The 114,770-nt window shown below is 37.1% G+C and overlaps 8 protein-coding genes across 10 annotated transcripts; 2 read left to right on the top strand and 6 right to left on the bottom strand.

Annotated features, from left to right (window-relative positions):
• Window positions 1-15,831: 15,831 nt before the first annotated feature.
• Window positions 15,832-19,795, bottom strand: LOC149923606 (ABC transporter G family member 20-like). 2 transcript variants are annotated; one of them, XM_090161057.1, is made up of 5 exons: window positions 19,702-19,795; window positions 19,523-19,638; window positions 19,370-19,460; window positions 16,146-16,232; window positions 15,832-16,088 (listed from the first exon to the last, which is right to left on the bottom strand). In XM_090161057.1, the coding sequence occupies exons 1-5, from the start codon at window positions 19,712-19,714 to the stop codon at window positions 15,877-15,879; spliced, it is 519 nt and encodes a 172-aa protein (XP_090017183.1). In that variant the 5' UTR covers window positions 19,715-19,795; the 3' UTR covers window positions 15,832-15,876. The 2 variants fall into 2 exon arrangements, with proteins under 2 accessions (XP_090017183.1, XP_090017184.1); XM_090161058.1 differs by lacking the exons at window positions 19,370-19,460; window positions 19,523-19,638; window positions 19,702-19,795 and adding an exon at window positions 19,121-19,263.
• On the bottom strand, window positions 19,738-66,202 carry LOC149923604 (uncharacterized). Its single transcript, XM_090161636.1, has 8 exons — window positions 66,090-66,202; window positions 65,867-66,020; window positions 61,892-62,046; window positions 61,621-61,819; window positions 20,297-20,440; window positions 19,935-20,237; window positions 19,834-19,879; window positions 19,738-19,775 (listed from the first exon to the last, which is right to left on the bottom strand). Exons 1-8 carry the CDS (start codon window positions 66,200-66,202, stop codon window positions 19,738-19,740), a joined length of 1,152 nt encoding a protein of 383 aa, XP_090017762.1.
• Window positions 20,714-71,672, bottom strand: LOC149923603 (uncharacterized). The gene is made up of 5 exons (XM_090160789.1): window positions 71,578-71,672; window positions 29,374-29,499; window positions 29,151-29,304; window positions 20,768-20,922; window positions 20,714-20,720 (listed from the first exon to the last, which is right to left on the bottom strand). Exons 2-5 carry the CDS (start codon window positions 29,484-29,486, stop codon window positions 20,714-20,716), a joined length of 429 nt encoding a protein of 142 aa, XP_090016915.1. The 5' UTR covers window positions 29,487-29,499; window positions 71,578-71,672.
• Window positions 58,883-60,543, bottom strand: LOC149923605 (uncharacterized). Its single transcript, XM_090161234.1, has 3 exons — window positions 60,253-60,543; window positions 59,307-59,393; window positions 58,883-59,249 (listed from the first exon to the last, which is right to left on the bottom strand). Exons 1-3 carry the CDS (start codon window positions 60,506-60,508, stop codon window positions 59,038-59,040), a joined length of 555 nt encoding a protein of 184 aa, XP_090017360.1. The 5' UTR covers window positions 60,509-60,543; the 3' UTR covers window positions 58,883-59,037.
• A 15,587-nt stretch (window positions 71,673-87,259) lies between the features above and the next one.
• On the top strand, window positions 87,260-89,428 carry LOC149923602 (uncharacterized). The gene is made up of 6 exons (XM_090161303.1): window positions 87,260-87,297; window positions 87,361-87,466; window positions 87,833-87,896; window positions 88,608-88,704; window positions 89,060-89,171; window positions 89,232-89,428. Exons 2-6 carry the CDS (start codon window positions 87,408-87,410, stop codon window positions 89,377-89,379), a joined length of 480 nt encoding a protein of 159 aa, XP_090017429.1. The 5' UTR covers window positions 87,260-87,297; window positions 87,361-87,407; the 3' UTR covers window positions 89,380-89,428.
• A 14,770-nt stretch (window positions 89,429-104,198) lies between these two features.
• Window positions 104,199-106,947, top strand: Pex14 (peroxisomal biogenesis factor 14). Its single transcript, XM_090160201.1, has 9 exons — window positions 104,199-104,393; window positions 104,475-104,567; window positions 104,637-104,721; window positions 104,799-104,918; window positions 104,981-105,093; window positions 105,162-105,341; window positions 105,410-105,510; window positions 105,572-105,692; window positions 106,519-106,947. Exons 1-9 carry the CDS (start codon window positions 104,334-104,336, stop codon window positions 106,576-106,578), a joined length of 933 nt encoding a protein of 310 aa, XP_090016327.1. The 5' UTR covers window positions 104,199-104,333; the 3' UTR covers window positions 106,579-106,947.
• Window positions 106,948-108,145: 1,198 nt separating this feature from the next.
• Rad23 (UV excision repair protein Rad23) lies at window positions 108,146-111,703 on the bottom strand. 2 transcript variants are annotated; one of them, XM_090160199.1, is made up of 8 exons: window positions 111,503-111,703; window positions 110,805-110,883; window positions 110,654-110,733; window positions 110,388-110,599; window positions 109,983-110,166; window positions 109,180-109,297; window positions 108,796-109,118; window positions 108,146-108,730 (listed from the first exon to the last, which is right to left on the bottom strand). In XM_090160199.1, the coding sequence occupies exons 1-8, from the start codon at window positions 111,566-111,568 to the stop codon at window positions 108,620-108,622; spliced, it is 1,173 nt and encodes a 390-aa protein (XP_090016325.1). In that variant the 5' UTR covers window positions 111,569-111,703; the 3' UTR covers window positions 108,146-108,619. The 2 variants fall into 2 exon arrangements, with proteins under 2 accessions (XP_090016325.1, XP_090016326.1); XM_090160200.1 differs by having other exon boundaries at window positions 108,796-109,115; window positions 111,503-111,702.
• A 113-nt stretch (window positions 111,704-111,816) lies between these two features.
• LOC149923599 (isochorismatase domain-containing protein 2-like) lies at window positions 111,817-113,323 on the bottom strand. Its single transcript, XM_090160519.1, has 3 exons — window positions 113,051-113,323; window positions 112,119-112,374; window positions 111,817-112,053 (listed from the first exon to the last, which is right to left on the bottom strand). The coding sequence occupies exons 1-3, from the start codon at window positions 113,232-113,234 to the stop codon at window positions 111,876-111,878; spliced, it is 618 nt and encodes a 205-aa protein (XP_090016645.1). The 5' UTR covers window positions 113,235-113,323; the 3' UTR covers window positions 111,817-111,875.
• Between the last annotated feature and the right edge of the window lie 1,447 nt (window positions 113,324-114,770).

The raw sequence follows: 114,770 nt of genomic DNA, 5'->3' as shown, positions 1-114,770 counted from the left end.
GTAAAGATACCGGGTACTGCTTGTTTAAATTAGTTTTGGTCGTTATACTATGATGAAATGGTTTAAAAAAGAATTTCTTTGATATGCCATACTTGTACCTTTAATAAAATTTCAAAATTTCCCAGTTTTAACATTCAATTGTTTGCGTTGCAGGTCTGTTCATTTCATCCTTCACGGACACATTTTACGCGGTCATCAACGCGTTGAACGGCTTTCTTTATCCAGGATCTTTTCTCTCAGGTTCGTTACTAAAGGCCGAATCTTAATGGTGCAATGTCTGACTTGAATCATTGGTAGGTCTTTTGTGGCCGTTGGAAGGGATGCCCACCGTCTTGAGATATTTCGCCTACTGCATTCCAATGACCATGCAGATGCAGTCTCTCAGGTACAACATCGGTAGAGGATGGGGCCTCGAACATATCGGTGTCCTTCTTGGCTTTGTGTCGTCCATCGTGTGGACAGCCATCTTTCTGACGGGGTCCATCCTTATCTTCAAATACAGGAAGTGACATTTCTGAATCTCTTAATTATTTTGCTTTAACGTATACAATTGATTTTACGTTATTATTCATCAAATAAAGTTAATTATTGTTGAAAATTTCCTTCTATGAAATAGCACTATCGTTATACCAGAAGTTATATCTTGTAAGAGCTGTATCCATTTAAGTCGTAAATATAAATTATCTAGGCAGTTTTTAATTGTCCTGATTTTCCGGCTAATCTGCGAAAAATATACCACTTTGTTTATTACTCCACCCAATTATGAAAAAGGTAGAAATCCACCACCAAAGGACATTTATTTTGGTTTCTAAATGACTATACTACTAAAAGATTAGCTGTTAAGTAAAAAAAGAAAATCGATAAATTGGCATATTTTAAGATGATTTGGTAGGAAATTTATAAAATCTAGCAAATATTTCATTTATATTTTGCGCAGATTGTTATCCCTAACTTATTTATTCAAACAAACGAAACAAAAGTGACACAAACATCATAATTTAATTTATTCATTATCGAAATTTTACAATAATAAGAATCCACATACTTATTTGGTACCATAAACAATTATAGCTGCAAAGCTAACTTTTCAAAGCGATCGGGCAGCAAGTATTATGTTCCCTGTTGCGGAAAATGTAGCAAATGAACCGTGCGGGCGAAGCGAGGCTGGTGAATGCAAAAGAAGCTTCTTGTCGCTGTTTCCGTGTCACGGGCATTGTCCAAACTGAATATATTAGCATCGGTCCGGTTAAAGGGAATTAGGCTCTCAATTTTAACCACTAGCATGAGCATATAGATTTGAGAGCTGCCTGGGAATGGATTTTTTTCATTGCCCGCGGTCACGGTAATAGACGGTAAACGATAAATTTATGTCAAATGGAATGGGAACGTATGGAAAAGGGAATATTCGGGATGAAACTTGGATTTTTCAGTTCGGCCGTAAGTCAGCGCCTCTGCAAATACATGTATCTCTCGCAAGCTCGCAGCGAAACGGGAGCGTCTTTAGTAAATGTTTGCCTATATAGTGTAGAGAACTAGATTACCCTAGATTACTAGAAACTGTGAAATTGGCTCCGATGTGCAGCGCCCCCAGTGGGAACCAGATTTAACGTTCTTCACGGCTGCTTAGTTGGACCGTCTGAGGAAGTAAATAAATCCAATGCGTTTTCTTAGCCTACACTCGTTTCCTACATCACCACAAATATTAAAACCTTAATAATATTAAAACATAAATGTTTTTACCAAAGCAGATTTAAAGGAGGGGCCTAAGTTGCGCCCTATAAAGGATCAGATTTTAATGATATTTTAGATTTATGGATACTTAATAATAATAATAAATAATAATAATCAGCTTGGCTAATACCCAAGGCACCACCTTAGGCCTAAGTCATCATGCGACTTTTTGAAGCCCTTAATTCAGATACTTTTGGGAATAGTTTAAAAAATAAGGTATATTTTAGATTATTTCATCATCAATTTTATTTAATTGTTAGACATATTTATCAGATGGAAATGTATATATTTTAAAACCCGTTGCTTAAATTTGAGCCTTAAAACCATAATAGTAAATTGATAAAATATTAAATTGTAATAAATTAAATAACAGCATGGCTGTTATTTTTGTTGTGACTAATAACTAAATATAATTTATTTAAATCGTCTCTGGCCAATTGAAAGTGCATTTCTTTGGCACGTGTTCTATTTCCTTGTCCATAGCTGGCCACCAAACAGTTGGCCTTGCTAATCTCTTTGTCTTCGTGATTCCAAAATGCCCTTCATAAAGTTCTTTGAAAACCGTACTTCTGTAGATCTGTGGAATAAATACTCGATTGATCCATAGGATTATACCATTTAACTTAGATAGTTCTGAGCGTCTAGTGGTAAACGGTTGGATTGCTTCTGGAACCTTTTGAGACCAAGTGTCCTTGATATATTGAAGAATAAGTAATGCATTCGGATCGGCTTCTATCGCGTTCCGTACGTCAGCGCATGTAACTGGATCGGTCTTCAATGCCTGCAACGTCAATACGTACTCTTGTGACTGTACAACATGATCGGTTTCATTCGGAATTCTAGTAGTCGTCGGAAACTGTGTATGTCGAGATAGAAGAAGGGTTAACGGATTGCGATCAGTTAAGAAAGTGAAATGCCGGCCCAGAATATATTCCCAGAACCGCGATACGCCAAAAACCAATGCCAACGCTTCCTTCTCAATTTGCCTGTAATTCTTTTCAGATTAACTAAGTGGTCTATCGTTTCCATCAGGCTCGATATGAGACAATACGGCGCCAAGTAAGTCCAATCGATGTTGTCACTGTCTTTGCCCATTCAAAGGCTTTCACTGCGTCTTTGTTCCACTTAAATTCTTTGTCCGTATGTGTTAGCTGGTAGAGTGGGGTTCCAGATTGAGCGAACACTCTTTTACAACAAACTAAAACAAAGAAAAACGCGTGTACAGGTAAATTTGGTTACGTCAGTGTCCGCTAGATGGCATAAGTGTCTCTATATTTAATTTGAATTCGAATCTACCACTGACACCCCTTCTGGATCAACGATCCCTAGCTTCTTCAAGTGTAGATTCATTTTTGCACCTGGTATGATCTTCGTGAATTTATCAGCGAGATTCGAGTCTGTTTTAACATACGATAGCTTGACTTTCTTCTCCTCAATTAAATCTCGCACGTGAAACAATCTCAAGCTAATGTGTTTAGATCTGTCGGACGTTGCGGGGTTCTCCGCTAACTTTATAGCTCCTTGGTTGTCAATGTTTATGGTTCTTGGTGTGCAGATAAATGTACTTTGTCCAATTTCCTCGAGCAAATTTTGTATCCAACAACATTCTTTGGTTGCTTCACTAAGTGCCACGAATTCGGCTTCGACCGTGCTTAAAGCCGTGCACCTCTGCTTTCAACTTGTCCAGCTAACAACAGCCCCTCCTAGTTTCACCGCGTAACCACTGAACGATTTTCTATCAAACGCGTCTGAACCCCAATCTGCGTCAGTAAATATTTCGACTTTCGTCCCTGTTCTTCTAAAATGTAAAGCTCGATTCTTAGTTCCATTCAAATAACGTAGCAGATGCTTCATTGCAGTCCAGTGTTCGTTATAGGGTTTTTGATTAAATTGACTCTTATGAGTTGCGACGAAAGCCAAATCCAGTCCCGTGTGAGTTGCTAAAGCAAACTTCCAATAACGTGTCTATAGAGCGATGCTCTTTCTTCGTCTAGTTCCTGACCGTCTTCGCCTTTAGTGTACTTTGTACCTAGACAAAGTGGTGTCGCTGCACTCTTCGAGTACATTCCCATTTTTTTAAGAAGCTCGGTCGTGTAACGAATTTGGTCCAACAAATATCCATCTTCAGTTTTCTTAACTCTCATTGATAAGATATTCCGAATCTCACCAAGGTCCTTCACTTCTAGGTGTTTTCTTAGCGCGATCTTCATTCGTTCGATTTCTTCGTCCGTTCCGTAGAGAACTTCATCGTCAACGTAGGTTGTAATAATCAATTCTCTACCTGGTTGATAATAGACATAGGGATCTGCGCGAGAGCGCTTGAGCCCTTCGGCTTGTAGTACTCTATCCAAATGCCTGTTCCACTGACGACTGGATTGATGTAAGCCGTAAATGCTCTTGCGTAATCTGAGAACGAACTCCTTCTCTTCGAGTTCTTTACTAGTTGGTATATTTGGGAACGTTTTACGTAGTTCTCCTGTTAATTCCTCCAAATTGTTGGGAACTTCCATATACACCTCTTCTTCTAAGTTAGCCTTTAAATACGCCGCGGTTATATCCAAGTGATGTATCTTCCAATTTCTTTCGGCTACGATACCAAATAGTAGACGAGTTGTTTACATCTGTACTACCGGAGCGTAGGTTTGGTCATAATCAAGACCCGGTCTTTGAGTGTTACCCAACGCCACCAGTCTCGCTCTGTATCTGGCGATCTTTCCAGCTTCGTCGTACTTGGTTTTATAAACCCATTTTGCTCTTATAGTTTTACGATGTTTTGGCCTTTCGACGAATTCAAACGTCTCATTTTTTAAAAGATTTCCGGCTTCCTCGGTCATAGCTTCTTTCCATTGTTTCGAATTCTTCGAAGTTAGTGCCTCTCTCGTTGTTTGTAGGTCTAACTTCGTGTAGTCTTCGACTGTCGCCAAATTACACTGGGGTTCGTTATCATCCATTACATAATCAACCATCCAGCCTGGTCTTCGCAGTTGTCTTCCAGCTCGTGTTTTTCTTACGTCTTGGTGTTCTTGGTTAACTTCTTCTTGTACGTCAATCGGGTTTGGAGCTTCTGGATTAACTTCTTGTGCTGCAATTACAACATTTTCTCCTCCGTAGTTTTATACCTGCTTCTTTCAGCTTGCTGAGGACTAGATTCGACGTTCTGAAATGTAAATTTTAGTATTGTAAGGCTTACGGGTAGCGTTGAATATCTGCTGCCGACGGAAGTATAGCTAAAAATGTAGGCGGGATCAATAAATACTATTTCACTAGTTTCTATGTCACTGCCTAGGATCAAGGGGTGATTATTCCTCGTTTCGGTTTGTCTCTCCGTCAGAAAATCGAGAGCTCCTCTAGTGTGACGTAGTTGGATCCCTTCTTCGAAGCGCCTACGATCTAGACACAATAATGAGGCGTCTTACAATCTCAAAACTATGTATAAACAATGTCTGTCATTTTAAAAACTTCAATCGTTTTTATAATAATTTAGGACTATAAAGGAACTTATGGGCTTTATGGCACACCGTTCAGGACAAAATTCAACCAAAAATATTTATATATTTTTTGTAAATATTAAGGTGTTTTTAAAATATAAAGGCGTTTTTGAAATATAAATTACTTTTCAAAATATAAGGCGAATTCGTCTAAGACATTCGAGGCCAGTTTAAGAAATGTACTACCTACCTGGAAGGTACAAACGCACTATAGTAACACATACCTCACAGGCAGTGGCGTAGACAAGGGGGATTTCCGTGTCACCGCCCCCATTAGGCCTACGTTTGACTGTACTAAATTGTCACCCCTCCTCGACCCCTTTGACGAATTTCTGACTACGCCACTGCTTACAGCCTACAAGGATAGTTTTTTATGTTTATTTCCTGCAACTATGTATTAGGAGACAGCAAATAAACCAAAACTTTCTCCTACAATGCAGGAAAAATGGAGTACACCCTAAATCATTTCTCCTAAGCATACCAATGGAAAAAGGACAAAACCAGAGACCCTATATTTTAAAAACACCTTTATATTTTAAAAGCGTCTTTATATTTTAAAAACAGCTTTATATTTAAAAAAATACCCCCATATTTACAAAAAATCTCTTTTTTTTTATTGAGTTTTGTCCTGAACAGCGTGCCATAGGAACTCTTATTTATTTACATCTAAATAATCCAAAGTTATATTTTCATAAAAACACTTTAATATAGACTAAATCCAAAAATAGTTATCAAGTACAGAAATATTTATAACACAGGCATGTAAAATGATAAAACACCTTTCAATTAAATTATTAATACTAGTTAAGTGACACCTTTCAATATTAACGCTTTTAATATTTTATACATTCAGTAACTATATAACATAATGTGATGCTTTTTGATACAGTTGTTAACAATAGCAGTAATTATTCAAATTATAGTTTTTTACTTTTAAATATTTTAAAGTATATTAATTATACATATTCAAAATTTACATTAACAATCAACTAGAACTTTAATTGCCAATTTTATAATATAACACCTTAAATTTAAAATTTTAACATTAGCAGAAATATATACATTCCTGTTACTTTAGTAAATTTTAAATTTGTACATATTTAAACTTTAAATAACACGCTACTAATACTTTATCACTTTCTTTATACTATATTTCCTTTCTTGTTCTTTTCAATTCTACTCTCAGATCTCTCGGATAATCTTCTTCATAGAAATGTTCTGAGCAAATCCTTGCATATTTCACATTTATTTTGTCTTGGGAACGTCCGCAAGCGGTTATCCATTTTTGCCTTATAGTTATTTGAGATGGGAATCGATGGTATGACAAATTCTTCTTTCGGGTGCCAATTAAGGAATTATTGCACCCGAGAACCGAGCATTTTAATCCGTGCATTACTGTATTATGTTGAGTTCACGACAACTTGACAAGCCTTTATTAACAAAATTCAAAATAACCGCCTTTAAAAAATTAAAATTTAAGCCTCGGCTATAAAATTAATGGTTTAAAATAGTCAAAAATACTATTATTATATAACTATACCATTTAACACTAGTAAAAATGTAATACTATAATGGATCTAATTTATGGGTAAACGATTAATGCTTACCTGAATTTTAATCCACAAAGGAATTTTATAAAAAGGCAGACGCGGCCTGCTAGCCGAAGAGGAATATTTACAGTCAGCTCTCCCGCTCGGCTGTCTTCCCACCGCGGAGTTTCTGAGGTACGCGACGCCTGTTTATTTTCGTTGTAGATCGTTCGCTGGGATCCAGCTACGTCACACACCGGGAAAACACCGTGTTTTCCCCCCGTTTTCTTCTCAGCAGATATCTCTATTCCAGACCCCGCGGTATACGCTAACCTTATAATACACAGTATTTTTACCAACCTTGGGCTAGCCGGGAGTAGTGTCTCACTCCTGTAATCCCAGGCGTCCGGGAGGCAGAGTTTGAGGAATACTTCCGCCACGGGTGTCCCCACCCCAGTCCCCACGTATCCCCCCGTTGGCGTGGCCGTTACACATATCTCGCCCTGATTAATCAGATGGTGTTTCGCCGGGCTCGCGGTCTTCTCAGACTAAATCAGCCCTTTCTTCCTTGAATAAAAAAAAAAAAACCTTGGGCTAGGATGCCCTTTATGTAGTGCTAAGCCTTAATTAGTTTTTATTTTTTTTAAATTTAAATATGCATTTCCGTCAAACGAAATTGCATCACGTTCAGCACTTTATTGCGCAAATGTTAAAAACAAAAGACCATGAGCAGTTATTTCATTTTCCGTTGTCCCAGATAAAAAAGAATCCTCCCCGGAGGTTATATTTTTAAATTTCTAACTGACCAACTCTGAACCAGATGCGGAAAAAACGCGAAAATAGAAAATTTACGATGCAGCCGGACATAAGTTTATGTATTTGTACCCCGCTGCTCCGCCTTAAGCACTACAGCGCCTACGCAACTAACCAGGCCGGGACAAAAGTGCGCTTTGCGAAACAACGTTTGGCCAGTGAGACAGCCATCGTGACTGCCTCACATATAGCAAACAAACGCTCAACAAAAGGCGACACCATGGGCTGCCCGAGACCCACCCTCGCACAGCTGAGGACTAGAGTGCAGCCGGACACGCGACTAAAACAAAACCGTTACCTTACCGTTAACAAGTTAGCCCAGGCCGTAATATTAGTTCCACACCCGTGTATTAGAGTGGGCAAACCGAGGGGCTGATCACTCCGCGTAATCGGTGTACAGAGCCGTACCTTTGACTGTACTAATGGGACTACGCGTAATCTTTGAAGTCCCTGCCTTTGGCAGTGGTAATCTAAGCGTAGTCCGGTGTACAGACTTTCTAATAGTGGTTAGCCCCTCGGGGCAAACACCCTTAGTAGACACAGGTAGGCAAACTAATACAAAAGCTGTTGAGGCTACGTGATTTCTTATCGTTTGATATATAAATTATACCACCCTAAGTTAAAGAGTGGATGCCGCCCTCCATCAGCAGACCCGGGTGGGCAAGCTAATAAAAAAGGTGTTGAGGCCATTTGATTTCCCATCGTTTGATAGATGGAAAGTATCAAAGGTGAAATAGGTAAGCAAAACACGACAAACATAATTATTTTAAATTATTGAAATTAGTGGAAATATGATTTAAAGAAATTCTTAAACTGGGATTCAAATGTGTTTATTTTAGGAAATTTATATCAAACATTTGGGTAGTTTAGGCACCAAAAGTCATGTAAATTCGGAAATTATTAAAAAAAATACCCATTAATGTAATTTTGCAGAACAGAAATTAATAGAATATGTCATTCTCGAATTTTATATTATCTCGGTGACTAAATTGGTATTTTTTTAGAGCTGATATTTAACATGGATTATTAACAACTGCATGAATCATATTATTGCAAGAATGTATTTATGTACTAAGAATATGGCAAGACGGAGATTCTGTCCCCATGGTCGCATACTTTGCAGCTTAAGGGCCTGTTGCAAAAGCCCTAGCCAAAGTGCTAGCCCATTGATTTTAACATGTGCGATTCTAGCAAAGCAGACTTTTGCAACAGGCCCTAAGTTTGACTGCTTTGGATTTTTTGGTCTCACGTAGACGATTCCAATCTTTTACTTTTATTGTTCTATCGAATGAGATCAACTTTTTTCCCGGTAACTCTCCCTTTAAGGGGGTTGGTCGGAGGGGGTGGAACCAACTGTTTTTTTTTGGTCACTCTCCCTTTAATAAGAAAGCGCCACACTTATTTATTATTTCTGGCGATACACGGTTTCGATAAGAAAGTACCACACTTATTTATTACTTCTGACCATACACGGTTTCGATTAGAAAGTGCCACACTTATTTATTACTTCTGATCTTACACGGTTTCGATAAGAAAGTGCCACACTTATTTATTACGTCTGACCATACACGGTTTCGATAAGAAAGTGCCACACTTATTTGTGACTTCTGGCCATACACGGTTTCGATAAGAAAGTGCCTCACTTATTTATTACTTCTGATCATACATGGTTTCGATAAGAAAGTGCCACACTTATTTGTTACTTCTGGCTATACACGGTTTCGATAAGAAAGTGCCAAAATTATTTGTTACTTCTGGCTATACACGGTTTCGATAAGAAAGTGCCAAAATTATTTGTTACTTCTGGCTATACACGGTTTCGATAAGAAAGTGCCACACTTATTTATTACTTCTGACCACACACGGTTTCGTGCATATAATATTATATGTTCTCTGCTGCAATGTCGAACGGATCTATCTCTCCCGCCTTTACGGGCACTACTAGCTAACAATCTACTTGTACCGCTACCGAGTAAACGCAAAATTTCGTCCCACCCCTCATGGAACTAATGCGCCCTCATATAGGGCGGGCACGAAACAAAAAGTGTTCAATGGTAAAAGTTCAAGGCTGAAATTCGTCGAGGACGGCGTAGTTCAGTTGGTAAAGGCGTCGGTTTTTGGAGATTTCAGCAGCTATCTGCGTTCGAGCCTCGGCGTCGCCGGTAATATATTTTATAAAAAAATTATTTTTCGAAGCTCCATCTACCGTGTCGTCGCTTTTCCACGCCAAACAAACAACAAACACTTAACAACATTCCGTCCATAGCAATAGCCCCACTTCGATATATATATATATCTCGATGTGGAACTAACAAGTCGGCCCAGGCCGAAATATTAGTTCCACATCAGTGTATTCGAGTAGGCAAACCCATACACCCTTAGTAGACCCAGATAGGCAACTAGTACAAAAGCAGTTGAGGCTACGTGATTTCTTGTCGTTTGATATATAAATTGCCATCCTGAGTTAAAGAGTGGATGCCGCCCACCATCATGAGACCCGGGTGGGAAAACTGATATAAAAGCTGTTGAGCCCATGTGATTTCCTATTGTTTGATATATAATTTACCATCATATGTTAAATAGGGAGCACCGCCTACCCTCAGGATACGCGGGTGGGCAAACTAATACAAAAGCTGTTGAGGACATGTGATTTCCTATCGTTAGATATATAATTTACCATCCTATGGTCGCATACTTTGCAGCTTAAGGGCCTGTTGAAAAAGCCCTAGCCAAAGTGCTAGCCCATTGAATTTAACATGTGCGATTCTAGCAAAGCAGACTTTTGCAACAGGCCCTAAGTTCGACTGTTTTGGATTTTTTGGTCTCACTCTTTCACGTAGACGCGAGCGTAGACAATTCCAATATTTTACTTTTATTGTTCTATCGAATGAGAACAGCTTGTTTTTTTCGGTCACTTTCTCGTGAAGAACTGAAGACTGAGTCATAAACAAAACGTTTCCCCCCCCCCTAGTCTCCATTCTCCAAGTGACGATGACGCAGCCGCGAAATTGACCGAGGCTGAAAAATATTGGTTGTATAGGTGTATGTAGGTTGCAGGATTCACGGCACCTTTCCAGGGGCAAAAGTATTTAATATTATGATTATCAGTTTAAATATTGGGTTTAAATGTCAACTTATTTTACTTTTACAACATCAGTTTGCCCTGAAATATGTAGTTAAGAAGTGTGCCCCACATTGACCGCACTTACAATTTAAGGTTCGTGACGGTGCTGTTCAAATCTATGCACGCCGCGCGGCCATGATTCAAATAAATTAAAATAAAAATTTCCAAAAATACAAAAAACGATAAAATCAGAATTTTTTTAAGTCTATTGGGATTAGCGAGATATTTACTGATAATTGGCTCATAAACGTTTAGGGATGTGTTTCGGCTTAACTACTAAGTTAAAGAACTATTTTCTCATTGAGAATTGCCTTGGATAAATTTAATATTGATGTTCAGAAATAAACTGTAATCTTATACAAAACAAGAAATGACAAAACCAGTAAATTCAAAAAAGAGACCGGAGGTCTGTATCAAATCTAGACCAGAGGTTTAATACCAGAGGAATATCGAAAAGGTAATTAATCATTTTGTTTAAAATTTGACCAGAAGGGTCAATTACTAGATTAACATTAACAATGTTCTACGCCCGAAGGCCATTGAAAGTTTATGGTACCTTAGTACCAGTTGAATAAAATATTCACGCACAGTTCACCATAGTTTGTGGTTAGTAAGGAATTAGCGACGAATCGCCTTTAAATGTTAAGACATTAAAATGATTCTTAAGTGATTACGCATAGTCCAACGAAGTTGACCGCCTGAGGTGATGTTCGTAGGAGAGGAACTGGTAACGAAAGAACCGGAGAATTCTTCTTAGCTTTGACCACCCGAGCTGTAAGCTCAGTCTCAATAGGGCTGAGACTTCTGAGAGAAGATAGCCCAAAAACCACTGTCTTCTGGTTTTAATCACAGGGGCACGTGACCTAATTCATCCGGGTCGGATGTAGTGTCACTTGGAACCAATAAGCTTTTGGCGTCCATATTTAAATTGCCCAATAGACCGAGGTGTGTTGTACCAAGTTTTAATAACCAAGGGGACACTTATTCTTGATGACCCCCAGGGTCAGGTCAGAGGTCAGGGCACTTTCACTGGAAGTTGTTAAATCCCGCAAACCACGCGCAAGATCCAAGGTCAGAAGCCATAAATAACACTTTAACTTTGACACATTATATACAGTGGCGTAGCCAGGGGGGCACATGCCCCCCCCCGAAACGTATGGTCATAAGTAATTCTATTTTTTTACTTTTTTTTTCAATAGCGTCCCCCCCCCCCCCGAAACAAAATCCTGGCTACGCCACTAATGCTATATTTAAAAGTAATATAACAAAAATACGTTCTAACAAGGTGGGGTGGCGGAGTGGTTAGCACTTTCGCCTCGCAGCAAGAAGAGCCGGGTTCAATCCCAGCTTGTGGCACTGGGTGAGAACTCGAGGCAACTCCTTCTGCAAGATCTCTCACCATTGGTTTAAGGGGTTTTCCCTAGAGCTATTCGTGGTTAACGGTAGTAGTTAGTGTAGGGAGCTGTTGGCTCGCGGGGCATGAAGGGCTTGATACCACCCTCCTACGCATTGTAACCCGGCCACCTGAATTAATGGCTTTAAAAGTCGCTTGATGACTTAGGCCTTAGGTAGTGCCTTGGGTGTTAGCCTAGCTGATTATTATTGTTATTAAGGAATCGATACCGATGTTTTATTTTACACATTACTGGTTTTATGGCAATTCTCAATACTTAGAATAAGAGTTCAAAATGAATAAAGAAGATGAGGAACTGTATGGGACTAACATTGGGAACGGGCGGCTTATGAAAAAGCGCCAAAAGAAAAAGGGGGAGAGCGAGGGGTCAGCCTATCGGACAAAGTCGGGGTCGGGGAATAGAGACTATGCGCACTAGTCTTCTAAACCAATTTCTGGATGGCTCTGCTACAGTGCCTGGGGGCACCTTCGCTGAACGACAATTGGAAGAAACTTAAAGTATAGGAACATGAGAGGGATAATTATGACGTTTCAGACCGAAATCCGAAGTACCTACGTCCCCTCGCCAGCTTGTAAGAAGTTCGCCGTAGTCTTCCGGACATCCTTACCGTAATCTGGGCCGTTCCATATCACAATCCGGAAATCCGCGAAGTTCACGAACTGTCACCGCGAAAGAAGAAGCCACCGTCGAACCTATTCGAGTAAAAGGCGTGTGTGTGTTTGTGTCTTGCGCAATCCGAGCATCCGTTTCCGTACCGTAAGCGAAGAACCACCACGCAGAAAATTATCCAATGATGAGTAGAAATTTTCCACATCGCCCCTACCCCCTCGCCTACATTTTAAAGTACTCAGGGTAAAAACTGAAATAGCCAGTAAAACGTAAAGAAATATTCTCAGAAAAAAGGTTTAGGCCCTCGCTATTGGCAGAAGAGAGCTTAAAGATTGAGATTGCGAGTTAATTCCATTTCGTATGTTTATGCAGTTAGGATTACCTTTTCGTTCGTTTTTGCCCTCGCTTTTATCATTTGGAGTTAAATATTTGACATTAAGCTTAATTGCAGTATTTTTAATTGCAGTATTTAGTGTTTAGTGTATAAATTGTTTTGCCCTTGCTTTTTCGAAATTATGAATGCAGGGACTGATCCTATGGAAGATAGTAAGAAATAATATAATATTTTGAGTAGAGAAAATAACAGTAGTCGTGGTGGCCTAGTCAAGTAGAACTATTCCCCTCGATATCAAGAGAAGATAATTTCAATTCCTCCATTTTGTTTATTTTGTGTTAAATAAAGATTATGTGATTCATTAGAGACAAAGGGTTTGCATTCTGAATTCGAATCTCTCCTCCTTCCCATCTTATGTAACCCTCTCTCTCTGATTTGATTTACCCCACGAAAGGCCATGACTCCCACTGTGTCGCCATCTTCCCCCGCCTTGGTAAGTTAATATCGTTGAGCAAGGGCTATAGGAATATATTCTAGACCTTACTCGTTATCCCAACAGATGCGATACGCGTTAAGGAATTATCTAGTTTTCGACGACCACAAAAAGAGATAGTTTTTGCTATACAATCGTGCTAACTAACAAGTTGGCAAGCCAAAATATACCTCTCCTCGGAAGAGTTTTTAATTTTAAGTGAAGCGTAACTGTATCCGTGGTTCTGCGGTAGAACGCTCAATTGTCGTGCAAGAGGGCTCGGGTTCGAATCCCGGCCGATTAAAAAATTGTACTACACCCAATGACAAAAAGAGGGCGCTTTTGGAAAAACCTTTTCCCCGATTCAAAGAAACTGGGTACGCAGTGATTACCCTTTGCCCCGAAAATGCGAACGCGTTCGCAGGACCGACAGACAGACACGGTGGTTGTATAACCCCTCCTAGGGTACAAAGTCACCTTGGAGAGGTAAAAACTGAGTTTGAAACATTTCCCCAAAATATAAACCCTTTTATAATATAATATTTTATCAATTTACTATCACGGTTTCAAAGCTCAATTGAATCAAAGGGTTTTGAAATATAAACATTTCCATCTGATAAATATGTACAACAATTAACAAAAAGGTAACGAAAGTTTACTACAATTATTTTTAAATATTTATGAAATAATCTAAAATATGCCTTATTTTTTTTAAATTCCCAAAAATATCTCTAAATCTAAAATATCATTAAAATCTGATCCTTATAGGTCCCAACTTAGCCCCCTCCTTAAAGCTGATGTGGTAAAAGCCTTTTTGTTTTAATATTATTAAGGTGTCAATATTTGTTGTGATGTGGAAAACGAGTGTAGGCGAAGAAAACGCATCGGATTTATTTACTTCCTTAGACAGTCCAGCTGAGCAACAATGGAGAACGTTAAATATGGTTCGCACTGAGGGGCCCGGTACATTTTCTAGTTATCTAGTGAAATCTATTTCTCTACACTACATAGGCAAAAATATACTAAATCCGCAACCGTCTCGCTGCGAGCTTGCGATAAATATTTGCGGAGGCACTGACTTACAGCCTTGATAAAAATCGCATTTCCATCCCGAATATTCCCTTTTCCATACGTTCCCATTCCATTTGACATAAATTTATCGTTTACCGTCTATTACCGTGACCGCGGGCAATGAAAAAAATCCATTCCCACGCAGCTCTCAAATCTATATGCTCATGCTAGTGGTTAAAATTGAGAGCCTGATTCCCTTTAACCGGACCGATGCTAATATATTCAGTTTGGACAATGCCCGTGACACGGAAACAGCGATAAGAAGCTTCTTTTGCATTCACCAGCCTCGTTTCGCCCGCACGGTTTAGTTGCTACAAAGTTTATTTTCCGCAACAGGGAACATAATGCTTGCTGCCCGATCGCTTTGAAAAGTTAGCTTTGCAGCATGAAAATGGAGCTATAATTGCTTATGGTACCAAATAAGTCTGTTGATTCTTAATAGGTGTTTTTGTTTCACCTGTTCTGGGTTTTTTGAGCAGGTTAAAAAGTGTAGCCATATGACGTCATTTTACTTCCATTCTGTCTTGACGAAAAACAGGAATTGGATTAAGAAGGGAGTAGTTAAAGGTTAAAGGTTATTTATAAAAAGTTTCCCGTCATGTTTTCGTGAAACGAAATTTAAGCACACGAGGAGGAGTAAAAAGTGTAACCTTAGTGCTCTGGAACAAGCGAACAAAATTCGGGACTGGGTAAATCTTACCCCGAGAACAGGCGAATAAAACGTCTTAGGGTAAAAAGTTTACACTTTTTGTCCCCGGACAAGCGAACAAAAACCACCTGATATTGTAAATTGCAATAATTAATAAATTATGATGTTTGTGTCATTTTTGTTTCGTTTGTTTGAATAAATAAGTTAGGGATAACAAGCTGCGCAAAATATAAATGAAATATTTGCTAGATTTTATAAATTTCCTACCAAAGCATCTTAGAATATAACAATTTATCGATTTTCTTTTTTTACTTAACATCTAATCATTTAGTAGTCTAGTCATTTAGAAACCGAAATAAATGGTGGTGGATTTCTACCTTTTTCATAATTGGGTGGAGTAATAAACAAAGTGGTATATTTTCGCAGATTAGCAGAAAAATTTGGACAATTAAAAACTGCCTCGATAATTTATATTTACGACTTAAATTGATACAGCTCTTACAAGATATAACTTCTGGTACAACGATAGTGCTATTTCATAGAAGGAAGTTTTCAACAATAATTAACTTTACTTTGACGAATAATTACACGTAAAATCAATTGTATACGTTAAAGCAAAATAATTTAGAGATGCAGAAATGTCACTTCCTGTATTTGAAGATGAGGATGGACCCCGTCAGAAAGATGGCTGTCCACACGATGGACGACACAAAGCCAAGAAGGACACCGATATGTTCGAGGCCCCATCCTCTACTGATGTTGTACCTGAGAGACTGCATCTGCATGGTCATTGGAATGCAGTAGGCGAAATATCTCAAGACAGTGGGCATCCCCTCCAACGGCCACAAAAGACCTACCAATGATTCAAGTCAGACATGGGACCATTAAGATTCGGCCTTTAGTAACGCACCTGAGAGTAAAGATCCTGGATAAAGAAAGCCGTTCAACGTGTTGATGACGGCGTAAAATGTGTCCGTGAAGGATGAAATGAACAGACCTGCAACGCAAAACAATTTAATTTTAAGAATTGGAAATTTGGCAGTTACATTATAGGTACAAGTACGACATACGGGGAAATTATTTTTTAAATCATTTCATCATAGTAACGACCAAAACTAATTTAAACAAGCAGTACCCGGTATCTTTACCAGTTGTCTTCGAATTTAGCTAACCAACTGAAAAGAGGAACAGAACAGAGAAAAGTGATCTTTCTACTTCTAGGTCAGTGGAGTTGTATGGGGGGCAGCAGGAACTTAAATTAGGGCCTTCGGCTTTGAAAGGGAACTATCCAATGGCCAACTGATCACGTTATTTAGGTCGCTGACATATGCAGCAGGGGTTTGGTGGTCGAGGGTAGTCCTTAAGTCAGTTCAGGCTGAATTACGCACTGTGCAAAGGCTGGCTTGTGTCAGCATTACAGGAGCTATGAGAACAGCCCTAGCGCTTCTCTGGAAGTGCTCCTGAATATTTTACCGCTCCATCTTTATATAGAGGAGGTTGCCTATCGGTTACTACATAATGGCTGGTGGAGGTCTGCTAATTGGGAAAGTTGCCACGCCAAATTGTTTCGGCAATATTCTGGTCATTTACCGTTCTTATTGATGGGTTCTGACAACAAGGCTGCAAACTTACACTTTGTAAAGCCGTTTAATGTTTACTTTCCAAGTCACCTAGACTGGACTGGCGACACAGTTTTTGGAAATTGTGAAATTGTTCGGTTCACGGATGGCTCCAAGATTCACTCAGGGGTAGGAGCCGGAGTTTACTGTCAGAGTAAGAAATTTTTCTCTTTTGAGAGCCTCGGCGTTTTTCCTACCACGTTACCAAAATACCTGCTAAACTTCCGCGCAACCACCTACCCAACTACTGGGAAATCACCTGCGTTTTTATTTTTCAGCCGTGACATCAACACGCGCCTTCCAGCAATATTATGTGAATCACCATATGACGCGGAGATAAGAGAACAAGGCAATTCAAAGAAAATGTCAATGAAGTAACACGCTGATAGACGATATTATGCCCACGCCCACCGAATTAAAATTGGTGATAAAGTATTACCGAAATTGATTCGGAGAAATAAATTTGATCTATTATTTGAATCTAACCCTTGGGAAGTCATTGACGTCAAGGGCCCGGAAATTTCAATTCGGAACAAAGAGGGGAAGATACTGCATAGGAACTGATCAATGGTTAGATAACTTAAGACGTGCGACCAATTCTTTTCACAGCGGGTGATATATGACAACGATTACGATGAATCGGGACGACATCAAGTAGAAGCTGGAACCAACATATTGACCCCGACAGGTTTTCAGATACGTCCAGTTCAACGAAACAACGCAAGTTCCATAAACCAATCACCGATTTCACCTAATACTCAAGTTAGACATACTCCAACACCAACGGGACCAACCCAAGGGAACATGCGCGAATTTAACAAGAACGTAATGTCACGACCTAAAAGCTCACAAACACGAAGCAAGTATCAGAACTTACGGGACAATATAAAACCCCCTAAACGGTACACTATAATGGTTAACAAGGGTAGTTAACACTTTAATAATGTTAAAATCAATTTAAAAAATTTCAGTTGTATAATGAAGTTTAAAAAAATATATTTTTTTGGTTAAGGGAGGAATGTAATATCACCATATATATATATATATATATATTATTTTTTTTTCTTTGTAATTGGAGGGTTTTCAAAATTGTAGGCTGGCGAATGGACACGCGCGGACAGGGGACAAAACCAGCATGAGTAGCAGAACCCCACTACTGATGTTCGCACCCTTGACGCAAGCCGCTCAACCCAGCAGAAGGTGCAACAATGGGACGACCACCCCGCCACTTCGCACGTACAGCAGTGGGAATGAGAGTGGATGCTGTAGCAACTCCAGCCGACACCCTACGTAGGTAAAGAGTCAAACCCTTTGGAGAGAGCTCCTAAAGGGGAACGACGAGCACACATCAGCCCAAGTAACCCGGCACAGCTGGCACCGGAGATCCCGGTGTGACTCCAAAAGGCCGGGAAACAGGATCGCCTAACAATAGAAAACACTCTGGCTAGGTTCTTAGGTGCTGAACGTGCTACTCCAATACCTGGTTCGCAGCCATGTGCATGGCGCTATGGCTGAGAGAGAGGTCAAGCTTTGGCTTGAGATGGATGGTCAGAGGCAGGCCAAGGAGTTAATCCCTGGGCCTTCTAAGAAAAGAGTAACAGAGTAGTATCAGGGTGGTTACGGGCCTACTTTAAGGTATCAGTGAGAGACCTATGTGCAGGGCATTTCTTGCAGAGGAGGAAACTTCCTCTCGTGTCCTTTGTTTTTATGCGGCCCAAAGGTTGGAGCATCTTGGTATGCATAGGCTGGAAACGAGCGATCTTTTCAATATTTCGGCGAAGCAAATCTTGCACTTCGTTTCCGAGACTGGGCTTTTTCACGTCTAGGAGGCTGGGGCTGCACAATGAACCTCTCGTCAAAGTGCTAGTTTGGGCTTGGCCCAACCACCCAACCCACTAATAATAATAATAATACAGCTATCAGATTAGGATCATCGTTTATATTCCCCTCACCAATCAATATGATCTCTAACTGTATCTAATTCATCCTCCCAAATAACCGATCTGAACTGATTTATTATAATTTATATCATCAGATTCAATTAGGTAGACGGATATCTAACACAGTATGTTAAGTAATAGGATCAGATAATTGTTTTCCTGAGAATCAGTGGGAAGCACCCATTGGACGATAATTTTTCTAGCGAATACCATATGCAGCAAGGGGGTAGAGGGTATAGTAAGAAAAGAGTGCTGAAATACATTCTTATCAGAGTCATACTTATATATTCTACTATGTTACTTTTAAAAATAAGTAAAATAATTACCAAATGCGTTACCACAAATGTTCATCAAAATCAAATTGAAAATAGAGATAATGATTGATCCCTGCATGGGGATGGCGAAGATACCGTACGGGACGAAGAATATCACAATCACTTGTATAACTGATATGATCATTTGGCACAAGAGCTGGGACAATAGCAACTGTGTCTTGGTAGTACCCGTCACCAGGATTCGATGCAAAGCTCCGCTCTGCTTCTCAGCTACTAAGCACATAGCCGTGGCCATCGTACCCGTCATAAAAACTAAAGAGACTAGAATGTTGGGAAGAATGTACTCCGTCATGGTGACGTCAAAACTGCCGTAGACCGGAGGTTTTTGCAACTGTGGATGAGGCAGACAATTTAATAGGATAACATCCCCATTATTAAAAGCGGTTATCTTACTTGCAGAGGCGATTCGGAGAGAACTGGGTTGCCCCCGACTAAGACGACCATTTCCTTCGAGAAAGAATGGAAGGCCGAATAGAGCTTATATGTCACGGTGGTATGTACTTGGCTGTCTGCGTGAAGAAACACGTTAGGTTTTTGATACAGGGAGTAATACTCATGAAAATAGAAAATACTTGTGTTGTCCATGAAGACTTTGACGCTACTGCACTCTATGGTCGAGTTAGTGACTCGGAGACCTTCGCGGAGCCTTCGATAAAGACACTTGGTGAAATTTGCTCCGATGTGGAGCGACCCCCAGTGGGAACCGTCTTTAACGCTCTCAATCGCTGCCTTCCCATCCGAATAGTCATCCTGATTGTGCAAATTAAATTAATACGGTGTGGAAGTTCTCCTACATAAATCTTACTATCCAAAGCGTATCCTTGTCTAGTTCTTTTAGGAATTGTCTGCTGAGAAACTTTGGACTTTCTTCGTTGGCGACGGCGATCGGTAAAGCCGTGAGAGGTGAACCGACGATGGTGGTAAACATAAGCGGTTCAATGACGACAATTATGAGAAGAAATCCAACTGCTGCTAAGTTTCGTCTGTAGAAATGTAGATTTCGAACTGTCAATGCTCGAAGTCTCCTCGTGTCCGTCGTGAAAGGCGTCGACGATTTCCCCATGGACGTCGATTCTCCGCGGCTTTCCCGAGCAATTGTCCCCCTTCGCTTAAGACATAGACGCAACATTAAACTATGACATGTAACAACCCATTACGGAATTTTACCTCTAAAATTGAAGATGCATTCCCCGTTTCGTCGTCTTGAAACAGTTTGGCGTAACAGCTCTCAAAGTGCGTCACTCCATAGTGTTCCTGAAGCGATCTTGGCGTGGTTTCGGCGATGATGCGACCATTTCTCATGAAAGAAATCTACGAAATATTTTATGAATCATTTGAGGTTGCAGAAACCTATTTTGAGATCCTACCCAATCGGCGTCTTTGGCTTCGTCGACGTAATGAGTGGTGATTATAACAGTTGTTCCCTTTGCGGCTAGTCCCGCCAAGTGTTTCCAAATGGCTTGCCTCAGCAGAGGATCGACCCCAACCGTTGGTTCGTCAAGTACCACCACTGGAGGCTCATGCAATAACCCCACCACCAAAGACAGACGCCTTTTTTCACCCCCGCTGTGCAAAGACAAGCATTTAATATCTACAATGAATGACCATGAGCCAATTTCAACAAGTAACTCCATTTACCTCATGTTTCCAACCACCTTTCCACCCATATCGAGCAGGTCCAACATGGTCATCAAATGTTGTTTTCGTATTTGAAAATTTTCAGCCACGCCATTCAGAGATGCGAAAAGTCGCAAATTTTCTTCAACGGATAATTCTTTCACTAAACCCGTATCCTATAATACACTCAATATTTACAACCACAGTAATTCTTCAATATTTTTTTGTGAAAACCTTTCATAAGAGTGACGTGTAATTAAATTCGTGAAACCGCCCTATTGTTTCGAGCGTGGTGTCAAACGTTTCCTGTTGATGATAAGTCTTAAAACAAATGGTGCCTTACAGCGAATGTTATGTATTTAAAATAATCGAAGGACCCAAGATGTAGATCACTACGGTACATGTGCCGTGACGATGCTCTGAACCAAAGCCATTCCTATTTGGTTTCAGCATTAAATTATGTCTATGGCCCTCTGCGAGGTTAGTTGAATTCTATTTGCCACGATAAGTAATGTCTAGGGCCTGTAGCCAGGAGAGGTAATGTCTAGAGCCGTGTCAGACTAGATGTTGCCGATGGATTGTAGCCGGGATTGACGATGAGTAGACTAAATGTTGTGAAGTCGTTACGGACCGAAATGACAAGGGCCCGAGGCGAAGCTTTTTGATGACTACAACCCGTAATATGGTGTCTATATACAGTTGCAGGTATACCTAAAAAAATCTATTTGGTGAGTCCAGGGTAGGTATAGAACAGGTAATGCCAAGATTACCACGTTGGCGTACATAAACGTGCGATTTGATGATTGTTAAGAGCATATTACTAAAAATACTCTATAATGAAGCTTAAAAATAATAATCGACATTTAATATTTATTGAACACTTTGAAATTTACACAATAGACATTTGCTAAAATGGACTTATATAACACGCGTAGGAAACTTAAGGAATTCAACAAAAAATAGGCGAAATTCGAAATTCCCGTTGACGATTTACCGGAAATTCTTGCCAATAACTTTCAGCCAAATATACTAGCTGCAACTGAGTCTACAGTCCGTTGCGCCACTTCGATGTCTTAGCCCATAGCGAAGCTCAATAATGAATTTAGCCCGTTACAAAGATAGATAATTTTTGAAGCCTTTGACTAGACTAACTGTTATTTAGGACCCAAAAAGAGCATAGATGATACGTAAGGCCCGAAACGAAGCTAGGTTGTGATTAGGACCCGTTGCTAGGCTTTAATTGTAATGCCTAGGGCCAGTAACAGTGGCGCAACCATAAATTATTAAAAGGGGGAGGCAGGGCCGGACTTAGAGATCCTCTGCCCATAGGCTGATAAGGAGTCTGGGCCCCCTTTTCACGCACTGCATTTACTCTTATCCGTCGAACTAGGCTGTGCCTGAATTTTCCTGATTCAGCGTAGAAGTCTGGTTATATTATTAAATAAAAGCTCTCAACAATCGTCGACTAAATATGCGATAATTATGCAACATTGCGATTTAAGGCTGCTTCCGTAAACTGCCAGGCAGAAATTTTGGTAATTTTAAAACAAAATCTTCTACCTAGGAATTTCTCCAATCTAAATTACGATTGATGTTATTGATTTATGCCTGCGAATACAGTAATTATGGTCACCGGAAGACCCCTTCCAAGGATGGGCCCCTAGGCCACGGCCTAGGTTTGCCTAGGCGGAAATACGGCACTGGGGGAGGGGGTAGCGGTGGCTTGTAGAACATTCGTATAAAAAGTAATAAGTTAAAAATTTCAATATATTTTCTGGTGCACCAGTAACGATTTCTGTGTACTTATGATCCGTAAGAAAAAAAGTTGTCTCAAATAATTTCAATTGTCGAATTCGAATTCGTATTCTACTCATATCGTTGAGAAAAATTGTCCTTAGGAGCGAAAATAGATAAAGTAAAGGTAAAACTTCTCCTTTAATTTGCGTGGGCACAAGTCGCATGTTGACTTAGCCCTCAACCTGCTACCAATTCTCCTTTGTAAAGAAATTCCTATTAATAATAAAGAAAAGCGTAAGGACCAATAATTATCCTTATTTGGCTTATATTCTAATATGGCCGCCTTGATAAATACTGAAATTTCAAATTTATCTGCTATAGCGAATATCAAAATACCACTTGAGAGCAATTTCCAATGAAAAAGAGTGATGATAAATTAAAATTATAATTAATTAATTAATGATTAAACTTTTGAAATAAGGATATAATATATTTAATGGTAATTAAATTTTTGTAATATCTCCTCTAAGATTATCGAACTTTAAAAAATTCCCAATGCTCAGTGACAGCGATCCCGTGGGGGCTCTGGGGCTCGAGCCCTCGGGCCCCCCCGGGGAAAAACAAACGAGGGCAGAGCCCCCACCTAAATAAAATTTAAGAAGAATAGCAATCAGGAAAAAATGTATAATCTCACTGCCTTTATTTAGGTCCGAATTCAGTCTTTTTACACTAACATAACATTGTAAGTTATTTTGAGATTGCAAATGCGAGTAGCATTAAGATGATATAACGTTAGCTTTTATTATTAATCCAAGATATATCCATAAAGTTGATTTCGATAGATTCGTCCAAACAGACAATCGCCTCGTCATGTACCCTATTTTACCTTAAATACTAAAAAATAGATTGGATTTTTCATTTAGTCTATAGCGATTTTATTGCGCATAAGGACAAGGAAGATCAGAGAAGGAATGGAAATGTCAGCGCGCGTAGAGTTTTGAGCGAAATTCCAAACTCCTACAAACGGGAGAGAAGGGGGGGGGGGACGACAATATCTTGGTAAAGTTTTGTCACGTGAGACTAGAGTTATCGTATTAGTCAGGTAGCGCCCTCTCGTGAATATAAAATTACTGTTAAAGCGCGAAACTCGAGTCCGAGGCTTGGTTTGGTCTTTGTGAGAACTATTCTTTTTTGTTTAAATTTATAAAATAATGTAAGATTAAAATGGGAAAATATCGCATATACAGATCATGTAAAAGTTATCAAATGTCGAAGCAGTCTTGCTCTCAGGGTGTGTTATTTTTCCCCGTTCCAAAACCAAAATATAATTATGAAAAATGTCTACGTTGGGTAAATGCAATTAATCGAGATGATGTAAGGACAACTAATCTAAAATCCCATCATTATGTATGTTCCATACATTTTATTACCCGAGAACATCCAGATCCAGTTCAAGATACTAAGCAGGTAAATAATATCATTTACTCATATAGTAAACAAAAACTAACACATTGTTTTGTTAACCTATAGCCTTCAATAACACTGGATCACAGCTATCACTATTGCTACTCTGATGATGCTAATAACAAATGTATAGAAAGATCAGAAGCAAATTTATCCGCGACACTAGAGAATCAAATTATAATAACTTCAAACTCAAGAGTTATTTGTGAAATCAAAACCAGATTTAGCGGTAATTCAAGAGCCCAAGGGAGTAAAGGTGGACCATGCTTGCAACTTACCATCACAGCATTATTTCCTGAAATTTAATTGGTGGAAAACATTGAAATATCTACTGAAGTTATGGGAAGCATTGAAGCTCCAAGTGTATTGCAAACCCACATACATCCTCTTAGAAGAGTTTCCAGTGATTTTTTGTTTCATTGTGCGAATAATTATGATACATGCGAATGGTCAGTTGATGTAGTTCAAGAATCTCAAATTGTTTCATCTATTCCAAAACTTTTAAAGTTTAGAAAAATTTCTAGTAATAACCTAGTAACCCTTGAAGTTTTACCATCTTTAAAATCCACCGTTACATTTTGTGACGATCCAATCGCACTCGACCACATTCTATATTCTACTAGCTCTATTGATTTCAACAAAGAAATTTTGTCTCTTGAAGATTTAATGGTGGTTCTATATGAAATTGAAAATTGGAGAACCTGTTACGGAATTCAAGGAGAGTTATGCGGTAGTTTTCGAGACAAGTATTTAAAATCTGCAAATTTCTGCCTAGTTAGTCAGTCTCTTAGATCAGAAAAATGTCAAAAGATGTTCATGGGTGTTTCGGCAAGGATTTGTAAGGCTTGTCAACTAACCAAAAAAAATTTGCTTAGTCGTAAAAAAAAGGAAAATCAAAGAAATATGTTGCCTGCCAAAAGAAATACCAATATCCGCTACTTGTCGCACGATCAAATTAAGGGAAAAGTAGCTATTCTAAACAAGAAAAATTTGGCACTGAGAAAGAGGATCAAATTAATGGAACCTAAAGTTAAGAAGAGCTTTAAGAATGATGCTTTTTTTATGACTGAAGAAGAGAGCGATGATTTTGAAAAGATAATTGCTAAAAACCCCTTTGAAAGTAGGACAGTTTTTCAAAAACTTTTAATGCGTGAACAACTGAAAATCTTGACCTCAAAAAAAGTAGACCAAAGAAATGGCACCCGGCAATAATTCAGTGGTGTCTATCTATAAAAGCAAAATCTTCTAGCACATATGAAGCTATGAGACAAGCAGTTGCCCTACCGTCCCAGCGAACTCTGTTTAATTATTATTTAAACACCAAAAGTGGTTTTAATGATGCGACTTTAATTGAAATGAGACAGAAGATAGACATTGAAAAGTTGGAAGAACACCAGAAGTATTTTACTTTAGTCATAGATGAAATGCAAGTCAAGCAGAACTTAGTATTTAATAGCAGTACGGGGGAATTAATTGGAGCAACGAACCTAAACACATTCAGAAATAAGATCAGTGAATTGGAAAACCAAATTAAAGGTTCTAATAAAGACAATCAAATCAACCTAGCAACTCATATTCTTCAACTAATGGTTTGTGGAATAACCACTAATTTCAAATATGCCTATGCATATTTTCCATCCGGAAATAACCACGCTCAAGATTTATTTTCTATAATGTGGGAAGGAATAGAAAATTTACAAGCGGCTGGATTTTTTATACTCGCTGTCGTGTGTGATAAAGCTAGTTGCAATCAGAAACTAATAAAAGTATGTACAGAAATGGAACAAAGATTAAACAATGATAGAGTAGGTTTCCGAAGCAAGAACCCATATGGTAATGGAGAACCACTCTATTTTGTATCTGACGTATGCCACAACATAAAAACAGCAAAAACAGGTCTAAGCAACAGCGGCAAGATAAAAAAGTTGAAAGACGGGACAATTACAAAAATTAGAGAATTAAAGAAAAGTGGAAAATTCCTACTGTGGAAGCACGTTGAGAAAATCTACGAAATAGATTCTTGTTCAATGCTGCGGCTAGCTCCAAAATTGTCTTACAATCATGTCAACCCTAACGCCTTCAGCTGCATGAGAGTAAAACTTGCCACTCAAGTATTGAGCAGCAGTGTTGCTAATGCAATGGAAGTGTTAATTGGAGAGGAGGCTTCTGAGACCGTGAAATTTTTGCGATACTTTGATAAATTTTTTGACATTTTAAATGTTTCAAATGTCTCATCTTGCATTTTTAAGAGGAAACCCGCCCTGGCACCTTTCAAGAGCAAAGACGATTGGAGGTATTTAAGCATATTCACATATATTTTCACCAGTCCAGGGTGACCAGACTTCCTATATTTTCAATACCTCCCTATTATTGCCTATATTTTTTTCTATAATTTAACCGTTTTTCATTCATTGTATTGGTTTTTTTAAAATTTGATCTTGATTTCTAGCCAAACAATGAAACAGGGGTTTTTAATTTAGACCCCCATTGGGCCTACCTTTGATTCTACTAATTTACACACCATTCTCACCCCTCCCCCCCCCCCTAGACAAATTTCTAGCAAAACATTCTAATTTTTTACTTTTCAGTGGTTAGTTGAAGACTTCCTTGGCTATTTGGATGAATGGGAGGAGGAAGTTAATCAAATAGAAGTAGAAGATAATTTTGATAAATCCAAAATGCTTCTGAGCAGAGAAACATTGGAAGGTCTTAGAATCACTGGTACGTATACAATAATTTGATGTTGACAGTTGAAAGAAACCAAGTAAAATTTATATTTATTTTACTTTTAGTTTTTTCGACCATTGAAATTATCAATTTTCAATTAGAAAAGGGAGCACCCTTTGTTCTGACTTCTCGACTAAACCAAGACCCCTTAGAAAACTATTTTGGTAAACAGAGAGGATCCTGTGGTTCGAGTGAAAATCCAACCGTAAATCAGTATGGCCAAGGAACCAAAAGAATAAAACTGATCTTTATTGAAACGTGTAACAAATGGTAATTGCACTGCCACAAAAACAAAAAGATTGCAAAGAAGAAAAGCAGCTCGCGATGCTTTTCAGGTTTAACCCTGCAATTTTTAAAAAAATTTTAAAATAAACATCGCTTTAAACCATCGGTATTATTGGTTTTCTGGTTCATCTCTTTCGGGGCAAGGAAGACCACTTTGGGGTCTGGGTTATCACTTTGGGGGTTTGGCTTATCACTTTGGGCTTCTGGGTTATTACTTTGGGCTTCTGGGTTATCACTTTGGGCTTCTGGGTTATCACTTTAAGTTCTTTACGAATTCCACTGCTGTTTAGGCAATCCCTTTTTAAAGATTGGAATGTATTTTTAACACACCGTGTTAAACTTTTCAAATGACAATTTATTAGTATTTTGAAAATCTTTTGCTTAGCAGCATTTGAATTTTCCTTTTGTTCTCCCCATAAATTATCCCAAGATTGATTTACAAATAAATCGTCTTGTAATGCATTTAAAATACAGTCATTTCTTCTTTCATTTTCTTTGAAGGGATCATTTGGATTTATAAAAGTCCTAATTACTTGACAAATTTTTTCGAATAATTTGAATGCGTCAATTGATAGATATAATAATGCTCCTCTGTCTTGTTTAATACTCCATTCATGGAACTCTTCCTTAGCTTCCAACTTTTTAATAAGACAATTACCCCAAAAAGTTGGACATTCATACAATATCCAACTAATTGGTGAATTGTCTTCAAGTCTTTTCTTTTCTCGTCCTCTGGGCTTAATTTTATAGATTTAGATTTGTCTTTAGGTGTTTTTCAAGGTAATTGGAAAGTATTTCATTGAAAAGACGATTGAAGAATATAGCAGTTACAAGGTTCTGATCTTTGGGTTGAAGAGCTTTAAAAGGCGCTATATTCGTGAAAGACTTCTTTAATTATAAAATGAAATTTATGTTGGTCACAAGCTCGTGCCTATTTTTGACGAATGTTTCTTTATCTAAAAGCCCAGTCTTGCTTGAAAAAACAGACAGATAATCGATTGTGTCATCAGTTATTGTCATAATTTTGGTTTCCTTTATAGTTTGCAACGTATCCTAAAAATTAAAATATAACGATGAAATTTAAACTTTAGATAATTAATATCATTTTGTTTATAAAATTAATTACAATGATGTTTTTTGGTCTCCCCACATAAGTAACTTTATGCAATTCTGAAGAATTAGCAAGAATGGTAGTTAAATTTTTAACTAAAAATTCCTTGTTGAAAGCAATACCTAAAAAACATAAACAATTGCTTGAAAAAAATATTCTACTAAATATTTCAATAATATTCCCATACCTTTATCATATTTTTGTCGTTGAGCCTTAGTAACCTTTTTAACATTTGAAGCTTTAAAATAGTTATGATCCTCTAAATTTAACGTGTTAGGTTAAAGCCGCTAAACAATGAAAACATTCGTGGAGTGTTCTAAGGAATTTCGAAAATATCCGCCATATCGTTCCTATTTGGTTCTAGAGAGGGCGCCAAGTAGTGAGTCTGGTTTTTCACGTGACAAGAGTTTACCAAGAAACCCCCTTTTCTGTATCTACCCCTTTTCTCCCGTAGTGGGAGTTGTAGCTCACGGTACAGGAAACGATTTCGCTCAACATTTCCATTCCTTCTCTGATCTTCCTTGATAAGGATTAATGACAGTATGGGACCAATCCCGTTATAAAGAAACGATACCCAAATATTTACAAGAAATTAGCATAAAAACGCAGTTTGCGTTATTTTTATTTCAGGGCAATTAGTTTAAATTGTCGGCCAAATCAGTAGCGACATTAAATTTGCGTAGACAAACCAAATAAAATTTCGAAATAGCAAACTGTAAGAAAATCAACATTAACGGTTAATATTCTTTTCTTGAAGTCCAAACACATTTATAAAATAATTCCTGGCGCCGCTAATGAGCTCAATTCAGTTTCTAAAACAATCGAGCGGGTCACAATGTTAAATTCTAAAAAACCATAATTTTGAGCTAGAGTAGAACTCGCGACTAACAAAATATAATTAAGGCAATCTTAAATTCGACGAGTGTCCCATTGATAATGTTAAAGTTTTAGGACAACGTTAGCCGTATAAAATGACCCATTACTGTCTAACAGCCTAGTGACGGCACAGACGGTAATGGTAGAATGTACTTATTCCAAACTGGACAGTATTGCAATCGGAGCAAGTTGAAAGCACATTACCTGAGGCATGTAGCCGATTCCATTTCCAGGGATGGGACGCGTTTCCAAATCTTTGTACGAATATTGTACCTTTCCTTTCGAGGGGGTGATCAGGCGACACAAAACCTTCAACAGAGTGGTCTTGCCGCACCCACTGGGACCCAGAATGGCGTATCTAGTTCCCGAAAAGACGCGAAAAAGGAATCAGTCGTTCAGAATAGGCGCTTTCAAATGTTGAACTCACATGCATCCGTGTGGAATCCTGACGCTAACGTCGTTTAAAATCAAATGTCCAGATTTAACTCCGTACTGAACGGCAGTCACCTTCACGGCCACCCGCGAGTCGCAGCTCGCCATGTTCAAATACAAACTAATTTTGATGAATTTGATGCCGCGTATTTTTAACTAAATTAAGCAATTATAATTAAATAACAAAATTTCAATTGCACATTGGAATTTTTTAACGGTATTAAAACAAGTTTTTCGATTCAAACGAACCGTGACATTCGTGAGGAAACCCACTTAAAATGCAAGCCCACGAGTATTTCTTTCAAGGCAGCGTAATTATCCGGTATACCTTTCTGGGCCGCTTAAGTTGTTCAGCCCTCAGATCAGAATGCTACACTAAAAGTATTTTAAAGCCATGACTATTTTTTTTGATATTTTTCATTACCATTTTTATAAATCAATTTAAAAATTTTGTCCTTTCCTTTACATTTTACTCCTATTTTCAAATTCAGTAACTTTTCCATGACCTGTGTACACCTTTAAGTGCAAGTTAAATATAATTATTCGTAATAATTTATTAAATATTTAATATTTGAATTAAATATTAATTTGAAATGCACCCCCAAAGCTTATAGAAACTGACAACAGATGTGGCGTATCTCTCAGAAACTGACAACAGATGTGGCGTATCTCTCAGAAACATGACGCGTTTCTAACTTTCTGCATTCTACATGGAAATGTTACTAAGACTACATATTACGAGTTACATTGGATGTGAGTGGTTCGAGATCAATCAAACGATTAAGCTCAAATGTATTAAGCTGGAAATTAAGGGTCCCAAGTTAAATGGCCTTTAGTTGTATTTTGTGTATGTAATTTATGTTTAAATTCGTTTTTATATGCTTTAGTTGAGAATGTATTTATTTATTAAGTATCGTCCGGCACGAGAAGGAGAAACGTCACCCACGTGAGCTTAAATCGCGTCGGTAGACGTCTGTTTTAGGAAACCAAAGACATACTGAGCTGATTTTATTTTTAGAGGGAAGGAGTTCACGGAGGGGGATTAGGAAAAACGCTAACAATAGGTTCAACATCCATAATTACCGTAGAAATTTCATATTTTAGTATAATGCGATAGATACAAATAACATTTAACTTAGAAAACACATGGGCGTTTACATAAATTGAAATATTTATTTTTGTAACCATACAATATAAATCTTCGTCATTTGTTTCAAATTCATCTCACTTTATTTAAACGTTCGTGTGTTTCCTCTGTTAAAATTGTATTCCAATCGTTTGTTCCATGGATTCTATGATGCGATACTCTTGGAATAGGTATTATCAGAAGTACATTGTGCTTTTCTTAGAGAGAAGTATGACTTTTGACAATGGGTCGTTCTTGGCTAATTTCGCCGAGGAAATTCGATTTTGCGCGGGCCCTGGAAATGGAAATTGAAGCTCCCATTCAACAATTTTAACAGCACTTGGAAAGTAACTAAATCAGGTAACCACCGATAAAAGAACACAGTAGTGGCGCTAAGGGTAGGCTGGGTAGGCTGAGGTAGGTCTACGTGGAATTTAAATAAAGGACACAGATTTGACGAAAGTTTCTAAAATTTGCATATACACACCGAAGCAAAGGACACCGCAACTTAAAATTAATAGCTTTCGGTGATTTTTTTTCCAATTTGATATGAGATAGATGGTGTTATGTTTAAGAAATTTCAAGAAAATGTAGCCGCGATGTTCCTCTGATTCGAAACTTCCTACACTGAACTAATAATTATTTTAAAGGCCTTTTGTATAACAGGAATTCTGTTAATTTAAGCCACGATTTTTAAATTTATTATTGTTGTTACTTTATTATTAAAATTTAATAGCTTTAAAAGAAGTTTACGATTTATGTTATTGGTTAAAAAAAAGTTGCGTGTGCCCTTTTAAAATCTCTTTCAAAAGTAAGATAAAAATTCGTGCGAAAAACGATTATCAATTCGCTAATATCCCATTGTCCTTGTTACAATTGTTAGTGTCATTTTCTTTTAAATCGTTTCGGATACACTCCAGACATTTTGAAATGTAAATCTATAATGCTTCTGTATAATGAAACATTTTTAGTCATAGATTAGTCTGTATAAACTCAAATAAATTAATCCCATCCAATAATGTAACTCTACTAAATGTATCTCATGAAAACTGAGAAACAGATTCTCCACAACGGTTGATTTTTCAACCTTTCAGGTCATTGAAACTTTGTTACGAGCGGAAAGGAGAATGGAAACATTTCTTGGTGAAATTGCCTCATGATCGTTCATTGAAGATATTGCACGCTTGTCTTGGCACAGTGGGGTTGAAAAAGCGTCTGTCTTTGGTGGTGGCGTTATTTCATGAGCCTCCAGTGGTGGTACTTGACGAACCGACGGTGGGGTCGATCTTCTGCTGAGGCAAGCCATTTGGAAGCACTTGGCGGGACTAGTCGCAAAGGGAACAACTGTTATCATCACCACTCATTACGTCGACGAAGCCAAAGATTTGGTAAGAACTAAATCGAAGGATTTTAGAAATGTTCGTCAGATTGATTTTGGATTTGCTTTATGAAAAATGGTCGCGCCATTGCCGAAACCACCCCAAGGTCGCTTCTGGAACATTACGGAGAGTTTCACTTTGAGAGCTGTTACGTCCAACTATTCCAAGCCGACGATACCGTTAATGTACCGCCATCTTTCGGGGTGAGCTTGGAAGAGGGGTTATCATAATCAATGATTTAAGGATATGTTTTTGGCTTAGGCAAGAAAAACAACTGCTCTAGGACCCCTAGAAAATCATCGTCTATGGCTAAATCGTCGACACATTTCAAGACGGACACTATGCGGGAGACTAGGAACTTTGACTGTACGAAATCTTCACTTCAACCACTGTATCTCTAACCGGACGGGAAAAGCTGTAGCTTCCACCATACAAAATCACCTGCCGCTACCACCGTCTCTCTGTAAGGGGGGGAGGTTCAAGAAATTTTAAAGTTTCGGGCTGTCAAGGCCATATAATTCGTCACGTGGTCGACAAATCGTTCCGTTTTAAATGAGGGTTTACATTCTTTCGAATAACCTTGACGGCCCTGCGAATCGAGTACGGCCGACTATTTCAGCTAATACGAAGTAGGACGCAAACGGACAGTAAGGGGGTACCTCTTTTAGACTGCTTTTCCCGTCCGGTTAGAGATACAGTGTCCATGCTTCAACGGTCCACAGTTTCTCAGAATCTCAGCAGTCAATCCCTAAAAGAACTGGACGGTTATTCTCTTCGGATAGTAAGTATAATCAGCCTACTCTCTACACCATACGAATTTAAGAAAATTTGCGCATTCAGGATAACTACCCCTGTAGCAAATTAAAGTCGGGCCGACGTCGGCCAATGGTACTAAACACTAAAGTCGACTCACGGTCGGCCGACCTTTGGATTTAGGTCGAAATGTCCTAGGGGTAACAAGGTCGGCCGACTACTAAACGTCGACTCTTTACCGCCTTTTAATAGACCTAAGAACCGACTCCGAAACGACGTCGGGCCGACTTTATATTAATGCTTATTTCTGACGCAAGATTTATCTAATTATTAGATGCCACGTTTTTCAAACACAAATACGTTTGAAGAAAAAATAAAAGTGAATAAAAAATAATCTCAGAAAATCATCAAATAGTCAGAAAATAATTAAAATATCCCCTTTTCCTAAATACATATGGTCGGTTTCATAAAGTTAACGTCGAATCCAATAATTAAATGTAAGGTCTATTTTAAGTCGGATAATGGTCGGCATACCGACCATAATTAGTCCCAAAAAAGGATTTACGGTTTTAGTGTCGAAAAACGTTCGGACGATTTTAGGTCGGCATTTGGTCGTCGACTATAAAGCGACTTTTCGACCGTACCCCGACCCTAAAACGACTCCATGTGCTACAGGGGAAGGCAGCGATTGTGAGCGTTACCAGTAGACCAGTTTCACCCATTTCTCTAACTGAAATTTTGACTTTCGATATAATTCGTAACGTTGGAGTTTCAAACAGAAGACCGAGCTTAAACGTTGTCTGCTCAGTCTGCTGTAAAGTGACCGGCATGCAATAAAGGTGAATAACTTAACTATAAATTGCAATGAAGCGCTCACATATAGGGTACCCTGGTTGTATAATAGAGTGAATATTTATCATATTTCTGGACAACTACTACATAGTTTATCGAATCAAGGAATATAGTGCATTTTGAAACCATATTTGGTGTTTTTCTTGAAGTAACAGTGGGATCATAGAATAACCAACTCACATAGAGTGGAAGGCGATCAGCGAACCTGTTAACACTTTTCGTACGCCACGTCTTGTTTTCGAGGCGTGAAATAAACAAGTTGGCCTAAAGGTCATGTACAATATCTGTATAAAAAAGTAAGTTTATACTCTAATAAATGTAAAAACAACGGAGATGCTGAATAACGTGGAATGGAATAACGTGGAACCTGAATACCGTGAAATCTGAATAACGTGGAATCTGAATAACGTGGAAACTGAATAACGTGGAAACTGAATAACGTGGAAACTGAATAACGTGGAACCTGAATACCGTGAAATCTGAATAACGTGGAAACTGAATAACGTGGAAACTGAATAACGTGGAAACTGAATAACGTGGAAACTGAATAACGTGGAAACTGAATAACGTGGAAACTGAATAACGTGGAAAATGTTAAAACCGGAATAACGTTTTGTGGCGCTCTTTTAACTCATCGTAGGAAAATGGGAAAAAAACTGGCATACTTCTCAACTCAACCCCTAAAACTCCTTAAACTTTTGGCATAACCTTTTGAATTTGTAACTCGAAGCAACAGCTACATTTTAAACTCCATTATTTCGAGAGAGAAAAACGTTTTAACGGTTCGTACTCGAACCAAGAAAAATATGATAACCTTCGATATCTAAACGGGTTGAAGATATCACGACCAGTCAATTACTAGATAATTGATGTGCTATTGAACAGAGTAACATTTAATAATTTTAATTACCATAGAGAAGGCCGTTAGATACTTGTTGACGGAAATAAACCTTCGTTCGTTAATGTCAAGGTCGACAACATTAAAAGTCATTAAAATTAAGAATAACGAACACCTATCTTAAATTTTCTTTCGAGAATACAATCTACCGGTTTTTAATACTGAGGATTTCAAGCTATCATTTCCAAAACATCAAGCGAGGATTCAGCTGACTGTGGCGATTTATGTCATTTTTGGGACATTTCTTCCGCCAGCTGGTTTTTTGCTAGAACGGTTTTTCTTTTTGAGATTATACTACGGTATGTTTTCTCGAATTTGTCCTAGAGCTCGCCATTTGGATAAAAATTAAAAACTTATTTTATTTTAATCCATAACCTACAATTATCCGAAAATATAAATTATTTTTTGCATGTTAAATCGTTGTTTATCCATGGATAATATCCATAAATAAACAGTTAACCAAAATATTTACGATTAATCGAAATTTTGTCAGTTAATTTATCTGTTACGCAGAGCATTTTTTTAATTATCCGCTAGTAATTTAAAAAACTCTTCAACTTCAAGAAGCAAATTAAAACAATTTGCCAAATTCTAAATATTTTTGCTGAGAATCGCGAAAGATAGATGGATGGGGTTCGCTTCATTACGTGAAATAGGCAATAACTTTAATTCCGTTCAGAGCATAATTTCAATTTAGAGCCTTTATTATTGTATAAAAATTATTTAAAATAGGGTTGTTAAGGCCTTTTTTAGCCCTAGATAGATTCTGATTTCATATTTTGTTTTTAAAGTTTCAATACTTATAATTATTGTAATAATAATCACAATAAGTACTTACATTTTCAATATCCACACTGCGACAATTGCACAGTAAAGTACTCCAATTCTCCAACGTTGTGTGCAAATAGACTTAGTACCGGTAATGATAAAAGGAAATATTTATCAGGCTTTTTTTATGAACAGCGTTTACAGGTTACAATCATGGACTAATTAACAACATGGACGGCCCAGATCTATAACATTTCTCTATAAAGACCCCAAAAAAAAGTGTTAACGCGTTCAGCAGCGTTGCCAGGCAAATATTATTTATCCTGGTGATTCAAACGTCATAAACAGGAAACAGATTTTTAACGGTTTTAGCGGTTGTGATTCTAAGATAGATTCGAAATTATCTCGGAAATTATTCATCATCAAAAAAAGGTAAACAACTATTAAGCCTTGGTACAATCATTTATATTTATGAATAATATTATATTATGATAATAATAATTACCGTAACAAATTTGGGAATTGCTTCCAGACGGTAAGCAGAATGTTTTACTATATGTACGATCGGAAAAGCTCGACATTCTAAATTTTGACGACGATTCATTTAAAAGACTAAAATATTAGCACCGCATGGTAATCTCGTGGTTAAAATTTTAAATTCCAAGCATTCCAAGGAAGCTTCTTGCCCTATTTTACTCCCCCCGCCTATTTTGAATCACCAGCCTATACAAGCATTTCCTGTTATACATTTTGTATTTTAGAGAGCCCAGCGCGTGTCAGCTTTTATTGGGACATATATTTTAATTTTTGAAATCGCGCATTAATATTTTAGAGTTAGTTTAAAATGTTACACCTCTTCCTTTGGTTATATTAATATTCATTTCTAAAAATTGATCTAATGAAAAAATCCAGTTCAAGACAATACTTTAAGTAAAGTAATAATAATAATAATATTTATCTAAGCTAGTGTTTTATGTACCTCCGTTGGCTTAAAGTCAATTAGCGAATTATAAAGCCAAGTGCCTGGGCTTAGTGGAATTCCGCCCGGATGAAGCGTGTGCAGTTATTGACGTGCACCTATGTTACCACCCGAACACAGCCAACATAAGACGGGCTCTCGGAGGTTTAATCCAACTAATCGGGGTATGTTTATTTTCGTTTATTAAGAAGACTCCATAGTTTAAAATGGGTTCTCTGTGAGGCATTTTCACAAGCTGTGGACCGTGGACATTACAGTTTTTTACGCGCTCTCTATGATTACTTTCGGCGCTTACACCAGAGTAACGGTGTAAGCAAAAACGTAAATTTTTCCGTTATGATTTGTGAAATGACTCAACAAGCGAATAAGGTCACTAATAACGCAAAAGTGCTGGTTTTTTCCTGACACGAGATGTAGAAGGTCTATTTGTCGATCTTTCGGCACTTCGTTTTCAGTGACGTGAAGCGGGAAAACTTCGTTATCATAACCAAAAACGTTGATTGGTACTAGATTGTTTTTAAATTCAAATTTTTTAAGTTTTAAAACGTTTAATTGAAAAGGGAATGAAATGTCTCTATAATCTTTTTCACTTTCAAATTTTTGGTATTGTTCCTTTCGGCGTCGATGTGAATTTGTAGGATGTAGTTTTGCCAGAATGCACCATCTGGTCCTTAGTTTTTATATTTAGGAGACCTTTACCTTTACATAGCTCCGAGGGTAGCTCTATATAGGTACCACCTACGAGTGAAAGATACGTTATTATATCTACTTGGAATAACAAAATCCGATCAATGGTCCATCCACTACTCATGTCTTGGAATTCCCCCATTGCTTCCGCTACTTGCTTTTTGCAAGAGTCTATTTGAACTGGTATTACATCCGGCACGAGGGAAGTTTGAGTCTTGCTACGGAAATAGGGTAACGCTTCGACTTCTCCTTCGTCGCAGAGTTTATGCCTCGTTTCTTAGATAAGCGATTTTTCAGGTATTTAAATAAGGCTGAACTTATAGAAGTGATTCTGGGTCTGTTTGAGTGCTTTTCGGGGTACATCGCGAGCTAATGATGGCGTCCTCGATAACGGAAAGTTCTTTGACGTTTTCTAGGAAATAATACTCGACGTCGTCTATATCCATCGGTTTTTGAAGTGGTAGAGGATTATTTTGACATGATTGTGCGGGTGTCGGTGAAACTGGCTGTTGAAATGGGGGGATGGCTTCTTTACGCGATGGATCGGGTGTCGATGAATCTAGACCACTCGCGTGAATTCGCGAATGACGTGGCAATCCGTATTTGCGCGTGAAACTGTTACCACAAAGCGAACAAACGTATTTCCTATTACCGTGTTGTTCTCGCATATGTCGATTCAAAGTAAACTTGGCGCAAATTCTCTAACACATACGGATACGGTGCACGAAAACATTTGGACTCACTAGCCGCTACTCGCAAATGACAATGTCATCGGCTCCGATTCGAGCTTTTATACACTTTGCGCCCTTAAACATTCGCTTCGCGTTGCTTAGGTTATAATAGTAGGGTCCTTCGCCAGTTGAGGAAGAGTGGGGTTTTTATTTCGTTCTTACACACAGAGGAAAAACGCTGTTTTTTTAACAGCAAGGTAGTGGCGTTCGTAGATGCCAGTAAAGTGCTGTTTTTATAACAGTGAATCGACATTGTTAAAATAACAGAGGAAATTACAGTTTATTTTTAAACAACCTCGCTGTTTTTGCAACAGCATTTTGGTAGATTTTTAACATCAAATGCAGTATAATAAACGGTTACATATACTGTTTCAATAGTGTTTGCTGCGGTTTGGTTGACTGTCGATTACTGTTTTTTTTAAATAACTCGCTGTTGTTACAATAGCTTTTTGGTACATTTTTAACATCAAATTCAGAATAATAAACGGTTGCATATATTGTTCGAATGGTGTTTGCTACTGTTTGGTTAACTGTCGATTACTGTTTTTTTTTGTAAACACCACGCTGTTTTTGCAACAACATTTGGGTAGATTTTTAACATCAACAACAGTATAATAAACGGTTGCATATATTGTTCGAATGGTGTTTGCTACTGTTTGGTTAACTGTCGATTACTGTTTTTTTTTGTAAACACCACGCTGTTTTTGCAACGACATTTTGGTAGATTTTTAACATCAACAACAGTATAATAAACGGTTGCATATATTGTTCGAATGGTGTTTGCTACTGTTTGGTTAACTGTCGATTACCGTTTTTTTTAAATTCATCGCTGTTGTTACAACTGCTTTTTGGTACATTTGTAACATCAAATGCCGTATAATAAACGGTTGAATATACTGTTCCTATGGTGTTTGCTGCTGTATGGTTAACTGTCGGTTACTGTTTTGTTTTCTAAATACCTTGCTGTTTTTATAACAGCTTTATGCTGTATTTTAACATCCCCTGCAGTTCAATAAACCGTTGCATATACTGTTTCAATGGTGTATACTATTCTAATGGTGTTAGCTGGTGTTTAGTTAACTATCAATTACTGTTTTTTTAAATACCTATAGCTTCATTATTTACAATGCTCACTTTTTATTGGAGCTGTTTGCTGTTTTAAGAACAGTAGATTGTTACTATTGTAACTAATTAGGCAATGTTTATTGCACGTTGTCTGCTGTTTTCAAAACAGTTTATTGCTCAATTAACGATAACCACCGTTCTTAAAACTGTTGAATGCAAATTTGTTACTACTGACCATTACAGTAAGCTGCTTTTAAATAGTTATATTATAAATAAGAAAAAATCTAGCGTTTTTAAAAATTAAAAAATAAAAACAGAACAGCCGTTTTGAAATTTTATTAGATTTTCTTACAAAAATTTAGTCATCTTCTAAATTTCTGGAAATTAGAATAAAGTATATTAGTGATTTTATCAGATAATTATGACATGTTTATGCTTAACACACTTTTCATTGGTTGAGTCGTAGTTCCCTATTATTGTTATTAGAGAAAGACCTTTGGGTTTGTTGGAGGTGGCTTTAATTTAATTTATTTATTTGAAATAAAAGAATATGGCTACGAAGCTAATTATAGCTTGTGTGTAGCCTTACAGGAAACATTCTGTGACCATAGGGTACCAGAAAGATATAAACAAAAGGATATTTACATACAAATAGTGAACCCAAAAGTTGTGACACTAAGACGGAGATAACAATGAGCGCGTGACACAGTCAAGGGCACTTGGGGGCAGTGAGTTCCACCTTTCGACAGCACGAAACGCAAGGTACCAACGGCGGACATTTGTCTTGACACGTGGCTTAAAAATCTAAGCGCGATGGCCCAGTGTCTTTACTCTTGTGGAGAGTAGAGAACTGGAAGAGAGTTGAGGCGGTTAGCGCAGATTCACCAGACCACATGCTCCAGATTTGCACAACGTCGTTAATTGCGTGGCGAAGTAGCGGGGCATCAAGGCCAAGGCGCGTATCCCGTTCGTCTGGTGGTAGAGTGGCAAGACCTTTAGTTAATTTGGTGAAGCGATTACGCGCCTTCGTTAGTCGAGTTTGGTCGCCTAGCAGCGGCGGGAGGCATAGTTAATTTGCTCAAGCACCAAGGAGTTGTATAGCGTGCGGATAAGTTTCGGGGAGCGAAAGAAAAACGTTCTACGTGTCAGGCCTTTGATTGAATTAAGTTTTTTGACAACACGTGTTGTGTGGTTACTAAATGTTAAGGAGGGATCTATCCATAATCCCAAATCGCGAATGGGAGCGTCAGGGTTAAGAAGGGGGGAGCCATCTACGCGATAACGTTCGCGGGGGTTGTTGGTGCCCAGATAGTTGACACCACTTTCTTGACGTTAAATGACATTCCGTGATTATCCGCCCATGCTGAAACAGCGGCCAGGTCTTTCTTTAGCTGGGCTCATTCCAAATCAGTCACTACCGCATATTTTAAAATCATAATTTAAATATATTAACAACATGCAATTGTGAGAAGTTTATAACACTTCCCAAAAATACTGTTTACAATTAAAGCATAACTTTACCTCTGGAGGAATTCCAATGTGCATTTGCACTCTTCCGGGTACTCTATGTTCATCGTGTAATACCAAGTCTATCGAAGCAAAACCTTATTTACGTCCGAAAGTAGGTAACGAGAGCCCATATGAACCACGGCGATCGGTTTTAAACGTCTCTTCCAGTTTCCAAACTAGAATTTCTCATATCTCCGACCTAAGCCGAGAGCCCGACACAGCAGTCTGACAGTGTCCCGTGAACAAAGTTCAATGCTAGACTAGCGCGGTTTTTCCCCGCCTGCACTCGATGTCAACTTCCCGAAAGCTTTATCTCGAAAACGAAACTACAAATAACGCCGTATAGGCCTATGACGCACCCTGTAAAATATTTCCAAGGTTTAAAAGATAGCTATCCAACGGCAAAAGTAAAAAAAATAATTTAAGTTGTCACTTGCATCACTGATGTTCCGGGTGGTACATTTGTACTTTTTTAAAACATTTTAGATTTTGAATACGTATTTAGTACATTTTGTAAATTTATGATCGAAAAGTAAAATTTTTGATACGTATTAAGTACATTTTTAGGAAACTTTGTACAGTTTTTTCATTCAAACCACACCAACACTGTAATACTTGGTTATAAAGCACGAACTCGTCGGTCTCTTGAAGCCTAGTCTAAGCTATCTGTTTAATTAGTACTGATTTTTCTATAATTCCGCGCAGTAAGGTTCGCTGTTAGGTAAATCTGCATCGCCATTTATTCCTATTAACGTTTCGCGCCACCTAGTAGTGATTTTTGGAACCTGCGGAAATCTATAGGGGCACCTAAAAATTTAAATACATAAATATCGTGCGGTTATTTAATAAATCTTGTGCCGAATATTGAAATATCACGCCAAGATTTAATAAATATCGCACTGACATTTTAAATGCTAGGTGTTTTTATGAGAAATGTTATAGTTACAGTAAATTTTTACTAACCAATAAAGCTCGTGACTTATCTGAAATAGTTTTTAAATCGCGCTCTTTTATTTTATCGTATGTCTATTTTATTGAGGCAACGTTATATTTAGTTTGAAGTAACGTGCTGTTGCTTTGGCTGCAAGGTACTGTTTCGCTTGAAGCTCAATTTGAGGCAAAGTACTGTTTCGCTTGAAGCTCAATTTGAGGCAAAGTACTGTTTCGCTTGAAGCTCAATTTGAGGCAAAGTACTGTTTCGCTTGAAGCTCAATTTGAGGCAAAGTACTGTTTCGCTTGAAGCTCAATTTGAGGCAAAGTACTGTTTCGTTTGAGGCTCAATTTGAGGCAACGTACTGTCAGGGATCCTGGCAGTTATAGAGATGCGAAACTCCGCCACAAACCTGACAAAAAAATGCAAGCATCAGCGCCGCCCTTCGGCCGGAAGGAAGCGCCCGTTTCAAGCCGAGAGACGCAAAAATTGTAAACAACGGTAACAATCCTAGGATCTCTGCGATTACTCCCCACGTACAGGCGTCGCTGCGATCGGCAAAAATTTTAAAAAAACTGGTTTGCTTAGGGTATAGGGAGTTTCGCCTCTCTATAACTGCCAGGATCTCTGGTACTGTTTTGTTTAAGGCAACGTTTGGTGTATCTTGTAGCAATTTACTGTTCCAAAGGGAGTAGTGTAATGTTTGTTTATATACCATTATATTGTTATTTTCCTAAAAGGTTACTGTTATTATTACAGCAACTATTTTTTCTCTCAAAAAACACTAACACATTGTGAATTTAACTGCAAGTTGCAATAAAGTATCGCAAACCACAAACTATTGTGTTTTGAGAACCCATAACTTTTAAATTAACAATATGAAGAAGTACTTTTGAGTGCTACATACTGTGATTGCATAAAACAGCATAATGTTGTATAAAATACTGTTAATGTTGTATATTTTCCAAAACAGCAGCATGCTTTTATTTAAACCGTAGTATTTACTATTGTTTTGACAGTAAGGGATGAGTGTGTAGCGCTTGGGACGTGGGAGAATTCTTTCAATGAAAGTCCATCACTACTTTGTTATTATAACGGGAGCCGCCTGTACCTCGCTAGAATGTTTTCAATGTGATAAAGAATCTTTGGAAAATTATATCTGATGCGCTCTTGAGAATTTACAAGGATTAAAAAAATATTATCTTATTAATTCCCAACCAAAATTAAATATAATTCCTAATTATAAGTACGTAAAAATTAAACTTTGCTATTTTCTCTTAATATTTATTTATTATTACATTACAAATTCCTCACCGAGGGTTTGTTCAACAATTTGTTCTAAAGCCAATCGGGGGTAGAAGAAGTTGACGCTATTGGTGGTAGAGACGATAGAGATGATGATGAGTTTCCGGTTATAGGAAATGCCGATGATGATGTGGCAGGGATCAATGATAAAGTGGCCGGGATTTCCGGCGAAGAAGGTTTCGGCTCTTTGTTCATACCGAAAAAGAGTAGCGAAGCGATGGAGTCTTCTTCCGGCGATATCGTTAAATCCAGTTTTTCGATCTTAAAATAGTTGGAATAAATACACGTTTTATACGTAATAAACGAAAATAAACATACCCCGATTAGTTGGTTTAAATCTCCGAGAGCCCGTCTTATGTTGGCTATGTTCGGGTGGTAACATAGGTGCACGTCAATAACTGTACACGCTTCATCCGGGCGGAATTCCACCCAAAATCCCCGATGTTGCTTACGGATGATAACTTCGAAAGTTCGAAAATTGAAGACTGGTTATAGGCGATATAATAAAGTAACGTGGCCTTCTTGTTTTGATGGGAAAGGCCACCTTCCACTATGCTTCCATTAGCTTTCCCACCAAAGAGCCTATGAATTCATCCGTAGGCTTTAACTGTACTATTTCGTTATCCCATTTTAACAAGTCGAGCAAGCATATCTGTCTTTATAATATCGCCTATTCGGGGCGGCCGGGAATGTGTCCCAGCGCAGCCTTATATCTTAAAACCGCGACGGTCACTTTTTTGTCTAAGACGATATTGTTAGTTGCCATTCCGAAATGAATATGATTTTGATTTTCGGGAGATGGGCTTATATATCCCAGCCAGTACTGGAATTTCTTCTGGAAGTCGTCTCCACCACAAGTATTAAACTAATAAATAGAGCTTATAGTTTACAACCTTTCGCAATAAAAGAATGTATTTACGCCATCAGATATAAATTACGGTTTATTTATGTCACAAAGTATAAATAACGTATATATACTATAAGGTATAAATAAGAAAAGTATTTATACTATAAGTTATAAATAAGCAAAGTATTTATACTATAAGGTATACATAAGAAAAGTATTTATACTATAAGGTATACATAAGAAAAGTATTTATACTATAAGGTATAAACAAGAATGTATTTATTTATACTATAAGGTATAAACAAGAATGTATTTATTTATACTCAGGGAGAATTAATATGTCGAGATTATTTTTAGCGTTTCTCCAATTCCACCCGTTGGGGCCCCCGGTATGCTCCTCCGCTTAAATAAAATCAAATAATACTGCAATCTCATTGGTTCTTAAAAATTACGTTTTCCGACGCGATTAACGCTGCTGCGAGGACGCAAAAAATAAGACCCCCTCCTTTTTTCCTCCTCCCCCCCCCCCTTAGCGTGATGGGGTTAGGGCCTCAACGTGTCCGTCGATAGTCTCGACATATTCATTCTCCCTGAGTATAAATAAATACATTCTTGGTATAAATAAAAAATTTATTTATACAGTCGGGCATAAATAAAGATTGTATTTATCTATATTATAATTGAATAATTAGGCATGTGCGAGCCTTGATTTTTGGGTTTCGAGTCGAGCTTCGAGTATTAAAAATTTCACTTTTCGAGTATCGAGCCGAGCTTTAAAATCTTACCGAGCTTTCGAGCTTTTAGGCATAGCTTAAAATGTGGTTTCGAGTACTCGAAGAATTAGGCTTAGTTTAAAAAGAGTTTCGAGTACTTGAATAATTACTAAGACCTAGCTTTATAAAGGGGGTTTCGAGTACTCAGTGATAGATTTGGTTTATTAAGTAAAACATTTTTCAAAAATAAACTATATTTATTAATTACTGCCAGAGCTTTAACGTTTATTTGAAGCCATATTTGAGAAGTCTAAATTAATAACTGGCCATACAAGGGATTACAACAATAAAATAGTGGACTGATGAACCACCAAAAAACTAACAATAAACAGCTAGGGCACTATACGTAATGTAACTTACGGTTTTAGTTTCATTTTCTACATTTAAAATTGGTGACCAATCAGAAACAACTAGGACTTGTACCTCACCCAATAAGAAATCTTTAGGCGGGACTATATATATTTTTTTTTGTAACTTTTCCCGCCATTTTTACAAGCTCGCGAGTAGTGCCTTGGTAAGAATAATAGTTTTGAGTACTCGAAATTTAAGCCTAGGCCTCGATTTGAGGCTCGAACCTTTTTCGAGCTTTTCAAAAAATGATTTTCGAGCTTCGAGCCGAGTACTCGGCTCGAAGCTCGATCGAGTACTCGCACATGCCTAATAATAATTATATAATAATATAATAATAATACCTCGAAACGATTCGAGAGGAACGATGTTTTTTCCAGACTTTTCGCGAAGAAAGTCGACGCTTTAGACGTGATGTAGGTGATGATTCCACGCAAATCGTTTATTTCGTTTTCACCCTCGTCCCACTGCATCCCGCAAATATTCGTCGAGATCCACGAACAAAGTCTTTTGTCTTTCACGTTTAGCTCGTGATGCGGAAAAGGCGGCTTAAAGGCGTACACCCCACTCTCTCCAGTTTCAACCACCAAGAATGCGATATTCGTTGTTGGCTCTCAAAAAGTTGACTTCCAGAATGCAAGAGTGATTCTCCGACCTAGAATTGACAATACAAATTAGAATAATGTAATAAAGTAATACGTGATAAAACTCACATTTTGGGTTACTCCTCGTATGACTGGTGAGCGCCGCTTCTAAAACGCGAAAGATAAGAGTCCAAATTCGGGATGTATTTTTAAGGAAAATCAGTCCCTTTATATAGAGTACTCCTCCGTGCGCTTTTTACTTGGTTTCATATACTTTACAAAATACTATTATTTTCAAACCTCGGCGTATCAACCTCTACGTTACTCTCCGTTCGTTTTCAATTGACGTTTCGCATCTGTAAGTATTCTATTTACAGACTAAACACGCTGGAAAACAATCGGCTTCTTTCCACCTGGTTAACCTTAGACGTTGCTCTCCGTTAAAATCCCCGCAAATATGCAATCGTCGCAATATAGCTACCCTCACCGTAGATTCACGTCCCGTATAAACAAAACCGCTTCTTTCTGGCGCGGATGAAAAGCGTGACCTCGTTTTATCGCGGACCTCTATTCCGCTTCCTAATTGCACCCCGTCAATAAATCTCCCGCTGGCTCCGATTGTCCCTTCGCGTTTTCGACGGACGCTCTCGTATTCTCGATGCTGACCCGTACTTTGTTCAGGGACCGACATGAATTATACCCCACGCCATACCCTATTGGGTATTTCGTGAATCTCCGCGTAAACACCCACCCCGTAGCGATGAAACGCGAGTATAAACAAGCCGCTTCTTTCTGGCGCGGTTGAAATCCGAGACCTCGTTCTCTCCCGGATCTCTATCCCCTACCTCGTCACGAAACTCAGCTTCCTCCTCGAACGATATTACACCCCGTCAATAAGACTCTGACCATAGATAATATTATCTATGCTCTGACCGGCTTCGATTCCCCCTTCGCGTTTTCGACGGTCGCTCTCGTATTCTCGATGCCGGCAAATGTGGCCACATCGAGCCGTCGCTGTTTCGAGGGTGATTCCGGAACCCCGTACTAACCCTATGGGAAAAAAATTGGCACCCCGTTAAAACCCTGTGGGAAATTTGCACCCCGTGGTCCTTACCTCTCGTTTTACACTACTGTAGTGGAGTACTCCTGTAATCCCAAGCGTCTGGGAGGCAGAGTTTGTGGATGGCCGTGTGAGGACGACCACTAATCCCCCAACGGGTGGTTGTCACACTTCCGCCACGGGTGTCTCGTCCCTATCCCCAAGTATCCCCCTGTTGGCGTGGCCGTAACGCGTATCTCCACACCTGATTAATCAGATGGACGAGCGGACTGAATTATCCCACCCGTCACAATCGCTCATAATGAGTTTTAAAAAACAATCCGATAGGATTTCGCTGGGTTTTTTCGATTTTAGATCTTAACAGTTTGCGGATAATAACTTCAATATAATCGTAAAAGTATTAAATTTAAAATTGGTTTTCTTAAATATATTTGTAATAAGGAATCTGGGAACTTATTTGGAAGAAGATAGCTCCGTTACATTTGCAGGTGCGCTTCATAACCGTTAAGCCTAGGTCTAAGTTCAATGGGCAGATTGAACTGGGAACTTTGCATTAGACACGCTCTTCATGAGTTATTTGGGAAAATGACTCTCACTATAATTTTTCGTGCGTAGCTGAGCGTTTTCCTATAATATCTGTCCCTTCTTCTGAACTGAGAAATAATTTAAAAAAAATGTAAACAATAATGAACAGTGTTTCCATTTTAAGATAAAAAATATCTCCTTATAAAACGTTATATTTTGTTATGAGTTATTTATTTTGTCTCCAAGTAACATCAAATAGCTGATGTTGTGATAACACTAGGTGGTTTACTGAATCCTGTACTGAAAATCTAAAGGTAATGGTTTAGTAGTACGTGGCTACGCGTTAAAAGAATAATGACGCTCAACTGAAATAATAACAACTTCAATTTTAATTAGAAAAATGGTAAAATGATTAAAGATACAAAATGGCGCGACTGTTTAGAAGTGGGCAGTTTAAGACGAGTCGGAGAGAGCCGTGTTGTCCGTCGAAAGGTTAAAATTGGAACTGCCGAAATTACAAAGTAAGGGGGCAAAAAGAACTAAGAAGTCATCAGGGCTTCGCAGCCTTCGCTTCACGCAGAGAGGAAAAATAAAAACCCAAAACTTTCCAGAACATTTTCTTAGAAAAAACGCCAGTTACACACTATGAAGAAATAAAGCAAAAGTAGGCATGATTTTATAAATGTACGGGGTCACCTATAAAAATACAGTGCTACGGGGGTTAGTTTTGGCTAGTTTAAAGGAAACGGGGCATACTTTATGCGAATGACTCAAACCAAAGAATTTATATGTAAAAGATACGACTGTTACTAAGAACAGAAGTAAATGAATGAAAGTATATCAAAAATGTTTTTAATTGTTGATTCTCCAACAGATGTACTGTTGTATAAACTATAATAAATTTAATTATATGAAAAATCTCAGCTGCACTGAGAAAAAGGGGATATATAGCTAACCTTTTATCGTTTACCTACGGCCAAGAATGGACAGGTATTCGATTAGATCCCCTGTAGCACATGAAGTCGTTATAGGATCGGGGTACGGTCGAAAAGTCGCTTTATAGTCGACGACCAAATGCCGACCTAAAAACGTCCTAACGTTTTTCGACACTAAAACCGTAAATCCTTTTTTGGGACTATTTATGGTCGGTATGCCGACTTAAAATAGACCTTACATTTAATTATTACCCCAGTAGCACAAAGAGTCGATTTAAGGTCGCGCTTGGCCAATTTATCACTCAAAACTGTGAAACTTTGGCGATTTAATAAAACCAATTGAAATATTTTTAAAATAACTTCCTTTCTGTATTATACTTTTTCGAAAAAGATTATATATTCAATCTGAGAATGTTTCCTTATTAAAAATATCTCAGCTCAAGTAGGTTACATTCGTATAGCTAAGCCCCAAGAAACTCTAGAACTCTGTCCTCTATATTCAAGAGCTTTCCGATTGACGGAAATAAACTCATTGTTTCACTCCCGTTCATGGGACTTAACCAACTACATACATGTATATAGCTATACATATGTATATATATGTATATGTATATATATGTATATAGCTATATTTACGGTTTTATTTGGTCATTTTAAGTCACTTAAAATATCAAAAAGTAACTAGCAGTGGTGTAGTCCTAAAATAAAAAGAACCGGGGCGCTACCTGGGTACGGCCAACTTTGATTTCGCGCGTAACCGAAGTTGGCTGTACCGGCTGCTATAAATGTACCTCCAACTTCGATTTTTAGCGTGATCGAAGCTGGCCGTACCTAGGTAACGATTTGAAATTGTTATGGTAATTTCCTGCGGGCAAAATTTATCATAAATTCTCACACCCTTTATTCGAGAAAAATGATTTACGAAATAGAAGCAGGGCGCGCCCTGGAAAAATGGAAAAACCAAGGCGGGGCGGGGCCCTGCCTTTGAAAAAAGCACCGGGGTGACGCCCTGACCCGCCCTGGCCCGACTACACCACTGAAAGTAAGTCGTTTCGACGTAATTATACAGTACATTCTAAGTCGGGATGACGTCGTTTCGGAGTCGGTTCTTAGTCCTATTAAAAGGCGGTAAAGAGTCGACGTTTTGTAGGCGGCCGACCCTTTTACCCCTAGGACATTTCGACCCTAAATCCCAAGGTCGGCCGACTTTAGTGTAGAGTACCTTTTGCCGACGTCGGCCCGACTCTAATTTGCTACAGGGGATGGTTAGTAAGGTTTTAGGAGAGAACCAATGGCGTAGCGTGCATTTCTGCTACAAGGGGCCCATCCCTGTTAAACCGTAAATTTGCCGCCCCCCACTATTTTCCAGGCCGCCCCTTACTTCTAAGCCGCCCGGGACGCCGCCAGGGGTCATGACTCCCTTTCCCTCCCCTCCACGCTACGCTACTGGAGAAAACAAAACTTTCCCATGTTACGTTAAATTAGTTACACATTAATTTGTTTCCAAAGATTATTAAAACTCAATGAACGTCCCAACACCAACGTACGAAAAATGTCTAATTAGCATTACAGTTTTCGTTTTCGGGCTATATATCAGAAAATCGAGAAATAAATCTAGAAAATCGGTTGACGAACCTACCTACCAACCTACCACCCAACCAACAGCTTTTTATTATATAGACTAGCCGAGAAGCCCGCCTTACAGGCGGGCCCTCAGCTAGTTGTGTGTTTCGAGGCACACCACCCCAGTACGCCCACCCAACCCCTTTTTCCCATGGGATATTTTCCGTGGCACCCTTTTCCCCATAGTCGAACCACCGCAGTAAGGCACCCTCCCCCTTTTACCCATGCGAGAATTTCCGTGCCACCCTTTACCCCATAGTCGAACCACCGCAGTAAGGCCCTTCCTCCCCTTTTTTCCCATGTGATAATTACCGTGGTACCCCTTCTCCGCTTTTCACATGTGATAATTTCCGTAGTATTCCCCTCCCCCTGTCCAACGCGATAATTTCCGTGGTACCCTTTTTCCCGCAAAAATAACTCAAACTCGCAGTCGTTCCAAACCTCCCTGTACCCTTTTAAACCCCCTGTATCCAATGGCTGATGCATAAAGACCACGGGACTTTCAAAGTCCCCTAGGAGGGGTTATACAACCACCGTGTCTGTCTGTCTGTGGGTCTGTCTGTCAGGCCTGCGAACGCGTTCGCATTTTCGGGGCAAAGGGTAATCACTGCGTACGCAGTTTCTTAGCTCACTGCGTACGCAATCGAATAACCGTTTTAGCAGTTTAAAGGTTGGCAAAACCACCATGTGACGGTGAGCGTTAACGGATAAATTTGCGATTGCGTTGAGTTTGATTCTTGCTTTTCGTTAACGCTCACCGTCGCGGCAGTTTTATTCAGTTTGATTGGATATTTTTTGGTAATGTTGAGTTTGTGTTATGACGGTTGTGTTTGTTGTGTTTTGTATGTATTTGCGTTTTTTCTCCAACTTCTTCTTAAACTTGACTTTTGGGACGGATCGAGTGCTGAGTGTTATGGCTACCTCTCAACATCCACCAATTGTTCACGATATTTGCCTTAGTGTCAATTTGCGATCGTATCGAGCGGGATTTGAACCCAAAACCTCCTGTATGACAGGCGGACGTTCTACCACAGAACCACCGATACTTATTACGCTTCTTCGGAAATTAGACTTTCAGATTTATCGGAAGTGTATATTACTAATTAATAGAGAATTAAATTTCGGTGTTTATTTATATAGAACGAAATTTCGTGTTCGATTTAAATTTTTGCATCGAAGATATTTTAATGTAGCGTCTTCTCTGTTGATTAAAAACGAATGCGCCGCCCAGGTTTCGAACCCGGGCCGTTCTGCTTGGCAAGAAAATGCTTTACCACAGAACCACTGACAAGTATACTACTAGATAATATTTTTTAAAACCGCTTTGGCGAAAGTCCGTTCTTTCTTACGCTATTGTGAGTTTATTGATGTCAAATATTTCCATAATGTTGTTAACATTTATTCAATAACAGCTTTATCGAAAGTCTTTTAAGCAGTTTTAAAGTTGTTATCGTCAATTTATCCAGTACAATTTTTTTTTAGATATGTATGAAATTTTCAAATGTGAAAATAAATTAATTTGAAATTGAATTATTTTCAAATGTGAAAATAAATTAATTTGGAGTTAAATTCGACCGCCGTCAGGAATCGAACCCGGGCCCCAATGTTAAGAAGCGTACGTTCTACCGATGAGCCATTGACATCTACTACCCTATATTTTAAATACCACTAAAACCCAGTTAAAAATAAATGTAATATTTGTTTGGGTGGGAAGATTATAAACACCCTACGAAGATGTTTATTTTGTTTTTTCGGAAGCGTATTTAATAAAGTACGAAATTTTGGTTCAATTGAAATAGAATTAAAATTATTGCATCGAAGAAATTCTAATTTAGCGTTTTCTCTATTGATTATAAACAAATGTGCCACCCAGGTTTCGAACCCAGGACATTCGGCTTGGCAGCCGAGCACTCTATCACAGAACCACCGATAGCTGCTTAGCTTCATTGAAAATAAGACACTCATCGTAAGCATAATAGGTAATAAAGTCTTGAATTTTTTTATGAATGAATTTATGAAGGCCTAATCTGGTTTTTTACGAATGAAATTATGTTGATTTTATTTGTTAAAGTCAACATTTTTTACGTATGAAATTTTAAAGGTCAAATCTTGTTTTAAAATATAAAAAGTATCTGGGTTTCAGGCAAAGTAAGGGTTTTATGTTTATTTTTACTGATCGAGATAACGTTGTTTTTTTTGTCTATTCTTGGGTATTGTTGGTTTTTTAAGCTTATTTTTTGAAATCGTTCAGTTTTAGTGGAACATTTAAAGTGGTTACATCGTGGCTTAAAGCTTATCCGGTTTCATTATAATAACGTCGAAAATTCGTATTTGTGAATGGTAAGGTGTTGCGCTTCTTGATTTTCTATTTTCTATTGCTTGGTTTTGAATTAATTTATTACTCGACTGCGTAATAATATTTTTCTATGAGCTATTTTGATCCTGAAGTCTGATTGATTGGGATTTTATTATAAATTTTTTCTATTCGTTATTTTTGCTCTGAAGCCTGATAATTTGGGATATTATTAAATATATTTCTATTCGTTATTTTTGCTCTTAGCCTGATCGATTGGGTTGTTATTATATATTTTCTATTAATTATTTTTGCTCTGCTCTGGTCTGATTGATTGGGTTGTTATTATATATTTTTCTATTGGTCGTTTTGGCTCCAAAGTTTGGTCGATTGGGTTTTTGTATTTTATTTTTTTGATTGTGTTGAGCTAGTTCGTCTAACTCACTGTTGTAACTACTTAATTTATAATATTCTGAATAAATTAAACTCGGTTGTTTCGTCTCAATTATTTTAATTATAATTAAATTGTATACCGTGCGGGATTGAACCGGGATTACGTTTTTAGTAAATAACTCTGAATTGCGGAGATATATCTTTAAGGGTTATCTCGAGAGATTAATACCACTAGGGACAATTCTTCCGAGGAGAGGTATATTTTGGCTTTCCAACTTGTTAGAAACTGACATTTGCGTCACTTTAGAAAATTTGTAATAAAAAAACTAAAAACCAAATCGGAAATCGAAGCCGACTCGATGCGAAAACGCAAATCGTAGCGTACGTTAAAAAATGCCACGCGACGCTCGCGCCCGTAACGCGCGCGCGAAAAGCGTCCGAAAATCGAGAAAAAAATTGCCAAAATCGGTTGACGAACGTACCACCCAACCAACAGCTTTTTATTATACATGTAAAGATACATTCTTGGTTTAACTAAAACGTTCTCAAACTGTTCATAAAATCAAAAATAAACGTAGGAAAATTATCCGTAAATACAAAACTTTAAATAATGAATGTGTTGCACTGAGCTTTATATAAATTAATTCAACAAATCAAATTTAAGCTTAAATATATTTGTTTCTTAATTTATTTGGTTTACGAAAATATATCAATTATGTAAAAAAATAAACCACATTTTCAATAAACCCTTTGATTTTTTGTAGCTTTTACAATATTTATACAAATTGCAGATGCCTCTTTTCGGCAAAATCCTAAATTTTCGATACTTTCAATGTATATATTAGAACTGGATATTAATTTGTCTGAAATTTTCAATAGAATATCTATTAAATATAAGAGTTGCACCTTAAATCGTGATCAATGTAACTGAAGGTTGGTCATTTGCTTACTTTTAAGCTACGTTTTCTAAAATACTATAATAAAGTAAACTGATAAATTTAATCAATTTCGCGTATTTTTCTGTTATGAATTCTTTCGTGGTCTCTGACGAATTCTTTGGTCCCCTACAGCCGCATGAGTGTTTCGTTTCTATCGTTGACCTCTTTAGGAATTAAAAGTGTGTTCAACACTTTGACATCTGGTTCTGTAACTTCACCGACGCGTATTCTAGCAAGCATTTTTCCATAAGCGTGGTTACTTTTTTGCCGCTTGTTAATTGTCAATTCATCAAACTTAAAATATTTGTTTGAATAAATTAAATTCGCCAACTGAGCCAATAAGTTTTCTCGCCTCTTGGTGACTTAGCGTAGAAAAAACTGGGTCACCCTGGACAAGCTGTAATTTTAACAAATCCCCTAAAGCTAAGACTGAAATACCACCAAATAGTTTTTCTTCGCCCGTTACTTCACAAAGTCTCAAATGAATATAGCTGAACAAAGCCGAAGAGACCATTGATATTTCATCAATTATTAACAATTTCACAAGGCTGAATGTGTTTCGCATTACTTGCAAACTTTCAGAACCCAACTTATGATATTTCGCTATTTTCCCTCGTTGCACGGGTAACATTAATAATCTGTGCAGAGTTACACCTTCTATAATTACACGCAGCCAACCCGGTAGGTGCTGTTAAAGATACAGCTAAATTGTTTTTAAAATGACTGCAAATAACTTTTTCCAGTGCCACCATATCCACTTACAAACACATATAAGCCTTCATCAGAAGGATTTGAACCGCAGAAGTGTGCCGATACATTCTCAAGTATAACTCTTTGATCTTATTGCAAAGCTATAAGCTCACTGACTAGACTCTCGGGAGATAATATCAAATTTTCATTAAGAGCTGCTTTAATTTCTTCCATTGCATTTTCGGCTTCTATCACTTCTCTGCCTTCAATTGGGTTATCGGCAGCATCTTCCATGAATTTATTTTCAGCAACTTGTGGTGTATTTTTAGCTAACACTTTTTCCAAAGATTTTTCAGCTTTTGGTAAGGCTCTTAACTTTCCATGATACTTCATCATGTCTTTCAACTTTGGCAAATGAGCTTCAAAAGAGTCTTTAAAAGATGTATAATTACTTAATAAAGAAGTTTCTTCCCTCCAAGGTAAGAATAGCATTAACATACTATGTTAAAATTTATCAGCCTCTGTTTCAGGTTTGTATTTATCATGGTGTGGGTGCTGAATTAAAAAAGGTTTTACCTTAATTTTAACAAAACCATTATTGTTTTTCAATTCTAGTGCATCTGCCGGTCTTTTTGTAGTAGGCTTTATTGGAACACGATAGTAGAACCTCGACCAGTCATACAAACATGTGTCTTCACGACTATTAGGATAAATATCATCAACCAGTTGTTTCATAAATATATCTGTGCTTTCGGGATCATTCTCTTTAAGAATTTGCAAATCTTTGTGTCGCTTTAGCAAGCGTTTTCGATGCTCTTTAGTGGTAGTATTGATAAATACAAATGAATCAGATTTCCCATACAAATGCTGATGGGTTAAACGATCAGTTGCTTCGAAGCTTCCAATTTCTCTATGCGAAATAGCTTTTAAACCTAACGCCCAAAGACGACCACGAAGATCTTTGTTGGATAATTCATTCCATAAATTTTCTTTATCTGATTTTTCTTTCTTAGTAATATAAGAAGTGATATAACGTGCAATGACCATCTGTTCATCAGCTACAAACTGAATGTCCATATTGCCTTTGAAAGCCAAAAGCAACACAGGATTGTAGTCATTAATTTGCAATTCAACCTTCGTCCTAGGTAGTGAATAAAGCTTTTTTGAATATTTTCCAGAGACATGGTGTCTTACAGTAGAATCAACTTTATTCAGTTTAGCTACACTTGTAATTTCTCTTGGAAATTTGAAACGGCAACGTGTAATAAAGGTATCTCCAAATTTTGTTTTCTCGAACAAGTTGGATTACACTTGTGCCATTGGTACTTCGATACTAAATCGTACAAAGTTGGATTTTTATTCTGGTGATATGTTTTTGTATAAAGATTAAAACATCGTCATCTGACGACTTGCCGATTTCCACAAAATAAAATGGATATGAGGTGCACCACGGCTCTAATATTCCTCTCTCCAAAAAAATTCGCCACTTCTCCCAAAATGGGATTTTTTTATCCATAATAAGATTTGGCCATACAGCTTTAAATCGGTTATGAAAATGTCTTGTAACGGCCAGCGGATCATTATTGTACAGTTCACCAACCCTAATGTTTGAAGCTAATTCAGTTGATGGATAAAATGATTTTAAATGATCGAGCAATTCTTGCCAATCATATTCTGCTGTGTTAAGAGTAATAAACCACGTAGGGGGACCATAATAAAAACACCACAACGCTTATACCAATATTCTTGGGTTCCTTGCACATTTTGCTTGTACGCTGACAAATAAGCTTCTAATTCCTTGTCATTACTTTCCATTTGATTAACCAACATATCTACGGAAAGATTCTTGTTCCCACTCATACGTAACATATGGTGAATGCTGCTGGACAGACCTTTGATTTCGCTGTCATAAAGATGTTGAAAAAGGTATTCCTCATTCTTAGAAAATCTCCTATCTTTATTTAATATTCTTTGAAGACGGAATTCAGCTTCAGACAACTGAGCAAATGGTCGTTCAGAATGTTTCCCATAATCACCACTTGGGAAGAGATCGGGGAAGCACGAGGTTTTTATTCCAAATACTTAAACCACTTCCTACAACCTTTTTCACTTGAAATACCTTCAAAATATCCTTAGGATTTTTGAAATTTACTGGGTGTATAGAGTAGTGGTCGCACAGTTCTTTCTGTTCAGATAAAGATATTCTTCGAAGTAAGGTTTTATCATTAGAGATAATTTTTATATCATTATCAGTTGTACTTCCATAAAGGAATTCCTCATTAATGTCACACACATTTATATCTCTATGCAGCGGGTTAATTTCTTTTAATTTGAGCAAAGCATTTCTTACTAACTGCATGTTCAACAAGGATTTCCATACTGATTTTTGTTTTGTAGGCAAACCATTCACCAAAATTGTTAATTCATGGTTAGCAGGTAAATTCTTTGGTATCATTTTCACATTATCACTTAAGGGAAGAGGCAAATAAACTGCGCAACGACGACGCGCTTCGCTACGCCACTTGCTATAATAATATTGTAACTTAAAATTAATAAGAAAAATAATTTTTAGTTTAAATTTAGAAATTTTAGAAGAAAAAATAATTTTTATTTAAATTAGAAAAAAATTGGGAAGAGAAACTGAAAATATATTATTATTAATATATTGATTATATTATATTTATTTAATTTGAGATTACAACTGTTAGTTTTAAATTCCACAACTATAATAATTCAATATTATAAATTACACTATATTATTTATATATATTTTCTTAACATGACGAGGCTCGAACATTTAATACGTAGGTTGAAGACTTCACAAACAACGACCGTAACCTCTCAGCCGCGCTAGCCTATCTCGCTAGTGGTGATCATTTATTTTACCATAACTATACATTTGTCCAAGGCTTAACTGAATACGAGCTTGTGCATCAATAACGGCCATTTTATTTTTCGCGATGGCGCAAAGACACCGTATAATAAGAGGTCTGCAATAATGATAACTTTTTTGGACATAGTAGCGCTATCGCCAACACAATTATTTTCTTTAAAATTAATTTAAAATATCTTAAATTCATTTAAAATTAAAAATGTCCTTAGACAATTTAATAAAGAACGTTGGTTTAAAATTTGAACCTTAACGGACCAACTGTTTTTCCTCTAGCCCTGGCTAAATAATTTAACGTTAAGTGACGTCACAGAGCTCTTTACTCTCCAAAATCTCGCCCCAAAAATTTTAATTTTCTCCCATAGCGTGAAGGACTCGATCTAATGTAAAAAATCTTGTTAGCTATATATATACACTTGGACGACCGTCCAAGTGTATAATTTCAAATACGTACATTAAGATAAAAATGTCATTGTTTCTAAAATTATAACAGAAACACATGACAAAAGTTATATTAAAAATCCTCAAACTATGAAATAGAAAACATATAAATTGATCTCTTTCAGAGATAACCTTTTCATGTGTATACTTATAAATCAAAACTGTTCCTGGTTCAATATTGAAATATATTATTTTTTTTATACATTTTGTCATTCCAAAAATAAAATAATATTAGTACAATGGTAGTTTTCATATCAAACTATAAATAAATTTTGGGTGAAATTCTGAAATTATTTCACAAATTGCATATAGTAACATATTTCTCCATTTTATTAAGTTTTATTCTATCTATAAATTAAAATAATTTTTAACTTAATTATAACATTATACCATATTAAATAAATGTTTTGTGCCACCTCGTTATTCAACAAACCCACTGACTTTAAGGCAGAATTTTAAAAAAATCCTGCATATAAACACTAACGCCAGGCACTTGGCTTTATAATTCGCTAGTTGACTTTAAGCCAACGGAGGTACAGTCCCGGACAAAAGTTTCTGGACACTTTGTTTTTAAAATATATTTAAGACTGCGTTTAGTAGAAAGTCGAATGATACCCTTTTGGAAAGGATAAAAAACGGCGAATATTTTGGCTGTTTTCATTTTTTTAAATGTGAAGAAGTATTTGACCAAGGCTTAAAAACCTAAAACATCGCTTTTTCCACCAATATAACGTGACAACCACCAATCGACGCGCGGAATTGTTCCCTTTCCATAACCGGTTTTGGTTTCAAAATCGGGCAAGTGGTTCCGGAAATATTAAAGAAACACCTAAACCAAAAATCAAGTTTTTTAAGTCTAATCGAAATTCATTTCAAATTGAGGGATTTTGAAATGACGTTTTAGCGCGCGACACTAGAGGTACTGTACATGTCTTGGGCACACAGCCTTCTTTGCATGCTTTTTTGGCCATAACATGTAGAGGTATTTTCACGCGCAAAATGAATTTTAAAAGACGTCAATTAAAGTCAGTTTGGCAGCGAGGAATCGCACGACGCCCCGGTTATACGATTTTTTGAGTTTTTGACGGTGTTTCACGATATTTCTTCGTAGTTTTTTCGGAATTTTAGGATTTTAAAATCATATTTTATAGTTTTTTCAATATTTTAGGAATAGTTACGCGGTATTTTATCGCCGTTTTTGCGTTTGAATTAGTTTTGGGGTAATATTTCGGCATCTTTTGGCGTTTTGAATCAGTTTCTAGCTATTATATTGGCCTTTTGAATAATTTTCACGTTATTATATCGTTGTGTTTCAGCGTATTTAATAGCTTTCGCATTGTTATATAGTTTCTTATCGGTGATTTGGATAGGTTTCGAGTTATTATATCGGCGTATTTTGGCTTTTTGAATCATTTTCTCGTTATATCGTTGTGTTTCGGCGTATTCAATAGCTTTCGCATTGATATATAGTTTCTTATCGTTAATTTGGATAGGTTTCGCGTTATTATATTGTTTTTTTCTCGGTGATTTGGATAGGTTTCGCATTATTTTATATCGGTGTTTTTTAACGTTTTGGATAGGCTTTACGTTTTTATAATTGCATTGGTCAGTATTTTAAAATACTTACGCTTTGTTTTCATTGCTATTTCGGTAGTTTTAAGTAAATTACGCGATACATTATTGTAGGTTTCCTTTATTTATAAGAGAGTTTAGCCACATGGCGTTCAAATAAATAATGCTACGCAGTATCAACAATGACTAAAAACCAAAGGCGGCAAATAACATATTGGTAGACCTACCAATCCGGTTAAATAGGCAATGGTTATACACTCCCTAAAATAATGATTATGTTTTTCTGTATTTTAAGAGAGTTAAGCGGTATTTTCTTTTTTAAGGAAATAGCTAATCATTTAGTAGTCTAATCGATTAGTAACCGAATCTGTTAAAATATTAAAACCGCAAAAAACATTTTTAGAAATTACATAAATCGCTAATTACAGTAAAGTTTATTTTGAAAACTAATTGCTAATCGATAACTATCCGTATATCCTCAATGACTTAAAAATAAATGTCCTTTGGTGGTGGATTTCTACCTTTTTCATGATTGGGTGGGGTAAGAAAAATAGTCGTTTGTCAGGATCAATTAAAAACTGCCTCGATTATTCATATTGATAGCTTAAATTCATACTTCTCCATTAAGATTTAACTTCTGGTACAACGATAGTGCTATTTCATAGAAGGAAATTCTCAACAATAAGTAACTTTATTTTGATAAATAATTACCGGTAAAATCAATTGTATACGTTAACCCTAAATAATTTAGAGAAGCAGAAATGTCACTTCCTGTATTTGAAGATGAGGATGGACCCCGTCAGAAAGATGGCTGTCCACACGATGGACGACACAAAGCCAAGAAGGACACCGATATGTTCGAGGCCCCATCCTCTACCGATGTTGTACCTGAGAGACTGCATCTGCATGGTCATTGGAATGCAGTAGGCGAAATATCTCAAGACGGTGGGCATCCCTTCCAACGGCCACAAAAGACCTACCAATGATTCAAGTCAGACATTGCACCATTAAGTTTCGGCCTTTAGTAACGAACCTGAGAGAAAAGATCCTGGATAAAGAAAGCCGTTCAACGTGTTGATGACGGCGTAAAATGTGTCCGTGAAGGATGAAATGAACAGACCTGCAACGCAAAAAAATTGATTTTTAAGATTTTAAAATTTTGCAGTTACATTATAGGTACAAGTATGACATATGAGGAAATTCTTTTTTAAATTATTTCACCATAGTAACGACCAAAACTAATTTGAACAAGCAGTACCCGGTATCTTTACAAGTTGTCTTTGAATTTGGCTAACCAACTGAAAAGAGGAACAGAACAGAGAATCTTTCTACTTATTGGTCAGTGGAGTTGTATGGGGTGCAGCAGGAACTTTAAGGCATTCGGAATTGAAAGGGAACTATCTAATGCTACCAACGGCCAACTGATTTAGGTCGAAATTTACAGCTATCAGACTAGGATAATCGTTTATACTCCCCTCACCAAGCAATCTCAAATTATACCTTATTCATCATTACAAATAACCGATCTGATTTGATTTCATATAACTAATAACATCAAATTCAATTAGCCGGACAGTAATATAACACATGTTTAGTATGTATATATATAATACATAAATAAAAATGAAGTAAAATTTAAACGGATTTAATCGCTGGAAATATTAAATCAATAACTGTGAGGCGCCTGAAATCTACTCACCTTCTGTCTGGTTTAAATAACCTGGTTTCCATATAAACTATTTTCTTAGCGAAAATGCAAACGATATCTGATCTATCGTATATTACTATAGTAGGATCAGATAATTGTTTTCCTGAGAATCAGTGGGAACCACCCACTGGAACGTTAATTTTTCTAGCGAATACCATCTGCAGCTAGGGGGTAAAGGGTATAGTAAGAAAAGGGTGCTAACGTTCATTCATATCAGTGTCATACTTATATATTCTACTTTTTTACTATTGAAAATAAGTTAAATAATTACCAAATGCGTTACCACAAATGTTCATCAAAATCAAATTGAAAATAGAGAGAATGATTGATCCCTGCATGGGGATGGCGAAGATACCGTACGGGACAAAGAATATCACAATCACTTGTATAACTGATATGATCATTTGGCACAAGAACTGGGACAGTAGCAACTGTGTCCTGGTGGCACCCGTCACCAGGATTCGATGCAAAGCTCCGCTCTTCTTCTCAGCTACTAAGCACAAAGCCGTGGCCATCGTACCCGTCATAAAAACTAAAGAGACTAGAATGTTGGGGAGGATGTACTCCGTCATGGTGACATCAAAACTGCCGTAGACCGGAGGTTTTTGCAACTGTGGATCGGGCAGACAATTTAATATGATAGCATCCCCATAATAAATAGCGGTCATCTTACTTGCAGAGGTGATTCGGAGAGAACTGGGTTGCCCCCGACTAAGACGAGCATTTCCTTCGAGAAAGAATGGAAGGCCGAATAGAGCTTATATGTCACGGTGGTATGTACTTGGCTGTCTGCGTGAAGAAACACGTTAGGTTTTGATACAGGAAGTAATACTCATGACCATACTGGTGTTGTCCATGAAGACGTTGACGCTACTGCACTCTATGGTCGAGTTAGTGACTCGGAGACCATCGCGGAGCCTTCGAAAAAGACACTTTGTGAAATTGGCTCCAATGTGGAGTGCCCCCCAGTGGGAACCGTCCTTAACGCTCTCAATCGCTGCATTCCCATCGGAATAGTCATCCTGAATGTGCAAATTAAATCCATACGTTTTATAAGTTATCAAACAGAAATCTTACTATCCAAAGCGTGTCCTTGTCTAGTTCTTTTAGAAATTGACTACTGAGGAACTTTGGGCTTTCTTCGTTGGCGACGGCTATCGGTAAAGCCGTGAGAGGAGAACCGACGATGGTGGTAAACAGAAGCGGTTCAATGATGACAATTATGAGAAGAAATCCAACTGCTGCTAAGTTTCTTCTGACGAAATGTAGATTTCGAACTGTCAAAGCTCGGAGTCTCCTCGTGTCCGTCGTGAAAGGCGTCGACGATTTCCCCGTGGAAGACGATTCTCCGGAGCTTTCCCGAGCAATTATCCCCCTTTGCTTAAGACATAGACGCAACCTTAAAATATGGCATACAACAACCCATTAAGTAAATTTACTTTTAAAAATGAAGATGCATTCCCCTCTTCGTCGTCTTGAAACAATTTAGCGTAACAGCTCTCAAAGTGCGTCACTCCATAGTGTTCCTGAAGTGATATTGGTGTGGTCTCGGTGATGATACGACCATTTCTCATGAAAGAAATCTACGAAATAATTTATGTATCATTTGAGGGTGCAGAAATCGGTTTTGAGATCCTACCCAATCGGCGTCTTTGGCTTCGTCGACGTAATGAGTGGTGATTATAACAGTTGTTCCCTTTGCGGCTAGTCCCGCCAAGTGCTTCCAAATGGCTTGCCTCAGCAGAGGATCGACCCCAACCGTTGGTTCGTCAAGTACCACCACTGGAGGCTCATGCAATAACCCCACCACCAAAGACAGACGCCTTTTTTCACCCCCGCTGTGCAAAGACAAGCATTTAATATCTACAATGAATGGCCAGGAGCCAATTTCAACAAGTAACTCCATTTACCTCATGTTTCCAACCACCTTTCCACCCATATCGAGCAGGTCCAACATGGTCATCAAATGTTGTTTTCGTATTTGATAATTTTCACCCACGCCATTCAGAGATGCGAAAAGTCGCAAATTTTCTTCAACGGATAATTCTTCCACTAAACCCGTATCCTACAATACACTCAATATTTACAACCACAGTAATTCTTCAATATTTTTCTTGCGAAAACCTTTCATAAGAGTGACGTGTAATTAAATTCGTGAAACCGCCCTATTGTTTCGAGCTTGGTGTCAAACGTTTCCTGTTGATGATTAGTCTTAAAACAAATGGTGCCTTACAGCGAATGTTATGAATTTAAAATAATCGAAGGACCCAAGATGTAGATCACTACGGTACATGTGCCGTGTCGATGCTCTGAACCAAAGCCATTCCTATTTGGTTTCAGCATTAAATTATGTCTGTGGCCCTCTGCGAGGTTAGTTGAATTCTATTTGCCACGATAAGTAATGTCTAGGGCCTGTAGCCAGGAGAGGTAATGTCTAGAGCCGTGTCAGACTAGATGTTGCCGATGGATTGTAGCCGGGATTGACGATGAGTAGACTAAATGTTGTGAAGTCGTTACGGACCGAAATGACAAGGGCCCGAAGCGAAGCTTTTTGATGACTACAACCCGTAATATGGTGTCTATATACAGTTGCAGGTATACCTAAAAAAATCTATTTGGTATGAGTCCAGGGTAGGTATAGAACAGGTAATGCCAAGATTACCACGTTGGCGTACATAAACGATTGTTAAGAGCATATTACTAAAAATACTCTATAATGAAGCTTAAAAATAATAATCGACATTTAATATTTATTGAACACTTTGAAATTTACACAATAGACATTTGCTAAAAATGGACTATAATACGCGTAGGAAACTTAAGGAATTCAACAAAAAATATGCGAAATTCGAAATTCCCGTTGACGATTTACCGGAAATTCTTGCCAATAACTTTCAGCCAAATATACTAGCTGCAACTGAGTCTAGAGTCCGTTGCGAAGCTCAATAATGAATTTAGCCCGTTACAAAGATAGATAATTTTTGAAGCCTTTGACCAGACTGACTGTTATCTAGGACTAGGACCCAAAAAGAGCATAGATGATACGTAAGGCCCGAAACAAAACGTAGCTAGGTTGCGATTAGGACCCGTTGCTAGGCTTTAATTGTAATGCCTAGGGCCTGTAACAGTGGTGCAACTAGAAATTATTAAAAGGGGAGGGTAGTAGCAGTGGCTTGTAGAACATTCGTATAAAAAGTAATAAGTTAAAAATTTCAATCTATGTTCTGGGTGCGTCAGTTTCCTTATGATTCGTAAGAAAAAAAAATTGTTCGTAATAATGTCAACTGTCGAATTTTCGTATTTTACTCCTATTCTTGAGAAACATTGTCTTTAGTTAGCAGCGAAAATAGTCCTTAAGATAAAGTGAAGGTAAAACCTCTCCTTAGAGGCGTAAGCACCAAGAATTATCCTTATTTGGCTTATATTTTAATATAATAATATTTTGATAAATATTGAAATATTGAATTTCAAAAAAGAACCTAAGTGCGATTTTCAATGAAAAAGAATGATACGAAATTAAAATCATAATTAGTAAATAAATGATTACTCTATTTAAATAAGAGTATAATGTATTTAATAGTAAAAAGATTATTAAAATTCCCTATGCTCAATATTTATTTTTATAATTTAAATAAATTTAAAACTGAAATAATAATAATCAGGTAGGCTAATACCCAAGGCACCACCTTAGGCCTAAGACATCGAGCGACTTTTAAAGCCTTTAATTCAGGTGGCCCGGTTACAATGCGTAGGAGGGGGGGGGGGGTAAGCCATGCAAGACACGTGAGCCAACAGCTCCCTTCACTCACTATTACCATTAACCTCATCAAGTTTCCATGGAAAGGGAATACGAAGAGCTCGAGGAAAACCTCTTTAAACAGTGGGGAGATAACTTTCAAACTCAACGCGGAAGGAGTTGTTCCGAGTTTTCACAAGCTGGGATCAAACCCGGCTCCTCTTGTTGCGGGGCGAAAGTGCTAACCACTCCGCCACCCCACCTAAGGAGACCATATTTCAAAATGAATATCTAGCTAAAGTCTGAGATCTATCATTTCAATGCGTCATTGTTTTATGGCTAAGCCTCGTCCCGCGTGTTCAAGCACTTCGAGAATAAGTTCGGGAAGGGCTATTGGCCAAGAATAGGCCAAGTGGTCAAGTTTTGGCTTTTCTCCTCACCGGACATTAGGAATATGTTATCCGACGCCGGCAACGGATTCCCCGACATTTGGGACCCCCCTCTACGACCTTTGAACACGCCACGCTCGATTCATTAGAGATTAACAGCAAACTCCATTTCTAGGCGTTTACGCGAACGTCTACTAATCTCATAAACGTTACAGACGTGCGCGTAAACTCCTAGGTATGAGTTTGCTGAAACTCTCCATTTCCAAATCTTGTATTCTCAGGAACAAATAAAGAGTCTTTAAGCCCCTAATCATTTAAAGCCATCCAAATGCCACTTCGCCGTGAACGAGATCTAGTACTTAGGGTACATTGTGTCACAAAGGGCGTTTCCCCCGACCCAGAGAAAATCGCTGCCATTCGAGATACTTTGCCACCTACGACTAGAAAATGTCTGAATTGTTCGAATTGGACAACTTGTTTGTTTCATTCGTCCGAATCGGTAGCATCACTTGTCCGAATTCTGTCGCTAAATTAGTATTTCTTATTGCTGTTTTTTTTGGTCCGGATTTTTTTTAGTGCAAGAATTAAAGAAATAAAATGAAATGTAAAATATTTCAATAATAAACGGATATAAGCATTATAATGTCTAATCATTTTATCCTATTATGTCCATTTTTCCTTTGGCCGATATAGTAATTGAGAATTGCGTTGAGTGTTGTGGATATTTTAGGTTAGATCAGGTTCACGTTAATGTTACTATTTTGTTATATTAACAATATTTAATAAAAAACAACCACTTCCTAATGTTCGAAAAAACGGACAAACGATTATTCGAACAAATGAAATTCGCCAGTAAAGTTAACATAAATTGAACAACTAAATCACCAACAAAAGTTGTGATAAATATTTCGGGCAAATAAAATACGTTTTCGGACATACGATCCTGTTTTCCGGCATTCGGACAAATGATCATTCGGACATTTGTACCACCGTTCGGACGGATGAAATTCGAACAAATGTACCCAAATCATATTATCCAATCAGATAAAATCTGTTATGCTTATCTGAATACGTGTTTATTTCCTTTAAAAACTCAATAATCAAACAGCTTTGTCGAACAGATTTTATGTTACGTTAATTGTCTTATTCGTAAAAAATATAGAAAGGAATTTTTATTTTAGGCTATATCGATTTTATTGCGTATAAATAAGGATTAAGGACAGAATGGGACCCATCCCTTTATAATGAAACGATACGCGCTTATTTACAAGTAACGAGCCAAAAAAAACGCGGTTTGATTGCTGATAATCTTGTTTGCGTTATTTAAATCTGAGGGCAATTAGTTTAAATTGTCGGCCAAACCAGTAGCGACATTAAATTTGCCAAGGCACACCAAATCAAATTTGGAAATCGCAAACCGCAAGAAAATCAACATTTAAGGTTAATATGCTCAATTCAGTTTCTAAAACAATTGAGCGGGTCACATGGTTAAATTCTAAAAAACAATAATTTTGAGTTAAAGTAGAACTCGCGATTAACGAAATATAATTGAAGTGATCACAAATTCGACCTGTGACCCATTGATAATGTTAAAGATTGAGGACAACGTCAGCCGTATAAAATTGACCATTACTGTCTAAGAGCATAGTGACGGCACAGAAAGTAATGGTAGAATGTACTTATTCACCAAGAGTATAGAAGGCGGTAGATTTAAACAAAGAGGACAGTTATTCCATCGCAAAAAGTTGAAAGCACATTACCTGAGGCATGTAGCCGATTCCATTTCCCGGGATGGGACGCGTTTCCAAATCTTTGTACGAATATTGTACCTTTCCTTTCGAGGGGGTGATCAGGCGACACAAAACCTTCAACAGAGTGGTCTTTCCGCACCCACTGGGGCCCAGAATGGCGTATCTAGTTCCCGAAAAGACGCGAAAAAGGAATCAGTCGTTCGGAATAGGCGCTTTCAAATGTTGAACTCACATGCATCCGTGTGGAATCCTGACGCTAACGTCGTTCAAAATCAAATGTCCAGATTTAACTCCGTACTGAACGTCAGTCACCTTCACGGCCACCCGCGAGTCGCAGCTCGCCATGTTTAAATACAAACTAATTTTGATGAAAAATTAATTAAATTAGAATTAAATAAAAAAATTCAATTGTACATAGAAATCTTTTAACGGTTCCAATCCTTCACCAACCGCATTTAAAAAATGAATCGAAAGAAACAAGTTTACACAATATTTTCATATTCAAATTCCCGGTTTTCTCCTTGACTATTTTTAGATATTTTTCATTACCATTTTCATAAAACAATTTAATAATTTTGCCCTTTCCCTTACATTTTACTCTAATTTTCAAGTTCCCTAACTTTTCCCTAACCAGTGTAGACTTTCAATGTGCAAGTTAAATATAATTATTCGTAATAATTCATTAAACATTTAATATTTTAATTTAATATTAATTTGAATAAAGGGCACAGATTTGACACCGCAATTTAAAATTAATAATAGCTTTTGGTGAATTTTGTTCTAAGTAGGATATTCGAAAGATGGTGTTATGCTTAAGAAATTTCAAGAAAATGTGGAAGCGATGTTCCTTTGAGTCGAAACTTCCGAAACTGAACGGGATACATCTTGTTGAATTAATTCCATTCAATTAAGTTTGTTTACAACGTTTATATTATCATTTTTTAACATATGGATCAGGCCCGTAGCCACGGGGGTGCATTCGGGGGCAATGCCTCCACAAAAATAAATGTTGCCCCCTCAAATGAAATTTTTATTTGCCCCCACCTGCCCCCTCAATTGAATCCATTCCCCGTCAAAGAATACTCTCTGCCCCTTCATCTTTATTTTTTTTTAATCTCGTATTCGTTGAAATTTTCCTTTTGGAGCACTTGTCTTTGTCGAAGTTTTAGATCGTTATTTATAGGAAAGTAAAATACACGTTGTAGAATGGTCTGCTTCAGAAACCAAGGTTTTTCTTTTTGTTGAACACCAAAATAATTTCACTTACGTTAATTTTCGAAATTAGGTAACGAAAAAAATGTAGCCCCTCACAAAAAGCTACTGCCCCTTAACGAAATTTTCCTGGCTACGGGCCTGATATGGATTGTTGAAAGTCTACAGCAGTTATATTCTTAAAGATAATATAACCTCAACGCATTCTTTATGGAAGACCCTTAAAAATAGGAGCAAGAATTCATTCACTAGAAATATATATATAATGTGGGAGCGGCCGGGAGCGGCCAATAGACCCATGATGAAAGTTGGCGGGCCGAAAATTAACATTTTGACCTGGCAACTCAGCATTTGGACGGAACATCCGTTCCCTTACTTCCGCCTGTATATTTCAATGGCAGTCACGTGGTTCAAAACGTCACAAGCAGGATGTTCCGTCCAGAGGTCTCACTCAAGCCTCGTCTGCGGCCCCTCTTTTGTTATGGGTCTATATTGGAAGTGTTGCCGTTCCACACCAAATACACAAGGTTCTATTACCTTTAAGGCTAGCCTAGACTATTAATTATTTTAGTAATGGAATACGATAAATCTATTACAAAGCCAAAACAGAAATTATATTTTGGGACTTATGTTGAAGACTCTTAACTATAAATAAATTTGGTGTATTTCATTTAAATTATTATTAATTTATCTTAGATCCGAGGCGTAAAACTATTATTGAATCCAGAGGTCTAACATTTAAGGATCCGTATATTTATTTTTGGCTATATATTAAAATAAACTAATTATTTTAAAAGACTTTTTTATAATAGAAATTCCGTTAATTAAAGCCACGATTTTCATATTTATTATTGTTGTTACTTTATTAAAATTTAATAGCTTTAAAAGAAGTATACCAATTATGTTATTGGTTAAAATAAAGTTGCGTATACCCTTTTAAAATCTCTTTCAAAAGCAATATCGAAATTCGTGCATTGCGAAAAACGATTATAAATTCGCCATTTACACGCTTAAGCCTTGGCCTACTTTATTATCTCAGTCCTTTTCCGATCTCCAGAAGACGACCAGAGTTGTAACCCTCCGATTTTGTTTAACTCGGGGAATTAGTAGACTTTAACGTGACTTGAAAATTCGTAATGGGAAAATTTACGCTGGCCTATCGAAAATGGTTTTTACAACACAAAATAAACTTTTCTCTATGCGATTTAACATTGGAAAATCACCGGTTTCAATGGTCCCCCCTACGAAAAAACAATTAAATTTTAATAAACTTAAATTTTGAAAATATATAAAAAATTAGAAAATGGTACAATGTTCGGGTAATAGAGATTATTTTTGGGATAATACGCCTGTAGTTGGGTAAATGCGACCAAATTAGGGTAAATTCCTACCAATTAAGGTAAGTTCAAGTATTTGTGAATAAATGATATTAAAAGCAACAAAATCCAATTTTATTTAAGTAATTTCGTGTAAATTGGAAAAAGTTCAATAAATGGGGTAAAACCAAAAAATCTAGATTATTCAGGTAAATTCGAATAATTTCAATTAATTACAAGTAAAATTCAGTAAGATAAGTAAAGTTGGGTTAATCTAAATAAACTTTGGTTAATTCGACTAAATTGGACAAAGTTTAATAAATTTGGTAAAACCGAAAAATCCATTCTGGTAAATTCGAATGGTTTGAGTTAAATGCGAGTTAAATTCAGTAAGATAAATAAAGTTGGGTTAATCTAAATAAATTTTGGTTAATTCGATTAAGTGGGACAAAGTTTAAATCGTTTAATACATAAAACTTTGCCAAATTTATTTTTAAGTCGATATATAGGGGGCCCCAATTGATAAAAATCTCCTGATACACGCCAGACATTTTGAGTTGTAAATCGATGAATGCTTCTGCATAATGAAAACATTTTTTCAGTTTTTTATTAGTTTGCAGAATCTATCTCAAATAAACGAATCCCACCAAATAATGTGGATCTACTACATGCATCTCACGAAAACTGAGAAACAGATTCTCCAGTGCAACGGTTGATTTTTCAAACTTTCACATCATTGAAACGTTATTACGAGTATAGAAAACTTTCACCGAAAAATATTAATTGTAAGTCTACGCTATTAGCCTGTAGAAATTTACTCGCCGAATTTATATCATCGTATTTTACTTGTATCTATTTTGGTTGTATCTATTATTAGTAGGGAGTACAGTATGTATTGTAATGGCGGAGCTGTGGAAGTGAAAGGAGCGAGGAATTTCGAAAGTGTTTCCCGATTTCGCCATCGCGCGCACATGTTTAGTCCCCGCTCCCCGCTTGAACCAAAGTCTATGCTTGAAAGTTGATTGCTTCTCAACTGACTACAGCCCCGAGCAACGACCACCTGAAATAAGCAGGGGGCCCCTTTAGGAAAAGTAAGGCTTTCAATATTTTTCGAGCGAAGCGCTCTGCAGGGCTGCCAGTTGGGCGGTTTTCCAGCCCAATTGGGCTTCTTTAAAAGCTCACTCGCGTGAAATTTGTCGTTGGGCTGTTGGGATATTTTTGGTCTTCTCTTGTTTCCTCTCTTTGAAATAACCATTTTTATTAAAAAAAATATTTTTAAAGTCACTATTGAATAATTTGGTTCTTACAGTAAAGTGTATTCTGGATAAAATCCGAATTTGAATTATCCGCTAATTTTGAGCTATGCGCTTTTTTCAAGCCCCAAGAGTGATAAATCTAGCGGAGATTGTAAATGTATTATGTAGTGGCACTGCCAGCAGTAGACACGGGTAGGCACGTCTGCTATGTCTTTACATATTTAGTTGGCGGATATTAAGGCAGATGGAGCTATATTTCCTAAGCTCGAAGCTTATTATAGTTGCCTAAAAGGGTCTCTGGTGGGAATGCGAAGTGTAAATTTTTCTCTGTAATTAGGTTCAGTAATGTTCATAAAATGGTTTTAAAAAACGTCCTTATTACTTGAAAAAATATTGCCTAAACATTGCCCACCAAAAGTTGTATTTTTACACTTCCTTTTGGACTATTTCAGAAATATTTCCCATTTTTGGGCGAAAAAATTGGGCTACTTTCTAAATTTACTTGGGCGAAATTTTGGGCTATTTTGAAATTCGCGTTTCTTTGTTGGGCTGGAAATTGGGCTAGGTTTACGAGAAATTGGGCGTCACACTCCATAGATTTTCTGGCAGCCCTGGCACTCAGCTCTCTCTCTCTTGTTTTACGCCGGACCGAATGGGCAACTTTAGAATCTCTCCGCAACGGAGAAACTTTGTAAACCCCAAATGGGTAGTTTATTTGGAAATGTTTTAGTGTAAATAAATGTTTAAATTTAATCCGAAGTCGTCTGCAATGTCACCTTACACACGCCAAAAAATAAGGCCCGTTAGTTTTTCAGTCGGCTAATGGTGTGCCTAGAGCCAGCTCTCCCAGTTAGCCGTAATTCCCGAACGAGATAGTGGAAGGAAATCTACCTAGCCTAACTCAAATATTACCTGTTGGGAATTTATTAAAGAGGATTAGCAATTTTTATTAAAAATCATCCATCCTCGAGAATTCTCTTTATGAACTGCCAGTAGTTAAGGGACTCCCAAAGATTGGTGCCATATTTACTTGAAATGTACAAAAACACACCAAAAAAATTGCAAACACTCAATGAAAGTACCGTAAGAAAATTAAGATTAAAGGTACTTTTATTTTATTATTATTTAGTTTGTTAATTTTCCGGGAAAATAAAAATTTTCCGCAAATCGGAAAAATAAAAAATTGAAACTAAATTATTTTTATGGGTTTTTAATGTTTTGAACTTTTTATCGATATAAAATGTTTAATATCATTAAAAATACTACAAAACATAATAGTGTTACATTGTTAATCAGTTTAAACTAGTCTAGAGGTTTAGTTTTACTTTTAGATTTGAAAAAAATGAGGCGAAAATGCCGCTTTATTTAAATTTTCCAACAATATATTAGACTAATCATAGAATTATAACGTTTTTTATTTTTTTTCGGAAAAATACGGAAAATTTTCCGAAAAAAAGGTCTCGGTCATTTTCCAGAAAATTTCCAGAGCGGAAACTTTTCCGACTTACAACACTATTATTATTATTATTATTATTATTATTATTATTATTGTTATTATTATTATTATTATTATTATTACGGTAGAGATATTGATCTGTTCAGCTGTACAATAAGAGACATAAAAAATCTCCAACCTCACTAGCTTTAAGACACTCTCTAAACATTTGTAACTATTGTATATATTTTCATTCTAATTGTGTTTATATAATCTTTTAACCTTCTCGTTTTGTCCTTATTTATTTTTCTTACATTGTGTATCAACTTGCTGATGCTGTAACTAGTATTGTTTTGGTGCACATTAAATTTCATTTCATTTCATTTCATTTCATTTCATTTCATTATTATTATTATTATTATTATTATTATTATTATTATTATTGTTTATTATTATATTAAAGAGAACATTGGATATCTTTAAGTATCAAAATTTGCTTACTTTTAAAAAATTCGAAGCACCACTACTGTAGCTCTGACAAATGAGCGTAACTTGAAATAAAATCACTTGGAAGGTTATATAAAAATGAAGCTGTATTTTTATTATGACCAAGGTGTTTGGACTTCCATCTTTGAACTGTATCTATCGAACGAGTAGATGAAAAAAGTAAAAATTAAAAAAAAAATATCCGGAGGGGGGATTAAATAAATGGGGTCAGAAACGTTGGCGTGACAGTTTAGTTTGCGCGTAAAATTGATTGGGGCACATCTCGGGAACACGTTTGAGAGAAATTCGAAAGTCTGTTGGTAATATTTTGAAGAGAGCGGTTTCCGAGCTGCTCATACGTTCGCCTCTTTTTCCTTGTTCAATAGCATCATACTTAATGTTAAGCGTTTTACGTATTAACAGAAGAAAATAGGGGAAGTACGTATCTGTAGCTTTGAGCCGTAAAAGTCGTCGTGTGACCCACGAAAACGTCTTTTTACGCATAATAAACCAAACTGAAAACGTAGTTCCACTTTTGTTTTGATTCAACACGGCTATAAACGATGAAAGCAAATACGCGTTAGCTCAATTAGCAGAGAATGAGAAGGAAAATATGTTACAATTGTTCAATTTAAGAAAAATTGATTTTTTAAACGATGTATTCATCCGCGCGAAAATTCGTGAAAAGTTACGCCTTTCCAAAGCTGACTAGAAGCGTACTTCCCCCTATTTTCTTCTGGTATTATTTAATTCAGCGATCCTATTTAAGAGTTTAATAGTGGCCGAGGAACATTTAAGGTCCGTCTAGACCGAACCAAATCTAGGTACAATGGCTGATAATGAAATTTTCTTCGTTGACAAGCGAAGGGAAATTAACATTTAATATTTGCTTACTTTCGTTCAACCTTTACGTTTTATTCCGAGGGTGCACAAGTGGCGATATTTACTAACAAGGAGACTACCCGAGGTGGTTATCTCCGATTTGGTTCAAACTCGGGTGGTAAGTAGACCTTCATGTAACTTGGAAAATCCCTAAAAGGGTGGACACGAATGGGCTTTCATTTTGCCATAGCAACCAAAAATGTTTTTCACAACTTAAAAACTGATTACTCGTGTTTACCCAATATATGTATATTTACTCATATTTACCAAAATTGACGTATATTTGTCGAAATGTACCAGATTTAGCCATGATCTGAATTATGTATCTAATTGATGAACCTTTTTTAATTTTTTGAAAAATATTGTTACAATCTTCGATTTTCCCCAAGTTAATTTTCATAGAGAAAATCAGTTTTTAAGTTGCGAAAAACATTTTTGGTTGCCATGGCAAAACGAAAGCCCATTCTTGTCCACCCTTTTAGGGATTTTCAAGCTACATGAAGGTCTACTTATCACCCGAGTTTGAACCAAAAAATACACCCTTTACCATGGCAACCAACGAAAATTCAGAAAAAAATAAGAATATTGTTAGACTTTGTAACATTATTAACCTCAAGAACGCGTAAAAGCATAAGTCTATAATATCATTCTATAAGTTTGTCACTTTGGGGAATATTTTACTGAGAGCTAGTAACGGACACTTGATGTCATCACAAGTGCCTACATAAAGTCGTAGAAAATGAAGTTTATATATTATAATTTATTATTAGTTATTGATATTATCAAGAATGTATTTATTTATATTCAGGGAGAATGAATATGTCGAGACTATATCGACGGACACATTGAGGCCCTAACCCCGTCCCGCTAAGGGGGGGGGGAGGAAAAAAGGAGGCGGTCTTATTTTTTGCGTCTTCGCAGCAGCTATAATCGCGTCGAAAAACGTAATTTCTAAGAACAAATGAGATTGCAGTATTATTTTATTTTATTAAAGCGGAGGAGCATACCGGGGGCCCCAACGGGTGGAATTGGAGAAACGCTAAAAATAATCTCGACATATTCATTCTCCCTGAGTATAAATAAATACATTCTTGATATTATCATTACTTTATAATTAGATTATTATTCACGACCGAAACGAGTCTAGGTGGCGTAACGGCGCTAGCTACTCCGATGTAGCGCCTATGATCTAGCGTCTGCTACCGGCAAATTAAGAAGATATAAGAATGTTTTTTCTTAAATTATCTTTTAAAAATATAAAAGATTGGAGATTCTCAGGATTTCGATTATTAGGGGATCGCCTGTGGGTGTTTACTTGTTTGACGTGTAATTCTTTGATCGTTCATTTTTAGTTCAACGATAAAACAAAAATATATTTAGGGCAGCGCAGAATCCACAGTAACGACAGTTTGTAACAAGAAAAAACAAGTTGGCAAGCCAAAATATACCTCTCCTCGGTAGAATTGTCCCTAGTGGTATTAATTTCTCGAGATAACCCTTAAAGATATATCTCCGCAATTTAGAGTTATTTGTTAAAAATATTAACCCATTTCTATCCCGCCCGGTATAAAATTTTAATTATAATTAAAATAATTGAGACGAACGACCAATTTTAATTTATTCAGAATATCATAAGTTAAGTAGTTACAACAGTAAGTTAGACGTACTATAACAATGCACAATTGAATTAAACCCTTTTACAGAACAAGTTTATCAGTTAAATATAATACGAAGCAAATTTTAATGAAAGAAATATCTACAGAGGCTTTTTGGAATTACTCGCTTACGAAATACTTGCCGCATCTTTAACGCTCATTTTATTTCAACACTCGCCCTTGATGAAGATACCGTAGATATCTGGTAGTGGACGACTCGTTCACTTCCTGTTGACGTTGTGACGCATACCACATGAAAAAGACCAATGCCGTCCAATTTCCAATATCATATAATGACTCGCACACCCAAGAAATCATTGACTGCGTTAGAAATCGTAGATATCCAAATATCCACACCAAATGTATTTACAAGAAGCAAAAACCTTACCATCAACAAAGCACAGAGAGCCACTTGACTAACCGCCACCTCTTAAAGCAATTAACGTTAAATTATCTCCTTTGAATTAACAGAACTATATATAGGTCGTTAAGAAAGTGGACCACCCACAGGGTCTACCCTTTAACCCTCTAATCTCGGCTGACTGCGCTAAAACAAGATTTAACCTTTAAAAAATACCAGATTAGGCCTTCATAAATTCATTAATAAAAAAAGACTTTATTACCTATTATGCTTACGATGCCTGTCTTAATTTCAGTGAATCTAAGCAGCTATCGGTGGTTCTGTGGTAGAGCGCTCGACTGCCAAGCCGAATGGTCTGGGTTCGAAACCTGGGTGGCGCATTTGTTTTTAATCAATAGAGAAACGCTAAATTAGAATTTCTTCGATGCAATAATTTCAATTTCAATTCTATTTCAATTAAACCAAAATTTCGTACTCTATTAAATACGCTTCCGATAAAGCTGAAGGTCTAATTTTTAATAAGGCGTAACAAGTGTCGGTGGTTCTGTGGTAGAACGTCCGCCTGTCAATCAGGAGGTCTCGGGTTCAAATCCCGCCCGATGCGATCGCAAATTGATACTAAGACGAATACCGTGTAAAACTGGTGGAAACCCTGCCATTGGACGTTGAGAGGTAGCATTACACTCAGCACTCGGTCCGTCCCAAAGTCATTAAGAAGAAGTTGGAGAGAAAACGCCCATATAAACACAACAGACTCAACATGCACAACCATCAGAACACAAACACAACAAATTCAACACTCACAACCTACGCATAAACATTACAAAAACGTAAAACACCAAACCGTCACGACGGTGAGCGAAAAAACACCATCCAAACCAAACCGCAAATGCATCCGTTAACGCTCACCGTCGCACGGTGGTTTTGCCAACCCTTTGAGAAACTGCGTACGCAGTGATTACACTTTGCACCGAAAATGCGAACGCGTTCGCAGTCCTGACAGACAGACCCACCCACAGACCCACCCACAGACCCACAGACAGACACGGTCGTTGTATAACCCCTCCTAGGGGACTTTGTCCCCTCGGAGAGGTAAAAATAATGATATACACAGACCTATTTCCAGAGTACAACAGATTAGTATCGAAACGTCGCAGCGGATTGTGCCGAGTTATGTGAGGAGGGTTTGTCGAAGTGCGCCTCTTGAAGACTCGTATTTGGTGAACTTTGAGATTGACGGTTGATAAGTAAATTCGAATTTTTTAAGAATTTTTTTTGTAGGTTTCGTTTTCACTAGATTGGCTCGTAATGTGTTAGCATCGAAGATTAAGTAGTATCAGAGGTTCATAATAAACCCCTTGGGGTAAGTATTCCATTTCTCATTGAACCCATGTTATTTTGATGATAGATCATTCTGCGACAGTTCAAAAACCGCGGGCGCTTTCCATTGGTTCTTAGTATTATGAAGTGTTTTTTTTTTAAAGTATTATCGGAAGTAGTCACCGGGTGGCTTTGGGGTTTAAAAAATAAAATGGCGTCCTTAGACCAAGCTGGAGGCCACAATTATAAATTGATTTACTGTTTTTCCTTATAAATTAAATTTACAAGCTAATTAAATGTAATTTTTACGTTAAAGGTTGTTTAACTAATTAAGTTAAATAATAAATATGAAACAATGACAGGGATCTTTGTCAGAAATGAAACTTGAGCTTGCAGTCTTGAGGATAAAGTATGTGATTTTTTAGCTTTGGCTGCATGTATTAGGTGAAAACTATTCGCCGGTCCTGGACTGCTCAAAGAACTGTTCAGGACAGAGCTCTGACGTCAGAAAAATTTCCCGGACAGTTCGGGACTGGATCACGAATAGTCTAATCTAAAATAAAATATCCGTGGTTCTGCGGTAGAACGCTCACCTGTCGTGCAAGAGGGCTCGGGTTCGAATCCCGGCCGATTAAAAAAATTATATTACACCCAATGACAAAAAGAGGGCGCTTTTGGAAAAACCTTTTCCCTGATTCTAAGAAACTGGGTACGCAGTGATTACCCTTTGCCCCGAAAATGCGAACGCGTTCGCAGGCAGACAGACCCACAGACAGACAGACCCACCCACAGACAGACAGACAGACAGACAGACAGACAGACAGACACGGTGGTTGTATAACCCCTCCTAGGGTACAAAGTCCCCTAACATAACATAAAACAGTGTTAGAAACATCTTAAAAAGACTCAATAAATATTTTTATAATGTGTCTGCAAGTATAATTCGATAGCCAGAAGATAAAGAAGGCTTAAAGGGACGGTTTGAACAGATATCAGATTTACCTAATTTCTAGGGGATTTTAGTGAACTCTTTAATCTAATTCAGGGCATATTTTAAAATAAACCTTGAGCAAAGGAAAAACAATAAAACAAGTATAACCGTAAATTGTCAATTTTTATAGAAAATAAAGGATATTTACCATTGATCCATCAACCAATAATGTGTTAATTTGTTTTATGGTTGGCCTGTACTTGTAGACTCTTAAATATAGCGATAAAGTAAAATGAAAATCCATTTGGAGCCAAACCAATTTTATTTGTTTTTATTATTCACTTTTTTACATTTTAATCCCCTCACAGTTGCTTACTTCTTTGCCTTATTTACAAGACACAGGTTTATCCAGTTGTTGAAAACATGTAGAGGATGTTCTAATTGTTCCCAAATCTTCGTTGGGATTTCTCAAGGCAATAACTAAAAATTCAAAACCTTGTCTAGTTTTGAAAATAATACTGAATTTTTGGCATTTATTAATATCACAATATGCTTGTTGCAGTAGATATACATAGACTAGTTTAGCCAGCTGTAGAAAACTTGTAGGAGTGTAGACTATAGAGTGCTTTCGTCTGATACCATTTTGAAAATTTGTAACGTCACAGCTATAGTGTTAATAGTGGCCGCCATGACAGTTACCGTTTTTTATCAATAGGTGAATTACATTGGTGACGTCGCGAGTTTCGAATTGAAAGCACTCTATACGCAATAAAACTATCTTCACTCCTACAAGTTCGGTACACATTTTGTACCACAGGCTTAACCCATCTAATTTTCATAATAATACTTGTTAATTTCAAAATGCTTATTATACGCAGTCAGTCAAGAATGAATTATTGTTATCTGAGATTTAACTGAGAATACGCCTGATACTGCAAGGTGCGCACTGTCTCTCCCCCTTAGCCGTGAAAAACAAAATGAAATATAATCGATTTAGTTTAAGGATAAAGAATAAAAACTATAGAGTGCTTTCAATTCGAAACTCGCGACGTCACCAATGTAATTCGCCTATTGATAAAAAACGGTAACTGTCATGGCGGCCACTATTAATACTATAGCTGTGACGTTACAAATTTTCAAAATGGTATCAGACTAGATTCTACGCAGAGCAATATGCAGACGAATTTTCAGTCATTTGGAATTCGGTTCTCGCCAGTACCTGCTTTTGAGTAAGTACTGCTCGGACAGTCCAGAACGATGCGAAAACCTGTTCTCGAGAGCGAATAGTCTGCGCCCGAACTGTCCGATAATTCTATATCCGGCGAATAGTCTGCGTCGGGACAGTCCGAACGGTTCTGGACTGACGAATACTTTTCACTTATTATATTACTAATTTTAACTGATTTTCATTAAAAAATGCGATAAATATATTGTCTCGGTAATAAATGTTATTGTTGAAGACTGTTTCAAAACTGAAGGAAAATAAATTAACAATATTGCACAACCTGAGACAAAGTCTTGTTTAGAAACAAGCAAACCTGTTTCTGTTTTGTATCCATAATAATCTAATAGTGGATTTATATTTTAAAATGTTAATTAAAATAATATAAATATTATACATTACACGAAGTCAATAACTAAACATTTAAGTATTCTTCAAATATTTTCCAAAAGTAGCGATTAGTTGGAATGTTATTATGTTGGAAAAATGTTGAACACATTTGGTAATCTAATTTTATAACATTGTGAAAGCTTTAAATAATGTTTTTCATTAAAATATTAACGACAAAGCTGTTTTTGAAGGCTATGAAAATTTTAGTCATTACAGATGCAACTTTTAAATAGATATGATTATGGTCATGCTGAACTTCAAGCCAATTAAAAATAAATAAGAAATAATTTTGAAGCGTATATGATTTATGTTTATTTTACTTTGAATACAATAATATTTGAAAATAAATTTGGGTTTTAATTTAAAATTCAATTTATAAGAAAACTAACTACTGTAATTACATAATAACATAAACACAATTATAAAAAGTAAGACAGGAAATCCTATGTTTAAAGTCCTCTGGGCATATTTGTTATTGTTTTTATTTGTCATAAATTTAATATTTATATTAAAAAAATTGATAAACCAATAAAATTAAGGTTTATCTCTTTATCACAGTGGTTCTAGTAGGATAAGAAATATTTGTACAAACTAAGTTTTAAATATATAATTAACCTCATAATTAATATAATTTTTCTAGAAGCATTTTCAATCCTGGATATTACGAATTCACATTAGAAATCTTGAATTATTTAACTTGTCAATTCTTTCACTTATGATTCTTTGTAGAATTCCTATAAGACCCTTATGTTACTTTTGGTGATAAGGTGAAGTTTTTAGAAAAACCACCAAAATATTTCCCCAATATTTTGAAATACATTTTCCATTCACATTCTTTCCTATTTTAAAAGATATTAGATATTTAACATACTAAAATATTTTAACTTATTAAAAAGTATACCTTTCATAATTTTATCGGCAATGTTAAACGTCATCTAAGACGCGTTGTTTTAAACGTTTATTCCCATTCGACCGAAATCCCATTCGACCGAAAGAATTTTAAAATGTAGCCCAATTGGCGGGGTGATTTGGTATTTTATTTATAAGGTATGTACTATCGAAGATCCATGTTTAGGTTAGGTTAGGTTAGGTTAGGTTAGAGTTGGTTAAGTTTACTATTTCAGTTTTGGTTCAGTTACTTTTCTTGACTAGGTGAAGATAAAAATATAATTCATGCTCATTCCATTTTGTTTTCAAATAAATGCATAGTACAAAGATATTAAAATGGCCTAGCTAAATTCATAGCTACTGCATCTAGTAGGGAGAGTGCTACTTCATTTTGAGATTAAGACGGAATAAATAATTATTATTGATGTATAAATACCCTCCTTTATTAGCTATCCGCTCCATTGCAAACGACTTCAGTAACTAAATTGAAAACATAGCAAAAGCCAATTTATATAGCAGCGTTCGGTCGAATGGGACACATAAAAGCGTTCGGTCGAATGGGACACATAAAAACCGCACGTTTCGGCGGAATTCGGTCGAATGGGACACCTCAAAAACCGCCTTCGGTCGAATGGGATATCGGTCGAATGGGACTAAAGCGTTTTAAAGATCTTTACGTATGCCGACCGCAGACGACGGGCGGAGAACGCGCGTATGGTGTAGGATTATCAGCATCCGCGAGCAGGACGCGTTTGTATTCCGCCGCGTATAAGTAGAGCCCGTGAGTGCTGCCGAATGTTCTTAACTTATTGAGGTTAACGGTAATAGTAAGTGTAGGGAGCTGTTGGCTCGCGTGGCTTGAAGGGGCTTGCCACCACCCTCCTACGCGTTGTAACCCGGCCACCTGAATTAATGGCATTAAAAGTCGCTCGATGACTTAGGCCTAAGGTGGTGCCTTGGGTATTAGCCTAGCTGATTATTATTATTATTATTATTATAAACCGAAGGGTAGCTTGTCATAAAGAGAATCAGGAGGTCCAGTCTTGAAACCTATTTCCAAAGAACAACAGATTAGTACAACCATGCAGTGCCAGTCGCTATCGAAACGACGCAGCGGATTCTGCCGAGCGATGTATTAATATCTCTGTGGTGCATAATGGTGCGAAACGGGGGCTTTTGATTTGTACATGATCGGAGGTGTTTCCTTTCCTCAAAGGCGGGAGAGGTTGATATTAGGATAGCCCCCCCCCCCACTTCAATGTAAAAGGTGCGTTTGATTGACACCTTTTTAAAGGTGATACACGTGTAGGGGCGCTGAGGTTAGCCTGACTTCCCCACTTTAAAATTTGAATAACTTTTTATTTATAACGGTGCGTAATAATGTCTCTGTGGTGCATAATAGTGCGTAAAGGGTGCGTTTGATTGGTACCTCTTTTAATGGTATTCTTGTATAGGGGGCGCTGAGGTTAACCTGGCTACTACTCTTTCATACTCAAAACTGATATTTTGTTCAGGCATGTTTTTTTAGTAGTAAATAAGCAAGGAAAGCGATCGGGCACAGGATGACGTAAAAAGCCATTGGTGCAAGAAAATATCTGGGAAGGATGTGATTTTCCTAAGGCTTAAGAAAATCACTTACCTAACCCACGGCCAACTTTAACACTCGTGCAATAGCGGCCAACCCAACGACCGTGGTGCTGAACGCCGACGGTTTATAGCTTGGTTTATAGTGGGAAAATCCTTGTTCATGGAATTTCGGCGAATGGGTTGGCCGCTATTGCGCGAGTGTCATAGTTGACCGTGTCTAACCTCACCCCTTTCGTGAGCTAGGGGCAAAACAAAACCAGAGACAATTTGTTGTATTGGGTCAGTGTTTGGGAGATATCGCGGTGTAATCTGAGTAACTACTTTATCCCCTTTCTTCAGTGCCGATCGCTTTCGCGGATTGTTACAAATTTAGGGAATTGCACGACGTACATGCGAAAACTGGTTTTTAAAACGTCGCTCTCCGCGAAATAGCTGGCAGCTAATTGTTCGTAGCCTAAATCTAATGTTTTAGATAAATTAACCACCAAAATTGCAATTAATCATAAAAATTCGATTAACTGTTTATTTATGGATATTATTCGCGACTATTATACGAATTTATATGTAACAAATAAGTTTTTATTCGGATAATATTCGGATATGGATATAAAAGAACCGAAAATTTCTTATCCGAACGCCGAGCCCTAGTTTTAGTTGTGTTATAACACAATGAACTTCTTGAAGATATGGTTTCTCAATTTGCATTGCGGAAAGAAAAATTCGAGGAGGATAACAACAGATTCAACCACTAAGTCTCGGTCTAACTTATCTAACGCTTCGGTTTTTTTTGTCTTCATTGTTTTCACTTTCAACGAGTTCAGTTTGAACTCCAGTCGCAAACAACTCTTTTACGTAAAAATTACACTGATTTGCCTGGTTTATAGGCATTTATGCCAATTGAGCTGGGATTTTTTTCCTTTCTTAGTGTATTGTAAAGTGTGGGACATTTCAGTCCACTCGTCCACTTGATTAATCAGGGGCGAGATATGTGTAACGGCCACGCCAACGGGGGGATACGTGGGGACAGGGGTAGGGACACGCGTGGCGGAAGTATTCCGACCACCCGTTGGGGGATTGGTAGTCGTCCTCAAACGGCCAAACACAAACTCTGCCTCCCAGACGCTTGGGATTATAGGAGTGAGCCACTGCTCCCGGCGGTTGAGCTGGGGTTTTTTTCCGAGCCATCTAGAACTGCAATTACGGAAAGAGCTTGTAAGAAATCCCACCAGGGTGTGTAGCATCGCGAAACACTACTTTTACAAATTTCGGACCAAAATTTTCTAAGGGTGGGAAGAATTGGGGGTTTGCACCTTAGATTTCAAGAAAACCAAAGGGAAAGGTACAGAATACCGCTAATGCCAGACTTTCTGTTTATGTCTATTTATTTTTGGAAATAGATCATTTTGAAGCTGTTCCTTATAATTTTGAACCCTTATTGGCTGATCATCCTGAATATAATGACAATGAAGATGATAGCGAAAATGAAAATGTTCAACAATTTCTTGCAGCATCCAATAATGAACCAATAGGAAATACCAATTGGTAACAATAAACCCTTAATTTTCTTTAGTAACTTCTATTTTCATTGCCTTTGGGTGTACGGGTGGGAATTATAAGCCAATGCCTACATATGTTGAGAGAGTATTTGTTGCAGAGAGATGAAAAGGCTAGTGCAAGAAACTTAATCAGGCTTACCCCCAGTAGCAAATTTTGGTCGGGCCGACGTCGTCTAAAAAGGGTCGGCCGACTAAGTCGGATCGTAGTAGGCTACCCGGTCCAAATGTCACCGTCGGCCGACTGCACGGTTTTAGGTCGGCCTTGAGTCATTATGTCGTTGTCGGCCCGACTTATTTTTGGACAGGTGGCCCACCCCAATAAATGTTAGCCCGCCAACTCTTAATTCACAACTGTATCTCAGTCGGCCCTACCATCATTCATTCATCTTTCTTATCAGTCGGCCCTACCATTATTCATTCATCTTGTTTATCAGTCGGCCCTACCGTCTTGCCGACCAATTTAGTTTTGTCTTCTCTACACAAAATTATACAGATTTGTTTTATAAAGTCATAAAGAAAAATTTAGTTCAGAGATAAATTGAGTTTATTATCGTTTTTATAAAGCTCATCAAAAAAGGGTTTTCTAAGATTAATATTGAAAATAAAAAAATAATATAAATGAAATCTTCCGGGCAATGTGGTTTTGGGGGCTACATTCATATTCGGCACTAATTTTATCACAAAATATGATCTTCATAAAACGTCTGAATATTTCAAAACATAATGAAAATTTAAGAAACTTTAAAAACCAAAACGAATCCGCGATCAATTTTACAGACCACATCTTAGAAACTCTTATATAAAATATACGTATCTCAAAATGCTAAGGCATAATTTTATCAGCCTTGTAAACTTTTAGGCCACTATTTATCACAGTAAATAAATTTCTTACAAAACACTAAATGTCCTCCCCAGTTCAGTTTACTATATTATTATAACAAAATGTTTTATCTTTCAAAATTAAGCTGTATTACCCGTACTAAAATACTAAAAATGTTTTTTTTTCATTCACTTGTTTCCACTTTATCTTTGCCATTTGCAAATTGCAATAGTGTTGTATGCACCCTTTACTTTTCAACTTCTTCTTTGACGACCACCTTGTCTGTCCTTTGCATGTTTAAACCATGTTTTGATAGTATTTCCAACCTCGATTTCCTTCACAACTTTCGGGTTTGCGCTAACTTAAACGGCATCTACGAATAAATTACCCAAGTCACTTGTCTGAATTGATTAAACTCGGATAAAATTAATCATATCTATTATTACACACTTCAGCTTCAGATCTTCGAATGCAAATTTGTCATTAGCACCCTTCCAATTGCAAGAAAGATAAATCTCATGAGAAAGGCGCTTTCTCATTATTGCTCTTGTTGAGTCCTTAAAATTTTTGGTTCCCCACCTTGCAAACTTGTTTATTTGTTTTAAAATATTGAAATCTAAATTTAATTATAACTATAAATTAGTACAGTGATATATGCAAGTCTCTCAATTTAACAGAGCGAAAAACCGTTGCAACAAAAAAAGATAAATGAGCATAGTCTTTCTCTATCACCCAGACTTAAGTAAAAAACTTGGACAACTCACAGCTTCCATTCTAATTTCATCCTCCAAAAGCTATACCATCAAATAAAATTAAATTTTCAGTACTTTTTATTGGAAAATAAGACAAACCAGAAGAACTTAAGTCCAGTTTTACGCCAGCAAAAACAGAGTCATCCACAATCTTAAATAGCCCTTTCAAATGGGCATCACACCTACCATTATACCTCCCACATCTACTAAGCGAGGTGAACAGACTTCCATGCGTATGTCTTCTATTTAAATTTAGTAACATTATATCGCTTCCATGGACAATAAGTTTTAATTTATCCTGTTCATATTTGTAAGGCGACTTTTGCTGTTTTTTCTCCATTATGACCAAGGCTTAAATATTGGCGGTACTACCGAAGACGGCGAAGAGTAGGCCTATGCTTAACACGCCGGGAATTTTATATTATTTAATCTTCTAATAGTCGTGATAAATAAATTTAACACACAATTATTGTCTAAGAATTGATTAAATACCTTTAGAAATATGAATCCAAGTCGATATTATAAACAAAACCAACTAAAATAGCTGATATAATCACCCTGACTCCCACGTGTTGATTGACGACTTGATTAAATTTTTCTCTCTAACGGTCATTTTTAACAGGTTTGCCGGGCAAGCAAAGATTCCTACTGTAGTTCAAAAACCGCCAAATAAAAGGCAATATAAATTTATTTCTTAAATTTATTACTAAAGAATATAAGTATTTAAATTAATTTTATTACTAAAGAATATAAGTATTTAAATTAATTTTGAGGAAGACATAATAGTAAGAAAAGATCAAACAATATCAATGTTTTAATAATATGCATTTTAATCTGTGGCATAACTTTAAAAAAACCACTGAGAAATGAATTATACTCTAGCCAAATTAATGATTATTCAGGCCAAACTGGCATACTAGTTTTATAGATTTATCCACTTTGCCGACGTTGGCCCAACCATGATTTGATTTGTGTTTTACACAGTTGCAAATTTGAGTATTATGAAAATATTTACGCTTAGATTAGCACTGCCAAAGGCAGGGACTTCAAAGACTACGCGTAATCCCATTAGTACAGTCAAAGGTACGGCTCTGTACACCGATTACGCGGAGTGATCAGCCCCTCGCTTTTACTGCCACCAGCTGAATGTTTAGCCGCTAGAGTATCAGTTGTACATGGTGAGACCATAAAGTCTTTAGCGATAGGATGTTGTACCGCATTCCATAAGTCATATCAAAAAGCTTTTTCACATATTCTATTAGTTTGAGACTAATCAGTACAGTATCAAAGTATGGTAAGCTATATTTTTGTCTTGTGTTGGGAAATTAATGTATGTTTTGACCGGTAGGTGATAGACGAAAGCTGTCAATGGCAAAGTTGTAGAACATACTTGAAAACGAGGGGCTAACCACTTCCCGTAATCGGTGTACACCCTAACTGTAATGATTACGTAATCTTCCGTAATCTTTTGTACTCATTCGTAATCCCGTAATCATTTGTAATCAACGTACTCATTCGTAATCCCGTAATCATTTGTTATCTTCGTACTCATCTGTAATCACTCGTAATCGTTATGAAATAACGCGTACTCATCTGTAATCACGTGTAATAATTTTTAATAGCGCGTAAACATCTGTAATCACGCGTATTCATTGAAATTATCCGGTACTCAATTACTCACCCGTAACAATTTTAAAGTTTTGGGTTGCCTGTGTACTCATCGTAAACATTCTGTACTCATCGTAATCATTCTGTACTCAACGTAATCATGTGTACTCATCTGTACTCATTAATGATTACGTAATCGGTGTACAGGCAAATTCTTACTGGTTAGCCCCTCGCTTGAATATGTACAAATACGTTTTTTACTGTTGCAAAAGACCGATTTTCCCCAAATATAATGAAAAATAGCAAGTCGGTTATAGGAGGCAATAGCCTCGTTAAAAAAAATTTAAAGTTTACTTCTTGTCTGACTAATTTGTAGCTTATCAGCATAACACATTACATTACTTTGTATATGAGATCAAATGTTCAATAATATCCAGGTTTGCGATAACGTTTATAAGTTTGTAAAAACGTTGTCTAATTAGAACTTGATTTTGTTCAACAATAGTTTTGTATCGTAATAGTTTGTACAAAAGTCGGTTTTCAATTAGAATTTAAAGCGGAACTAGTATTAACTGTCATCAGTCTCTCAATCCAATCGTGTACGCTTGTTTGTACTCACCAAGAGCGCTCTTTAGTTAATGGGCACATTATTTTTCGGTCAAGGGAATAGTAACACTACTAGAGGTATCCAGCTGTTTCCAAATCGCTATCCTAACAGATGTTTGGTACTTCAACAACAATGGAAATATCAATTCCAGGTTCCGCTGACTAGGCCATCACAACCTCGACATGAACGACACTGCCCTAGCCTACTTTGTGCCATACCCTCAGGCAAGCATTAGACGCGCCAGTGAGGACCTGGGCTTAACGAGGGATCATGTCTGGAGGATTCTTGATCGTTACCACTTCCATCCGTTTCGAGCGACTCTCCGTCAAGCTCTTCATGATGAGATATGGAACGTCAATTTTATTTTGGCAACTAGCTAAGCATCGTGTCTGACGGAAACCCCGACGAGTGTTCCTTTTCTAGAAATAGCCCCTTCAACCACATGTGGAGTGACCTAAATCCACTCTGGAGATTTCATAATCACCATCAAGTGCAATTCCGAATCAACGTATAGGCTGGTCTGCTCAGGGTCGGGATTATTGGTCTTTTTTGCCTGCCACAACGTCTGAATGGACAGAACTTCTTGAATCTCTTGCAGAATGCAGAATGAATTAGCGGACGACATTCATCACAAGAAGAAAATCTCCCTCTAGCGAAGCGCTGTCAAAGGCTACGTGTGACGCGTTAGCAAGCGGACGCGAAACGGCGACAAAGCCTGTAATGCAATCTGTCTTGTGAATAGCTCTCAGAAAAACTTTCGCACGTGAAGAATAGGAAGTGTCACACTTATGTAACCATATTAGACACTTATGATACCGTGTAATATCGATACTTCTTGATTGCGTAAATATTTATTTTATAATAGACACTTTAAAATAAACAGTTAATTTAGGTTCGGGTGACCTTAGTTTGGCGCAGTTAGGTAACAGTGAAATAATAAAGGCCTGTGCACGCCTCCGGACAAGTTTGCTTCATTTTAACGATGCGACGACTTGTTTCTTTGGTTCTGATTCACGAAAGATGGCTCTATGATAGTAGGATAAATTTACCGTGCACGGTCCTTTATAATAACGTAGGCAACGATTAAATACAAACGTTATATTTATGCCCGCGCCACGCGCCACGAAAATAGTTTTGAAAAGTTATCGTCTTAAAAGTACTTAAACTTTAGCCCTAACGGCTATACTTGCCTATTCAATTAACTTTTTACTTAAGTTAGAATCTTTGCATTGTGTTTGGGCCACAGTTTCGGCCATATTTGAGAAAATGAACACCAATCAGGGAACATCGTCAAATGTTAGAAGGTCGTTGCTATTCAACAGCACGTGAGTTGTACACGAAAGCTATAAAATTTTCACTTAGGCCTACATGGTAGAAACTTGGATTTAGTTAATCCATCGACAAATAAAAGATTTTCCAGGTGTACCTTTCCCTATACTCAAATTGTCGTTTCTTCAACGTAAAACACCATGGCTTTAACATAAACTGTACGGTGCAAAACTGCAACACAATTTCAAGTTTTACACTGTAAGGTTCATGGTAAATCGGGGATCAACCACCCTAAAAATTCCGAAATGACCAATAATCATCCTAAAAATTTTGAAATGACCAAAAACCACCCTAAATTCTGAAATTACAAAAAATCAGCAGTAATTAAAAAAAATAAGAATATTTATAAATTTCACTTTTAGAATCGATTTCAAAAAATTTGTTATTGAAATTGAAAACCTCAATGAACAAACAGTAGCTTTTAAGGTATGTATTGCGGTAGCTACATTTGTTCGAATTTCAATCGTCCGAACGGTGGAACAAATGTTCGAATTTCATTCGTCTGAACCGCCGAAATAACAAACGTTTCAATTGTTCGAATTGGACAACTTGTTTGTTTCATTCGTCCGAATCGGTAGCATCACTTGTCCGAATTCTGTCGCTAAATTAGTATTTCTTATTGCTGTTTTCTTTTGGTTCGGATTTTTTTAAGTGCAAGAATTAAAAATAAAAAACTACATTGTAAATATCGTTGTTTGTTCAAGTTGTCTTTCCTTAATTGCTGCTATAGTAAGTGGGAATTGCGTTGAATGTTGTGGATATTTTAGGTTAGGTTAGGTTAGGTTCACGTTAATGTTACTATTTTCTTATATTAACAATATTTAAAAAAAAAACAACCAATTCCTAATGTTCGAAAAAACGGACAAACGAGTATTCGAACAAATGAAATTCACCAGTAAAAGTAACATAAATTGAACGACTAAATCACCAACAAAAGTTGTGATAAATTTTTCGGGCAAATGAAATACGTTTTAGGACATACGATCCTGTTTTCCGGCATTCGGACAAATGATCATTCGGACATTTGTACCACCGTTCGGCCGAATGAAATTCGAACAAATGTACCCAAATCGTATAAAGTTTAACATTCCAAAATATCGAACTTAAATTGACATTAGTATTAAACATTTATGCAAGATGCAACCGAACAACATTGAAAGTTATCAAGCTAACCCGACAACAGGTCTTTTGAAGCCAGGTGAAAAGGTCTCAGTCACTATCCTTAAAACGCCAGGTAAAAACGCCATTACAGGCAGCCCCTTCATTTTCTTTCATTTTAATTCAAGGTGAATAATTTGATTTCAATAATAAATCAAATTTTATCGGGATCCGTGGGTAACTTAAATCCATCAATATAATCAAACCTAAAATTCCGTAAAAGCAAGAATGAACTAAAGTTAGCTGAGAGGAGGCTTCAGTTATTACTTGCTACACGACATTTGTATTAAAAATTTAATATTTGGGAATTGAAACGTAATTGACTTGAACAGTAAATATAGTCGAAAATAAACGTGGCAATGGAACGCGTATTAGTGTAGACGGAACTTCATTGCGCGTAGACTCTTTACCCTTCAGTTGGTCCCTTTCAGGAAATAAAATACTTTTTGAGGATGAAATAGTTTTAATAACAATCCCGCTGGAAGAACAAGACTCGGAAACAGTCTGGTCCAGTGCGCCAGAAGATCAGAAAATTTATCATAAGTAATAAACACCGTATACTTTAATACCTACAACCTTACTTAATATTAATCGAATGTATAGGATATTAATTGGACACACCTGTGACGAAGAAGGTGGGAAAACCACTAGTGACAATTCAAAAAACATTTACGACGAACTCCCTCGAATATTGCGTACAAGAATTTCAAAAATCATTAGGAGAAAAACTCCTACATGTATAAGATTATGATAAATTTATATTTTGTTATTTTCCTATCTCCTACAGAATTTTTGTGTATTGGACATTTGCTAAATTGTAAATAAAAATTAAAAAATCATGTTTTCTTTCAATGTATAAATTTATAGAGGGCGTTTAATTTATCCATGATTAATAATTGAAAAGCTATTTCTGCTACGAATTTGATATTTTCAGATCGCATAGCACACGCAGGGGGTTATTAGGTAAAACGTGAATTGGCTAACACCGAAACTTAATATAGATGGCACATCATGGCAGTAGCGTTTCTATCGAATGACAAAGAAATCAATAAACCCACTAGCCCTTTCACGCGCTTTTTAAGTTCTCCAGTTTCTCACTAGGCGGCACTCTTTCTACTTTTTTGATTTGGCACCTTCCCAAATGTATAACCTCCATCCCTGAGTAACTTTAAGTTGAACAAGTCGGCCAAGGCCGTAATATTAGTTCCGCATGGATGAATTAATTAATTATTCTGTAAGCCTTGGCGCGTGTTAAAAGGCTTAAGCATAACGTTAGACGTAAGCTTCTTTATCTGTATTGTAAGTTTGAGCTCCGTATCTCAAATCCAATAGGAACTACGAAGAAAATTCGTATACGGTCACTAACCCTTGGCGCGGGTTAAAAGAGTTAAACATAGGGTCAAACTTCAGCCTCTTAACTGTATTAAAAGTTTGAGCCCCGTATCTCAAATCCAGTCCAAACTACGAAGAAAATTCGTGGAGGATCTATAAGCCTTGGCGCGTGTTAATATGGTTAAGCATAGTGCCAAACGTAACCACCTTTACCTATATTCAAAGTTTAAGCCCCATATTTCAAATCCAATAGGAACTACGAAGCTTATAAATTTTTCTCTAAGCCTTGGCATAAGGGTTAAGCATAGCGTCAGACGTAAGCTTCGTTATCTGTATTCTAAGTTTGGGTTCAGTATATCAAATCCAATAGGAACTAACCTATTAATAACGCTTTACCCGGGCGATTTTTGGGAACTTTCGTACTCTGCGTAAATCAACGCTCAAAATAGGAAAAGGGGGGCTGTTGCGCCCCCTGTTTACCTGACAGAGCTGAAACGTGCACACAGAGCAGAGGTATAGCGGTTATATAGATTAAAACTTAAACGGAATTTATAAGTCAATCGGATCCAAAATGATAAGACTGCGTAAAATGCTTAATTTAAAATTAAGTCTGGTAAAATATCCGCAATACCATCCCAATAACTACATCAAGGTTTCAAATCGCACGCGAATAGCGTTAAAATTAGGCCAAAACAAGCTAAGCCTTGGTTAAATTAAAGTTAAGTCTGGTAAAATAACCGCAATGACCATCCTAATAACTACATCCAGTTTCGAAGTTATATCTCAAATCGCACGCGAATAGCGTTAAAATTGGGCCACAACAATTTAAGCCTTGGTTAAATTAAAATTAAGTCTGATAAAATATCCGCAATACCCATCCTAATAACTACATCCAGTTTCAAAGTTATATCTCAAATCGCACCCGAATAGCGTTAAAATTAGGCCAAAACAAGCTAAGCCTTGGTTAAATTAAAATTAAGTCTATTAAAATAACCGCAATGACCATCCTAGTAACTACATCCAGTTTCAAACTTATATCTCAAATCGCACCCGAATAGCGTTAAAATTAGGCCAAAACAAGCTAAGCCTTGGTTAAATTAAAATTAAGTCTAGTAAAATATCCGCAATACCCATCCTAATAACTATATCCAGTTTCAAAGTTATATCTCAAATCGCACCCGAATAGCGTTAAAATTAGGCCAAAACAAGCTAAGCCTTGGTTAAATTAAAATTAAGTCTAGTAAAATATCCGCAATACCCATCCTAATAACTACATCCAGTTTCAAAGTGATATCTCAAATCGCACTCGAATAGCGTTAAAATTAGGCCAAAACAAGCTAAGCCTTGGTTAAATTAAAATTAAGTCTATTAAAATATCCGCAATGACCATCCTAATAACTACATCCAGTTTCAAAGTTATATCTCAAATCGCACCCGAATAGCGTTAAAATTAGTCCAAAACAAGCTAAGCCTTGGTTAAATTAAAATGAAGTCTGGTAAAATATCCGCAATACCCATCCTAATAACTACATCCAGTTTCAAAGTTATATCTCAAATCGCACCCGAATAGCGTTGGCCATCCACGGCTCCGTTAAGTAAGTGGCAAACTTATTTGTTATTTGAGGCCATACGCGGCTTCGATAAGTAAGTATCACACTTATTTGTTACTTGAGGCCATACGCGGCTTCGATAAGCAAGTGTCACACTTATTTGTTACTTCTGCCCATACGCAGCTTCGATAAGCAAGTGTCACACTTATTTGTTACTTCTGGCCATACGCGGCTTCGATACGTAAATCACGCACTCTAAGTGTCACACTTATTTGTTTCTTCTGGCCATACGCGGCTTCTATACGTAAATCACGCACTCTAAGTGTCACACTTATTTGTTTCTTCTGGCCATACGCGGCTTCGATACGTAAATCACGCACTCTAAGTGTCACACTTATTTGTTTCTTCTGGCCATACGCGGCTTCGATACGTAAATCACGCACTCTAAGTGTCACACTTATTTGTTTCTTCTGGCCATACGCGGCTTCGATAAGCAAGTGTCACACTTATTTGTTACTTCTGCCTATACGCGGCTTCGATAAGCAAGTGTCACACTTATTTGTTACTTCTGGCCATACGTAAATCACGCACTCTAAGTGTCACACTTATTTGTTTCTTCTGGCCATACGCGGCTTCGATACGTAAATCAGCACTCTAAGTGTCACACTTATTTGTTACTTCTGCCCATACGCGGCTTCGATAAGCAAGTGTCACACTTATTTGTTACTTCTGGCCATACGCGGCTTCGATACGTAAATCACGCACTCTAAGTGTCACACTTATTTGTTTCTTCTGGCCATACGCGGCTTCGATACGTAAATCACGCACACTAAATGTCACACTTATTTGTTACTTCTGCCCATACGCGGCTTCGATAAGCAAGTGTCACACTTATTTGTTTCTTCTGGCCATACGCGGCTTCTATACGTAAATCACGCACTCTAAGTGTCACACTTATTTGTTTCTTCTGGCCATACGCGGCTTCGATACGTAAATCACGCACACTAAATGTCACACTTATTTGTTACTTCTGCCCATACGCGGCTTCGATAAGCAAGTGTCACACTTATTTGTTTCTTCTGGCCATACGCGGCTTCTATACGTAAATCACGCACTCTAAGTGTCACACTTATTTGTTTCTTCTGGCCATACGCGGCTTCGATACGTAAATCACGCACTCTAAGTGTCACACTTATTTGTTTCTTCTGGCCATACGCGGCTTCGATACGTAAATCACGCACTCTAAGTGTCACACTTATTTGTTTCTTCTGGCCATACGCGGCTTCGATACGTAAATCACGCACTCCGCGTAAAGCAGAGTTCAGACTATGTGAAAATATTACGTTAGCATCGGTCGTGTCGTTTCGGTTATGTTGGTCGCGTCGGTTCGTTCATTTCACTGTTCAGACAGGAACCAACCTTGCATGGAGATTAACCTAAAAAGTGATTGTTCATCCAATCAGAGCTCAGTAATAACGGCGGAAAAATTGAAATAATTTTTTTATCCACCTCTGACTGGTTATAGTATTTCGATGGTTCTAAAGGTCGCCACTACCTAGAGTCAGCGCTGATGAGGCATAAGGCTATATGCCTGCTATGAACTTTTTGAGCGGAACGAATTGAAAAAATGTAAACGACACGCGCGAAAATTTATAGTCTCTGTTGAGAAGTCAGAACGGTGTAAGAAATCGAAAGAACCGACACGATCGACGCAAACGTAATATTTTCACATAGTCTGAACGCAGCTAAAATTTAAGGCAAAAACGAACGTCAGCGGTAAGGTGGTTTATGCGGTGCCCAAGGGCCCCTAATTTTTCTAGGGCACCGAAACCTGGCAAACCATTAGAGCTAAAGTAAATACGTAATTTAAAAAATAATTTAAATTTTTAAGTCACTGAGTTGGGTAATAATCAGCGTGCGTAAATCAACGGCCACAATCGGAAAAGTGGGGCTTTTGCGCCCCCTATTTCCACGACAGAGCTGAAACGTGCGCACATTGTAGAGGTATAGCGGTTATATAGATTAAAACTTAAACGGAATTTAAAAGTCAATCGTATCCAAAATTACAAGACGGCGTATTTTTAAAATAAGACTGCGTATTTTTTTTAAAAGTGACTAAGGGGGTCGGATAGAAGGGGCTGGCAAAGCGCCGCTAACTAAATTTAACCCGTGAAACTTGGTTGTGCAGATAGTGGCAACCATATTAAGCATTCTTAGAAAAAAACGGTGGGGTTATGTCACCCCGTTCAAAAGATATGGAAGATGTTGCAAATGTGGACGACGACGACGACGACAACACTTCACAACAATCTAACGAAATCAATAGTCCCACTCTATATATACATATAGATGTGGAACTAAAAACGATATTTTCTGAGTTGAAACTATCAGCCTGTAGAGTAGCGCCGGGTAGTTTTGGTCATGGCCCCCATTTTGGGCGCAAATTATTTATCTATAGGAAAGAGCATGGATGAAGTACTAGGACATCAGACTTTTATTACAGTATCCCACTATTAGAGGTGGAAATTTATTACCCCAATTACCAAAAGATCATCCTTCAAAAAGTCCAATTGACCCCCTGGCGCCGAAATGTTGCTATGCCCCTGTATTGACACACTTTTGGTAATTATGTCAATTTGGGATGTGGTTATGGCGTAACAATTTCCGGGGTAGCTTTTATAGAAGAATCGTAATAATTAATTTAAACCTAGCTCACGTTCCAACTATAAGAACCGAGAAAACGGTTAATCTGTAAAACACATAATTTTAATTTAACAAAACTTGACACGTGTCATTGCTTTCAAATTTACATGGTTTGTACTATTGAAAGCGGCCTGTCGAATGGCGTAACAATTTCCGGGGTAGCCGTTATAGAAGAATAGTAATAATTAATTTAAACCTACCCCACGTTCCAACTTTAAGAAGCGGAATTTATGAACAAATCCAGCAGGCTAATATTTTAAACACACTTACATTTAAAATTCTTCTTCGATGAACGATATTTTTGATTGATGAAAATCCAATTAAAGTTCAGTTTTCGTGAAAATAACTATTATATTTTAACTAAAAATGCATAGTCAATCAAATGAGAAATTATAATTAATAAAACGTCTGTACAAAATGATCAGATAACTGACCAAAACTCTTCTAAAAGAAGAATGATAGAAATACGAATTTTTATCGCTGCGTTTTTAAAGCGATTATTTACAAAAATAAAATCAGGAGTTAACGAGGGTTCCAGAAGCGCGTATGTCACCCGTTTGCGCTCCTGCTGTTTTGAGCTTTATTTTGAAACATTCGGTATTTTCAAGAGAAAATTAAAATACACTGGTTCAAAATTTCAGTGCTCTCGTGACCTACGTCCCCAATGCTTTTTAGCATAGAAAAACCGGTGCATACGTTATTATAAAGGCCTGTGCAAGCGTCTGATTTCATTTTTATTTTTGGAAGTTTTAGTTCGCCGATATTTCCCGATAGAGGCGCTCTTCCTTTACATAAGAGTTTTGAATTTCCGAAGTTCCCGCGTTTAAACATTGTCGAGTCGGTGCCTTATAAGGAGGAAGGCAGTTTTTCCTCGGCGTTGATATGTTCGTCGAGAGTTTTAATTATGATATTTTCGAAATCTTTCTTTACTATAATAAATTAGATAATATTTTATTTTCTAATAAATTGATTATTATATACTGTTATTTATAAAACTAGGTTATTATAACTGATAACATTTTTACTAATATGGTTATCGGTATTGTGCCATCCTGGGGATGATCCTGCAATGAGAGCAATGGAGTAAGGAAAGGACAAAAAAGAGATGCAATAGAAGACCAACTATGTTACAGTTTCCATGCTCTTCCAAATCAAATAGAATTAAAAAACAAATGGTTATGTGCAATTTTTCATTGTGATATTGAAGATATTAGTGATATCAAGAACGTATATATGTATAAGAACGTTGAACGATCAAATTGGCGCCTGGTGCCATCTAGGAGCAACAAACTCACTTGCTCCTAGGTGCCATGATGCAATCGGTTACAGAATTAGCCCGTTTTGCTTTTCGCCCGTATTCCTTACCGTAGTATTTTTCGTTTTTTTTTCGCGTATTGAAAGTTAGCGGGGGAGGGTGCCTTACTGCGGTGGTTCAACTATGGGGAAAAGGGTGGCACGGAAATTATCCCAAGGTAAAAAAGGGGTTGGGGGGGCGTACTGCGGTGGAGTGCCTCGAAACACACAACTAGCTGAGGGCCCGCCTGTAATTTTTCATTTCAGATAAAATTTATATTTTTTTGGGGGGAAGATCTAAAGAAAAATTATCGAGCAATAACATAAGGTCTTGAGAGAAACAAATCATTTCAGTTATAATATGAACTTCCAAAAATAGTCTTTGACCATTAATAATGTCAGTTTATTACATCATAGGCAAATTTGTTCTACTGTCAGTATGTCCCCATGGTTGAACTTAATTATGGAAGAGGTGATTTAAAAAAAATACTAAGTAAAAACAATTGATGGGAAACTGAAGTTATTCTTGGTGGCAATTTCTTTGCCTATTCAAGTTTTCTACCACTTGATTTAAAACTTGATTCAAAACTTGATTCGCTTGACCCTGTAATTGGGCATTAAGGAGTTCACATGAGGGATCCGGTTCACTCGCGTTATCTTGTTCTTCTACCATTAGCGCGGGCATATTGAAATTGTGGAAGATAGCACAAGCGAATACAAATTTAGAAACCTTATCAGGGACTTATAGCAAACTGCCTCCATAATCACATGACGTGTCTAAATATAAAAGGATGTTCATAGATGGATGCACTCTCCATAAATTACTTACTTTAAGAACAACCCTCTTATCAAGTATTCAAAAAATAACATAAATAAATGTTACTTTTTGAATAATTGATAAGAGGGTTGTTCTCCTAATTTTAATGTTAACCAGGGCCATGCAAAGGGGGCAAAATCCCCGGGGCATGCTTTTTAGTAGCCCATCGTCTTGCCCTTCAGCAGCACCCCACCCAGTACCGGATTTACTGAAGGTGGGGCCCTAGGCAGATTTGGGGGGGGGGGGGGGGGCTATGTAAGGAAAGCATAGAAACGCAAAACTCGCGTGTCCCGAAGCTGAGCTTATGTCACGAGAATAATGATTTTTCAAATAATAAAGCAACAAGCCTGTTTGATTGGGTCTATGTAACGAAGATGGCTATGATTGCTTAGATCGCCGGGAAGGTGCTTCCATCTATTATCGACTTTCAAAAACGTATTGTCATTTATTTGAAAGTCAACGATTTCGTAATTGAAACACGTGATTACAGAAATTCCAATACAAGCTAAGTTGACTGCGCACGTGATTACGCAAAGCCAATCAAAGGAAGGGGTGCGTCGAGGCACATACTTTTGAGGGAATAATTTGCTTGCTCAACTTGTTTCAATTTCGACTAAACTCGACGTTAGTGACATCTCTCGCTCGCCAATGACACTAACCTTAAAATAGGAGCCGACACTTGCTTTAAGCCGAATCAGTGGAAAATCCATTGATTTCATCAGTGGTGGGGGCCCATAGGCCTGTGCCTAGTAGGCCTAGTCCTTAATCCGGCACTGACCCCACCACTTATAAATTAGAAGGGCCCCCTATGACATCATTTTCACTCATGGTGATGCAATAATTAAACATTATCCTGTTATTTAATATGATAACAAATTAACATAAGAAAGTTAATTTTGATTTTAAATTCAATATTTAATGGGGTGTAAAGTTAAAAGTACAAATAAAAACCGCGTGGTAATGGAACTTGAATTAAAGTGTAATTTCCTATACGTAATTCTAATTTCCCGTCATTATAAATAAAAATCCTCCGCTAGCGAAAATAGTTTTTTTCTTACCTCTTCCAGCAGACATATTAAAAAATCCAAGTTTTAAAGTGGTTTTGCCGAAATCACCCTTTTTCTTCATCTTCCTCGGACCCCTCCTCTATCTACGATTGGTGACAGCGCTTTCAACTCGCACTTTCTCCTTTCGAATCACTCGCTTTCCTCGGATAACCCTTTCACCGTCTCCTCGTTCTCTTTTCTTCTTTAATTATTGACGAAGAGCCTTGTCATCGTGTCTTTCTAGCGGTGCAACGTAAAACGGAGAGAATGGAGGCCCTTCCGATTCGTTTAGGTTTTTGGAAAATACCAAAACTTTGTTTCGGCTTTTTTCTCCATCCAGAATCACTATTACTTTTGCTATTAGTGGTCGTGGGCTCCTACTTCTTTGCATCTCTTGTCGATATATAAGTTCGAACTTCTTTTACGTCTACAACCTTGACTTTATACTCCAACCACTCTTGTATAACCAAGTTTTCCACTGGCACATCTTCGGGTAGATTAAAAACTACGAAATTCGCTTTTCTCTCCCGGCGTTTATTAAACTCGATGAACTCTGATTTGAACTCATCTTGCACTTGCTCGCACACAACTTTGGGATCCGAGAATTGAAATTATGCCTTACTTATCTTAAATTAACCATCATAGTTATTCAAAATATTTTTCTCAAACTCTTACATCCTCTGTTCCGTATTGCTCTCAGTATACAGTGGCGTAGGTAGCATGGGTGACACCGGGTGGATATCATATCATGGGGTGACACCCGGGGTGGATAACATGGTGTGCTACTTACTAGTCTCTAATTTGTGTAAGTTTTTCTTTTTTTACGGTCGGGTGGCATCCCCAAATCACGCCCAAACGGGTGGCACCCGGGGCGGAATGCCCCCGCCTCCCACCTTAGCTACGCCACTGTCTCAGATGCGTGAAGTGTCGGCATCGTCGTCGTCGTCCACATTTACAACACCTTCCATATCTTTTTAACGGGGTGACATAACTACGCCGTTTTCTCTAAGAATACTTAATAGGGTTTCCACTATCTGCACAACCAAATCCCGCGGCTTAAAAGTAGTTAGCGGCGATTTGCCAACCCCTTTCATCCAACCCCACTTAAAAACCTTTTTAAAAATACGCCGTCTTATAATTTTGGATAAGATTGACTTGTAAATTCCGTTTCTCTTTTAATCCATATTACTGCTATCCCTCTACACTTTGGGCAAATTTCAACTCTGTAATTTAAACGGGGGGCGCTACATCCCCCCTTTTCCGATTTTGAGCGTTGATTTACGCACTCTACTTATTACCGAACTAACAAGGAGACCTCAGACTACCCGAGGTGTTACACACCGATTTTGTTCAAACTCGGGGGATTGGTAGACCTTCATGGAACTTGAAAAATCCTAAAGGGATTTTATTCAATGGGCAACGGGTTTGCCATGGCAACGAAAAATGTTTTTGGGATTTTGACCGATTTCCCTGTAATTTTTTTTTAAATAGATAAAAATGTGACCAATTTTAATTTTTTTCGTCAATGTTTATCAATTTTTTTTATAATTTTGGTATTTTAATTTTTTTTCAATTTTGTAAAATGTTGGAATCGGTCAAAATCCCATGTTATTTTCAATGGGAAAATTTCCATTTTAAATTGTCAAAAACATTTTTCGTTGCCATGGTAAAACCGTTGCCCATTGAATAAAATCCCTTTAGGATTTTTCAAGTTACATGAAGGTCTACCAATGCCCCGAGTTTGAACAAAATCGGTGTGTAACACCTCGGGTAGTCTCCTTGTAAGTGACATAAAAAATTGATTTCTTTTTTAGTCTTACACGAGCCGTATAGGCTCTTAGTAAGACTCCTGGTCTCGCTCCGTTGTCCGGCGTCCGCCGCCGCCGTAGGCATAACACGGCACGGTAGAAATCACACTAAACTTAGAAGAATCCTCGCACGCGATTGCGAATAACAGCCACGCGAGGAAATCAGCCTCTAGAAGTAACAATCAAAAGCTAGAAGAATCTTCCTACAACTCTTAGAGAAAGAGACACGGGAGAGTCACGTGACACACAAGAGAGGACGCGGGAATCGTCACTACGTCTAGACTGGCGCTGGGATAGAGCTGTACCGCGAAATGGCTGGGGAGAGGACGCGGGAATCGTCACTACGTCTAGACTGGCGCTGGGATAGAGCTGTACCGCGAAATGGCTGGGGAGAGGACGCGGGAATCGTCACTACGTCTAGACTGGCGCTGGGATAGAGCTGTACCGCGAAATGGCTGGGGAGAGGACGCGGGAATCGTCACTACGTCTAGACTGGCGCTGGGATAGAGCTGTACCGCGAAATGGCTGGGGAGAGGACGCGGGAATCGTCACTACGTCTAGACTGGCGCTGGGATAGAGCTGTACCGCGAAATGGCTGGGAAGAGGACGCGGGAATCGTCACTACGTTTAGACTGGCGCTGGGGAATAGTAGTTTAATAAATATATGTACACTCAAATAAATCGTCGTGCTTATTTATTTTTGGCTTAGTTTAACTCACAAACTCGATACAGTAAGCTCGTGTAAGACTATTATTTGGGTCACGTGACCCACTTGTTAAAATACGTATTTGTCTTACTTTTAATGGTGTGCCAGGTTATGGCACCCTAGAAAAATTAGGGGCTCTTGGGCCCCACTTAAACCACTTTCCCGCTGGCGTTCGTTTTTGCCTTAAGCAGAGTGCGTAACTTACTTCTCGAAGCCGCGTATGGCCAGAAGAAATAAATAAGTGTGACACTTACGCAGAGTGAGTGACCTAAATATCGAAGCCGTGTATGGCCAGAAGTAACAAATAAGTGTGACACTTACTTATCGAATCCATGTATGGCCAGAAGTCTCAATTAAGTGTGACACTTACTTATCGAAGCCGTGTATGGCCAGAAGTCACAAATAAGTGTGACACTTACTTATCGAAGCCGTGTATGGCCAGAAGTCACAAATAAGTGTGACACTTACTTGTCGAAGCCGTGTATGGCCAGAAGTAACAAATAAGTGTGACACTTACTTATCGAAGCCGTGTATGGCCAGAAATAATAAATAAGTGTGACATTTACTTAACGGAGCCGTGTATGGCCAGAAGTAACAAATAAGTGTGACACTTAGATAACGGAGCTGAGTATGGTCATAAGTAACAAATAAGTGTGACATTTACTTAACGGAGCCGTGTATGGCCGTAAGTAACAAATAAGTGTGACATTTACTTAACGGAGCCGTGTATGGCCGTAAGTAACAAATAAGTGTGACATTTACTTAACGGAGCCGTGTATGGCCGCAAGTAACAAATAGGTGTGACACTTACTTAACGGAGCCATGTATGGCCATAAGTAACAAATAAGTGTGACACTTACTTAACGGAGCCGTGTATGGTCAACGCTATTCGCGTGCGATTTGAGGTATAACTTTGAAACTTGATGTAGTTATTACGATGGGCATTGCGGATATTTTACCAGACTTAATTTTAAATTAACGAAGGCTTAGCATTTTTACGCAGTCTTATCATTTTGGATCCGATTGACTTTTAAATTCCGTTTCATTTTTAATCTATAATACTGCTATACCTCTGCACTGTGTGCACGTTTCAGCTTTGTCAGGTAAACAGGGGGCGCAACAGTCCCCCTTTTCCGATTTCGAGCGTTGCTTTACGCCGAGTATGAAAGTTCCCAAAAATCGCCCGGGTAAAGCGTTATTAATAGATTAGTTTCTATTGGATTTGAGATACTGAACCCAAACTTAGAATACAGATAAAGAAGCTTACGTCTGACGATATGCTTAACCCTTTTGACAAACGCCAAGGCTTAGAGAAAAATTAATAATCTTCGTAGTTCCTATTGGATTTGAAATATGGGGCTTATACTTTGAATATAGGTAAAGGTGGTTACGTTTGGCACTATGCTTAACCTTGGATTAATAATAAAAGCTAACGCTTACTGGATATTTCACTTTCGGTTTTACGCGTCCACCAAACTTTGGGATTGCTTTCAGCGCCCTCTATCGATTTTTCGCGTTTTGGTGGGACAAGCTTTTTAATAAGGGCGCACGTGTTTCTACCCTATGTTATTCTCTTGTATAGAAATTATTATTGTTTGTAGTTTTTAAGTAAGTACCGCATATTATGGTTATTATTATTTACGTAAGTATTAATTATTTATTGTTTTAGATATGAGTTTCAGTGGCCGGAATCAACTTTCGGTGACATTGTGAAAACAATGAAAATTTAGGGTATAAACAATATGTTTGACTCTTAACATTTTATAACATTATTGTACCGTATTATACCGTTGAATTATTAAGTAATAACGATTTAACTATTAATAGCTTACAATGATTCCACACGAAGCCGAAAACAGGACTCAAATTTCAAACTGACGTTATTTCACTTAGTTTGAAATCTCGCGCACGCGCCGCGAAGCTTGTCCCACTAAATTGTCTCCCCCCCCCCCTCGCTACCCCACCGTTTTCTCCAAAGTTTGAGAGACGCCCGCGAATGCGTTGATGAAGGTACGTGTTATATATCCAGTAAGCGTTAGCTTTTATTATTCATCCAAGGCTTAACCATATTAACACGCGCCAAGGCTTATAGATCCTACACGAATTTACTTCGTAGTTTCGACTGGATTTGAGATACGGAGCTCAAACTTTTAATACAGTTAAGAAGCTGAAGTCTCACCCTATGTTTAACTCTTTTAACCCGCGCCAAGGGTAATTAGTGAGCCTATGCGAATTTTCTTCGTAGTTCCTATTGGATTTGAGATACAGAGCTCAAACTTACAATACAGATACAGAAGCTTACGTCTGACGTTATGCGTAAACCTTTTGACACGCGCCAAGGCTTAGAGAATAATTAATTAATTCATCCATGTGGAACTAATATTACGACCTTGGCCGACTTGTTTGAAGATACTATGATAAACTGGCATTCCTTCCCAGAATAGAAACCATTCTAAATGGCAGAACCACTTCATAATCACATCTTCGAGTGCTCAATTATTATAAATAAATTATTCAGGGAAAGGGCAAAAAGGGGGGGGGGGGCACCATGTCCCACGATGTATGGTGTTTTTCTTTGGGCTGCTCCGAAACTGCTCTCCACTTTCACTCGGATCAAATAGATTTTACGTGTGATGTTATAATTCAAGAGATAGCGATTTCACAATGAGGTAAGCAATATTTTTAAGAGCACTGCTTCGGGGACGATTCTGGGCTAAAATTTTAAATAAATGCGTAACAAAGTTTTGTAATCTTTCCTTGATAATAACCAGTGAGACATGCATTTTTCTTTTCGCTTGTTCCGGGATTTCGGATTAGGGTAAGATGAGAAAGGTTATGACGTCATTTTACTTCGATTACGTGGTGGCAAATAGTTTGTACCGGATTTACTGAAGGTGGGGCCCTAGGCCGATTTTGGTGGGTCCTTAAGCCTGGTTTTCACTGGGCTAAAAAACGGCGGAAACTGTTTTACGCAAATATATTTCCGGCGGATTTTCCAAGGCTTTTCCGCAACTGGTTTTCACTGGGGATTTTTTCAAGCGGTTTGTAATTTGGCAGTTTCGATAGCGCGTGCGCTGAAGATTGTATCTTTACTGACTCACCGAATTAAAATGGACGCCATAGATAGATTTTCTTTCATTTCATGGTTTTTAAAACATCTATTTGCTTTGTCATATAAAAAAGGATAAGCGCGAACCTCTTATTCATTCATTCTTTTTTGTTTAGAAGTCATCGTGACAAACTGACTAAATTACAATAACAATGTTTATAAAATAAACGCGTCGCTTTTTAAGCCTAACAAATTGAATCAAACCGAGAGTAGTAAGCAAGTGACGTCAACGCACGATCTTCACTGATTGGTTAGCACATTGCGTTGCGTTTTAAAAATTCGGAAAAATAGAACTTCCATTCCGCGCTTGGTCGCGGAATATCGCAAGCTTTCCGTCAAATTTTGCGGAAAATATTTTTCCGCAAACGGCGCGGAAAGTCAATTCCGCTGTATTTTAGCCCAGTGAAAACCAGGCTTTATAAGGAAAGCATAAAAACGCAAAACTCGCATGTCCCGAAGAAAATCCATTGACTTCATCCTTGGAGGAATAAAACAAGTATACAGGAGTTGCGGAGAGCTGCGAAATCGGTTTCGTCAGTGACCGTGAACTCGCGCGAGACGGAGGGGTTCAAACGCGACTAGCGCCAACTGCATACGGAATTTTGCAACTATTCTCATTTTATAGCATTGTTTTCGCGTCGTCTGGTTTGTTTTGAAACCTTTCTAAATTCCTTGCGCCTTTTTCCAAAATGACTCGTATTTGTTTGGAGGAATAAAACAAACCAGACGACGCGAAAACAATGCTATAAAATGAGAATAGTTTCAAAATTCCGTATGCAGTTGGCGCTAGTCGCGTTTGAACCCCTCCGTCTCGCGCGAGTTCACGGTCACTGACGAAACCGATTTCGCAGCTCTCCGCAACTCCTGTATACTTGTTTTATTCCTCCAAGCTTCATCAGTGGTGGGGTTTCATAGGCCAGTGCCTAGTAGGCCTAGTCCTTAATCCGGCACTGAGAAGGAGTAAAAAGAGTAACCTTAATACTCCGGAACAAGCGAATAGTTCATGGGGCGGAGTAAATCTCATCCCCGGAACAGACTAATAAAACGTTTTAGGGTAAAAAGAGTACAGTTTTAATCCGAGACCTGGCGAAAAGAAACCACCTATTAGCAGCTTAAAGAAAAAATAAATTAGTTAAAACCATAGACCATAGTTAAAACAGTATTTTGCACTTCGCATTTGGCAGTTCTGCGAATAAGATAAATTAGCAGACGACATGGTGAAAATATCTGTATTATCGTATATCAGATAATCAGGGTTAAAATACAATTAAATGTATCAATAGCTTTTAATACTGTAAATTGAAATATTTCAGTGGAAAAAATATTACAAGTTTCAGCAAAATGGTTGAAGAAACCAATGATAACGACTCAAAGGAGCACGGACCATTAGAGGAAGCACAGGTATTACTAAGGCCTAAAGAATGTTCCCTTTTTTTTCCTCTTCCAATATTTAATTTAAATCAATCTTCTCTATAATTACAGGAAACGGAGAGCAGCAGTGATTCGAATAAATCAAGTTCAATCATAGCCACAAAAAATGTTCCAAACTCACCAGCATTAGACAGAGATATGTTGGTAATTATATCAAAATAATTACCGCCAAAGAATGGTTTTAACTTCCTTGTTTCTAATCCACTACTACAGATCACAACGGCAATGCACTTTCTTAATAATTCCAAAGTTAAAAATGTTCCTCTTTCTCAAAAACGAGCCTTTTTGCTGCGAAAAGGTGGTTTTCTTAACCTTACACCAATTCATTCTTCAGCCTTACATTTTGGAAATATAGACATGTTGATTTTTACTTAGGACTGACAAATGACGATATTGACGTAGCTATAGAAAGGATTAACTCAAAAAATAATGAAGTACAACCTAACCAAAGCAGTATTTCAAATAATTCAAATAATATAGCCCCATTTCAGCAAGGTGGGAATATAGAATCTAGTACATTTAATTTGAGAATTTAGTAATAATATTATGAATCACAGCTGGCCCAGTGATGGTGTACAGAGAAATGTCCATTTGGTATCGGTGGAAGGAATTCGCTTCTTCGTTGATGGTGATAGGTGCAACTTTTTATGGGTTTTATTATATCTTTAAGGTAACAGTCAATTTTTATTTGAAATTTTTACTTTTATTAATCTCTGGAATGAAATTGCCCATTTTTAGAAATTCATCGAACCTTTGATAATTGGCAAAAAGAAAGAGGAAGAAGATCGCATGTCAAAAATTGAAAGGCATTTAACAGAATTAAATAAATCACTAACCCAACTTCGTCATTCTCTAGTTTGCTTGGAGTCTTCGTTATGTAGACAGCAAACTAAAACAGTTGAGAGTGATGACCAAGCTGTGAGTTGTAAATTATTTAAATTTTATTTGATAAAATGAAATGATAAATTTAAGTACGCTCTTTTCAGCTATTGCTTGGTAGTGATACTATAGTACAAGCTCAAGACATTATATCTTTATCTGATATAAAAAATGATGTGGCTTCCATAAAATCATTGTTATTAAGTCGGTAAGTCAAATAATATTATATTGACTTCGGGGGATACTTACTTTTTATTTAAAAATTTTAGGAGCCAGTTTCCCGCTGCACCCATCTCTAGCTTAAGCATTCCAATGTGGCAACTAAAACAACAAGAGGAGGAAAACAAACAAAATGACGATGATGCAGATGATGGCAAGAAATCTGATGAGGTATATATTATTTTATTGATTAGGATCTGTTAATGTAACCTAGTATGGATATGTTTTGTGGGTTAGCTTCTTAACATTTTCTTTCATTATAACTGAATAAGATTATTTCAACCTTTCTTTCTATTTCTACTTTCAAGAGAACGCTCTGTAAGGAGCTAATTTCTACCTCGAATATGAGCTTTTAGGTTTATTGAAATTAATTTTATAGTGAAAACCATTGTAATGAGCAGTTCAGATTGAATGTAGTTAAATTTAGTGCTTATTTATATAAATTAGGGTTTTCTTCAACTTTTGAAACACAAAGAAGCCGATATTTGTAAAAACTTAACGCATACACAATGAATTAGAGTTGTGGTTGGGATGAGATAAAACACGGAAATTCAGAGGGGGATAAATAATGATAACAAATAGTAAGTTTTTAATCTTTCTACTAAGAAATCATACTCGAAAGTTATAAAAGTACAAGGAATAGCCTCAATTGCACATTTTCTGATATATTCTTAGGGGAAATTTGTTGATTTTCCATATTTTTGCACCTTGAAATTTCCTTTAATACGTTTTAATAATTAATTATATTTTGAATGTTAAATGGTAAACCTATTTTAAACACTACGCTGTCCCGTGAAAATTAGTGTTAATTGTATAATTAAATTGTTCTACTTGGAACTAAAACTGTATAAGGCAATGACTTTAGTGGTCTTCTCCATTAGGTTGTAATAGAAAGGAAATAATTATTTATTATCATTGGGGAAACCTGACTGAAAAATTTAAAACTATGGTTCTTGCTAATACTTAAATGTTTTTGTATAATTTTATTTTCTTAAAGGAAATTGAAGCAGTTTCAAATGGAATTGGGACTTTAAATGGAAATGTTAGCGACCACTGACAGTATACCCTAAAGTAATAATATTTCATTACAAGGTGTGCTGTGAGGTACTTACTTCTTTAAAATGAGAAACGTATCAGAAGATGTACTACAAAAGTCTTGGAATCCGTGTGATTTAAACATCTAAAAGTTTCTTTCTACAATATTACTGTTTAAACAGCCTAAAATAAAATTTGCAGTTAAAACCTGCCTATTTATCCCCTTTTTAAATCTTTTATTTTTTGACGAGCTAGGGCATAAAGCCATTCTTGCGTTAAATAATTAATATAATACTTTTGAAAATTATAAGTGATATTAAAAAAAATCAATAATCATAATATAACCTGCATTACAATATGTGTGGGGCACTTTAGAATTCATTGTAAATAAAGTAGACTTTAAACTATATTCAAAACTTTTTTAATATATTGAAATTATTATTTTATAATAACTCTTTGAAACCAGCAAACCAACTACGTTATTACCTTATAATGTTAATGAACCTAGAAAATTTAGGATTATTGGTTCAGCGTCAACAGTCGTCGCATCTGTTGGACTAGAAATGGTTGATATTTTTCCTTGCAAATTTACCTAGTGATTTTTTTCATGAGCTTGAGTCAACAGTATGTCAATTGTGAGGTTATTGTTAAAGGGAGTTGAACCCCTCTTGTTGGGTAAGGTGCACTTAGACTATACGAGTAGCTAACACAAGCCTTCCTAGAGAGGGGTGGTAAGGAGTTAGTTTTATTGGGTTTTACCCCGATTTCCGAAAAAGGTTATACACCCTAACTAAAATAACTACTTGCCACCCCTCACTAGGAAGGCTTGTGGACACTACTTGGTATAGTCTAAACGCACTCTACCAAACAAGAGGGGTTATACTCCATTTAAGGGAGTAGAAATTATTATTGATGAATTGATCAGAGAATTGGAACAAATCTAAGCTAAAGAGGAGCCTAAACAAACAGTTTCGATTGGTTTTACCAGGGCTATTACACTTAAGAAGGTTAAATTACAGACGCTTGGGGATGGCATCAATATATTACGCATTTAATGAATTTTTTTTACGAAACTTCACCATACACTCTTTGGTCTGCTTTGATATTACTGGTATAAAGATGTAATCCAACCTCGTAAAAGTTGAATAACCCTGGTTCTACTTTAAAATGGGACATTTATGGTGGTTCAACAAAGTAATATTTCTAACATCCAGTTTTAGTAGTAAAATGGTGGGAATTTGACCTATCCTAATTTGCCTTCTCTATTAAGAGTACAAAAAGCAGGTAAATAAACCTTCTACGTCCCAACATGTACAGGAATGTCACTTGAAAACCCAATATTTTGAGATTAGCAAGTTTTGTCCATGAAACTAATATAAAAACTTAAATTACCAATTTGACTTAATTATTCATAAATACCAAAATCGTAGGCAGAAATAAATATTTTAAAACAATTCTCCCCGACTTCCACAAATGGCGTTTCTAGTTCAATTGAAAATACTATTTTCAATTGGCTTTAATTCACTTTCACCATGAGCCAACACCCTAACATTTCGCAGCCAATGTTCGAAAAATTATGTAAATTTAAATCAAATAAAGTTTAATTTATTTAATCCACAGTGCCTAAGCGTAAATTTACATGAAATAAAGACAAAAAGGCTTAGACAATTGAGTGTTGTTTTTCCTGACGATATAGCTTTCTTTATAGGTAGTAGCCTAGTAAAATTTTGAGTACTAATTAGATAGATTAACTGAACAAACTTTTTTTAACAACCAAAACTAGGGAAATGTTTCAAAAATGCCAGTAAAAATTTCCTAATGCATGAAAAATGTTTTCTTATTTTTAAATATTTTCTTACAACCCATCTATTTATATTTTTTAAGTTTTAGGGGGACAACTGTACCAATATCGAAGATTATTTAATTTACCCTCGAAACTTTTCGTATTATAAAAAACTAAATGATTCAAACGGAAAGGTACGAATGGGTGAAGAAATTTTAACCCAGGGGTTGTTTGTGGTGATGATGATACAATGTAAAATTCCAATTTTATATTTTTGCCATCAATCATCAAAATTTTGGGCAAGTAAAAAATTGGCAGCCAAGTTTTCATTCTTATCACACGCAAAATACGCTTGGATAACCAAATATTCTGGAAAACCTAAAGCTTTTAGCTGAAAAAATTACAAAACCCAAAGTTAGCAAAGAAGTTATACGCCGTAATGCGGATATTGTTTACCCTTTCGATAGCATCCTTGTCTTGAGGGCTTATTTGACCAACATTGCCATCAAACGAAGTAAGACCAGCTGGTAGGGCGCCACCCACACCCCCACCAGCGCCAGCTAAGAGACCTCCGCCTCCCCCTCCCGATCCACCACCTCCAACTGGTTCATTTAACATCCTAACAAACGCTTCTTGATTTTGAGAAATTAGCGTTAGCAATTGAGGATTGCTTTGGCCAATTTGCTGGAGCACCGTATTCAATAACTGCGGATTTTGTTGTATAACTTGGCGCATTTGCGTAAACTGAGGCTGGGACCTCAAAAATGCCAAAGGATCTTCTACAGAGAAGAACACATTATGAAGACCAAATTTACTGAATAAATTCCCATTTATAATTACCTCCTCCGGCGGATAAAGGCTCTTGTCCACCGCTCACTGGAGCAACCGCACCACTTTCTACCACTCCAGCAGCGGGAGTTTCAGCTCCTGGAACTTCTTGAGGCGTTGGAGGTATTCCCTAAAGATAGACTTTAGTTAATAAATTACATTTCATAAGAAATGAACAATGTGTCTTAGGATTCAAATATATCTAACTTAATTCGATACATAATTATAATAATTTTGGTCTTTATTAGTAACAGAAGTTAAAGATTAAAAAGGGTAGGGCTTTGGAACTGGTTAAACACTAAATGATTCTAAAGTAGGGATTCACCAATATGGGTACAGCCAATATATATCGGCTATTCGTGGCTGATATTAACTAAGTTATCTATCATAACAGTAGTGTATATGATAAAATCATCATAAAAGACAGTTCAGTGCACTGCCATACCATTTTATTCTAATTTTTCAAGAAAATATCTGAATATGTTTCTTCTCATTTTATGTGATACATTTTCTACCACAAATCAAGTAGTTAGTTTATCGAGAATTTACTTATTTTAAAGTTTTTCCTGGAAATATTTTTCTAATACCGGTATCAGCCAAAATCGGCTTCGTTTAAGCCGCAATAGGCCGATATATCGGTGCATACCTATTCTAAAGATAAATTAAATAAATTATATTTGGAAGAAGTGCTAAGTTAATTTTATTAAGTAATAGCTATGGAATTTTATGTAAATCAGTTTTAACTAACACTAATATCACTGAATAAAGCTTTTATTATTATTAATATAACTGAAAAAAATTAGTTTGGAACATACGGTGATAAGGTACTCTACGGCTCTGTCAGGATTATTAAAGCTGGCCCTCAGAGCTCTTTCAACCTGATCTCTTTCGTATCCCATTTCCATAATTTGGGCTACAGTTTGCTCATAGTCATCTCCCAACAATAGTGTAGACTCAGCAGTTGTTATATTTAAAGAGCTCAAGTTTACAGATGGATCCCTTAAAATAGAACATGTGTTAAAAAAAGGATACTTAATTAGCCTTTTCAGTTTACATGGCGTCCAAAGCTAGAAGCTCATAAAATGATATTTTAATCTGCTAAGCAAATAAGTATTTTATATTAGCAAATCGTCCACTTAGTCAACGATACTCCAGTAGTTTATTAACTTCTAGTGTTGTCTGCTATGTAAACACCAAATCCAATCTATATTGAAACTTACACAATGGAAGAATCTTCTCTCCTTTCCATTGCTGGTGTTAAATTAGAAGAGCCTGAGGTTTTTTCCTCCGTAGCTTTTTTTGCACTATCCGATCTTTCACTCTCTTCTGTTTTACCAGTGGCTTCTCCCGATGTAATGGCTTCGGAAGTGGTACTAGGAGCGGAGGATGCCGCAGCAGGTTTACCTGCCTCACCACTCTCTCCTCCTTTTGGCTAAATTTTAAAAATAGTTAAAAACTGATTTATAATTTAACAACCAAAACTTACCTTTGTGACCATAATAACGACAAATTTCTTTTCATCTATATTATATTCACTAACTTTACTGTCGTCAATGAGAATTTTGCCTGAAAAAATCATAATTAAATTTAATTTAACTTTAAAGTTTTAAGTTGAATGACTTAAAAGTTTAAATTACCAGCATATATAAGTTTCTGACATGATGCGGGGTAATCTTTACCCTTATCAGCTTCAATTTTTTCTTTAAGGGTTTTCACCTAAAAGAAGCTTTATACTTAGGCTTCAGGCATAGCTAATTACCAACTAATAAAAATAATGATGACACAGCATTCTTAACTTCAAGTGAGACATATAAGACTTGGTAAGTAAGAAATATGTTTTACGTTTAATACAACTGGCTAAATATTAACAATCAGTTGCTTGTTAATAAAATAATGCTTTTAATTTTGCTTAAAAATGGTATAATCTACAATATGTCTGGTTCTATATTTGGAAATAGCTGTCACATTTCTAAGGTGGAATTATCCTCTGATTTGTTTTAGAGGCCTTAATTTACATATTGGAATTTATGACAAAGTTAATATTATGTCCAAGAACGAATTAATTAGTAAACTAATTTTGCATATTGTACCAATGGTTGTACTAGTATTCGTGACTTTTGAAAAATTCATTGCATTTTGAGTTAGTGTCAGGCAAACTTGTAACTGCTATATATATTTTGCTATTAAAAGATAAACTTGGGTTGAGGATACATCCAGTATCAATTTTAGACTGAAATTTTTAAAATGATTCATCATTCATTAAAATCTCAAAAAATATCACTAGACAATAAGCCTTGTCTTACACTGACGAAGCATAAAATCTTATCATAATTACCGTTTCCGTTGAATCAATTTCAACTTGAAAACTGTGTTGTTGTAACGTTTTTAAAGTAATAATCATGTTTAAAAAGAAAACTGACCAGGGTAGAAAAGAAAAGTAAATTAATAAGGCAAAAATTTATTCTACTGCGACTGATGTTCGACGAAATAAAACGCTTCTCTTTCCATTAAAAACTTCCCAAAGAATATTCGCGAAACGGACTAGGAGATACGAATGGGAAAAAGCAGATCCATGACAATTCATTGGAGTTCATAGATTGATTTGTTACCAGATTTCAATTAAAAAAATCCAAGATTAAAACGGGAAATTATAATTGTATATTAATTTTATTTATATAACACCCAAACAAAACCATGACCAGAAGAGTTTAGAAACTTTTATTAGGTAATAAAGATAGAAGACCACTGTCTGGGGCTGACTTCATAATTAGTTTTTGAACGTTTTTAAACTTGGGATGACTGGAATCCCCTAATAGTGCCAAAATAACACTTTCGCTAGTGGTTAACCAAGCACCACTGGCTTTCATACGTTCAAATGCGTATAATCTGGTGTTTAAAGAAAAATTTATAAAATTACATCACCTAAAAATTTAGTTACCTTATGTAATTACCTATCAACCATTGAGCGAGATGAGCATGCATCCACAACCACATGAACGTCAAACCCCTTTTCTAGGAGGGCCAAAGTTGTGCCTTGGATACAAACATGGGTTTCAATACCACAAAGTACAACCGATTTACAGTTTGGAGCGCTTTTTTTCAGCTCTTCAACAAGCTCTCCAGTAAGCATTGAAAACTGTGTTTTCGCAAAAGGTATAACATCAGGATATTGACCAATACCCAGTTCAGGAACTGTTGATCCCAGCCCTAAAACGATTCATGTATATAGTTTTAAAGTGGTAAATTAAACTTGGACTACCCATGGATTAACTAACTAGCTTCGCGAAGCTAGTTAGTTAATCCATGGACTACCTAATGACCGGCACATTTTGAATCCCTTGTATAGTAAAAACGCTTATTTCCATCTCTCTCTCTCTAACGGCGAACAAATTGCTTATATATTTCTGAGTATGAGCATAGAGCCCATGGTATGAGCTAGGAGGATAAAAGCGTAGTCTTCATCTTCCTAGGTATGAGTGAAAATATCACATGGAGCGTATAGACTATTAGCTAGCGTCTTCTGTTATGTAAACGTGACCACTCCTTGTGACACTTTGGCACATGACCAATCGTTGTTATGAAAATAAGCGATAATGTACTTGTTAAGGAAATTCAAAGACACCGAAACGTCCATGTACATTTATTAGATCAGGTATAAATGATTTACACTAGAAAAAGTAATGAGAATGGAAATTGTTTGGTAAATGGTAATAATTATTAATTTTGCTGGCAACACTTATGACCAGCGGAAAATTCCGAGGTCGATGCTATGAGATAGATTATCTAATCTAATCTAGTAATTGTCTTCGCTTATTACATCAATATTTTAATATAGATTAATCGCAATAATTAAAACTGCAGGAATAACGTCATAATTTCTCACCTTTGGGATATTGTTCGGTAACGAAAACGGGAATATCTAATATTTTTGCGGCGTTCAGCAGACGACTTGAAACTTCAACTATTTCAGGAAAATATTGAATAGTTCCGCGAAATTTTTCCTGCATGTCACAAAGGAAAACTGCAGTTTGAGAAGCGACAATTCTTCCTATTCTACACGTAGCCATGTTTTCACTAAATAAAGAATATCCTATTTCAATAACAACGTATATGTTTCGTGGGAGGTGGAGAATCTTTGTTAGGTTAGGCCTTAGTAATATGTTAACATAGCTGCCAATTTTTGCTGATAATAACATTATTTCGGATAAGTCCTGAAAATAAGACTAGAATGTTCCAGATGCTTAAATTAATCTTTTAAAGGGACTCACAACTTTAAATCCAAAAGTCACTGAAACCTATGATCGTTAAAAATCGTAGATTTCTGACCGAAGGCGCTTAGCAATAGTTGCCGTAATAATAATAATAATAATAACAATCAGCTAGGCTAATACCCAAGGCACCACCTTAGGCCATCATTGATCATCTCGACTTTCCATAAAAACTTGTGTAGGTTAACAGTAATAGTTAGTAATTTAAAATTTGAAAGGTTTTACCAGCCATGGCTTTAGAATTTAAAATAAAATGAAATTACGTAATAAAAAGACTGGATACTTCATGGCTAATATTTATATATTTCATTTTTTTTTCATTTGTAATCCTCGGCTTGAAAAGGGACCACGGTCCGAAAGCTCGCCCATGTAAATAAAAATATATAAATTTTAGCCATGAAGTATCCAGTCTTTTTATTACGTAATTTCATTTTATTTTTAGGTAATAGTTAGTGTAGGGAGCTGTCGGCTCGCGTGGCATGAAGGGCTTGCCACCACCCTCCTTCGCATTGTAACCCGGCCACCTGTTTAAAAGCATTATAAGTCGCTAGATGACTTGGGCCTAAGATGGTGCCTTGGGTATTAGCCTAGCTGATTATTATTATTATTATTAATGTTTATTTCGAAAATATTCAAAAATTTAATTCTAAAAATAACTGGTACTTCCGACCGAAACGAGTCTAGGTGGCACAACGCTCCGCTCAGGTAGCGCCTACGATCTAACGTATGCTATTGTCAAAATAGATAAAAATTCTTAAATATAGCAGTGTAAAATGTTAAAATTAACTTTATTCGCGACTGAAACGAGTCTAGGTGGCGTAACGGTGCTCATTGGGTTTGGAATAAATAGAGGTACAATTAAAATCTGATAGTCGCGGAACAAAAATTTAGCTTCAAATCTGAAACGTGATCACTCTACGATGTTGCCATCTATCTCTAGCGGTCGGAAAGCAAAACCCACTGTTCAATGCATAAGTAAGCGTATAATAAGAAATAGAAATAAGGAATAGAAGGGATTTATCTGAAGCAATGATTTAATATATAAATTTCCAGTTAAAAGACCGACTTTAGTAAAGAAATGGTTTGAGGCTATAAGGCAACTGGTCCACAACAGGAAGATGCTATTTGAGAAAATAAGAGTCCTCTCAGGTAAAATGCAGTGCCAATTTTGCAATTTTATTTATTTAATGAATCATGTGAAGACGTTCCCGGCTTGGGTACAAACATACCGAAAAGGTACAACATAATAATACATTCGTAAATTAAATCAAACTAAAATTGCAACAAAAATTGCAAAGTAGATTTAGAAAAATTGTAAAGCACGGGGCAAAGGAA

Source organism: Leiobunum rupestre, chromosome 10 (genome assembly GCF_980474605.1).
Source record: "Leiobunum rupestre chromosome 10, qqLeiRupe1.1.hap1, whole genome shotgun sequence".
Taxonomy (NCBI): Eukaryota; Metazoa; Arthropoda; class Arachnida; order Opiliones; family Sclerosomatidae; genus Leiobunum; species Leiobunum rupestre.
Note: the sequence above shows the minus strand (reverse complement) of the source record. Positions and strands in the feature narration are given on the sequence as shown.

Coding starts and splice junctions, on each gene's coding strand:
- LOC149923602 (XM_090161303.1), top strand. CDS start 87,408: ATGAACACCAATCAGGGAACATCGTCAAATGTTAGAAGGTCGTTGCTA. Junction 88,705..89,059: donor CACTATCCTTAAAACGCCAG/GTAAAAACGCCA, acceptor GGTCCCTTTCAG/GAAATAAAATACTTTTTGAG. Junction 89,172..89,231: donor GATCAGAAAATTTATCATAA/GTAATAAACACC, acceptor TCGAATGTATAG/GATATTAATTGGACACACCT.
- LOC149923605 (XM_090161234.1), bottom strand. CDS start 60,508: ATGACGGGTACGATGGCCACGGCTTTGTGCTTAGTAGCTGAGAAGAAG. Junction 59,394..60,252: donor CATTTGTGGTAACGCATTTG/GTAATTATTTAA, acceptor TTTGCGTTGCAG/GTCTGTTCATTTCATCCTTC. Junction 59,250..59,306: donor TCCAGGATCTTTTCTCTCAG/GTTCGTTACTAA, acceptor AATCATTGGTAG/GTCTTTTGTGGCCGTTGGAA.
- Pex14 (XM_090160201.1), top strand. CDS start 104,334: ATGGTTGAAGAAACCAATGATAACGACTCAAAGGAGCACGGACCATTA. Junction 104,394..104,474: donor GACCATTAGAGGAAGCACAG/GTATTACTAAGG, acceptor CTATAATTACAG/GAAACGGAGAGCAGCAGTGA. Junction 104,568..104,636: donor CATTAGACAGAGATATGTTG/GTAATTATATCA, acceptor CCACTACTACAG/ATCACAACGGCAATGCACTT.
- LOC149923599 (XM_090160519.1), bottom strand. CDS start 113,234: ATGGCTACGTGTAGAATAGGAAGAATTGTCGCTTCTCAAACTGCAGTT. Junction 112,375..113,050: donor TACCGAACAATATCCCAAAG/GTGAGAAATTAT, acceptor GAATCGTTTTAG/GGCTGGGATCAACAGTTCCT. Junction 112,054..112,118: donor TCTCGCTCAATGGTTGATAG/GTAATTACATAA, acceptor TTTAAACACCAG/ATTATACGCATTTGAACGTA.
- LOC149923603 (XM_090160789.1), bottom strand. CDS start 29,486: ATGGCGAGCTGCGACTCGCGGGTGGCCGTGAAGGTGACTGCCGTTCAG. Junction 29,305..29,373: donor AGGATTCCACACGGATGCAT/GTGAGTTCAACA, acceptor TTCGGGAACTAG/ATACGCCATTCTGGGTCCCA. Junction 20,923..29,150: donor GAATCGGCTACATGCCTCAG/GTAATGTGCTTT, acceptor AGTGTATTATAG/GATACGGGTTTAGTGAAAGA.
- LOC149923604 (XM_090161636.1), bottom strand. CDS start 66,202: ATGGCGAGCTGCGACTCGCGGGTGGCCGTGAAGGTGACTGACGTTCAG. Junction 19,880..19,934: donor ACAAGGATACGCTTTGGATA/GTAAGATTTATG, acceptor TTGCACAATCAG/GATGACTATTCGGATGGGAA. Junction 19,776..19,833: donor GATTGAGAGCGTTAAAGACG/GTTCCCACTGGG, acceptor TCTTTATCGAAG/GCTCCGCGAAGGTCTCCGAG.
- Rad23 (XM_090160199.1), bottom strand. CDS start 111,568: ATGATTATTACTTTAAAAACGTTACAACAACACAGTTTTCAAGTTGAA. Junction 110,167..110,387: donor AGAGAAGATTCTTCCATTGT/GTAAGTTTCAAT, acceptor TTCTATTTTAAG/GGATCCATCTGTAAACTTGA. Junction 109,298..109,982: donor CCGTAGAGTACCTTATCACC/GTATGTTCCAAA, acceptor GTCTATCTTTAG/GGAATACCTCCAACGCCTCA.
- LOC149923606 (XM_090161057.1), bottom strand. Junction 19,461..19,522: donor TCTCCGAATCGCCTCTGCAA/GTAAGATAACCG, acceptor CCTCATCCACAG/TTGCAAAAACCTCCGGTCTA. Junction 16,233..19,369: donor CTCTTTAGTTTTTATGACGG/GTACGATGGCCA, acceptor TTTGCGTTGCAG/GTCTGTTCATTTCATCCTTC.